We start from the raw sequence: 144,179 nt of genomic DNA, 5'->3' as shown, positions 1-144,179 counted from the left end.
GCAGGAGGATGCCAGGCCTGAGCTCTGAGTCTCCATACAATGGCAGAATTCAGATATTTTGCTGGTGGCATCAGGGAAGGAGGAAGGGGAGCAGGTTAGCGAAGGCCCCCTCAGATCACATCCCTGTGCATGGCTGTCTCTCCACTATTCTCTCTTCAGGCACAGAAGCAGTCCTGCCCCCACATTCCCACAGCCAGCTTTCAGAGTGACACTTCAAGAATAAGTCAAACTCCCTTCCAGGTAGAGAGGACAAACCCACCTCCCCATTGGCCATGTTGAATTTTTATGGACCCCTGTATGCAGCTGCCACTGCAACTTTCCCATGGTGCAGTGAGTCAAGCAAGGCCCTAACACCTGTGGAGATACTTCTGGTTGTTTCCATCACCCCAGCCAGCAGCTGATGATCTAATAGAAAGCTAGATTTCTACAGACTTGTATATGGCTCCAAGCTGCTGTCAGAGCCCAACGTCACAGGTTTACAAACACTTTTTTTGCCTGCTCTTTCCTTCTAGCTATGCACTTGACTAATCTCTCTATGTGAAAAGCCCCAGGATCAAAAGAGGATATTGAGTTATAATCTAATAATCTAACAATCTAAAGAATTCAGCAATGACTGCAATCTCCTGTGAGAGCTTTCCTTACAACTTGGGCCACGTGAAAAAATAAGATTACTGAAGATGAGACTATAATCTGAAGCTAAGTGGTAACTAGATGGAGCTGTCACCTTCTGGCCAAATAGTATTGCTGCTCTCTCTTGTGGTTCTCCATTACTCCATCATTTATCGACTCCTCAGAACTGGATGGCATTTAAACATTAACTAATGGCACTAATAAACCTTCTATGCAACACACTCTGTGGATAGCAGATCCTTTCAATAAGCATCCTCCCTATTTGACAGACAAAGTAATTAAGGTTCAGGGACTTGTCAGCAGTCACATAGGCAGGAGGTGAAAGACTGGGATTTAAACCCAGGTTGAGTCGGGACCATAGCCTGGTACTTGTTCCTGGGCCACACTGACTCTTGGACTGACCCTCATCACTCATTCTCTGGGTAACTGGACTGTGTCCATCTTGCCTGATCAGAATCTCAATACTACACGTGACAAGATGAATAACCCTACTTCTGAAATACCAGCTGGGTTGCAGTTTTCTCACCCTGATTCACGGAAATGAAGAGGCATTGTTAGGGCATCTAGGCTCCTGACTGAGAAACCAGCACCTGCTGCTAACAACCAGCTGACAGCACTGCCTGGCTTTCTGCATAAACAGTCTGTTTTAAAGCCAGCATCAAATGTACTCATTCGGAAAAACTCCTCCCCAACCCTCCTTAGATCCCTGGTGAGTTTCTATTTCCTATTAATCTTCCCAGAATTGTATTCCCAGAATGGACCTAACTCAGGGAAAAAGCCAAAGGTTGGATTCGCATTAAAATATGTGCTTTTCATTAGATTGCTGGCAGCACAAGTTATAACCTGCCCAACTTCAACACTTGGAATAGAAGCGTAACACATAGTCTGAGAAACACAATTAATGCCTTACTCCCACTATGTCCCTGACTGCTCAAGATCTCTGGCTCCCTACTGATTCATCAGACCCAAAATAAATGCTACAGTCTGGCATCCAAGGTCTTCTGTTATCTCCAGCTCTCTCTAGTCAAACCTAGCTATTCCTCCAAAGCTCCCTAGCTTGACAGGCAGTCCCCTCCCCTGCCCAGCTCTTCCTCTCTGGGTGCCTTGGCTCATGCCTGAAATCCCTTCTCACCTCTATCCTCCCCTCTTAACTCCATCATTTGTTTTAAGACTCACAAGCCTCCAGGAAGCCTTTCCTGACCAGCCTCTATGTCTGCATTTCTTTTCATTAGCTCTTATTCAGTGAGTCCAAGCTCACTCTGCTCACTGCACAGCAGGCTAATAAGTCTACAGACAAGGTGTTGAGGCAAGGAATATGACTTTATTTGGAAAGCTGGCAGATGAGAAGGTGGTGGACTAATGTCTCAAAATAACCATCTTGTTGGGGTCTGGATGCCAGGTTCTTTTATAGAACAGGGAGGGGGAAGTGAGGAAGTAAAATTAAAAAAAGCCATTAACCTTACAAATATCTCCTAGAATGGCCAGTCTGGAGGAGGGAGTGTGTTAATTTCTCCCTTCCTATAGCCCCTTCCACAGGTGTACAGGGTTCTGAACAAAGGCATTTTAGTTTAACAATTAAGTAGAGGGGCAGGGTTCCCCAAGCAGGACATTATGTATGATTATAATAACAAAAGCAATGAGAAGCAAAGATTAAAGTCAAAGAAACAGATCCAACATGTAGTCAAAATTGGCTCTTCCCTATAACAAACCAACCAATACTGAGCACTTCCATTAAGTCATCATGACCTTCTTTACCCAACATTTTTAAAAGCCTTTTCTGTGTGCCAGGCACTGAGATATGTATGTTGCAAATCATCCTCTTGCTCTGCTCTCCTTTATAGGAAACCCCCTCAGAGAAGCTGTTTAAACTCATGTCTCAATTCCTGTCCTCTCATGCTCTTTTGAACTAACTTCAAACAGATTCTTGCCCCCACCTCTCCACTGAAATTGTTCTTTTCAAGGTCACTAATGATTTCTATGCTGCTAAATCCAATGGTCACTTTCCAGTCCTCTTCTTTGTTGACCTTTCAACAGGATTTGATACAAGCATCTGACTTTATCATGTCCTCTTATAAAGGGTAAGTTTTACTTAAGAGAAGTTAGATAATATTCCAAAAAAATATCTATCTCATCCTTTTTGACTTTATGAAATAAAGGTGGAATACACACACACACACTTACAATTACTATAATTGTTTTAGCTGCAACTGTAACCTGATATAAGGATGGCTACTCAAATAATGGGTCTTGCTTCTAACAATGTATTTTTTCCCCAAATAGTAACTTTTGATAAAATCTTGTGCAAAGCAAAAGTACAATGTTCCTTTCATTTAAATGATTAAATATTAAATGTATATTATCATACTAAAAAGAATATTTTGTAAAGCAGAAATAGAGTCTAGTTTCAAATAATTCAAATAATTATAATTTTTCACTTAAGTGAATGCCTGACAAGAGAGTAACAGTTGTGTGGGACCGGAGATCATTCTCTTTGTGTGATATTGGTCCACACACATCGGGATATCGAATAGTCCTTGATTCTGCTCATGAAAAGCCAGTAGCACCCCCAATCATTAAAAAAAAAGTGCCCCATAAAGATTTCCACAATGCTCCTTTGGGAGTGACACCATGTGGGAGAATTCTCTGCGGTCTTCTGCATGTCTGAACAGCTCATGAACAGAGATGTGGACTGTCTTTTCAAGGACATTAGTGTAGCAAACAGCTTTGGAACATACAGATAGGGTCTGTCTCAGAGCAGAGGCTAGGCACGCTTGTTGCTTATTACAAAAGCTTCAGGCTTCCTCAGCCTGGGGTTGTTTTCCTGTCATGCAACCCACTGTGTGTGTGCAGGTCCCTCTGGCCCTCTCCACATTGCCTTAGGGAACTGAGAGTCAGGGAACAGGGCAGGGAAAGGCGGGTACTCTGTCTACTGATATTACTGAGAGTAGCAAGGTCTTGTCAGTGACCCCCAGGAACTCATGTCTTCTGTCAGCTACCATTAGGCTGTGGTAAGCTGACCTTAAAACTCACATCCTTCACAGTTCCTGAGAATCACGTCACTGAAAATCAGTAGAATTATATGCTAGCTTTCATTTCTGTATTCTAGTCCTGACTTCTCCCTGAGTCCCCGATACTTATAATCAATTGCCATCAATACTTGATTGGAGTAGGAAATGGCAACCCACTCCAGTATTCTTCCCTGGAGAATTTCAGAGGAGCCTGGAGGGCTGAAGTCCATGGGGTCTCAAAGAGTGGGACATGACTGAGCACAGTATCAATACATCAACATCCAACAAGCATCTCAAATTTAAAGTGTCCCCAAATAAACTCCTTGTCTTTCCCCCAAATCCTTTGTATCACAATATTTCTGGATATCATCTTTCCAGTTCCTCAGGCTAAAAAATTTTGGTGCTGGCTTTTTTTTTTCTTTTAAATGCTTTTCTTTCTGTTATACAACACATCTAATCAGTCTCTTAATCCTCTTGACACTACCTTCAAATATCATACAAACTCTGACCACTTCTCACCATCTTCACCTCTCTCATCCTTGTCCACACCAGTATCAATTCCCACCTGGATAACTATTATCTTCTTAACTGGTCCCTTCCCCAGCAGAGACATTATTTTGCCAACAAAGGTCCATCTAGTCAAAGCTATAGTTATTCCAGTAGTCACGTATAGATGTGAGAGCTGGGCTATAAAGAAAGCTGAGCACTGAATAATTGATGCTTTTGAACTGTGGTGTTGGAGAAGACTCTTGAGAGTCCCTTGGACTGCAAGGAAATCCAACCAGTCCATCCTAAAGGAAATCAGTCCTGAATATTCATTGGAATATTCACTGGAAGGACTGATGTTGAAGCTGAAACTCCAATCCTTTGGCCACCTGATGTGAAGAGCTGACTCATTTGAAAAGACCCTGATGCTGGGAAAGATTGAAGGTGGGAGGAAAAGGGGATGACAGCGGATGAGATGGTTGGATGGCATCACTGACTCAATGAACATGAGTTTGAGTAAACTCTGGGAGTTGGTGATTGACCAGGAGGCCTGGCATGCTGCAGTCCATGGGGTTGCAAAGAGTTGGACACGACTGAGCAATTGAACTGAACCAGGTTTGTGAAGGATTCACTAGCTCACCTCACTTCTTTAACATCTCTACTCGAATGTCACCATTATCACATAGGCCTTCACTAATTACCCGAATTAAAACAACAACCTCTCACAGGCCTGGTGAACCCTATTCCCTTTCTCTACTTTATTTCTCTCTTTAGACTTTACCAGTGTCCAATATATACATACATTGCTTGCTTATCTTTTATTATCTATCTTCTCCCATTAAAATGTAATAATGTGTTGAATGAGTGAATCAGTGTAATCTTCACAACACACCTCTATAATTGCAGAAGTAAAATTTGAAATAGTTGCTAGAATTGAACTGCTCATACCATGTGTGGAAGGAGAGGATAAAATGCCATGAAGCAACTAACAAATGAAACCTTAAACCAGGAAGCCTCGGGTTAGATCCTAGTTATATCGTCAACTAGCCCTGTACTACTGGTTAAGAGAATAACATTGACCAATAGTTATTTCATTTGTTAAACAAGTACATTCCCTGCCTATCCCATGGGTTGTAGTAACTGTCAAACTTAGTATGATATCCCCAAAAGCTCTGCAAACTGTAAAGAATTTGTTTTCTGGTTTTTATCTTTAAAATATACCACATTTTTCATTTATTCCCATTGACACAGTTACAGCCTTAATGATCTTGATCTCCAAGCATTCCTGTGCTTTCTTGTACACCTGTTTGTCTCAAGCAGTTCTGTCTGTATTAAATGCCTTTGCTCCACCTGTGCTACTTGCCCTGACTCAGATCCCCTACTACAAAAGCTCCAGATGGTAAGAGAATCTCCTTTCCATTTCCCTACATGACACTGGAATATCACTGTCAGGCTTTTCAGGGTGTGCATGTTATTAAAGGTGTTCCTGTTCCCTAGCAGCTCCCAGGTTGCAAGTATTGGGCCAATTCACCTTTGCGACTCCCACCGCTCCTAACACAGCATGGTGATAGCACAGCCTCTAGTTGGCTGAGTGAGCTCAACACGTCAGGGAGCAAGCTAGAAGGAATTTATGCTTTCTCACTGATATTCTCTGCAAAGAAATCCCCACTTTCCAATCTCTCACCAATCTTAACTTCTTACATGGGTTACAGCTGGGTGATGGGCAAAAGGCAGCAGTGTGACTCCAAATCTTCCCTTTGAAAGTCTTGCATAGAGGTTCCCACACCTCCCCTTGGAAGGACAATGGGATTTCCCAACATGGTTGTATTACTGGCCTTTGAAGTCTCTGTTGAAGCTTACAGAGGCAAAGGTGTAAGCTACAGTTAAGATCTTATTTCAAGTGTTTGTTGAATTGAATACCAAAAATGGGAAATGACACGATAGAGCTCCAGATGAGGTCTATTACTCTTGAGACAAGTCCAGATGACCATCTCTGCTAGGAACACAACGGCTGATGGATTCTTAAGCTCCTTTCTGGAAAAGTCTTTAACGAGAAGACTGGGGAAACAGTGAAGAGAATGTCTTTGAAAGAAGTGATGATGTAGATGTGATGATACACTTGGAAAAGATACTCATGATATCCTGGAGTTTGTAACAAGATGGGAACAGTTCTAACCTGGACACGAGGGTCCTTTGATTAAAAGAGAGAACTGCCTCTGCTGGGGACTGCCTGCGGCAATCCTACACCTCCTTATTTAAAATCAGTATATACCTGCAGATCCCTCCCTTTTTTGCCCTCAAAATTCCATGTCCCAGTAGAAATTCCTGGGAATCTGCTTTTAACCAGTTTAGGGCCTGGAATGAAGGGGAGAAACAGAAACAGGCACGAGGGACACAAATTACCACTATTCAAGCATATACAATGATTTACACACTTGCCTATTACAAGCCATTTAATCTATTTAAAAATATTTATTGACTTATTTAGCTACACTGGGACTTAGTTGTAGCATGTGGGACCTAACTCACTGCCCAGGAATTGAACCTGGGCCCCCTGCACTGGGAGCACTGAGTCTTAGCCACTGGACCACCAGGGAATTCCCACAAGCCCTCTAATCTTTACAATTCTTTTGAGAAATATACAGAACTGGCCCCATGGGGAAGCTGAGCTCAGATTATTCAGATTTCCCCATGAAAACATAGGTAGAAGAAACAGGGTAGGTATAACTTGGTATTCGCAGAACACTCCCTGGACTGCCCTGTCAGTGCTCATTCTGTGCACTCCACCGGAAACACCACTGCTCATTTCTACTGGTCCAGACCCCACTAGTCTTAAAAGGATAGTTCCCATCTAACAACCTGCTCACAGCAGTTCTTGGTTCCTTCCAAGGTGGAAACAGTTGCTTCTTCCTCAATCACATGGAACTTTGTACCTCTTTTCTGGCATGTCACAATCCCCCCATAACACAGCCATTTGTGTACATCTTATTTCCTCTGCTAGAACAAAAGAATCCTTGTGGCTGTGACAGTGTCTTAGTCATCTTGGTACTACTTACGACATGTAATAAAAGCATTAGAGCAAATTTCTTGCTCGTAGTAGGTATTCAACAGATGTTTGTTGAATGAGGAACACAGAGGCATTGCAAAAGGTGAAATCTCAGGTATGCTGGTACCAGAACTCCTTGTATTCAGCTCAAATGAACGAGATCTGAGGGTTCGCTGTCATCAAAAGCAAACGCTGGCCCATTTCCAGAGGGCATCTACCCCTTCCTGGCTTCTGCTTCAAAGTTTCCCCTAAGTCCCAGTTGCAGCCCTCTTGATCTTTCCCTGTTTGCTCATTAATGTTAATTTGGGACATGAAAAGATCCAGGATTGAATATTTCATTCAGGCTAGGCCTTCTTCATCCAGCAATTGCAGACAAAACGTACAGAGAGGGCAGAGGTTATCAGGATGAGGCCAGTGCATGCAGCACTTGTTTAAACCCTGGCCCCTCTGTTCATGGATATACATCTTCAGTCAGCTTTGGGATGCTAAGAAGATCAGAAGTAGATATATCTCTTCATAGAGATGTCATGAATCTTCAAGAAGTTCCACAGCTCTTCTTCAGGGAGGGATTCATAAAATGCCAATTTGTGTGAAAATAGCTTTGTTTTGAGTCCTGGCTATGGACTAAGATCACTCTTAAGAATATCCATTATTGGGACTTACCTGGTGGTCCAGCAGTTAAGACACTCAGCTTCCATTGCAGGGGTTACAGGTTTGATCCCTGTCCAGGGAACTAAGATCCCACATGCTGTATAGTGAGGCCAAAAAAATATATATCATTTATCATTTTCTGAGTTCTTACTATATGCTAAGTATTGTGCTGAATGTTTTCACATGGATTACCTCTTTTAATACTCACAGTAATCCTGAGGGAGATACTATAATTGACATTATTTCATATGAGGAAAGCATGGCCTAGAGAAGTTAACTTACTGGACTGATATCTTATAACTATTGGACAACAGAGAAGGTAACAAAGCTGAGATTCCAACCACGGCAGAGCAGGCCCAGGGTCTGGACTACTAACCACCTCATCTTATTGTTTCTTAGGATGTCTCAAAATGTTTTCTTAGCAGACAAAAAAGATACTAACCAATAATGGCTATCTTAGATGCTACTGCTCTGAATGAAGTACTGGCGGGGTAAGGCCCTGGTTTTTATTAAATTCCATATATGAAAATTCATTTATTTGAGGAATGAAAGAACAGAAGTTGTCACGTAAACAATTGGTGCCATGACAACGCAAGGACAACTCTGCCTATCTGACATGTCTGTATGTCAATCACGTCCAGGTTCCAAGATTCAGCAGGACGGTTTGCAAAGTTTTACAAAGCTGGAGCCAGAGAGGTGAGTAAGGGTAGAGAATGTAGAAGCACAGTAAAGTGTTGCCAATAACAACACTTATTGTTAATAAATGTTGTTTAATAACAACAAATAGTGTTGTTCTAATAAATGTAAGTTACTCAGTTCAGTTCAGTTCAGTCGCTCAGTCGTGTCCGACTCTCTGCGACCCCATGAATCGCAGCACGCCAGGCCTCCCCGTCCATCACCATCTCCCGGAGTTCACTCAGACTCATGTCCATCGAGTCCGTGATGCCATCCAGCCATCTCATCCTCTGTCGTCCCCTTCTTCTCCTGCCCCCAATCCCTCCTAGCATCAGAGTCTTTTCCAATGAGTCAGCTCTTCGCAGCTGTTCAGCTTCAGCATCGTTCCCTCCAAAGAAATCCCAGGGTTGATCTCCTTCAGAATGGACTGGTTGGATCTCCTTGCAGTCCAAGGGACACTCAAGAGTCTTCTCCAACACCACACTTCAAAATCATCAATTCTTCGACGCTCAGCCTTCTTCACAGTCCAACTCTCACATCCATACATGATCACAGGAAAAACCAGAGCCTTGACTAGACGGACCTTAGTCGGCAAAGTAATGTCCCTGCTTTTGAATATGCTATCTAGGTTGGTCATAACTTTTCTTCCAAGGAGTAAGCGTCTTTGAATTTCATGGCTGCAGTCACCATCTGTGGTGATTTTGGAGCCCCAAAAAATAAAGTCTGACACTGTTTCCACTGTTTCCCCATCTATTTCCCATGAAGTGATGGGACCGGATGCCATGATCTTCGTTTTCTGAATGTTGAGCTTTAAGCTAACTTTTTCACTCTCCTCTTTCACTTTCATCAAGAGGCTTTTTAGCTCCTCTTCACTTTCTGCCATAAGGGTGGTGTCATCTGCATATCTGAGGTTATTGATATTTCTCCTGGCGATCTTGATTCCAGCTTGTGTTCCTTCCAGTCCAGCGCTTCTCATGATGTACTCTGCAAAGAAGTTAAATAAGCAGGGTGACAATATACAGCCTTGACGTACACCTTTGCCTATTTGGAACCAATCTGTTGTTCCATGTCCAGTTCTAACTGTTGCTTCCTGACCTGCATACAGATTTCTCAAGAGGCAGGTTAGGTGGTCTGGTATTCCCATCTCTTTCAGAATTTTCCATAGTTTGTTGTGATCCACACAGTCAAAGGCTTTGGCATAGTCAATAAAGCAGAAATAGATGTTTTTCTGGAACTCTTTTGCTTTTTCCATAATCCAGCGGATGCTGGCAATTTGATATCTGGTTCCTCTGCCTTTTCTAAAACCAGCTTGAACATCAGGAAGTTCACGGTTCACGTTACTCAGTCCTATGGAAATCTTCTTAAAGGAGGAATAGAAGTTAGGATGAAAAAAGGAAATAACACAAGCATAAGATAAAATTCTAAAAATAAGTATATCAATGATCACAATAAATGTATCTTAAATTCCTCTGTCAAAGTAACAGATTTTCAGAACATGTTAAAATACAAAGTCAAGCAATATGGTGGTTATAAGACATATGCTTAAAAAATGGCACAAAGGTTGAAAACATAGGCATTAAAGTAGATTATAAAAATAATAAAAGAAAGTAGATATACAATACTAACATCAGACAAAACAAAACTAAAGATGAAAATCACTAACAATTAAAAGGGACAAATATATTTTCTCTTTTCTATTCAATTCACAAAGAAGATAAAACAATTATCAATTTTAATGTATTAATATTAACACTGTGGCATCTGTATACATAAAATAAAAACTGATAGAAATAAAAAGAAAAATGAACAAATCTGGAGTCATAGTCAAAGAACACAACATGCTCATCTCAGAAATCATCATATATATATATCATATAAAAATTAACAGGAATATAGAATATTTCAATACTTCCCATGGAACATTTATGAAGGAAAAACAGCATATTTTTAAGAAGCAGAAATAACATCAACATAAAAAAGATAACAAAATAAAAAAGAAATAATTTCTTTAGAAATTAAAACATGGTCTTCTAGATAACTTTTAGGTTCAAGAAAAAATATAATTAAATTAAAATGAAAAATTATCCAGAAGTGAATGACAATGAAAGCACTCCATGATTCAAAGCCCATGGGATGCAGCCAGAATGGATTCAGATAAAGAAGGAAGTCTTGAGAATTCCCTGGCAGTCCAGTGATTAGGGCTAAGTGCTTTCACTGTTGAGGACCTGGGTTTAATCCCTGGCTGGGGAACTAAGGTCCCACAAGCGGTGCAGTGTGGCCAGAAAGGAAAAAAGTCTCTTTGACATTTCCTGAGCTTTCAGTCTCTTTACACTAGAGCTGCACCATTCAATAGAATGTCCACTATCCATATCTGACTAGTTAGATTTAGACTCATTACAATTAAAAATTCAGTTTCCAAGGTTCCTTGGTGGCTCAGTTGTAAAGAATCTGCCTGCCAATGCAGGAGATCAATCCCTGATCCAAGAAGACCTTACAGGCCATAGAGCAACTCAGCCCACATGCCACAACTATTCAGCCTGTACTCTAGAGCCTGGGAACCAGGTCTACTGAGCCCATGTGCCACAAGTATGGAAGCCCATGTGCCCTACAGCCCGTGCTCCAAAACAAGGGAAACCACCACAGTGAGAAGCCCATGCACGCCAACTAGAGAGTAGCCCCTGCTGCTAAGTCACTTCAGTCGTGTCCAACTCTGTGAGACCCCATAGACGGCAGCCCACCAGGCTCCCCCGTCCCTGGGATTCTCCAAGCAAGAACACTGGAGTGGGTTGCCATTTCCTTCTCCAATGCATGAAAGTGAAAAGTGAAAGTGAAGTCGCTCAGTCATACCTGACTCTTAGAGACCCCATGGACTGCAGCCTACCAGGCTCCTCCATCCATGGGATTTTCTAGGCAAGAGTACTGGAGTGGGGTGCCATTGACTTCTCCCCAGATCACCACAACTAGACAAAAGCCCATACAGTAATGAAGACCCAGAACAGCCAAAAAGAAATAAACAATTAATTTAAAAATTTAAAAATTCAGTTCCCTAGTTGTATTGGCCACATTTCAAGTACTCAATAGCCGTAAGTGGCTAGAAGTTATCATACCGGACAGCACAGATTATGGAAAATTCCCATCTTAACAGAATGTTCTATTGGGCACTGCTTCTTTAGAGTTTACCAGGGCAGTTCCAATATGTCAACTTAGCTTGACTGTAGGCCACCATTGAGCCCAGGTTTCAACTGGCCAACCCGGCCAACTATTTATACCATTCCCAGATGCTCAAGGAACATATTGAGCCTAGAATCTCAGGAAAGTAAACTCACATGTGGCCCTATCAACTCTTCAGTTTCACTTTACACGTCAAACACCTTTAGAATTCATCCACATTCACATTTCCCACACTCTGGCCAGGGCTGATTGGTGAGCTTTTATGATTCTTTTGGTGTCTTGATTTCCTCTCTCACCCCAGACCGGGTCTTATACATTCTTGCCTGTATTAGGATCTACTCTTGTTATGGACACAAAAGCAATAAGAGTCGTGGGAGTAGGTCCTACAAAGACTGGCATCCATTGATGATGGATCCCTCCTGGATATAGCCATTGAAAGTTATCTGTGCAGGGGAAGACCTTTTCTCTCAGGTGGGAATAGGTCTTTCCTCTATCAGAAAGAGAGGTCCTATGGAATTTGGGAGTTCAAATTTCTCAGCTTCACTTATTTCCCCCATCCCAAATCTCAGGGTCCCATTCCTTCCCCCACAGGTGAGCCAATCTTATCATTAGAGATTGGTGGTGCTCAGTCACTCAGTCGTGTCTGACTCTTTGTGGTCCCATGGACTGTAGCCCACCAGGCTCCTCTGTCCACGGATACTCTTCCGTCCATGGATTCTTATCCAGGCAAGAATACTAGAGTGGGTTGCCATTTCCTACTCCAGGGGATTTTCCTGATCTGGGGAGTCAAACCTGGGTCTCCTGTATTGGCAGGTAGATTCTTTACAATGAGCCACCTGGGGAAACCCCCAGAGACTGGTAGGGCAGGCATTTAATTGGCCCTGCTCTTCTACGACCCAGCCAGTACAGCACTGGGTTCTTAGCCATATTGGCCCTGCAACGATAAGAAATGAAGAATTCTTCTAAAGTTGGTATAAAGACTTTTGAAAGAACTCGACACTAAAAGCTTCCCTGAGCTTCTGATAGTTTTCTGAGACATACTGACCAGTGACTCTGACTAACCTTGACCCTCCCCCAGGAACACTCCTGTCATGGCAAAGAACTATTCTAACCTGCACTCTATGCATCACTCAGCATAACATTCTCTAATTAATGTATATGTTGCATGTCTGAGTCTACTATACTTTTAACTATATCAGAAGCTTTCTGAGGTCAAGATTTAGTAAATTCATATTTACTGAACTCCTGAAGGCATTCTGGCTTATTTGGATATTTCATGCCAGACAAATGGCAGTGGCTGTGCCTGGGCCCCCTTGAGAACATGGGGTGGGGGCTAGGGCAGGCAGGTCTGAGGCCGAATCTTGTCGTGGAACAGCCAGACCATGAAGGACTTCCGTGGGCTCCTGTGGTCAACCTGAATTTTCCTCATGAAACTTTTTCCAGGTACTCAGTGTCCACAGACCCTGGAGCTGTCTGCCAGCTCTGCTAATCATTCACTACCTCCGACTTCCTTCTTGGCTACTCGTGGGCCCTGTCTGGTGTGGGATGGGCGATTCCTATCTTCAAAGTCTTGATCAGGATGTTCATGTTTTAATGAACATCATGCAGCTTTGGTGCCTGGCCAAGGCGGGGGCCTGAGAAACCTGGATGGGACCTGAAGTGGGGCTCCTTGTCCTCATACGTGCCACTTTCAACCTCACATTGCTGCTGGGCCAGTGCTACTGTTCTCTCTCATCCTCTGGCCGCTGACTCACAGTTTCCAGAAATGGCCAAGAGGTGGAGATAAATATGGTGGTCAGGAGATGAGTGGTGTCTGCTTATCCCTCAATGCCCACTATGTCACTTAGACCTACAGCTCTGATGTGCTGGAGATCTCATTATGAGTGATTTTTTGACATCTGCAGTCCCAACTAGGTAGAATGGGACTACTCAGAAAAGTGCACTGGCTCTTTGCTAATGGCAAATAGTTGGTGGAGCAATGGCCTTTGCTGCACAGAAGGCCACCTCTGCTCCGAGCAGCTCAACAACTCCCTAGAGCAAAGGCAAGAACCAAAGAGGGTACCAGTGATTTCTGCCCCCTTGTTTGCTCATCACAGTGTCATGGGCATGTCTCTGTACCTCCTCTGCCTGAGAGTGCAGCTCTTCGAAGTTGTCTGAGTGTTTGATCATGAGCTAAGAAGGAAAAATTGTGGGGTGACAAAATCACTCCCTTCTAGGCTACAACTGCATGTTTCCCTCCCTCTTTCTCTCTCTTTCCCTCCCTTTTCTCTTCTGTTTCCTTCCCTACCCTTCCCTTCCCTGCATCCTTCCTCCCCTCCTTAAATAACACAGATGACAAAGCTCTTTCCTTTTTCTAAAGAGAAACTAAAGCTCTAGTATTTAGGGGGGAAATAAGACTGGATTCCAGATTTACTTCCAGTCATTCCCCACCCGCCCCTGCCCCCCGCCCCCCCGCCACCATTTCACCATACTGCCTTCTTAAAAGCTAGGATTCTATAGTAAAATATAAATAATGGTTATCATCAGGTTTGGAATTACTTATTTTTTCTCTAATTTTTGCTTATTGATTTTTTACAATTTTCCTATAAAGACTACATATAAGTTTTGCATTAGTTCAGGTAAACTAGCTGCTATAACAAACAATGTGAAAATTTTCCATTTCTTAATCAAAAAAAGGTTTACTCCTTGACCACATGTAGTCTAAAATGAGTATTCCTGAGCAATGTACAGGCCTGCTAAAAGAAGTATCCCAGGAAACCTGTTCCTTTCATCATGTGGCTCCTCCAATCTCATCACCATAAGACTTTCAAATAAGCTGTGATGTTCTGTATAAATCCAGAGGAAAGGAAAATAGCATGGAAGAGTATGTGAGAAAGGATTTTATGGATGTGACCAGAAGGTAATATATGTTATTTCCATTCAAACTCCACTGGCCCAACTGCAACGCTGCATCCACCTTTAAAACAGGTGGAAAATGTAGTTTATCAGCAAAGGAAAAGGAAATGAATGTGATGAATTGTTAGCCAATCTATGCCACACTTGCATAAGAAAAAGAAAATAGTTTGAAGTTAAAATGGAATAAGGAAGGCAAGCATTTCATAAAGCAATCTTAAACTCTCCCGCAGCATTTTCACACTCACTATCCCCCTTACGAGAAGACTATTACCTTGAACACAATTCTATGTGATTTCACACTCAAAGTGGGATTTGTGTGAAAATTTCTTAACTCTCCCTCAGTTAAGCAATGACCTTCACCCTCAACAGCATGGATAGATTAGATTTTCTGATATTAAAGAGGTGCAGGAAAGGGAGAAGCTGAACGATAAGACTGAAGGCTCTCAGGCAGTGCTGTGACCTGGGCGTAAAATCTCCTCCTCTCCACTAGGTGTGCTATCACATATGAGTGCTGCCTCTCTGTGCACAGCATCACTTATACAGTAAGGAGAGATAATTGATTATGCAGAAGACTGTTTGATGTCACCATCATTCACACTGAATGATGGACTTCTTCTCTCAGAGCACCTATCCCTCCCAGAGAAACTCCTATTCCATGTATCTCTTACAACAAACCTAGAACTTTTGGTGTGCCCAGGGCATGCCTCACATTCCCTGTACCTTGATCTTCACTATCCCCCTTACAAGAAGACTCTTACCTTGAACACAGTTCTACAAATGCAGATGAATATCTCCTAGTGTTTAGAACTCTTTCTACCTATTTAATGTATTAGACATACAGCAGATGAGAATAAGGTTGATGAGCTAATTCATATTAAATATAAGTTGTTCACTGAATCTACTTGTCTCAACATATTTGCATGTTAATAAGAAATAATACTCTGATATCCAAATTAATCTCAAAAGGTAGCTTTTCAGGTTCATCTATTGTCCAGTGGAGATTTAGGGGCAAGTAAAGGGCTTTCTTGGTGGTCCTGTAAATCTGTCTTTTACAGAAAAATGAAAAGCCTGGATAGATACTCAATATGTATAATGTGAGCACACTCCCATACGTTTATAAAGTTTTATGCTTTCAATATGATCAGAGAATGAGTAAGGGATCTTAAATGATGTGCAAATGCTTTCGTATAACCCAGGGCTTTTCCGGATAATCTCTGTGTTCATGCACCTGTCCACTGCTCCTCTAAGTACTGGACAGTAGCAGAAGAAAGCAAGCCATGAGAGAGAAAGACAAGTGTAACCAGAAACATCTCAAAGACCCAAACAGACCTCATGAGCGCATATATTCTCACAGGTGCACACTGGGAAATATTTATCTTCCTCCTTTGGCAGAAGTCAATTAGTTCTCAGTGCGCTAGAGTGGAATGGAACAGTGAGAACCCGCTCACTAAAGGTATAGACTCCTGTTTAGAACTTTCCATTCTGTCTGGGAGCAGTGACCATAAGGAGATGATAAAAGTAGGTAGAAGTTAGTTAGCGCTATATATATCCCAAAACTTGAAGAGCCCTCAAGCAAGAGGGCAGAAGGAGGAGAGGGCATCAGAGGATGAGATGGCTGGATGGCATCACTGATGCAATGGACATGACCTTGGGCAAACTTCAGGGGATGGAGAGGGACAGGGAGGCCAGGCATGGCGCAGTCCATGAGGTTGCAAAGAGTTGGACACAACTGGGTGACTGAACAACAAGAGCAAGAGAGAGGAGAGTAGACAGCCTGAGTTTTGCTCTTCTCTCTTTTGTTACAGATACATTGTGCTTTGTTCTGTATCTCTAGTGAGGAGGTTTTGCCTCAACAACTAAAAGGAATTATCATATAATGTAGGTAGCAATATGAATTGGTCCACATTTTCTTAAAGTCACTTTGACAGATATTTGGTGTGCCAGAATTTAAAATGCATAGATCTTCCAAGCAAACAATTCCACTTCCTGCTACCTGCAGTGGACATTTGCCATGTGAACCTAACAACATTTTTGAAATAGCCTCCCAATATTTTGATTATTTCCATTTTGACAGGCCTGCCTTCCTGATAGGTATCTACTTTTAACCCCTCACCTCCTTTGTAGTCAGCTAGGGTCCAGGTTTTAGAAATGCCAGTGGAACCAGAGATCAAATTGCCAACATCCATTGGATCATCAAAAAAGCAAGAGAGTTCTAGAAAAACATCTATTTCTGCTTTATTGACTATGCCAAAGCCTTTGACTGTGTGGATCAGAATAAGCTGTGGAAAATTCTGAAAGAGATGGGAATACCAGACCACCTAACCTGCCTCTTGAGAAATCTATATGCAGGTCAAGAAGCAACAGTTAGAACTGGACATGGAACAACAGACTGGTTCCAAATAGGAAAAAGAGTATGTCAAGGCTATATATTGTCACTCTGCTTATTTAACTTATATGCAGAGTACATCATGAGAAATGCTGGGCTGGATGAAGCACAAGCTGGAATCAAGATTGCCGGGAGAAATATCAATAACTTCAGACATGCAGATGACACCACCGTTATGGCAGAAAAAGAAGAACTAAAGAGCCTCTTGATGAAAGTGAAAGAGGAGAGTGAAAAAGATGACTTAAAACTCTACTTAAAACTCAAAATTCAGAAAACTAAGATCACGGCATCTGGTCCCATTGCTTCACGGCAAATAGATGGGGAAACAGTGGCAGACTTTACTTTTTTGAGCTCCAAAATCACTGCAGATGATGACTGCATCTGTGGAATTAAAAGACAGTTACTCCTTGGAAGGAAAGTTATGACCAACCTAGACAGCATATTAAAAAGCAGAGACATTACTTTGCCAAGAAAAGTCCATCTAGTCAAGGCTATGGTTTTCCAGTAGTCAAGTATGGATGTGAGAGTTGGACTGTGAAGAAAGCTGAGTGCCAAAGAATTGATGCTTTTGAACTGTGGTGTTGGAGAAGACTCTTGACAGTCCCTTGAACTGCAAGGAGATCCAACCAGTCAATCCTAAAGGAGATCAGTCCTGAGTGTTCATTGGAAGGACTGATGTTGAAGTTAAAACTCCAGTACTTTGGCCACCTGATGCAAAGAGTTGACTAATTTGAAAAGACCCTGATGCTGGGAAAGATTGAAGGTGGGAGGAGAAGGGGATGACAGAGGATGAGATGGTTGGATGGGCATCACTGACTCAATGGACATGAGTTTGAGTAAACTCCGGGAGTTGGTGATGGATAGGGAGGCCTGGCGTGCTGCAGTCCATGGGGTTGCAAAGAGTCAGACACGATTGACTGAACCAAACTGAACTGAGGGTCCAGGTATGTGACCAATTAGACACACCCACTTAATACTTCAACTCAGAATTGAGCAGTGTAAGGAAACTGAATCCATATGAGGTCTCTGTTCTGTAACAAGAGTACTGTCAAAGATGGAAACCTCTGTCCATCACCAAACTGATTTGCCCTGTAGTTCTGAGGTCAGTGCCAGAAGCAACAACCTAAGCCCATCTGACAGTGAAATTCTGGGCTCTAGTCCTTCAGACTTAACCTGGAGTCTTTTTCCAGCCTTCCTAATGATTCTATAATGAATTCCTTTCCTTTAAACTAGCCAGAATGGATTCTTGTTGTCTGTAGCTAAGAACGCTGATACAGTGTATATTCTAGAAATACTCACACATCTACACAAAAAGCATGTACAAGAACAGGTACTGAAGCACTGTGCTCATAGGTAACTTTAAATAATAAATGTTGACCAATAGCAGGATGGGTAAATAAATTATGGGGTACAATGTAGAAGTTAAAAGGAATAGGGGAGACCTGTGTCCTGACATGAAAAGATCTCCAAGATGAAGAGAAAAAAGTTAAATGCAGGAAATACAGGGCATATGATGCAGGTTTTGGAGACAGGTGTATTCTTGTTAACTTCAGAAAGTCTTAAAAGTTCTCCTTACAGCTGTCAAGAATGGTTAGGACCATAGGGTAGTCAAGAGAAAAAACATCTTGATAGGTGTGACTTGCTTAACATACACTACAGCTGATTTTATCTCCATTTGAATAATGAACCAATTGGATTTTAACCTATAATTAGTGTGATTATATAATTTATCACTCAACCTTGGACACTTGAGAGAGAAAAAATACAAAATTAATTTTTGCACTGGAACAACAGGTAAAAACCAAACTCCTCCAGACAAATCAGGATCCATGATTAGTCTACCATAACCTAAAACGAGGTGTGCCATATACTTTTAATTTACCCCTTCAAATTCATTTTTCTCCTCTATCCTGTTTCCTCTCCCAGGAGACTGGCTTTGTATATTACACATCACTGAGCTCACTTATCCTCTGGCTTTTGGCCAATGACTAGCCCCAGTAGGAGGATGGAAATAAGAGTGAGATTGGGGTATTATTCTCTTAGCTTCTATCTCTGGGGTCACTTCAGGCTGGCTGTACCCCTCCACCACAACACAATCAGTATTAGTTTCCTAAGCTGCCATAACAAATGACCACACACTTGGTGGCTTAAAACAACAGGAATTTATGCTCTCACAGTTATGGTTGCCAGAAGTCCAACATCAAGGTGCAGTCAGTGCTGCTCCTGTCTGGAGGCTCTCAGAGAATGTCTGTCCCACGCTTCTGTTCTAACTTCTGATGCCTGCTGGAAATCCTTGGCGTTCCTTAGCTTGCAGATACATCACTCCACTGTCTGCCTCCACCTTCACCTTGCTCCTCTGTGTGCCTCTGTGTTTCAAACCTCCCTCTGCCTTTCTCTTAGAAGCTCATCTGTCACTGGTTTAGAACCCACTCTAAATCTAGGATAATCTTACCTCAAGATCTTTAATTATATCTGCAAACAGCCCTTTGCCAAGTAAGGTCACGTTCTCAGGCTCTGGGGTTAGCGCTTGAAAATATCTTCTTGGGGGCCATCATTCAACCCACGACGCTATCCTTGCACATACCGAGGAACTTCTCTCATTTCATGTCCCCTGGGCCTGAGAGGTTGTAATAGCTCCAGTGGTTACTCAGCTCTCCTTTTTGGGCTTCCCTGGAGGCTCAGATGGTAAAGAATCTGCCTGCAATGCAGGAGACAGGGATTCGATCCCTGGGTTGGGAAGATCCCCTGGAGAAGGGAATGGCTACCCACTCCAGTATCCTTGCCTGGGGAACTCCATGGACAGAGCAGACTGGTGAGCTACAGTCCATGGGGTCGCAAAGAGTCAGACACGACTGATCCGACTTTCACTTCACATCACATACCCTATCCACATCTGTAAGAGAAGTACCTTTATTAAATCTTTCTTTGGGATTTTCCTGGTGATCCACTAGTTAAGAGTCTGTGCTTCCACTGCAGCGGGTGCAGGTTCCATCCCTACTCAGGGAGCTAAGATCCCTCAGGCCACACAACTCAGAAAAAAAAAAATAATAATAATAAAAATTAAAGCCTTCCTTGAACTATCCCTGCTTGGGTTGCCATCTATTTCCTACTGGCATTCTATCTGAAACACCAGTGAAGTAATTGCTCTGGAGGCCAGAAGCCTTAAACAGAATTTACTCCCAGATATTTGAAACAATGAAAAGAGAAAAATTTTTACAAATGAATTTCACCAAAGTAAACATACAATGAAGGAGATTAATTTTGTAATCTTGCAGGTAACACATTAAGCGGGTCATCCAAATTCAATCAAGAAGACCAAAGGATTAATTAATTCAATGAAAAAAATCCTAAAAGAGTTGCTATTTTCCAGGTACTAAAAGGCTCAGATGGTAAAGTACCTACCTTCAGTGCAGGAGGCTCAAGTTCAGTCGCTGCGTCGGGAAAATTCCCTGGTTGGACACGATTGAGTGACTAACACTACTACTACTATGAAGGTATTAGCAATATAATAATATAATAATGAGAAAGACACAAAGATGTGCAAATTATATTGCAACTTACAATAATGAACAAAAAGGAGGATTGGATGCTGTGGTAAGCAGAATTCTAGATGGTTCCCCAGATTCCTGCCCCTGGTATACATGTTCTGTATAATCTCCTCCCCTTGAGTGTGAGTGGGACTACAGACTATAATGGAATATCACTTCCATGGTACTAATCAGTTGAATTGTACGTTAGTGAAAAGGAAGAGTGTCCTGAATAAGTCTGACTTAGTCAGGTGAGGTCATTACAAGGCGAATCATCAAGGAGATACACTACTGTTGGCCTGGACAAAAGCAAGCTGTAAACTTCCAATGAGGGTCACATGGCAAGGAAGTGTAGGCAAAGCTTTAGTCACTAACAGCCAGCGAGATAGAACAGCAAGGAGCTGAATTCTGCCAACAGCCAGTGAGCTTGCAAGAGGATCCTGAGCCAGCTAACACCTTAATCTCAGCTTGATGAGATTTTGAGCAAAGGACTCAACTAACCCATATTAGATTCCTGACCCATGGGAAATGTGAGATAATAAATTCGTGTAGGTTAAGCTCCTAATTATATGTTAATTTGTGGCACAGCAGTAAAAAACTAATTACTGGTAGCATTAGTTTCAGGTAAAGTGGGTTTTGCTTGTTTGTTTTAAAATTATTTATTTATTTGCCTGTGCTGAGTTGGCACTGGGATCCTCGATCTTCATTGTAGCATGCAACAAAAAAACTCTTAATTGTGGGACCTAGTTCCCTGCATACATGCATGTTAAGTCACTTCAATCATGTCTGACTCTTGGCGACTCTAAGCCCACCAGGCTCCTCTGTCCATGGGATTCTCCAGGTATGGCTACTGGAGTGGATTGCCATGCCCTCCTCCAGGGGATCTTCCTGACGCAGGGATTTAACCTAGGTCTCTTACATCTCCTGCATTGGCAGGGGGGTCCTTTACCACTAGCACCCCCTGGGAAGCCGCTAGTTCCCTGACCATGAATCCAGGCCCCCTGCATTGGCAGCACAGAGTCTCAGTCATTGGACCACCAGGGAAGTCCTTGGGGTGAAGGTTTATCCAACACTGGTCAATGATGAGAAACACTGTACCTCATTAAAATGTGTGGCCCTATTATTGGAAGACTGTGTCCAAAATGAAGCAAAGGTCATAATGAGAATGAGAAGCTTTGGGACCATCAAGTTATTGTGCTCTCTAGCCATAGTTCCAGGGAAACTGAGAATTCACTTTCCTGGCCTCAAAAACTGTGGCATGGACAGGGTACATGAGAATTCTAGACTTCGGGATACTGAAGGCGAGGAGGGAGTTGGGTGGGAGCAACCAACTTCACCCTTCAGGTAGTTTGCACATCAAAGTTGATGGCCAAGAGATACATTTATATCAGCTCCCAGTGGGCCTGTTGGAGGCTTGGTAGACAATGTAGCTTAATTGATTTAAAGCAGATAAACCCTTAAATCACATCAGCTTACCAGCACAGAAGGTTATTTCTCCCACACTCATAAAATTAAATGCCAGCATTTCTAGTTAGTAGATCAACTTCCCAGATGGTGCTAGAGGTAACGAACCCATCTACCAGTGCAGGAGACAAGAGACCTGGGTTCGAGTCCTGGGTTGGAAAGATCCCCGGGAAGGAAATAGCAACCCACTTCAGTATTTTTGCCTGGAGAACCCCATGGACAGAGGACCCTGGCGGGCTGGAGTCCATGGGGTCACAAAGAGTCAGACACGACTGACTGACTAAGCACACAGTAGCATAGGCAGCCTTTCACCTAGTCTCTCAGAAGTCAGACTCTTCCTGTCTTGTGACTCTGGCCTTCTCTAGTGCCTCACAATCTTCTGTATTTAGCCAGCAGATATGGAAAATGAAAGGGGGAAAAATAGGAGAGAGGTTTCTATGCGCCATGTCTTGAAGTGGTGTATAGCAATTCCATACACATCCCACTGGCCCAGACTCAGTCACAGAATTTTCAGGTAACATGGTCCCTGGCTGGGTGGCAACTCCCCAGCAACACCCTATAGTGTGGGAGGAGAACAAGAATATTCAATGGTGAGACATCTCTCACAGGGAATTTTGAAGTTTACAGTGGAGTTCCCAAATTGCAGAATTAAGAATCCTTCACAAGACAGCACAAAGGTTAACTCCTAATTTGGGGATGCATATTCTGGGGTGGAAAAGGATTGATCTATGGAGGAACAGACTCAGGGTTCTTGAGTTCTGTCCTCAGCCATGGGTGAGAGTTAATACCATAGTCGTAAAGGAAGAAATAGGTATAACAGAGATAATGTGAGTACGTGTTGCCACCTTGCTAAAAGTTTTCAGAAAAAAAAACAGCTGTTGAAATGTGATCACCCTGAAATCTATTATACCAACTGTGAAACCTAAGCCATGGTTATGCAATGAGGTATAAAGCTCCTATTATAGGAAATTTCAAAGAGGAGAATTATGAATTGGTGTGCCAGGATAAATAAAGCAAATATGTCCCTTCAAACTTAGAAATAAGAATGTTGTTTCCATCTCTCATGGCTTTGTTTTGGTAAGTTAGTGACAAAGCCCAAGGCTTAGTAATGCGTATTTGAAATTAAGATGAAAATCTGGCACATAAACAGATGGGCTCTGACCTTATTCTGATTTCCACAGACCCACTCCCTGTGTGGTTTTGCTCAAGGCCCCACCTCTGGCTTGCTCTCTTCCTGCAGTAGGTTTCTGCCTTGCAGCAAGGTGAGTTGTAGTCATTTTTTGATGGTGATGATCATGATAGTGCCCCTTGCAAACAGAAAGTAAATTAAAAGATGTTCAGCACCATACTAAAATCCTACAACCATTGAGTTTATAGTGTAGCTGTCTAGATACCATTTCTGAACAAACTTCTACCCCCACCAGGAACTGTTCTTTTCACTAAAACTTTAAAATTCACTCAACTTGTCATTCTATACTGTTTGAATCTATATAATACAATATGGCGGCCACTAACCACATGTAGCTATTGAGCATGTAACATGGCTTGTCTGAAATGAAATGTGCCATTATGTGTAAAACACAACACGAGTTTGTACACTTAATATGAAATATGGAATCAAATACTTCATTTATTAAACATAATTCATTTATAACTTTTATATTACATGTTGAAATGATATTGTGGACATATTGAGAAATATATCTTATAAAACTAATTTCATCTTTTTAATGTTGCTGTTAGAAAATATTTTTTTACTTTAAAATTTTTTATAGAAGTATAGTTGATTTACAACGTTGTGTCTGTTTCTGGTGTATAGTAAAGTGCTTCAGTTATATATATATCATATAATGTATATGTATTATATGTGTTACATAACATATATATCCTTTTTCATATTTTCCCATTATGGTGTATTACAGGATATTGAATATAGTTCTGTGAGTTATAAGTGGGACTTTGTTGTTTATCTGTTTTATATATAGCAGTGTGTATCTGCTAATCCCAAACTCCTAGTTTATCCCTCTTCCACCCCTTCTCCCCTTTGGTAACCATAAGTTTGTTTTCCATGTCTCTGAGTCTGTTTCTGCTTTGTAAGTAAGTTCATTTGTATCATATTTCAGATTCCATTTATGAAGGGTATCATATGGTATTTGTTTTTCCAACTTACTTCACTTAGTATGAAAGTCTTGAGTTAAATCCATGTTGCTGCAAATGGCAATAATTCTTCTTTATGCCTGAGCAGTATTCCATTGTATGTATATATCACATCTTCTTTATCCATTCATCTGTCAATGGACATTTAAGTGGCTTCCATGTCTTGACTATTGTAAATAGTGCTGCTATGAACATTGAGTTACAAGTATGCTTTCAAATTATAGCTCTCTCCAAATACATGCCCAGGAGTGGGGTTGCTGGCTCATATGGCAACTGTATTTTTAGCTTTTAAAAGAGCCTCCGTACTGTTTTCCATAGTAGCTGCACAAATTTACATTCCCACCGACAGTGTAGGAGGGTTCCCTTTCTCCACACCCTCTCCAGCATAATTGTAGACTTTTTAATAATTGTCATTCTGAATGGAGTGAGGTGAAATAGTGTAATTCTGATTGCATTCCTCTAATAATTAGTGATGTTGAGCATCTTTTCATATGCCTACTGGTTATTTGTATGTCTTCTTTAGGAGAAATGCCTTTTTTAAATTGGGCTGTTTAATTCTTTTGTTACTGACTTGTACGAGCTGTTTGTATATTCTGAAAAATTAAGCCCTTGGTCACATTATTTGCAAATATTTTCTCCCAGGCCATAGGTTGTCTTTTTGCTTTATGGTTTCCTTTGCTGTGCAAAAGCTTGTAAGTTTAATTAGGTCCCATTTGTTTATTTTTGGTTTTATTTCTATTGCCGTGGGAGACTGACCTAAGAAAACATTACTAATAATATTTCACCTATGTTCTCTTCTAGTTTTATTATGTCGTATGTCTTATATTTGAGTCTTTAAGCCATTTTAAGTTTATTTTTGTATATGGTGTGAGGGAGTGTTCTAACTTCATAGATTTACATGCAGTTGTCCAGATTTTCCCAACTTGCTAAGAGACTGTCTTCTCTCCGTTGCATATTATTTCCTCCTTTGTGGAAGTTTAATTGATCATGGGTGTTTTGGGCCCTCTATCTTGCCCATTAACCCATATATCTGTTTTCCTGCCAATACCACAGTGTTTTGATTATTGTAGCTTTGTAGTCTTGTCTGAAGTCTGGGAGGGTTATGCCTCCAGCTTTGTTCTTTTTCCTCTGGATTTCTTTGGTGATTCTGGGTCTTTTGTGGTTTGATATAAATTTTATGGTTATTTGTTCTAGTTCTGTGAAAAATGTCATGGGTAATTTGATAAAGATCACATTAAATACATAGATTACTTTAGGTAATATGGCCATTTTAACAATATGAATTCTTCCAAGAGCACGGGACATTTTTCCATTTTTTTGTATCATCTTCAGTTTCCTTTATCAATGTTTTATATTTCTCAGCATATAGGCCTTTCACCTCCTTGGTCAGGTTTACTCCTAAGTTTTTTGTTTTTTTTAAAATTTGATTTTAAAAGGGATTCTTTTCCCCTCTCCCTTTCTGATATTTCATTGTTAGTGCAAAGAAATGCAACAGATTTCTGCATGTTAATCTTTATCCTATCCTGTTACCTTACTGAATTCATTTATCAGTTCTAGTAATTTTGGAATCTTTATGGTTTTCTATTTATAGTATCGCGTCATCTGCATATAGTGACAATTTTACCTATTCTCTTCTACTTTGGGTAACTTTTCTTTTTCTTACCTGATTACTGTGACTAGGACCTCCAACACTACGTTAAATAAAAGCGGTGAGAGTGGGCATCTTTATTTTGTTCTAGATTTTAGCAGAAAAGCTTTCAGCTTTTCACTGTTGAGTAATATGTAAGCTGTGGGTTTGTCATAAATACCTTTTATTATGTTAAGATATGTTCCCTTCTGTACCCACTTTGGTAAGAGTTTATCATCAATAAGTGTTGAACTTTATCAAATGTTTTAGAACATTTAAAATTACCTATGTGACATTTGATTACTATAGAACCAAGGTAGTCTAAATACTTCCCTAATGTTTGGTTTGAGAGTATGTGTGTATGTGTAGAGATGTGTGCCTTCAAATGGTAAGCCCTTTGAGGATGACTAACATCATATACTTTTTTATATGCTGCTGTACTCAGTAGAATCCACAGCAGTTAGTAAATTCATATTTACTGAATTTCTGAAGGCATTCTGGCTCATTCTGGTATTTCATGCCAGACAAATGGCAGTGGCTGTGCCTAGGGGCCTTCAATTACATGGGGTGGTTGCTTGGGGGGGAGGTGCAGATCTGAGGGAAGTCTCACCACAGAACAACCAGGCTGAGGACTTCTATGGGTTCCTGTGGTCAACCTGAGTTTTCCTCATGAAACTCTCTTCAGGCACTCAGTGTCCACAAACCCTGGAGCTGTCTGCCAGCTCTGCTAATCATTCACTACCTTTGGCTTCCTTCTTGGCTACTCATGGGCAGTATCTGGTTTGGGGTGGGCGATTCTTATCTTCAAAGTCTTGATCAGGATGTTCATGTTGTAATGAAAAACATGCAGATTTGGTGCCTGAGCAACCGGACGGGACCTGAAGTGGGGCTTCTTGTCCTCATATGTGCCACTTTCAACCTCACATTGCTATTGGGTCAGTGCTGCTGTTTTCTGTCCTCCTCTGGCCTCTGGCTCACAGTTGCCAGGAACAACTGTCAAGGAAAGTGTGGGAGCTGGAGGAAGCTCTGCTGCTCCCAGCTCACTAGGATCACAGCCTCAAAGTAGTAGAAGCAACAGTAAGAGTGAGCAAATGTGGCTCCCCTTGAGGCCTGCAGACCATGTGCTTCCTGTCCCAGCCCTGCGGATATGCAGAAAAGCAATACATCTTGTGCTTCTCCCAGATCAAATCCCAAAACCCAAGACAATCCCTGGGGTTCTTGCCTCCTGACTTGCTTCAGAAGTGCCACTCAGATTTCCCCCTTGGATTTCCTTCCTCTGATGATTGAGCCCTGTGGTGCTCTCACAGGGTTTTGATAATTCACCAGAAGGGAGATGGAGACAGGAGATAAATATTCTCCTTTCTGTGCAAAAACATTCATGCCATTATTTTCACTTTAATAGAAGGTTAAGTTCAACACAATTTTTCTTTTCAGGTGAAAGGTATGACATGCAGCAAGTCAAAGGAGAACTCAGATTTCTGACTTCCAGTTGATGCATTTTTCACTTCTTCATGCTGCCTTCTTAGAATGGTGTTTCTATATCTCAAAGAAAACAGTTGTCACCTCCAGATTATGGAATTACAGATGACTTGCAGTGCTCTTTTTTTGTGAATGTATTTTACCTCATTTTTCTACAATGACTATACATTGAATAAAACATACCTAATGTTAAAAATTTTAAAAGACCAAACTCACTCAGAAAGCAGAATTAAGCTCTTCCTAATTTACTTTCACGCTCAAATCCCTAGCCCCACCAAATCTCTCGATAGCAAGAAGAAATCTGAATTGCTGTCATCCTCAAGGGCAGAAAGATTTAACTTTTTGTTTGGTATTGATTAGATTTGAGAATGTACAGGTAGTTGGGGAGGAGTGAGGTCTCAGAGGCAGTGCTGCAAGCTGCATGTAAATTCTCCTCCTCTTCACTAGGGGCACTGTCAGCATACAGGTGCTGCCTCTCTGCCCCACAGCAGTGCTTGTACCTTAAAGAAGGATAGTTATGCAGACTGTGAGGTCAGGACTGTTCATGTTGAGGGGAGAACTTCCTCTTCCTTCAGCATAATTATCACCCCCAGAGAAACTCCTATTGCTTGTACCTCCTACAATAAACCCAAAACCATCGTAGGCATCACATTCCCTGTACTTTGTTCTTCATCATTCTCTCTTCCTTATACTCAGCTGGCTGTTACCCAATACCTAGGACTCTGTCTTCTGAGATGCATTAGACACTAGAGGAGTCATAGATAAATGAAACTGATGGGCTAATCCATGTTAAAATCCAAATGGCCAACACCAGCTCACTGGAGTCACTCCTCTCAACAGAACCAGCATTTTAGGGATTACGCTTTAATTTCTTCTATCAGTTAGAGATGGATCATGGGAATATGGATTTCTCAAGGACATTAGACCTTACACATTTGGAGTGAAGAAGTCTATGGAAGGCTTTTGGCTCTCTTCTGTGTGGTGGGCTGGCAGTGCTTTCATCTCTGTGTGGTAGCAGTCAGAAAAAAACTGGGAAAGAGCAAGGACAAATTGCAACCTGTGAAGACAGGCTATAGCTTGTCTTCCTCTCATCACCTCACAGTTCAGTGGCAGGCGGCTTGCAGAAGCTTGTGTCCTTTACACAAAGAGAAGCTGAGGGAGCGATAGGCCTGGCTGCCCATACCAAGGTGAACAGATCAGTAACTGAATGTGTGAGCTGTAGGAGCACCTGGTACCTATAACTTTAGAGTGTATTAGGTTGCTGCTTTACTTTCATCTTCAGATTCTTGTGTAAATTTCTCTTGCAGTCAACTCAATCTCAAACCATATAGGGAAGGTAACTCTGGGAAACATGGCTCAAGCTTAGTCAGGTTGACACAGTACAAAATATCCAGTCCCTAAAATCAGTATAAAAAGGTAGCATTTCAGAACCATGTGAAAGTGAAAGTGAAGTCACTCAGTCATGTCCAACTCTTTGTGATCCCATGGACTATAGCCTTCCAGGCTCCTCTGTCCATGGGATTATCCAGGCAACAGTACTGGAGTGGATTGTCTTTTCCTTCTCCAGGACATTTTCCCAACCCAGGGATTGAACCTGGGTCTCTCGCATTGTAGACAGACACTTTACCATCTGAGCCACCAGGGAAGTCCCTATGGCTATTAAATGCTGATGTAGGGAGACAACTATGGGAATGTAAAGAGATAAGAGGTGGAGAGGAAGTGAGCTTTCTTGGTGATCCTCAAAGCAAGTCTATAAAAGAACAATAGAAAAGCCAGATAGGTGCGAAATATGATCATGTATCCAAATGTTTTTAAATATATGTGTCCAGAAAGAAAACCCTGTGATTGGGCCAGAGTTATGTCTGAGAGGTGCCGAAGGACACCCGAGGATTTTTAAGTGCTCAGGCTTCCTCTTGAGACCATGGCAACCCCTAGTCCCATTCCATCCTCCTCTCTCTGAGTGCTGGGTAGGCAGTCCCAGGGGAGGAAGCCATGGGAGAAAGGGACAAGTATGACCAGAAGCACCCCAAGGGCCCTAGAGGGGGCCCCCTAAAAGGCACATTCACCAGCTTTCTTCTTTGGCAGAAGCCAGTTAGTTCCCAGTGTTCCAGAATGGAATGGAACAATGACGCTTTATGCCACTAAAGCTGTAGGCTTGTTTCAAGAAGCATTTCCTCTCTGTGGGGGAGTGGTGGGTGGGGCGAAATGATAAAAGTTGGTGGAAGGCAACTCTATCCAAAGTCCAGACCTTGAGGTGGCCCTAGAAGGACGTGCCTGGGTTTTACTCTTCTCGCTTTCATTAGATCGATTTGTGATTCAATGGGAACCTTTATCGGTCACGTGTATCCAGGGTTGTTCCTACTCGCATATGGACTGTATCGAGCAGTAGTGGTCTCCAAAGCTGTGATATTCAGCGACTCTTTCCCGGATCCTTCTTTGCCTCCCAAGAATAAGGGGAGATGGGCCAGGCTGTGGAAAATGTCCCACAGAGGTTTGCTGAAGATGCTGGCTGGCTTTGGCTTGATGGCATATGAGATCAGCTGCGTTGAGAGAGGGTTGACACTGATGAACAGGGACCTGCCACCAAGATTCATGTACGCCAAACAGTGGCAGCACCTCACCATGTTCATCCTCCTCACCCTCAACGGCTGTATAGACATCCTGAGCAAAAACTTGCTGCCTCAGCGCTGTGTGCCCCTAGAGAAAGGGATCTTGGTGCTGACCTTTTATGTGCTCCTGCTGCTGTTGGTGTCGCATGTCCAGGACTCCGTGGGGGTGGAGATGCACGTCCACTCTCTGCTCATCTTGGTGGTGTTGCTGCTGATGCTGGTGTTCACCGCCAAGCTGTGGGCTCCTGACACGTTTCAACTCGCTGTGATCGAGACCTTTCTGTTTCAGATGATGGGTTCCTGGCTGGTACAGGCAGGGTTCATTCTGTACAAACCAGTCTCTGGCTACCCGTGGGAGGACGATAACATTAGTGACATCATGTTTGTTACCACCTTCTTCTGCTGGCATGTAATGATCAACGCTTTGTGTCTGCTGGGAATCTATGGAGTATCTTCCTTTTGGCATCGTTGCTACTATCCTAGCTGGAAGCTGACGGGGTCCAGAGAAGCTCCATGTTACATATACCCCAGGAGACCCCTCTACCAATTGCTACAGGAAGTGGAGCAGTCAGAGAAAGATGACCAGGCTCTGCTTTCAAAGAGTTCACCTTGAGACAGGGCCTGGAATGCCTGGCTCACTGTCAACCCCATCTACCCTCTTGTGGGCTCTCCCAGACATGCACTGTATCTTCTTTGGTCCCTGGTGAAGACATAGTGGCCATGAAGGAAAGCCACTGGTCTCCATCTGCCAGCGCACCTCCTGTCCCTGAACATCTAATCATTGAGGAGACATGAAGGGGAAACTGATAGGATTGATGGGGTTAGGGGATGGGAGTAAGAGGAAGTGTGCAAGGAGAGCCATAGGGGGAGAGAATGCAATGGGGGGGGGGCGCTATGAAGGGGTGAGAGGAAAGTCCGTTATTCACCACCAGATGTTTCTCCAGGCACAAGTGACTGCCTGCCTTTTACCTGATGGAATACTGATTTCTCACAGCTCAAAACTAGCATCATTCAAGTCTCATTCTGACAAAAAATAGTGGGTACTTCTGCATGCTTAGCAAAGTGGCACCACCATGTGAAAGTCAGATACATAGAATTTATAATTTATATTGGTTGAAATGACACTTTTGCCAACTCTACTCTCCCCCACCCTCTACCCCGACACTTTCTAATGCCTGGCTTCATTTCAAATTCAAATTAATAAAGTAAAACTTTATTCATGCTTTGCTATGGTGACATTTCAGATTTGCAGGCTTAACATTTTTATAGAATTCAAATGTCCAATCTCTGTCCAACTTCCTCCTTTAGTACTCATATCCCAGTCACCATCACTACCACGGTACATATAATTTACTAGATCCTGTCCCCCTTGGGTCGTGGCAAATTTCACTGTCTTGCATCTCACAGAAAGTCATTCCAAAATCACATCTTTGCCATGTTCTTTGACACCCAGCAAAAAAGCCACCTTCATCCCAATCCCACTGAGCACCTCCAAGGAGGCCTTCTCCAAGAATTCCTACTGACTCCCTTGTTCTGGAACTCCTCAGCACTTATGTTACACTTGCCTTGTTAATTTGCTCACACGGCTGACACTTTGCTTTGTTCTGTTTCTGCAATCATTTTCCCTGGGTAGGTTTTTCCTCACCAACTTGAGTGTAGTCTCCTAAGAGGTAAGGACTTTGTCATAGCCAAGTTACATAACTTCCTATGTACGCACCAAATAGGTACCATAGGTGATGCTTAATAAAGGCTTATTTGCTTCCAGAATTTCCACATTCTTGTTCCTTCAAAATGTGTTGCTGGACAGACCCAAGGTTCTGGGAACCTCTGGAAGACATCAACAATACTAAAGCCTGAGTCACCTCCTTAGCAATGGGCCCACTTTCTTCCTCATTCTTGGGATAAGGAAATCCACCAAGCTGTTTCTGAAATGTTTACTCTGTTATTATTTTTTTAATCCTCACGTGTGTTTCTATAAGGAACCTCTAGAAAGCTGAGACTCAGCAGGTTGAGTTGTCCAAGTCTTGTAATTGGTATAAGGCAAAACAGGAATTCAAGTTGCAGGTGTGTCTGACTGAAGCCAGTGACTGTGTCCTCTGGGCCACGGGGACTTTGCCAATGGCAATGGAAAAGGGAGTGACCCTCAAAATAAAATTGTTGAGGGACTAGCCTGGTGGCCCAGTGGTAAACAATACACCTTGCAATGCAGGGGACGCAGGTTTGATCCCTGTTTGAGGAACTAAGATTCCACATGCCTTGGAGCAACCAAGCCTGCATGCTGCAACTACTGAAGCCTGTGTGCTCTGCAGCTTATGTGCCACAACTAGAGAGCCTGCATGCCGCAACTAAAGAGTCTGTGGTGCCAGCAATGAAAGATCTGCATGAGGCAATGAAGATCCCACATGCTGCAAATAAGACCCGTCACAGTCAGATAAATAAACTGTTGAAAGAAAGGAAATAAAGGAAGAAAGTCAGCCAGAAAGCCCAGCTGGAGCAAGAAGCATAGTACAAATACTCTATAGACCCCCCAGAGTGCGCCTGTCACTTTCTGTCCATGACCACCCCCAAGTCTCCCCTGGGAGTGAAAGTCTGGCAAGCTCTCAACCTCTAGCTAGGCCTTAAATGTCTGGGCTCAGATCCGAGTGAGAGCTGAGAGTAAGAATTGTTGTGACCAAGTTTTCTGATCCTTGCTATTTCTGCTTAACTCTTGGTTCCTAGACTCTTTTCAATTACATTTTGTGCGGGAACTCCTTTTCTCTTTACCTCTCATACACACTGATGGGAGATGATGAAAAAGCAGATGCTGCCAGTGGCCCGTTTCTAGTCACTTGAGATCAAATTTTATAATGATAAACCAAGTAATCAGTTGATATCCCCAACATATTATCTCTTAAATATCCAGTGTAGGTAATAAACTTGAATGTTATTAATTTACTATATAGTATTTGAGATGTAACAGAGAAGCCTTGAAGGCCAGCTAAGACTTCCCAAACACTTCTAAGGTTATGTGGAGAAATTTGCAATTCTCACAAAATTCCACCAGAGGGCACTACATCCGCATCACCCCCAGCCAAGCCTCTCACTCTCCAACCCAGTAAACAAGTCTCCCAAGTACCGGTTCAAACGAAGTTGGGGGAGGGGAAAGGAGGTCAGGAAAAATACAGAACCAAGTATCCAGAAAACATACCCAAGGGCTGTTTGTTTCCTGTTAAAATTTGGCATGCGAATGTGAAATAAACAGGGATTCAAATCAACTAATGGGATGGGGGTGAGGGAGGAAGGACTGTGGACCCAGCTGAGGACATCTTCGAGAGGCGCACCAACTAAAGGACATACTCTGATCCAAGTTGTTTTTGACCATAATGCTAAATTTCCTAAAGCTTCAATTATGTTCCAATTAATCTAGAGAATAAAGATAAATCCATACAAATCTCAATACACTGAGAAACAGGAATGACACTTATCTATAAAAATCCCAGATTCACAAAACCATGAAACAGGTTATTAAACACACAAAATTATCTCCGAAGATTCCTTTTAAAAAGAATCTGTCATACAGCAATCCCCCAACCCCACCCCCCGCTCCGGAATATACTGAATATCTACTATGTGAGGCAGAACGGGGGAAGCCACAGTGAAAGACTCAGAGGTAAACGGGTTGGTCCCTGCACTGTGGGTACAGTAGGGATTTCAGAGCTTAGAGGTGGTGCCCAGGAATGCATCAGCCCCAGCCTTAGAAAGCTGAAGGAAGGGAAACAGAAAAAGGCTCTCAAGGGAGCTGTACTTGGAAGCATGTAAGGCTGTGAAATACTGCACTAAGGTGATTCAAGCAAGAGGCTGTAAATGAGTAAGCCCTCAGCTTTCTCACCATTAAGCTAAAATGATGTAAAGATTAATTCTAGGATGGCATGGCTATAATTTTCTCGGTAGGACTTATTTTACCATGTCATTAGCTAAGATGAACTTATTCCTCCCAATTCTCCAAGCAGTTTCCTTTTAGAGGTAAGATTTGGGGTAAGGCTCAAGACCTAAACCTTCAACTGTAAGGTGTAGGCTGGGAAACTAAGTGTTCTCTACCTTTGAATGGTTTCAAGGGGCCTTCAACAAAACTCAATTCAGACTAAACAAAAATAGCTGAGACTTCAACTTATTGTTTCCTAACCTGAGCTTAAGAGTATACAACAATCAGAAAGGATGTAAAGAACAGTTCCTCTGGGTTCAGTATTAGATAATACCGAATTGAGGTGAAACCTGGTCTTTCCTTCTTTACGTATGTAGCTTCAAGTCCGAAAGCTTGGTTAATTGCAGCTTCTCGCCCAAATTTGCTTTAAGAGTAATGACATCAGCTTCCAAGACTGCTTCTTTTCCTTTTATTTTTGTTTTGCTTTTAGATTTTACAATGGTCTACTCTTTTGGAAAGAACTGGTGCTGGTTTATTAAAAAGAGAAAAAGTTTATAATGCGGGGTTGGGTTTCCAGGGTGTTCCTCAAGCCTGAGTCTCAGCTGTCTCTTCAGCATGAGTTAAGGGTTTTGTTCACTGCCTACTGAAATCATCCAAATGTTGGAAAAACTCCATTTCCTAAACTACATGTTCTGCTTAAAGATTTGAGTATGTTTGAGCCTTAACCCAAATCTTGTCTCTAGTGAGTGCATGGCAACCAACCACAGAGGTCCCAGGAAGGCACACTCAGGTCACTAGATTAAGGGTTTACGATCTGCAAAGTGAGACTGGGTCCTTTAAAAGAGAAAGAAATTGAGAGAAGAACTCACAGGTAAAGTCCACCCCAAACAAGGCCTTTATTTCAAGCAGCAGAACACTGAAGAAGTCCTTTTTTTCAGTCCCCAGCCATTTCTGCAGATTTGGAACCAAATTTTGACCTGTGATATTTCTCTTCCACTCCACCCATCCCTTGGACACAGCTACTCTAAAAGAAAAAAGCCTGGCTTCAAAGCCCATGAAACAGAATCCCCTGTCTACTTTGATATTGAGTATACCAGGAGACAGAAGAGTTCATGGTTCAAATGCTCTAATGCTTTTTAGGGAGCGGGAGGAGACTGGGGGTGGCTGTCAATTTAGGGAAGAAGGAGAAAGAGAACAAAGCGCAGCAGACACAGCAAAGTCAAACTGGATGAAACAGGCCACTCTCCTTACAACTTCTCTAAAAGTCCAGTCTGGGTTTCCGGGGGCAAACCAGTTAGTTTAAGCTCTTTCTTCTGCTTTTTCTTCCTTCATACTCTTTTAAGCTTCCCTGAATAGTTCTTGAACTCATTTGGGTCCTAATTCAGTTGGGTTAAGTAAGTAGGGGGCTGACTAAGGAGGACAAGGCCTCTTGTTCTGCCTGAAAAACTCAGTGGTCATGTATTACCTTGCTAACCCTCACAAAGTATGCCCCCGGTCACATGAATGGATCAAAGCAAATCCATTTCCACTCTTGGAAAAGCAGCTCAAAGCACATGTTCTCTTGATGGTGCCGCTGTCAGTTCTGTGTAGTCAACAAACATCAGTTATCGACCAGTTATTGACCCCCCTGGACACTTCTGGGGGACACACAGATGAATAAGGAAGGTTAAGACACCAGCCAGGGCAGCAGGCTGACTCACATACTAGAAGCTTTAAGAACTGTGCTTGCCTCTTACTTTTCTATTTTCTATTCCGTGCGCCATCCGTACCTCGGGTGCTGGCACTGACCAGTACAGTAGAAGGCTCTGGCTCACTTCTGGCAGTCTGGCAACTGAAAAGTAACGTTTTTTAAAACAAGAACATGGCCTTTCCCCTCCCAACACACCCTCCTCAACCATTTAAACTCAAGACTTCACAGAAATAGATGGAATGAAGACAGCTCACTTTGTGATCAGATCTAAACCCACTCTCATAAAACTAATGGTGGCGCAATACCCAGAGTTAGAAAGTTGTACTTCATGGGTTATGGCAGGAAAAGAAATAATCTAATCCCTTCAGATTATCTTGGCCTATAATAATTACAATTATTGCTTTCTAGCATTGCTGTATGTGTGTGCCATCACAGTTAATCCTTACAATATACAAGGTAGCTGTTACGCCTAATTTGTAGCCAAGGAAACTGAGGCTTCAGGGCTAAGCATCCATCTGAATATAAAGCTGGTAAGAAGTCAAACCCAGATCTGAACCTACATTGCCCGACCTGAAGCCCAGCCTTTCACCATCATTTGAAGGATCACAAGTTTAAGTGCAAGTTTAAGGACAGAATACCTCACACTTGCAAGGCGACTTACCTGGTCCAGAATGTCACCTGTCTGAAACATACCAAAAGTTTCTGTTTGAGATGAACCTTGAGTCTGTCATCTTAAAGCACTGCAGTGTTAGCCACACTCCCACAGGGGAGGGATGTTGACCAAAGAGGCCAAGTTATGTGTGTGGTCACAGGCAACATTTCTTTTCCATATTTGTGGTACAAAAAATAACCAGAAGAGCAAACTTCTTCCCTTCCTCTTCCAAAGAAACATGATTTCTTAGTTTTCAAACAGAAAATCTCATATACTGGGGCTCTCGAAAGGTGCGATAAAGGCTAGACACCGTCAGGAGGATTCAGGCAATAAAAACAGTATGATTAAATCTTATCACTGGTAGCAATGAAGACATTATATTTATGTGTGTTGTATACATATATATAAAATTGTGTATCTGTTGACAAACATCCCTTTCAAGACTTTGTTCACACACACATTTTCTCAACTATCCTAATACAGCTCTGAGGAGAGAAGAGGAAGGGGTACTGATTCTCGTTTTCCAGATTTCAAAGACGTTCAATAAATTACATGAAAAGCAACACCAGACAGAACTTAAATTTTTGACGTACCCTAGGTTTCACAGGGGGAGATGCCAAGACCTCAATCCCCTGTCAGCTGTCCTTGGGAAACAGTTCGCACAGAGGATTTCAAATCTGTTGCGCGGCTCTAAAGGTCCTCTCTTGAACCGTTTTATTTGATTTGCAGAAAAGGGAACTTGGGTCCAGAGAGGCTGCAGAGTTGCCTCAGGTGTGGCAGAGGCCGGCTCTGTGTCTCCGCCCGCAGGGACCCTCTCTACGCAACGAGACAAAACACCGCGCGTTCACTACAAACGGGAGATGGGAGACTCCAGGTCACATCCCCAAACCCGCCGAGGGGGCCGGCCAGGGGGCTCTTTCCGGCCTACCTCCGGCAGCCCCCTGTCTGCGCCGCCCCCTCCGAGGCCCGCCCAGGCACCGGGGAGCCCGGGGCTACTGCGCCCCCCGCCCCCCCCCGAACCTCAAGCAGGACCTGAGGGCCGGGCAAGGGAGTGGAGGTTCTCTAACAACGAAAGGCAAAAGCTGGTGCCTGTGGGTTGGAATTTCCTCTGGGGCGTGCAGTGGGACCTGGGAAAAGAATCCTCCCTCAGAATATCTGAGCTGGGGGCGCCGCGGGGGAGAGCACGCGGGGACCGCCCGGGGCCAGGCGGGCGGCGGCGCGGCGGCGCGCTGCAGCCCCGGCGGCGGGGTCCTTCCCGGCAGGCCCCGGGCCCTCCGCCCGCCGCCGGCCCGCCCTGCCTCGCGCCCCTCCCCCCACGTCCCCTCCCCCACCGCCCTTTCCCTTTCTTTCTTTCCCGGGTCCGCTCGCCCCCACCCGGCGGCGCCCGCTCGGCGGCTCGCCCAATGGCCGTGGTGCCGGGACGGTGCATCAGCTGATCCGCCCGGGCTCCGGGCCTCTGGGAACCAATCAGGGCGCCGGGGGCGGCCCCGGCCGCCGATAAAGCGTGCGGGGCGGCGGGCCGCCCTGCAGAGCGGAGAATGGGAGAAGAGCCGGCTGTCTAAGCAGCGCCTCCTGGTCCTCCTCGCCACTCTTCTCCTCACCTCGCTCTCGCCGCCTGCTCGCCCTGCCGCTTTGCTCGGCGCCTAGGTAAGCACCTAGCCGGCCCGGGGAAGAGGGCGGGAAGAGGGCTCGGAAGTGTGCCGCGCCGGCCCGGCCGCCGCTCCCTGACCGATCGTCTCGGCCTCTTCCCACCTCCTGGCCCTACTCTGCACCCCGGCCTGGAGGGAGGGGGAGGGGAGGGCTCCTGCTTGCTTTCGCTGCCCGCGGGTCTGGGTCGGCGATGGTGGGGCGCCAGGCTTCGCGGAGGGCGGGGAGTTGTTTTGATCTTCCTTCAGCTGCTGGCGGCCTGAAGCGCCGCCCCTGGAGGTCGCTGGGCAGGACGAGCCGAGGAGCCCGCTCGGCCCGGCGCCGCCCGCTCGGCCGTGGGGCGTGCGTGGTGGATGGAGCGGTCCCCCTGCGCGAGCCTCGCCCTCTTTCTCCGCGGCTGCGGGCCCCGGGGCGCGGTTAGCTGCCTGCGCCGAGGCCAGGTGCCGGGAGAGTCGGTGGTGCGCCCGCTCCCGCCGCGGGGTCTACCCCTGTGACTGAACAATGGGGAGCCCGGGAGCGCGGCGTGGCCGGCGGGCGCGGCGGGTGGAGAGGCCTGGCTGGCCGGACAGGGGCAGCAGCGGCGCGCTGTCCCTCCGGCGGACTCCCCAGCTGCCGCCCCCCCCACCACCCCGCCCCGGCCTTGGAGGGGTATGGCCCCCTTGGCGACGCCCTGAGATCCAGACGGGGGCCCAAGGGGCGGGGCGCCGACTTTTGGGACGTTTCAGTGGGAAAGGGCTGCTCTCAAAGTGGATTTTCCCAACTACCCTGGGGGCGGGAAGCGGGGATGCTCCCCCGGCCGCAAATCCGCGAAGAAGAACGCGAACGAAGATGAAGACGACCTGGAATCTCGGTCCTCGGGGTCCCCCTCCAACTGTTTCGGCTTCGTCGCCTACTCGGTGAATGCCGGAGAGAAACCGCGAGTCAAGATCAAGTCGACTCAGGAGCCTTCGTATTCCTGCTCCACCCGGTGCGATTCCGACCGCGCTTCGACTCCCTCTCCCTCTCCGTCTCCCTCGCCCAGAAAGCTCCGGTGCGTGGACCAGCGAGAGCCGGAGACCCACGAGAGGCGCGAACGCCACTCCAAAAGGAGAAGGGCCAAGGAGGGCATCATCGATACCTTTGATCTTACCTGGCTGGGGTGAGTGAGGAGCAGGGATCCAGGACCCTGCTCCCACCACAGCTGCAAGAAACCGCTAAGGACCGCAGAATCCCAGCCCTCCATCCCCCCCACCACCACGTAAAATCTCGACATCTCGGCGGCACTAGTTGATAGAGCAGGCGGCTGTTGGCATCCAACCTGTCACGGAACCGAGTTGGCATCACCGAAAAGAGCAGGCCCCCGAGGCTTAAGGGAGAAAGTGTGACTTGAAATTGGAGGTGGTAACCGGTGGGAGAGGAAAGCCAGGGATGGGGTTATAGCTGGGAGCTGAAAGGGTCTGGGATTGCTCCTACTGGCTTTTAAAGCCAGGATGGGCGATGGGCATAAGGAGTGGGATTTGACTGACCAAGTCTAGAGGGAGTCGGCAAAGATTGTCTGCTAACACAACTTGACAGACAGCTTCTCTTCCCGGAGGGGAAGGGTGAGGCTGTTGCAGGGAGAAGCAGTTGTTTTCAGCTGGGCAAACATGGACGGTTGCCCATAGAAACTTTGCCACTGTACTTCAGAAAGTTGCCCAAGTCATTGGAGGAGAACAATATGTTCCCTCTCCAGCCACCCTGGGCGATCAATGGGGGAGGAAGGAGGTAGGACGTTTCCTCTTTGTGTTGGGGTTTGGTTCTGTGGCTTCAGTGTCTCTTCTTTGAGAGGTTTTGCGGTGGTGGCTCACAGATTTTAGCGGGCCTCAGCTTTTGAAACCCCAGATCTTTTTGATTTAGAAGTGGGAATTTCTTAATTAACTTAAAGTTCTCTGGTGGAATCTGGTCACTCTCAAACTTAAGTCTACTCTCTGAAATGAGAACTTTGCCTCAAACTGATGGAAGTCATGCCAGTGTGTGTCTTAAAATCCAGGTTGGATCAAATGCACCAAAGTACACATTAGTCGTTGTTAGGAAGCCACCAACTCTTAAATCTTCTAGCTAGGCCCGGTTTCCTCCTTCCAGCTAAATGGGAATGGGGTGGGTTGTTTATTTGGAAGGGTGGAGGAATCTTCAAAAGAACTTTTTATTGAGGCATCCTCTGGGGTGTAAGGAAAAGGGAGAACTTAACCAAGAGATCATAGCAGCCAAGCCCTTCTGTGGCCAGATTTTACTTGGAGATAGATGTCTGTTCTGCAGACTGTTTCTGAACTTCCATATTTTGTTTTGGGCTCACCACCCCCCTGCCCCCCAGTATCTTAGTATGAAAAATGAAACAATTCCTCTACCTCTGACAAACCGCAAAAATAGAACTTAGTGCTCAAAAGTTTAGATTCTGGCTTGAGGAAGGGAATAAGGAGACTTTTGTTCAGTATAAAACTTTAATCTCCCTGAAAGCAAGTTAAATAAATGTACTGTACTTTTGAGTGTGTGACTTCCAAAGGGAGGGGCCGCCGCTCCCACTGTGACTTCTTGATTTAATTGTCCTTGTTCCTGCAGAGGATCTGTTTAGACTTGGTGTTCTTATTTTATTTTTTTCTCTCTCTCTTCAGAACACCTTCCACCATGGCCACCTCGGCGAGCTCCCACTTGAACAAAGGCATCAAGCAGGTGTACATGGCCCTACCTCAGGGCGAGAAAGTCCAAGCTATGTACATCTGGATCGACGGTACTGGAGAAGGACTGCGCTGCAAGACCCGAACCTTGGATTCTGAACCCAAGTGTATAGAAGGTGAGAGGCTGGGCGAAATTGAGGGGGGGTTGGGTGGCAACCTGAGACCAAGCCACTAGATCTGGCCTCTTTATTCTGATGTAAAGCATTTCTAAGGCAGGACTTTACAGACTTTATTCAGTCAACATTAAGCTCCTACACTGCCTCCAAGCATTAACAATGGACCCCTTTATTTAAATTGAGTCTTGCGTATCTAAAGAAAAAAGATGAAGTCTGGGGGGAGTGGCATTGGGAACTTTGTTGACTTGGGCATCCCATCTCAGTCTGACCTAAGGTACCCCTAGGAACCCAGTTTGAAAACCACAGCTCTAACCTGACTATTCCATCTGCTTTACAAACTCTTTTGAATGTTACGTAGGTTCTAGATGTAAAGCAAACACCCTAAAAGTGGTTTCTAAGTAGAGCTACCATCATGTGTTTTTAGTTGATGCACTTTAAGAATTCTTAATCTGGCTGATTGCTTATCCTACGGAAGCTATTATATGAATTGGGATGACTTTGTCTTTCTTTATTCTTTGGTCTAGAACAAACCATAGCTGCCTTCCTTCTGGAAAGGGACTGAGGTCCATCATCTTTTACCTGATTTAGGATAGCTTACTCTTCTGATAATGCTCACATTTGAGTGAATGAATGAATGGCTATAATACAAAACATATAGTGTGTACCTGCTATGTGGCAGGTATTGCACAGGCCCTGAAAGTATAAGATGAGAGTCTGGTCTCTGCCTTCAGAGAACTCATAGTCAACTGGAGAGAGATGAAGGAACTCACCTTTAAAACATAGTGTGGATAAGTTACGTGGGAGCACCCTTGAATAAGTCATCCTGCTAGTGTCTGTTTATCTGTTAAAATAAGGACACCACATGAACTGGGACTGTCCATTACACAGTGTGGGGTGGGGGTGGGAAGTGAAAGAAATAAGCAACACAGATGGCCTATCAGAGAGTCTTTATTTCTCCTGGATTTCAATTATTTAAATGATGACTGACTGACTAGAAATGTCCACTTTGTCTCCTGGGTGTCCAGTAGACTTATTTACAGAGGAAACATTATTCTTAGGTTGTTTCTGTGATTGGTACTTCTTTTTAAAAAGTGATGCAATGGTCTTACTTGGAAGAGAAGGGAGTGTGGGGCAACCTGCAAACATCAGGGTCTGCCTGTTATTAGCAGCAGTCATGCATCACTGGCTTTCTGGACAAGACAGTGTAGATCCTTAGAGATAAAAAGGTAAGTGAGAGGCTGTACTCCTCCCTGAAAAGTTCCTGTGCTTGCAACTTTAATTTCCCCGTCTCTTTTTATCACAGAGTTGCCCGAGTGGAATTTTGATGGCTCTAGTACTTTTCAGTCTGAAGGCTCCAACAGTGACATGTATCTTGTCCCTGCTGCCATGTTCCGGGACCCTTTCCGCAAGGACCCCAACAAGCTGGTGTTCTGTGAAGTCTTCAAGTACAACCGAAAGCCTGCAGGTGTGTATAGGATAGACTTAATCCTAATCCATGAATTGTAAAGTCAGGTGGGGAGGATATTCCAAAATCGGTATTGGGAAGACGAGCTTATCCCAGAACTAACTGGGAAGTCTGAAGGACTGGACATGCATCTCCCCATCCTGAACTTCCTTGTTGAGAGAGGTTGTGTGGTCCTTCCTCCCACTGTTGGCTGCAGAAAACCACACTGGATTCTTCTAAATCTTTGCTGGAGGAGTGCCCCATGTCACAGTCCTCCTGCCTGTAGATTTTAATGCTGGGTGTGATTTCTAGATCTGCCACTTACTTTCTATGAACTTGGGCAAGTTATTTTGTCCCCTATACTTGTCACTTCCCCCATTTTAAAATTGGGGGGTGGATAGAGGGAGGGTGCTATATGTATACTTACAGCTATAGTAAGTATAGCTGTATGATTCTGGGTTCAATCCTTGGGTCGGGAAGATCCCCTGGAGAAGGAAATGGCAACCCACTCCAGTATTCTTGCCTGGAAAATCCCCATGGACAGAGGACCCTGGCAGGCTATTAGTCCATGGGGTTGCAAAGACTCGGACGTGACTGAGCGATTAAGCACAGCACATAGCTGATTCACGTTGTTGTACGGCAGAAACCAACACAACACTGTAAAGCAATTACCCACCAATTAAAAAATAAATTTTAAAAAATGGAACAACTAATAAAGTCCATCTCATAAAATTGTTTATAGAGGATTGAGTTATGTGTAAATGATTGAGAAGAACTGTATGTCAAATACTGGTTGCCTTTTTGTTCCAGAGAGCTTTTGAAGTGAAAAGTGAAAGTCGCTCAGTTGTGTCCAGCTCTTTGTGACCCCATGTACTATACAGTCCAAGGAATTCTCTAGGCCAGAATACTGGAGTGGGTAGCCTTTCCCTTCTCCAGGTGGTCTTCCCAACCCAGGGATGGAACCCAGGTCTCCCGTACTGCAGGTGGATTCTTTACCATTTGAGCCACAAGGGAAGCCCCCCAAAAAGTCTGTTTTAGGAGGCATTAAATTATGGTGAAAGACCTGAGTTCTGAAGTCAAGACAGGCAGGGTTTCCTGATTTTGCTGCCTACCCCGGGCAGGTTCCCTGCCATCTCTGAGCCTCATTTTCTCACTTGTAAAAAGGGAGACTTATAATACCCATCTCAGGGTCATTAGGAAGATGCAGCTGACTCTGTGACCCTGTGGGCTGCAGCACACCAGGCTTCCCTGTCCTTCACTGTCTCCTGGAGTTTGGTCAGACTCATGTCCATTGACGTCAGTGATGCCATCCAACCATTTCATCCTCTGTCATCCCCTTCTCCTCCTGCCCTCAATCTTCTCCAGCATCAAGGTCTTTTCCAATGAGTCAACTCCTTAAATCAGGTGGCCAAAGAATTGGAGCTTCAGCTTCAGCATCAGTCCTTCCAGGGAACATTCAGGGTTGATTTCCTTTAGGATTGACTAACTTGATCTGTTGCAGTTCAAGGGACTTTCAAGAGTTTTCCAGCACCACAATTTGAAAGCATCGATTCTTTGACGTTCAGACTTCTTAATGGTCCAAATCCCACAAACATGACTACTGGAAAAACCATAGCTTTGACCAGATAGACTTTTGTCAGAAAAGTGGTATCTCTGTTTTTTAATACACAGTCTAGGTTTATCACAGTTTTCCTTCCAAGGAGCAAGCATCTTTTAATTTCATGGCTACAGTCACTATCCACAGTGATTTTGGAGCCCAAGAAAATAAAGTCTGTCACTGTTTGTACTTTTTCCCCTTCTATTTGCCGTGAAGTGATGGGACCAAATGCCATGATCTGAATTTTTTTAATGTTGAGTTTTAAGCCTACTTTTCCCACTCTCCTCTTTTACCCTCCTCAAGAGGCTCTTTAGTTCCTCTTTGCTTTCTGCCATTAGAGTGGTATCATTTGCATACCATAGAGGTCTGAAAATGGTTCTTGAACATAGTGAAACAGCCAATAATAATCTATAAAGATCCGTTCTAGCATAGAAGTTTTTCTTGAGCTTGTCGCCCTTTTTTTTTGGTTGGTTGGGTTTTTTTGGCATGTGCCAGTACTATAGAAATTAGCACTCTGTATCTTCTCACCGGGAATGTAAGGCTGTTGATAGACTAGACAAATGATTCTCTCAATAAAAATTGTAGATTTGGCTGTAAATGCTTGAGAAACCATGAATAGGTCTAACAGCTAGAAGCAGTTCTTCTGTGAATAGAGGGTTCAAGTGCCTGACATTTGGTACTTGGGAGGGGGCCAGCTTGCAGATAAGGTGAACCCTTGCTGTGTCCTCTGGGTCCTCTCCCATGTGACTTTGTTGTGACCCAGTTTAGTTATAAATAATGCCTTTTGAGAGTCTCCCTACAGATACATAACCATAGCTTCTGTTATCATCCCCTCTCACACTGACTGGGGCACCTAAAGGTTGACCCTGGGTCAGTTCAGTAAATAACATCTCAGGTACCTGGAATCTGAGGACCACTTCCCATCAACACGGGGATTCAGTGCATTTGTCCATATATCTCTAATAGCGTGTCCACTCTTTCTCCTAGAGACCAATTTAAGGCACACCTGTAAACGGATAATGGACATGGTGAGCAACCAGCGCCCCTGGTTTGGAATGGAGCAGGAATATACCCTAATGGGTACTGATGGGCACCCCTTTGGTTGGCCTTCCAATGGCTTTCCTGGGCCCCAAGGTAAGTCTCCTTGGTGAGAGGTGAATCTTGCTTCTCCCCAAGTGCTTAATTGCCAAGGGAAGTCTCTCTGGAGATGGGTGTGAATCCTTGTAGACCAAAAAGCTAGGGGGATATCCCTGAGACTGGCTGAAATAATACTGTAGAGAGTTAGCCCTTGTGTTACCTAAATCCAAATAGTGGATGTTGAGATGTGAACATTGCACAGAAACCGTGGGCTTTAGTCGGTGTTAACCCAGAGGAGCCCACTGCACACCACTCATCTGCCTCCCGGTAAAGGCAGGGATGGTGATTCCAGGAGAAGGTGTGAGAACTTTGTGACTTCTGACTTTGGGCCATGCATCTCACTTAGATAGGAATTTTCTTGACATCCTGCCTCCTGATCTTCCATCTTGATGCCTCTCCAGGTCCCTACTACTGTGGTGTGGGAGCGGACAAGGCCTACGGCAGGGATATTGTGGAGGCTCACTACCGGGCCTGCTTGTACGCCGGCATCAAGATCGGGGGCACGAACGCCGAGGTCATGCCTGCACAGGTAAAGGTCTCTAGCCCACCACCTGTCCCACCTAGAGGCATGTAAGGGATTTTGCTAGGAAGGGCTATTGTGGTGCTCACTCCTTAACCCAAAGCCCTCAAGGTGGCTTGGAGTAGAGATGAGCAGGGGGCAAGTGTCAGCTTCTGGGTTGGGGTGAGCAGCTGGTTTTGCTTTCAAAGCCCATCTTCTCGTTTTCTCTAGTGGGAATTCCAGATAGGACCCTGTGAAGGAATCGACATGGGCGATCATCTCTGGGTGGCCCGTTTCATCTTGCATCGTGTGTGTGAAGACTTTGGAGTGATCGCCACCTTTGATCCTAAGCCCATTCCTGGAAACTGGAATGGTGCTGGCTGCCACACCAACTTTAGCACCAAGGCCATGCGAGAAGAGAATGGTCTGAAGTGAGTGCCACCTCCAGCGGAGGCCATTGCACTCTCTCTGCAAGAATACCTGCCAGGGGTTTGATATACTGGGGATGAGTAAGCTGCCTTCCCAGTTGGGGCCTTTAGCTCTTGGTACTCAGCTTCAAAAACTGTCTTCTGATCCTGTCATTTTGTTCCTATTTGGAAAGTACCCCCAAAATACTCTTCAAGAGGATGGTGATGGGGAAAGTTGACACAGATGAATGCTTTTGAAAATCTTTAGTAAGAACTAAATTAGTAACAATACAAGCTTCTGAATGAGCTTAATGGCTGTGGGTGGGAGAGAGTTTCATGGGGACATCTACTGCCTGCCCAGCACTAAGAGACATAGGTTGTAAGGCAGGGTGCTGCCTTTGTGGAGAATCTTTTCCTGGGGCCATGTTTTGGGCATTTGGAGCCTGGAAAACAGTCTTTGGTAGATGAGTCACGCCATTCTTGGATCCACACCTGCTTCTTGAAGGGCAGGTTTCCTGATGGCAGGTTGGACCCTCATCTTGACTTGTTTCTTCCAGGTACATTGAGGAGGCCATTGAGAAACTAAGCAAGCGGCACCAGTACCACATCCGAGCCTACGATCCCAAGGGAGGCCTGGACAACGCCCGGCGCCTAACTGGATTCCACGAAACCTCCAACATCAACGACTTCTCTGCCGGCGTGGCCAACCGTGGTGCTAGCATCCGCATCCCCCGGACTGTCGGCCAGGAGAAGAAGGGCTACTTCGAAGACCGTCGCCCGTCTGCCAACTGTGACCCCTTCGCCGTGACGGAAGCCCTCATCCGCACATGTCTTCTGAATGAAACCGGCGACGAGCCCTTCCAGTACAAGAACTAAGTGGACTAGACTTGCAGCCCTCGAAACCCCTCTTAATTCTACATCTTACTCCCACTCTCGCCCCTCTCAATGTTATAATAGCTATAACTCAAAGGGTGGAATATCAAGGTCTTTTTTTTTTTTTTTTTTTTTAATTCCTCACACCCAGTTAATATCTCTTGCTTTCTTTGGTCAGGATCGAAGGGGTCAAGTTCTTAATCACTTCACCTACCTACCCCTGCCCTTTTCTTTTTCCTATCACCGAAGCTTTCCTAGTGCATTAGTTGGGAGGGTGGGTGGGGAAACATAACCACTGCTTCCATTTAATCAGGTGTGTTTGTCCAATAGGCATAGCTCTCTGGACAGAGAGCCCAGTCATTGTGAAGGGATGGGGAGGACTCTTTCTGAGTGGTTACTGAGTGGGGGACAGGGGTGCTGGATTCTGTGGTTAGGTTAGGATTTCCCTTCTTGGTGGGAAGTTCCATTACTTACAAGGTTGTAACCAACTTTCTATCAAAAGTGAGAATTAGGGGGGAAGGAAGGGTGGGAAGTCAGGTAGGAAAATGCCCTAGATCTGGTGTGGTGCTGCCCTTGCCTGGGGCTCAACGCCCTGGCAGGCGCCACATAAATGGATGGATAGCCCTACCTTAAAAGAAAAAGTTCTCATTGTGTGGTCCTCCATTTATAACACAAAGCAGAGTAGTATTTTTATATTTAAATGTAAAAACAAAAATTATATATATGGGTGTGCAGATAAATGTGTGTTTTCTCTTTAGGGAGAAAAAGCCATTCTGGTTATGGGGAACCCAGATTTGAGACAAATAGTCTGGTTAGAAATAAGGATCTCCTTTTGAGTGGGTATGGGGATGGGAGAGGCTGTGCTGCAAAAGTTGGCTGTTTGGGGCTGATATTCCCTCACTACCACTTCAGGGCTTCTCTCTGCCCTGCTTGCCCTTCTGGGGAGGCTGACATTGGTTGGTTAACAGGTGGAAGCCCATGATAGCAGTAGCCATCACCTGAGCCCCAGGTTTAAAAGACACACATGTACTTGTACACACAGGGGTTTGGAAATAGGAGTTGGCTGGTCAACTTGAGCATGTTACTGACAAGGGGGTATTGGGGTTATTTTCCGGTGGGACTAGCATGTCACTAAAGCAGGCCTTTTGATAATATTAAAAAAAAAATTTTTTTTAAAGCAAAACAGAATTTTAGATTTTAATCATATTTGTTAGGGTTTCTAAGTCTTTGTTTTACAGAATTGCTTGTTTGCTTCAGCTGTCTCCTCCCCATCTCTGCTCTGGAGGAGATGGGACAAGTCTGGAGTCCAAACAGTTGTAATTTTGTATCTTGGTGTCTGTTCTCTGAGTGTGAAATTAAGATTCCTGAGGAGTTACTATTTTTTTTCTCTTTTATAATAAAAACAAACCCCACCTTTGTCCTTACATTTTCCTTACTGTTTCTGGCTATTTTGTGTTGGGTGCGGAAAGTGGGCAGTGGTTTTTTTCTTAACCATGACGATTTGTAATTGCCATGTACAGTATGTTCAGAGTTAGATAACTCTTCATTGTAAACAAACTGTGCTAACTGCCCAGAGCAGCTCTTATAAATGTTAGGTTGATTTATAAGATCTCTCCTGACTTGTGATTCTTTTAAGTCCCTATATGCCACTTCATGGTATACCTGTTTTTGGAATTAAAGAATCTTTCCTGAGGCTTATTGCCAACCAGCTCCATCCTGTGCTTTGGGAATCTGGGGTGTTTGGGTTAAGGCCTATCCAGGCCCTAAAAGTTTGCAGCAGTGTACAAACCCCAACCCCCCTCTCCCTGTGTGTGCTCCGGAGCTTGCCTTTGGCCTATCACACTATCACGTTTTGAGCACTGGCTTGATTTTATTGCAGCCTAGTCTGTTTGCAACTGGTCTCACTGTCCCTACTTCATTTCATCTTCTGCCCAGCTGCCAGTGATTCATCTAAACAGCAAATATTGACCACGTTGCTACGCTGGTTAAAACCTTCCGAGGCTGACCTAGCTCTGAGGGTGAGCCAGCCCCAGATATCCCTTGATACGCTTTTCCCTCCACTAGTGAGCTGTTCACGATGCCCCCAAAGGCTCTGGAGACACCTGTATGCCTCTGCTCTTTGTCCCCTTCCCTGGAAATTCTTCAGCTTCTTCCTACCTGAGTTTATTTCCATATCAAGCTGGGTAGGAGCTCCATCCTCTGTGGTGCACATACCTCCAGCAAAAACACTCATCCAACAGTTTCACTTTGTAAGGTGCCAGGTACTGTAGGCAGTAGTAATTACCTTTTAAAAAGATGGTGTCCTCTATCAGTTTGGAGGTAGTTGCAGCCTGTTAACAGCAGATTTAGACATGAGTTTTCTTTGTGCAAGTGTGTATCACTCCAGTCTTACATAATCCTAGACATTTTTCTTGTTTTGGAAGGTTCGCTCAGTCGTGTCCGACTCTGCAACCCCATGGACTATACAGTCCATGGAATTCTCCACGCCAGAATACTGGAGTGGGTAGACTTTCCCTTCTGCTGGGGATCTTCTCAACCCAGGGATTGAACCCAGGCCTCCTGCACTGCAGGTGGATTCTTTACCAGCTGAGTCACAAGAGAAGCCTAAGAATACTGGAGTGGGCAGCCTGTCCCTTCAGTGGATCTTCCCAATCCAGGAATCGAGCTGGGGTCTCCCGCATTGCAGGTGGATTCTTAACCAACTGAGCTATGAAGGAAGCCTTTGGAAGGTTAGGTCCTCACCTAATTTTCAAAGTGGGATGATCTTTACCTATTTGTTTGTTGGGTGTGGTCCCAGTTGGCACCATGTTGCAGCATGATTATTAAGAGTGCCCTCCTCTTGCTCGGCATTTTCCAGGTTTTGCTGATAATTATTTCAACTGAAACTCTGCTTCCCTCTCCCCAGCCAAAGTCAGTTTCCCTTCCCTGGGTCACCCCCCAACACACACACCCCACGGTTCTTGGGAGCAGTGGGAGGGTTGGCATACTCTGTACAGCGCAAGCACTACGTTGAGTAAATAAGCCAAGCATGCTGTTTTTGTGCTCACTGTAACCAATTCTCAAAAGGACAGAAAAGGAATTCTAAATTAATGTCATCAGGATCTAGGTGGAAACAACCAGTGTATTTCCTTCTCCACCCTCTTAGGTAGAGTTAGCTTTGGCCTACACGTCACAGTGCAATCCCTTTGTATTTCTAAGGTGTTTTCTTATAGCTCATTTAGCAGACACTAGGTTACTTGATAACTTTATCAGTGATAGATTAAATGGAGACTGATGGGCAAGCCTTCAGCCTTAAAGAGACAGGCCAGTATTCACAAAAGGATGAGTTCCCTTAATTTCTTCCTGTCGGTGATTGGACAGGAGCTGAATGACAACACAAGCTAACAGAAGAATTATTATTGTTTAGTCACTAAGTTGTGTCCGACTGTTATGAACCCATGGACTGCAGCCCACTGGGCTACTCTGTCCAAGGGACTGCCCAGGCAAGAATACTGGAGTGGTTGCCATTTCCTTCTGCAAGGCATCTTCCCGACACAGGGATCATATCCTTGTCTCCTGCATTGACAGAATTCTTTACCACTGAGCCACCTGGGAAGCCTGTAAGGAGCTAATAGAGGATTCCAAGGAGTTCCTTGGATGGTTACTACTGGGATCATTTCTGTGCTACTGGGTAGGATGGTAGTGCTGTGCTAAATCGCTTCAGTCATGTCCAACTCTGTGACCCTATGGACTGTAAACTGCCAGGCTACTCTGTCCATGGAATTCTTCAGGAAAGAAAACTGGAGTGGATTGCCATTCCCTTCTCCAGGGGATCTTCCTAACCCAGGGAATCAAACAGGCGTCTCTTATGTCTAACCTGCATTGGCAGGTGGGATTTTTACCACTAGTGCCACCTGGGAACACCCAGTAGATAAAAGAACTTCCTAAACAAACACTTGGTGCCAGGGTTTCAAAAATCTCACCAAAGGCTTCGCTGAGGTTAATTTCATCTACTCGTTGGCCCTTACACCGACAGAAGTGCAAAGTCTGAAAAGTAATTTGCTATCCCAAAGAAAGCCTGTCACTCACACAGCTTTTGTGCCTGTAAACTTGAAAAAACAGGCAAGGATCCTGTTTCTTTCTCAGGACTGTATCCTTACCTGTCATGTTGTCTGCAGGACTTGTCTAATGAATTATTTTTCAAGTATCAGTTTTGGGAGCTCTAAGCCCATAGCTCTATTGGGTGGTGTTAAACCCATAAGATCTTGGTGGCTTAGCTATGTTTTAACTCTGGTCATGACACTAAGATGAAGTTCCGTTTTATTGAATTTTTAATGACTGCTGGCTTGGTTAATTCTGGCTGGAGTCAGGCTGCCAAGAGCCTCATGTTGTTTTATGAGTCATGGCAATTCATCATGTCATTCCAAAGGCTTCAGGTAAATTGCTACTATAATAATCTGACTTGACTAGAGCCCCATCATTTTATAGCCTTTAGCTCAGTCACCAGCCACTCATTAAAAAAGAAAAAATCAACTTGATTTTGTAATAGATATACACACATATACAAAATATAGACATATACCATGTTGAGACATATGCATATATGTACACATTAGATACACAATAGAAGCATCCTACACAAACCTTTTGCAAAAACTATAGCACCTTACAAAGGAGACAGGAATTTATGAATATCTCTTCCAGTAGTAGTATACATTCAAGCGGGTTCACTGGTCTGAGAAACTGTCACCAGGAGTAGGGAGTCAAGACACACATGCCATAATCATTCTCAAAGCACAGTTCTACTGCCAACCCTTTCTAATTCTACCCTCTGCTGTGCTTAACGGACAGGAGGTTCTTGGGTACTGTCAACTAATTGATTATCTGTAATTCACTGCCTGATATGAACCGGGTATTGTCCTACCTAGTCCCATGTTACAGAGGAAGTGCCTGTGTTTTTCCTATTCTCACTTGATGACTTGCTTTTGGAGGGCCTTGGACCTCAGCAAGCTATCCTTTTTCTCATGGATTTCAGATTAAGTTACTTGCATCATCTTGAGGTTGTTGCTGTCTCAGCTTCCTCTCAGCTCACCTTATGGCATAGTCAGCACATCTGCAGACTTAACTCCAGTGGGTGCACATTCATCAAATCTAAACTCTGGGGCTTCCCTAGCAGTCCACTGGTTAAGACTCTGTGCTTCCAATGCAAGGGGCATGGGTCTGATCCCTGGACAGAAAACTAAGATCCCACAAGTCAAATGGTGCTGCAAAAAAAAAATCTAAAATCTCCATGGCAACCTTTCTGCACTTGCCTTTTTCAATGAAAGTACAGAATAACTCCTCCTTTGTCGCTATTCTGCTCTATTGACATTAAATGGGGAGGCATTCAAGATACCTCCAAAATTGATGGGGACCAAACAGGCACTATTTTTTTCAGTGTTTTGGTGGAAACAGGAATGAGGGGGTCAAGTGAATAGAAATTATTCATCTTCTTCATTCCCCTCCCTCTTACAGCTAACAGTGTCACTAGCATCATGAGACTGGTATGAGACTTCTGGTATGGGCCTATTGCTATGTATACTATGATTATCTTATATGATCCTCATGATTTTTTGAGCTGTTCTGATAACTACTCAAATAATGCTATATAATAAAGTACAGCATCATACTGGGAGAAGGGAGGAAATAGTATATGGGACAGAGAGAGGGCGGTGAGAGTGGGGAAGAAAAGAATGCTTGTCTGGTCTCTGGAAAGGAATTTGCGATATATTAGGAGCTGAATTGAGAGGCAGTTCAGTTCAACTCAGTTCAGTTCAGTTGCTCAGTCGTGTCCAACTCTTTGCGACTCCATGAATCGCAGCACACCAGGCCACCCTGTTCATCACCATCTCCCGGAGTTCACTCAGCCTCACATCCATCGAGTCCGTGATGCCATCCAGCCATCTCATCCTCGGTCGTCCCCTTCTCCTCCTGTCCCCAATCCCTCCCAGCATCGGAGTCTTTTCTAATGAGTCAACTCTTCACATGAGGTGGCCAAAGTACTGGAGTTTCAGCTTTAGCATCATTCCTCCCAAAGAAATCCCAGGGTTGATCTCGTTCAGAATGGACTGGTTGGATCTCCTTGCAGTCCAAGGGACTCTCAAGGGTCTTCTCCAACACCACAGTTCAAAACGCATCAATTCTTCGGTGCTCAGCCTTCTTCACAGTCCAACTCTCACATCCATACATGACCACAGGAAAAACTAGAGCCTTGACTAGCTGGACCTTAGTTGGCAAAGTAATGTCTCTGCTTTTGAATATACTATCTAGGTGGGTCATAACTTTTCTTCCAAGGAGTAAGCGTCTTTTCATTTCATGGCTGCGGTTACCATCTGCAGTGATTCTGGAGCCCCCCAAAATAAAATCTGACACTGTTTCCACTGTTTCCCCATCTATTTCCCGTGAAGTGATGGGACCAGATGCCATGATCTTCGTTTTCTGAATGTTGAGCTTTAAGCCAACTTTTTCACTCTCTACTTTCACTTTCATCAAGAGGCTTTTAGCTCCTCTTCACTTTCTGCCATAAGGGTGGTGTCATCTGCATATCTGAGGTGATTGATATTTCTCCCGGCAATCTTGATTCCAGCTTGTGTTTCTTCCAGTCCAGTGTTTCTTCCAGTCCAGTGTTTCTCATGATGTACTCTGCATAGAAGTTAAATCAGCAGGGTGACAATATACAGCCTTGACGTACTCCTTTTCCTATTTGGAACCAGTCTGTTGTTCCATGTCCAGTTCTAACTGTTGCTTCCTGACCTGCATACAGATTTCTCAAGAGGCAGGTCAGGTGGTCTGTATTCCCATCTCTTTCAGAATTTTCCACAGTTTCTTGTGATCCACACAGTCAAAGGCTTTGGCATAGTCAATAAAGCAGAAATAGATGTTTTTCTGGAACTCTCTTGCTTTTTCCATGATCCAGCAGATGTTGGCAATTTGATCTCTGGTTCCTCTGCCTTTTCTAAAACCAGGTTGAACGTCAGGGAGTTCACGGTTCACGTATTGCTGAAGCCTGGCTTGGAGAATTTTGAGCATTATTTTACTAGCATCTGAGATGAGTGCAATTGTGCGGTAGTTTGAGCATTCTTGGGCATTGCCTTTCTTTGGGATTGGAATGAAAACTGACCTTTTCCAGTCCCGTGGCCACTGCTGAGTTTTCCAAATTTGCTGGCATATTGAGTGTAGCACTTTCACAACATCATCTTTCAGGATTTGAAAGAGCTCAACTGGAATTCCATCACCTCCACTAGCTTTGTTCGTAGTGATGCTTTCTAAGGCCCACTTGACTTCACTTTCCAAGATGTCTGGCTCTAGATTAGTGATCACATCATCATGACTATCTGGGTCGTGAAGATCTTTTTTGTACAGTTCTTCCATGTATTCTTGCCACCTCTTCTTAATATCTTCTGCTTCTGTTAGGTCCAGACCATTTCTGTCCTTTATCGAGCCCATTTTGCATGAAATGTTCCCTTGGTATCTCTAATTTTCTTGAAGAGATCTCTAGTCTTTCCCATTCTGTTGTTTTCCTCTATTTCTTTGCATTGATTGCTGAAGACAGCTTTCTTATCTCTTCTGGCTATTTTTTGGAACTCTGCATTCAGATGCCTATATCTTTCCTTTTCTCCTTTGCTTTTCGCCTCTCTTCTCTTCACAGCTATTTGTAAGGCCTGCCCAGACAGCCATTTTGCTTTTTTGCATTTCTTTTCCATGGGGATGGTCTTGATCCCTGTCTCCTGTACAATGTCACGAACTTCATTCCATAGTTCATCAGGCACTCTATCTACCAGATCTAGCCCCTTAAATCTATTTCTCACTTCCACTGCATAATCATAAGGGATTTGATTTAGGTCATACCTGAATGGTCTAGTGGTTTCCCCTACTTTCTTCAATTTAAGTCTGAATTTGGTGATAAGGAGTCTGAGAGGCAGTATGGTAGGAGAATCCACTTCCCCAGGGCTTTCTTTACAAGTGAGGATCATAGAATGAATGTATGATCTGGTGGTCCCATGATTAAGAATCCACCTTGTAGTTCGGGGGATACAGGCTTGATCCCTAGTCCAGGAAGATCCCACATGCCTGGGAGCAACTAAGCCCACACATTGCAAGTACTGAAGCCCGTGGGCTCTGGAGCCTTCACAATGCAACTGGAGAGAGTCTGTGTGCCGCAACGAAAGATCCACAAGATCCCGTGTGCCACAACTAAGACTCGATGCAGGCAAATAAATAAATATTTTTAAAAATAAAAAAGTGAAAGTACTGGGTTCTTCCTCCCCAAACAACCTATCTCCAGACTCATTCCTAGGTAGGCTTAGGAATCAGAAACTCCCACCCTATTAACATCTTTACATAAGTGCATTCTGGCCTAGTCTACTTAGGGCACTTAGCCATCTAAGCCTTTGGTAAATGTTTGTTGAATTAACAGAAAGTTCATTTCCAGTGTCAGTCAGTAGCTAAAAGAAGTGGCTAGGAGCCTAGGGTGGAGGGTGACTTTGGGGGTGGGAGGGCACTAAGCTTAGACATTAATAATTTATATATGAGCTTCCTCACTCATGCAGTTAACCCCTAATTACCTGGTCCAGAAATCTTCTCCTCTCCCTGATTCCAAAGGCAGACCTTCAAGGATGATCATCTGTATCCTGGAAGCAGCTGAGGCTTGCAGGCTCCTTCCTTCCCTAAGGAGGGGACAGTTGGGAACACACCTACACTCAGTTCAGTTCAGCCACTCAGTCATGTCCAACTCTTCGCGACCCCATGGACTGCGGCACGCCAGGCCTCCCTGTCTATCACCAGCTCCCGGAGTTTACCCAAACTCGTCCATCGAGTCGGTGATGCCATCCAACCATTTCATCCTCTGTCGTCCCCTTCTCCTCCCACCTTCAATCGTTCCTAGCATCAGGGTCTTTGCAAATGAATCAGCTCTTCGCGTCAGGTAGCCAAAGTATTGGAGTTTCAGCTTCAACATCAGTCCTTCTAATGAACACTCAGGACTGATCTCCTTTAGGATGGACTGGTTGGATCTCCTTGCAGTCCAAGGGACTCTCAACAGTCTTCTCCAACACCACAGTTCAAAAGCATCAATTCTTCGGCACTCAGCTTTCCTTATAGTCCAACTTTCACATCCATACACGACCACTGGAAAAACCAGAGCCTTGACTAGACAGACCTTACTCAGCAAAGTAATGTCTCTGCTTTTGAATATGCTGTCTAGGTTGGTCATAACTTTGCTTCCAAGGAGTAAGCATCTTTTAATTTCATGGCTGCAATCACCATCTGCTGTGATTTTGGAGCCCCCCAAAATAAAGTCTGCCACTATTCCCACTGTTTCCCCGTCTATTTCCCATGAAGTGATGGGACCGGATGCCATGATCTTCGTTTTCTGAATGTTGAGCTTTAAGTCAATTTTTTCACTCTCCTTTCTCACTTTCATCAAGAGGCTCTTTAGTTCTTCTTCACTTTCTGCCATAATGGTGGTGTCATCTGCATATCTGAGGTGATTGATATTTCTCCTGGAAATCTTGATTCCAGCTTGTGCTTCATCCAGCCCAGCATTTCTCATGATGTACTCTGCATATAAGTTAAATAAGCAGGGTGACAATATACAGCCTTGATGTACTCCTTTTCCTATTTGGAACCAGTCTGTTGTTCCATGCCCAGTTCTCACTGTTGTTTCCTGACCTCCATAGAGATTTCTCAAGAGGCAGGTTAGGTGGTCTGGTATTCCCATCTCTTTCAGAATTTTCCACAGTTTATTGTGATCCACATAGTCAAAGGCTTTGGCATAGTCAATAAAGCAGAATAGATGTTTTTCTGGAACTCTCTTGCTTTTTTGATGATCTAACGGATGTTGGCAATTTGATCTCTAGATTATCTGGCATTAAATGATTCATTTGTACATAAATTGGCACCATCCTAATAGAATTGGCCTGAGATAAGCTATGCACAACCCTGAAATTCCTTTTGGATTTATCATTCTGTGCAGCAAACCATGTCCAACAGTGAAATGAAGCAGTTCAGGGCTGAATTTGCTTTCTTGGGAGACGAGTGATTTCAACTGACAGTTATTTGTTTGTGATCAATGTTCACAGCTGAATTTAAAAAGTTAGTGATGTTGGAGAAGTCTGAAAGAAACGAACAAGTCATACCTTGACACAGCATTTCTTTGGGGAGGAAAAATATATGACAACGTTTTAGTATGAGTAATAATAAGAATATTTAACCTATTTAAAACTCATTTTTCTAGGTTCAAGAATTTCTCTCTGTTTGAAGACTCTGGCTTATGTGTAGGAGTCTTAAAGCAGATGACAGTCTTCCCCAGGGAGATCAGCCCAGTACTCTCCACCCCTGAGGGACTCTCCACTTTGAAAGTATTGAAGTGTATTACCCATCATTGTCTCAATAGCTTCCCAGGAGGCTAAGTGGTAAAGAATCCACCTGCCAAGCAGGGGATGCGTGGGTTCGATCCCTGGGTTGGGAAGATCCCCTGGAAAAGGAAATGTCAACCCCCTCCAGTATTCTTGCCTGGGAAATCCCATGGACAGAGGAGCCTGGCGGGCTGCAGTCCATGGGGTCGCAAAGAGGAGGACATGACTTAGCGACTAAACAAGATTCCTGGGGTCAGGAATCTGGGAGTGACTTAGATGGGTGGTTCTGCCTCAGACTTTCTTGGGAGGCTAAGTCAGCTGTCCAAGCTGCAGTCTGTGAAGATCTGACTGCGCTGTAGGATCTGCTCCCAAACTCAGTGACATGACTGGGCAGGAGGCCGCAGTTCCTTCCCACACGGGCCTCTCCACAGTGCCACTCGTGACGTGTCGTTCTTCACAGTGAGTAAAGCAAAAAAGAAAGTGGAAGAGAGAGGGAGATGGGAGACATGCTCTTTCTATTACCTAATCTTGGAAGTGATATTCCATCCCTTTTGCCATGCTCTGTATGCCAGAAGTGAATCACTAAAATTGTTCCACACCTGGGACTTCCCTGGTGGTCTAGTGGCTTAGATGCCCAGTGCAGGGGACCCAGGTTGGAGCCCTGGTTGGGGAACTAGATCCCACCTGCCACAGCTAAGGATTCTGTATGCAGCACCTGAGACCTGGCACAGCCAAATAAACATATAAAATAAAACATAAAATAAATTTGGTCCACGCTTAGAAGGAAAAGCTCCACCTTTTAGCTCCTTTAGAAGGAGCTCCACTCCTGAGGGGAGGAGTATCAAAGACTTTGTGGGCAAATCCTTATATATATCAGGATGGGCAACTTTGGCCCTGAGACAATAGTAAGTATTACCTGGGGAGCAAGTGTTTTATTTATGTTTTTTTGTTTCCTTCCTTTGATTCCTGTTTTTAATTATTCCCACCTGTCTGTCACAGAGTGGAATTTAGGATTTCCTGTTCAATGTCTGTACTCAATTGGGAGTGAAAGGTGATATGGTCACATCCTTCCCTTTCTCCATCCCCAACAGCACACGGGTACTCTGGGAGCCATACAGGGAACCTGGAGCAGGCAAGAAGATACAAGCAACATTTTCAGGAACCAAAAAAGCCCCAGAGTGTATATGTGCATATAAAGTGAATTCCCAGACTGGGCTCCTATAGGCTTTCTAAAGTCAAGTGCAACCCCTGTATTCATATTAGCTCCACTACAAGCCCAAACCTTCATGCCCTTCTGGGAGAGGTTTCCTTCCTGTCAAAGATGCCCTTGATGGTCATTGTAATCCATATTTCACCTGGGTTAAAATGTTTGGAGAAGATATAAACACAGTAAGATGGGTTCCCACTAAACCTAGTTCCTGTCTAATCCTAAAAACTGATATTATAGGTCATCCTTTCTCCCGATTGATACTTAGGGGAAAAAAGCAAATCCTCAGCAGAACAAATACAGACTGAGAACTCCCCCAAAACCTCTATGTTCTTACCACAGCATTCCCAGGAGAGACCCGTTTGGTTGCATTAATATTTCTGCCTGAATAATCAAGATCTGGGAGCCAGGGACATCTCCCAGGGGATAAGGTTAACATCAGTCACTTCTGGGAGCTTGAAACTATTGATATGGTCTTGCCATTTGTCTACACAACTACTGAGAAACCAATAAATACTTCTAGGGGCTACTAAGCTAGTGTGGATTATGCAGTTTTCAGTAGAAATGCTGACTTATTCCAGAGGTGGTGACAGAGCATGGAAAGAATGGAAGGTTCTCATCTCAGATCTCACATGTATCTAATCACTGAGTCTCTCTTTGCCACCACTCACTCCACCCCCACTGTCCCTGATCTCTGACCTGTCCTTCCTCTGCCTTTAAACAGACTGGAAAGCTCCAAGACCTGACTGAGTTCATCTCAAGAGAGACAGATGTCTGGTGCCCTCAGAACATGTCAGCCCTTTTCTACTTAAGTGAAAGTGAAAGTCCCTCAGTCGCGTCCTACTCTTTGCGACTCCATGGACTGTACAGTCCATGGAATTCTCCAGGCCAGAATACTGGAGTGGGCAGCCTTTCCCTTCTCCAGGGGATCTTCCCAACCCAGGGATCGAACCCAGGTCTCCCACATTACAAGCAGATTCTTTACCAGCTGAGCCACAAGGGAAGCCCAAGAATACTGGAGTGGGTAGGCTATCCCTTCTCCAGCTGATTTTCCCAACCCAGGAATCGAACCAGGGTCTCCTGCTTTGCAGGTGGATTCTTGCAGGAGACCCCAGGTCGATTTCTGGGTCAGGAAGGTACCGTGGAGAAAGGAAAGACTCCAGTATTCTTGCCTGGAGAATTCCATGGACAGTCTATGGGGTTGCCAAGAGTCGGGCACGACTCAGCGACTTTCACTTCCCTCTCTCTCTAGTGATTTCTGCTTATCCTCCTGGCAGAGTCCAAGAAAGCCCAGAAGCACTGAACACCGGGTGTTTTCCTTCCATCTGAGTTTCACCCAGCGCAGTGTGGCAGGCAGCATGGTTATTTTGCTTTCATGAGCCATATTATGTAACTAAAATTTTGAACAGCAATGCTGAGCTAACTGAGACATCACAACAGAAGGGGAAGGGAAGAGCAATCAAAGACGTGGAGAGATGAGACCTCCCCAGTGGTCCAGTGGTTAAGACTCCACACTCCCAAAGCAGGGTGCAGGCGTTCGACCCCTGGTTGGGGAATTAGGATCCTGCTTGGTGCCAAAGAAAAGAGAAGAAGTGGAGCAAGAATATAGAAAGAGGGTAAGAAGGAAGGAGGGGAAAAGTGGGAGAAAAAATGGAGGGTCAAGTGGAGGTGATGTTGTTTAGTCGCTAAGTCTTGTCTGATGTGGAGATAGGGAGACTATTTATTTCTCTTGCTTGTTCATATATTCTTGGTCTCCAGAGATAAAATATGCTACCTACAAAGTTCTCTTCCCCTGTTTTGAGCTGGGTTGGAGGCTTCCTTCGGGTCACCATTTTTGGAGGAGCCTGCTGAGTGCCAGCTGCCTGCAGGCATCACCCAGAACCCACTGGTGTCCTAGGAGGCTGCAGCTGCGTGGTGTAGCACAGAGTGTTCTCAGTGGCATACAAATTGGCATAACACTGCCCCCATTCACTCGGCCTCCAACACAATTCCATGCTGACTGCATGGGTCAGGGGCTGGTGAGTGGGAAAGCCGCAGAGGGTTCTGGAGACCTGAGGCCTTCTCTTCTGCCATATTTCAGAAGATTAGAGCCCAGTCTTACCTACTTCCTCACCCACTTCTAGGAACTTGAGTAGTCATCAGGGACAAGTGCCAAAGACAGGGGGAAGGGTTCTGAGTTTGTACACACAAAATGTCATTTGGTTTCATTTACTTCAGTGGAATGAAAGCCGAAGCCAAAAGCAGTGGTACTGAAGCAGGGATGACCCACTCTATGTCCCAGGACAGTGTTGCAGGAATGTGAATCCTAGAGTATCTGAACTTGGAAGTCAGCCTAGGACAGTCACCTAAACTTCCTTTTGGGTTATTCCTCTCTTGGACACTCTGGTTAAAACATACAAACAGAAGGAGTTACAGATAGTTATGGATACCCTTCTCAAATATGCTTTATTTATCATTTCAGTGTGTTCAAAGTCTTCCTGAAGCCCAACCAGGGAATCAGGTTTAAAAACTCCTCCCCAAAAGGTCATTTTGTGCAGAATTCCAAGTTCAGGAACTGTTTTTAGAGCATTCATTAAAGGCGATCATGCAATTTATACTTAAGCTCTATAAGGCAGGGAGGTCATTCTATCATAAGAAAGCCCTTCCTATTTATGAAATGCTTTATGCTTTTCTTCATGATGAGGTAAAATTTACTTCTCTGCAGTTGTTGTTACCTTTTCTTTTTCTCTTTTCTTTTCATCTTTATCCTCATTCTGCCCTCTGAAATTACACAGGACTCATGTCTACATTGAGTCATTTCTTTTTCACATTGAACATTCCCAGTTATTTTTGTTCTATAATGACTTCTAGATCCTTCCCCAGCCTGTTCTCATTCCTCTAGATATTTTCTGGATCATTGATCCATTTCTAAAAGGTTGATTCTCTAGGACCATTCTAATAGGTGTAATTTTACAGTAGGTGCCTGCTTCTTCCTTCTTCTAGACATTAAATTTCTAATCAATGTAAGGAAAAATTTGCTGACTTTTTGAAAGTCTTATCACAACTGTTGCTTTGCAGTCCTCCCTTGACAGCAGGAATGCATTGCTCTTAAACCAACATATACTGTGCTCTTGATTTTCAGGTTAGGTCTCCATAAGAATATAACGTTTATCCTAAGTCATAAAAATATCATATGATATCACTTACATAAAGGAATCTAAAAAGTGATACAAATGAACTTTTACAAAACAAAAACAGACTCTCAGAGGACAAACTTACGGTTAACAAAGGGGAAAGATAGGTGGAGGGAGGATAAATTGGGAGTTTAGGATTCACATGTACACGCTGCTATATTTAAAGTGGATAACCAGCAAGGACCAACTGTATAGCACAGGGACTCTGCTCAGTATTATGTAATGGCCTAAACGGAAGAAAATTCGAAAAAGAATAGATACATGTATATGTATAAATGAATCACTTTGTTATACACCTGAAACTAGCACAATATTATAAATCAGCTATAATCCAATATAAAATCAAAAAATTTTTAAAGTTTATCCTTGTTACAAATCACCTTACTGATTTTGGTACAAAGTTTTCAAGTCACTGTGACCTTTATGAATTCATCTTGTTTCTCCTTTTTGAGTCACTGGCAAATTATGTAACTGTATTACTATAAATTCTTCAATCAAATAAATGACAAAAAACTGAATGGAGGAAGATATAAGTAGAATATTTCGCTGCAAAACTATGAAAAATCTTCCTTTCAGGTTGGAATCAATTCATCAATTAACACTCTGAATATTCATTGTTCCACCAGATACCGATCCATCTAACTTTCATTTGTCCAGTTTACATTATTTTCATTTTGTTTAGTTTACTCACAAGAGACTTTTTTCTTACTGGAATCAAGACAAATTTTGCCCTTACCTACTAGTTTAATGACACTATTAAAAAAAAGAAGAAGAAAATAAAGGAAGGAAGAAAGAAAGAAAAGAAAAGAAAAGCAGCCAGGTTGCCATGACTTGCTCTTAGTCTATTTGTTGTGATCAGACCTTTTGTTTCTAATTACCACATGATAATTTGCTTTCATGACTTTTCTAAAATCTTGTTGGCATTAAAAAGCTTACCAGTCTCAAGAAATTGTTTAATTCTTAGAAAGGTAGTCTCCCGAGACTGAAACAGGAAGAAAGAGAAAATATTAATAGACCAGTCACAAGCACTGAAATTGAAACTGTGATTTAAAAACTCCCAACAAACAAAAGTCCAGGACCTGATGACCTCACAGGCGAATTCTATCAAACATTTAGGGAAGAGTTAACACCTATCCTTCTGAAACTATTACAAAAAATTGCAGAGGAAGGAAAACTTCCAAACTCAGTCTATAAGACTGTCCTCACTCTGATACCAAAACCAGACAAAGATACCACAAAAAAAGAAAATTACAGGCCAATATCACTGATGAACATAGATGTAAAAATCCTCAACAAAATACTAGCAATTCAAATCTAACAACACATTAAAAAATCATATACCATGATTAAGCCTTTGACTGTATGAATAATAACAAACCATGAAAAATTCTTAAATAGATGGAGTACCAGACCACCTTATCTGTCTCCTGAGAAACCTGTATGTGGGTCAAGAAGCAACATTTAAAATCAGACATGGGACAATGGACTGGCTCCAAATTGAGAAAGGAGTACAACAAGGTTATATATTGCCACCATGATTATTTAACTTACATGCTGAGTACACCATGTGAAATGCCAGACTGGAATCAAGACTGTCAGGAAAAATATCCAACAATCTCAGATATGCAGATATTACCACTCTAATGGCAGAAAGTGAAGAGGAATTAAAGAGCCTCTTGATGAGGGTGAAAGAGGAGAATGAAAAAGTTGGCTTAAAACTCAACATTCAAAAAACTAAGACCATGGCATCTGGCTCCATCACTTCTTGGCAAATAGAAGAGGAAAGAGTGGAAGCAGTGACAGATTTTATTTTCTTAGGCTCCAAAATCACTGCAGACAGTGACTGTAGTCATGAAATTAAAAGATGCTTGTTTCTTAGGAAAAAATCTATGATAAACCTAGACAGCATATTAAAAGTCAGAGATATCACTTTGCCTACAAAGGTCTGTATAGCCAAAGCTATGGTTTTTCCAGTAGTTGTATGGATGTGAGAGCTGTACCATAAAGAAGGCTGAGAACTGAAGAACTGATGCTTTTGAATTGTGGTTCTAGAGAAGACTCCTGAGCATCCCTTGAACTGAAAGATCAAACCTGCTAAGTTGCTTCAGTCGTGTCCAACTCTGTGCCACCCCAGAGATAGCAGCCCACCAGGCTCCTCTGTTCCTGGGATTCTCCAGGCAAGAACACTGGAGTGGGTTGCCATTTCCTTCTCCAATGCATGAAAGGGAAAAGTGAAAGTGAAGTCACTCAGTCATGTCTGACTCCTAACAACCCCATGGACTGCAGCCCACCAGGCTCCTCTGTCCATGGGATTTGCCAGGCAAGAGTCCTGGAGTGGGGTGCTATTGCCTTCTCCGAAGATAAAACCTAGAGGAAATCAATCCTGAACATTCACTGGAAGGACTGATGCTGAAGCTGAAGCTCCAATAATTTAGCCACCTGAAGCAAAAAGCTGACTCGTTGGAAAAGATCCTGATGCTGGGAAAGACTAAAGGAAAAGGAAGAGATGGTTAGATAGCATCACTGACCCAATGGACATAAATTTTCACAAACTCCAAGAGATAGTGGAGGACAGAGCAATCTGCTGTGCTGCAGTCCATGAGGCTGCAAAGAGTTGGATCCATCTTAGTGACTGAACAACAACAACATGATCAAGTGGGATTCATCCCAGGGATGCAAGGAGTTTCCAGTATCCACTTATCAACAAATGTGATATACCACATCAACAAATTGAAAAGCAAAAATGATATGATCATCTCAGTAGATGCAGTAAAAGCTTTTGACATAATTCAGCATCAATTTATGATAAAAACTCTCCAGAAAGTAGGCATAGAGGGAACTTACCTCAATATAATAAAGGTCATATATGACAAACCTACAGCTAACATCCTACTCAATGGTGAAAAGCTGAAAGCACTTCCTCTAAGACCAGGAGCAAGAACAAGATGTCCACTCTTGGCACATTTATTCAACATAGTTTTGGAAGTCCTAGCTATAGCAATCAGAGAAGAAAAAGAAGTAAAGGGAATCCTTGGAAAAGAAGTTAAACTGTCACTGTTTGTAAATGACATGATACTATATACAGAAGATTCTAAAGATATACCAGAAAACTACTAGAGCTCATCAATGAAAATGGTAAAGTTGTAAGTTACAAAGTTAATACACATAAACTTGTTGCATTTCTCTACACTAACAATGAAAGATCATAAAGAGAAATTCAAGAAACAACTCCATTTACCATCACATCAAAAATAATAAAATACCTAGTAATAAACTTAACTAAAGAGACAAAAGACCTGTACTCCAAAAACTATAAGATGCTGATGAAATAAATCAAAGAAGACACAAACAAATGGAAAGATATACCATGTTTGTGGACTGGAAGAATCAATATTATCAAAATGCTATACCATCCAAGGCAATCTACAGATTTAATGCAATCCCTAAAAATTACCAATGGCATTTTTTCACAGAACTAGAACAAAAAAATCTGAAAATTTTTATGGAGATACAAAAGACCCTGAATAGCCAAATCAATTTTGAGAAAGCAAAACAGAGCTGGAAGAATCAGGCTCCCTGACTTCAGACTATACTACAAAGTTACAGTCATCAAAACAGTATGGTACTTACTCAAAAATAGAAATATAGATCAATGGAACAGGATAGAAAACCCAGAAATAAACCCATCATACCTATGGTGAATTAAGCTATGAAAAGGAGGCAAGACTACACAATGTTGGAAAGACAGTCTCTTCAACAAATGGCGCTGGGAAAACTAGACAGGTATAAGTGAAAAAAAAAAAAAAGAAACTAGATTATTCTTTAACACAGTACAGAAAAATAAACTCAAATGGATTAAAGACCTAAATGTGAAACCAGACACTATAAAACTTCTAAAGGAAAACAAAGGCAGAATATTCTCTGACATAAATCACAGCAATACCTTTTTTTAAAAAACAAATATGTGTCCTAGAATAATGGAAATAAAAGTAAAAATAAACAAATGGGACCTACTTAAACTCAAAAACATTTGCAAACTAAAGGAAACAATATACAAAATGAAAAGACAACCCACAGGTTGGGAGAAAATATTTGCAAATGATGTGATGGACAAGGGATTAGTCTCCAAAATTTATTAATACAAACAGCTCATGATGCTTAACAGCACCAAAACAAACAACCCACTCAAAAAATGGGCAAAGACCTAAATAGACATTTCTTTGAAGAATACATACAGATGGCCAATAGACACATGAAAAAATGTTCACCATTGCTAATTATTAGAGAAATGCAAAATCAAAACTACAATGAGATACTACCTCATACCAGTCAGAATGGCTATTATCAAAAAATCCACAAACAATAAATGCTAAAAAGGGTGGGGAGAGAAGGGAACCTTTCTACACCACTGGTGGGAATGTATATTGGTACAGTTCTATGGAGAACATATGAAGGTTCCTTCAAAAACTAAAAATAGAGCTACCACATGACCCTACAAGCCCACTCATGGGTATATATCTGGAGGAAAACATGATCTGAAAGGATACATACAGCCCAATGTTCATTGGAGCACTGTTTACAACAGCCCAAACATGGAAGTAACCTAAATGTCCATCAGCAGAGAAACGGATAAAGAAGATGTGATACATACATACAATGGAATATTACTCAGCCATTAAAAAGAATGAAATAATGCCATTTGCAGCAACATGGATGAAACTAGGGATTGTCATATTGAATGAAATTAGTCAGACAGAGAAGGAGAACTATCATATAACATCCCCTATATGTGGAATCTGCAGCCTACCATGCTCCTCTGTCCATGGATACTCTTGCCTGGAAAATCATGGGGTCACTAAGAGTTGGACACGACTGAGCGACTTCACTTTCACTTTTCCCTTTCATGCATTGGAGAAGGAACTGGCAACCCACGCCAGTGTTCTTGCCTGGAGAATCTCAGGGACGGGGGAGCCTGGTGGGCTGCTGTCTACGGGGTCGCATAGAGTCGGACATGACTGAAGCGACTTAGCAGCAGCAGTAGCAGCAGCATATGTGGAATCTAAAAAGAAATGCTACAATTGAACTTACAAAACAAAAAGAGACTCAGAGTTAGAGAATGAACTTACGGTTGTCTGTACACACTGCTATATCTAAAATGAATAACCCACCAGGACCTACTGTACGGCACATGAAACTCTGCTCAGCGTTATGTGGCAGCCTGGATGGGAAGGGAGTAGGGGAAAATGAATAAATGTGTATATACGACTGAGTCCCTTCCCTGTTCATCTGAAACTGTCACACAACATTGTTAATCAGCTATACTCCAACATAAAATGAAAAGTTAAAAAAAAAAAAAAAGGATTTGGGGAAAAAAAAAATGTAGCCCTCCCGGTACAGCCTCCCCACCCCACATTGCTTTATCTTCCCTCTCCACAGAAGTAATCACAGCCTGAATTTCACATTACTCAGTCCTTTGCTTCACTTTACGGCTTGGCACACGTGTAATTCTAAACAATAGAGTGTTTGATTTCTAAATTAACTTATTCAACGCCTCTCTCCCCACTTAACTCTGAGAAGAGGAATTGTGTAGTTTCTGGTCTCTGGTCTGTTCTAGCTTCAAGCATGGCCTTTAGCACATAGCAGGGACTTAGATGTTGACAGATTTTATGTCTATTCTTATTTAAAAAAAAAAAATGCTTACCAGTCTCGTTGCTGTATGGCAGAAACCAACACAGCATTGTAAAGCAATTATCCTCTGACTGAGAATAAATTTAAAAGAAAAAAAGCTTACCAGTCTCACTACCAAAATTTGTGTCTTAAAAACTTAGGGCAGCAATCACCCAGTGTACAGTATCCTGACTTCTATCATGCTAAGGTTACTGACAGAGGTTCCAAGAGCACTTTAGCAGGTAGCCCTCCCCTCCCCCACCCCCAGCTGGCCCCACCGCTTGGCAGGTGGTGAGCTGGGATTTTTGCCTCAGGGGAAGGTTGGGTTGCTGGGTGGAAACTGAAGCTGGGTGGAAATCTGAAGCTGCTGGAAGCCTAGCAGTCCTCAAGTGAAAGCCCAAACACTTTAAATCTTGCAGGGAATGGGCACAGGGGGCTCCCCAAGGAAGGGAACGTCTGAAAAGATTTAAAGGAAGTACTCTTCAAGACAGAAGAGACATGGATATTGTTTTAGGGCCCAGGAAGGAGACAGGATTCACCTGAAGAGGCTGGGCCAGAGCAGTGAGCTGGCCATGTGCTTCCAGGAACTGCAAGCATTGACATCACCTGCATCAGCTGCTTGCAACTTTTTCCTTCTGTTCTGGGCACCAGAGGAGAAGGCAATGGCACCCCACTCCAGTACTCTTGCCTGGAAAATCCCATGGACGCAGGAGCCTGGAAGGCTGCAGTCCATGGGGTCGCCGAGGGTTGGGCACGACTGAGAGAATTCACTTTCACTTTTCACTTTCATGCATTGGAGAAGGAAATGACAACCCACTCCAGTGTTCTTGCCTGGAGAATCCCAGGGATGGGGGAGCCTGGTGGGCTGCCGTCTGTGGGGTCGCACAGAGTCGGACACGACTGAAGTGACTTAGCAGCAGCAGCTGGGCACCAGGTAATTCTTCTGAATTTCTTTCCAGCTCTGGGCAGCGCCAGGGACCCAGCAACCCAGGCTTGGATTGCACCAAAGGCACCGCTGAGAGGAGGTGAGTAGGGCAGCTTTTGCGTTGTCAGTGCAGCCAGGCGACTCACCCTGGAGATGTGTCTGCAGAGCAAGGACACCTTTTACTTAGCTTGTAAATCTATTTGGAATGGCTGAGTAGAGATTCTGATGGGGAGTATGAGGTTGCTGGAGGTACCAGGGCATCTCAGTATCACTACTATTGGCTTCAGATTTCATTTAATTAAAACAGATGAAATAAAACAACATTTTATGTGTGTAAATTCAGAGTTCTCTACCCTATCTTTGGCACCTCCTGATATCTATCCAAGTTCCTAGTAGATACTCAATAAGCGTTGAATGAGTTGGTGAATTCTTAATAGAGCTGTTACTCATTTATATTCCTTTATCTTTTAGGCATGTGCTTTAAAAACAGTATAAACAAAAATCTCTATAATAAAAGGCTACGTGTAAAGTTTTTTTTATTTTTTTAAATTCTCCTGGCCTCAGTAATTACTGCAGACTAGGTGCTGTTTTTTGTTTGTTTGGGGGTTTTTTGTTTGTTTTTATTACAATAGTTATTTTACAATGCTGTTAGTTTTTGCTGTACAACAACGTGAATCAGCTCTATGTATACATATATCCCCTCCCTCTTGGGCCTCGCTCTGCTAGGTGCTGTTGATCCATTTAACTCCACAAGAATCCTATGAGCTACAGTTACTATTGTTATTTCCATTTTACAGACAAAGCTGAGGCACAGAAAGATTAAGCCTCTTGCCAAAGGCCACACATGAGTAAAAGCAGTTAGGATCTGATCCCAGGCAGTCCAGTGCCACAGGTTCCTGGAACTCTGCGGTATGTCATCCTTAAAATGGCAATGGCAGTGATAACTGTCCTGAGCCTACCACTACCGCTTCGGGGACATAGTAAATGTGAAAGTGCTTTGTAACCTGCGCAACGTGGCATTGTCGTACATTAATTTCAGTTACTTACAAGTGCAACAGACCCCTTTCTCTCGTTTTAACTTTTTGCGATGTGGCCAGTTTTATTTTGTGTCCTTGGTTCCTCCTCCTTTTGTCTTTATGTTTCAGAAACGGAACGTTTCTAACTCAGGTTAAGTTTGACTGCTCGGTTCCTCGGCGTGTTCCTCTGAAATGTCTACTAAGTCGAAATGGCGTAAATCAAAGAAGCGATCCTCTCGCTACACATCTTGCTAATGGAAGCACAGAGTAAACTGAGATAAAGCGTAAGTGCTCATAGACACAGTTTGAAACCATGGTGGCTTGTGGAGGGAAGGGATGGTTAAGAGAGTTTGGATTAGACATGTACACATTGTTATATTTAAAATGGATAACCAGGACTTCCCTGGTGGTCCAGTGGTTAAGAATCTGCCTGCCAATGCAGGGGACATGGGTTTGATCCCTGGTAAGGGAAGATTCCGCATGCTGCAGAGCAGCTAAGCCTATGAGCCACAGCTGCTGAAGCCTGCGCACTCTAGAGCCCGTGCTCTGCAGCAAGTGAGAAGCCCCAATAGAGTGTAGCCCCCGCAGCAACAGACCCCCAATGCAGCCAAAAATAAATGAATTTTAAAAAATTTAAAAATTTAAATACATAACCAACAAGGACATACTGTTTAGCACAGGGTAATCTGCTCAATGTTATGTGGTAGCCTAGATGGGAGGGGAATCTGGGGGAGAACGGATTCATGTATATGTATGGCTGGGTCACGGTGCTGTGGACCTGAAACTATCACAGCGTGCTCCAATATAAATTAAAAAGTTTAAACAAAAATAAAACAGGCAGAAGGGATACAGCGGCTTGATGCTGAGATGAGTGTGGCTCCCTGGGAAGGAGCCTGGCACTGCCACTCAGCTTGGGTCGGGGGAGGGGGTGGGCGGTACCTGCTGTTTCTACAAAGTCTCCTGCAAAACAAACACTGAACGCTACTCTCAATTTTTGACTTTTTTTGTAAAAGCAAAAATCCTCTTTGGATTTGTTACCAAAACAAGTACTAGGTCTTTAGGTCTTTCCTGAAATCAAAGGGGCATAAAGGAACCCAGAATAAGGTGAAATTCTGAAAAGCGGGGGATACCTGTATGTCAAATCCATTTGACATAATTTCCTTATCACTTTTCTTTTGTGATATGAGAAGACTAAGTGTAACAATAAGTATTCTATTATATTCTTTAAAAAAATTATATATGTACGTGTGTATGTCTCTGTGCTGAGTCTTCATCGCTGCACACGGGCTTCTCACTGCAGTGGCCTCTCTCGTTGCAGAGCACGGGTTCTAGGTGGGTGGGTTCAGTGGCTGTGGCACATGCAATCCTTCTAGACCAGGGATCAAAGCCATGTCCCCTGCACTGGCCAGCATGACTCTCAACACTAGACTCGCCAGGGAAGTCCAGACTCTATCATATTCTGAAAGAACTGCCACAAGGGCTAAAATGACCAGACGAAAGAAGATGAAAAACGACCAACTTGAACTTTCCACTATGATTCTCAGTTTCCTGGGCTCTTCATACCTAAGTACGTACTAGCAACCTAAGAGGCAACCTATTTTGCCTTTGTGCTTAATTGCTCAGTCGTGTCTGACTCTTTGTGTGTCTGATTCTTTGCATGTCTGACTTTTCGCGTGTCTCAGTCGTGTCTGACTCATGGACTGTGGCCCACCAGGCTCCTCTGTCCATGGGGTTCTCCATATACTGGAGTGCGTAGCCATTTCCATCTCCAGGGGATCTTCCCAACCCAGGGATTGAACCTGGCTCTCCTGCACTGCAGGTGGATTCTCTACCATCTGAGCTACCAGGGAAGCCATAGAGTTAGTGTATTTCTTGACCATATAATTTTTGCTTTTAAAATGCAATGGACTTATTTGTATGCTGTTTGTTTTTAACTGGTAGGGATATATTAGACTAAACTAGTACTAAGCTTTCACTTCCCCTCTACCTTTTCTTCAAACATCACAATCATGTATATAAAAGATGGTCCTCTACAATTCCAAACGAACCGAAGAGTTCTGTGTTCCCAGCACCATCTTCTTTCTACAACTTCGGTAATGGGGTAAATTAGAAACTTGCAGAATCAGGGATGCCCACCTCCAGAGGAGGGAGAGAGTGAGTACATATTTTTAAGAACCATCCCAAGGACTTCCCTGGTGGTCCAGTGGCTAACACACTGCACTCTCAGTGCAGGAAGCCCGGGTTCTATCCCTGGTCAGGGAACTAGATCCCATATGCTGCAACTAAAGATCCCACCTGCCACAACTAAGACTCAGCACAGCAAAAAAAAAAAAAAAAGAGCCATCCCATATAATTCTGCTCAATCAAATTTAGGAAACACCTCTTAGCTTCAGAGTGTGGGCCAACTCCTGATTCTGGACTCAAAGGATCTAGCTCATTCTCCATCTGGCATCAATTTACTTAAGTTCGTCAAGAGTAATTCAATATACTTGTAAAGTGGGACTCATAATACCCCAAGCTGCCCAAGGAGCTTGTTGCTGCAAAGCCTAGTCTCCTTACTCAGGAATTAGGAATAATAATCTGGACTGCATTTTGAATGGATCACCCAATACTAATTCTATCAAGTCCCCATCCCTATTTTTCCCAATCCAGCCAGAGCTCTAAACCTCAGCCTTTATCACAGGGCCTCTCATATCCCTGCTATTCTACATATCCCCTAACGTGGACCAATTTATTCCTCCCTTCCCCACAATTGACCTCTCCACTGTTCTCTCTAGAACTCCTGGCTTGTAATCAGCAGACTTTTTTTTTTTTTTTTAATTTTTTATTGGAGTATAGCTGCTTTACAATGTTGTGTTAATTTCTGCTGTTCAGCAAAATGAATCAGTTATATATACACACACACACACACACACATATCCATTTCTTTTTTAGATTTCCTTCCCATTTAGGTCACCACAGATCATTGAGCAGACTTTCCTGTGCTATACAGTAGCTTCTGATTAAGTTTATTTAGCCACACTGAGCATGTGGGATCTAGTTCCCTGACCAGGGATTGAACCTATGTCCCCTGCACTGGGAGCATCATGTCTTAGCCACTGGACCACCAGGGAAGTCCCCTGGACCAAGTGAAAAAGCAAGGTGGGTGCACACAAAAAGCAGACACACACACTTCCAAATACATTTATATGCTTATATTCATAGACTATTCCTGGTAAAATTTACAAGTACTGATAGTGACTTACTTGAGACAGGGATAAGAGAGAATTGTTTGTGGTTGTTTTTCTCTACAGTTTGGAGTTTTTAAAAAAGTATGCGTTTATCATCTTTTCCCGGGGAAAAAAGTGCCTACATTTTTTAAGCACATGGCTCTAAGTCTACAGCACTGAGCCAGTGAAGGAGCAAGGTCTGATCTTCTTGCCTTTGGGCAAGTCATTTAATCCTGCTGAGATTTTCCATCACCTACAACACGGTTACAATGATACACAGCCCTCAGGATTAAGTAAGGTCACTCTGTGGACGTGCCAAATCACACGAGTAGGGAACACAGCCAGTATCAAACGAATGCTCAGTAGCCTCCATTTCTGTTCCTGCAACCATAGGTAGTGCCCTGGGAACATCATCTATTGCGGCTTGGGTTTCCTTTCTTATGCCAGGAAAGTTGCTGTGAATGCCACAGCTATTTAAATCAACTGACCTTTCCAGTTAAGGTTCCGGACAACCTCTATCTTAGGCTGGAGATGACTAAAGCTGCTGATGATGGAGGCAACTGGTGGTGTATTGGGAGGTGTGGCAGGGGTGGGACTGAGCCTTCCTCGGACCCTATGACCTACTGGCTCTCATGCTCTACAAATTTCTCTTGTTAGAGATACCTGCCAGCCGCACACTGTAATCTCCGAGAAGACAGAAATAGCAAGGCTCATGGTTCCAATTCCCATTCTTTGGGAATGGGACTTGGGCCTGAAGTTTTTTTCTATCTTTGCCAGCATTTTAATTCCCTTTATTGCCTTGGCCGCCTCAAGCCTTCTCCTGAGGGTGATGGAGCTTTGTCAAAGCAGCAGGGTTGGGCTGGCAGGCTTTCCAGAGGACACCAACTAGAGTAACACGCAAGAACATTGTCTCCTTAAGAAGCACCATCAGGGTATCACTGTCCCACCTTGTTTGTTCAAGCCACGTGACCTCACTAGCAAAGTCATGTGCTGCAAGCACCTCCTACCCCAATTTCCATCAGCTCCACGTATTCCGGTCTTCATCATATAATCTAAATAAAAGCAATGAGCTTGCTGACTGCAGATAGTAAAATCACTCCACACACACTACCACAGCTGTTATAAAACTCTTCCTGGAATTAAGCTAAACTTGCCCAGGGTTCAACAGCTGCTATGGTTTCCACAAAGTTTTACACAAATACCTTTATAGTATGAGAAGCAGCTTATATAGAGCTTCATTTGACCCTCAGGGCTTTCACTTATAAAAAGGTTTTACAAAGGGTTAATTTTATATGTCAACTAGGCTGGCCCATGGTGCCTACCCATGGTTTCTGTTTCTGCGAAGGCATTTTTGTGTTATATCTTTTTCTTTTTTAAAATCTTGGCTGTGCTGGATCTTCAGTGGGGTGCGTGGGCTTTCTTAGAGGACGGGCTCTAGAGCTCTAGGGCTCAGTAGCCCCGAGGCATGTGGGATCTTAGTTCCTGACCAGGGATAGAACCCACATCCTCTGCATTGCAGGGCCGATTTTTAATCACTGGACCACCAAGGAAGTCCCTCTGTGAAGGTGTTTTTGGATGAGGTTAACATTTAAACTGATGGACTTTGGGAATTTCCTGGCAGTTCAGCGATTGGGACTCTGTGTGGCCACTTCAAGGGACACAGGTTCGATTCCTGGTTGGGGAACTAAGATCCTACAGGTCTCGGGGCATGGCCAAATAAAATTAAATAAATTGATGGACTTTGAGAAACAATGTGGATGGGCCTCATCTAATCTGTTGAAGAACTTAGTGAAAAAAAGAGTGATTCTCCCTGAGCAAGAAGGGATTCTGTTGCGACTCAAACTGCAACTCTTCTCTGAATCTCTACCTCTTTTGTATGCGCCAAGCCTCTGCAATTGCCTGAGCCAATTCCTTAAAATAAACCTCTCTCCCTCTCTTTCCCTGTCTCTTTCTCTATCTCACCTCATATATATATTTATTTATAGATAAGCATATATATATTTACAAATTTTGTCCTAGGAGAAAATAGAACCTAATTAGTTTTTACCAGCATCTTTACCAAGGTTAAAAAAAAAAAAAAAAGCACACATTGAAAAAAACTAGAAAAAATATGTTAAATGTTAAAATTAAATACTAGAACTATGGTTGATTTTCCTACATTTAAAAATGTTTAGTAAGGTGAGAATGTATTACATTATGATGAAAATGTTTAAAATTAATTTCTTAATAGGGAACTTTATGTTATAAAATGATAGAGTTTTTAAGTAAAACAAAACAAAAAGAGTGTGTTTGCTATGCAAATATAGCTTCAAATCAACTAGCCCAGGGCTCTCTTTCAACCAGATGCTGCCACTAAGGCCCTCTAGGAACTCAGCTCAGAGAGTGGGGCTGCCCATCTCCCCAGATTCAGATGTGACCAACAGTCTATGAAGGCCAGCTTCATGCAAAGCTTGATCTGGGTGCACGTGCTCTCAGCGGGCATTCATCTGATTCTCACAGCTCCTCTAGGTGTGCTCAGTGGCTTCAGTTGCATCTGACTCTTTGTGACCCCATGGACTGTAGCCTGCCAGGCTCTTCTGTCCATGGGATTATCCTGGCAAGAATTCTGGAGTGGGTGGCCACTTCCTGCTCTAGGTGACAGGTACACTATTCTCACTTAGCAGATGAAGACACTGAGGTTCCAAGAAATGATGTGATTTGCTTAAGAGGCAGTTAAGAGGCAGAGCCAGGATTTGAAACCTAGTTTCCTAACTCCAGTCCCTATCATGGTTACCTTTGCTGAAATCCCAGATGATGTGACAGAGGGCAATACCCAGAGTCTGGTTTATTCTATATCAGCTTTTGTATTGGAGCAGGTATCACATGTAAAAAAAAATGCTTATGATCAAACTTTTGTGTATCAGTTCCAGGAATTGAACCACTGCCCATTTTTTGGCCTTTTATAGTTGGCCTCAGAACTGTCATGGCACTGGTGGGTGTGCCATTTAGCTTGTTGTTCAGTCGCTAAGTGCTGTCTGACTCTTTGCAGCCCCATGGACTATATCATGCCAGGCTTCCCTGACCTTCACTATCTCCCAGAGTTTGCTCATATTCATGTCCATTGAGTTGGTGATGCTGTCTAACCATCTCATCCTCTGCTGCCCTCTTCTCCTTTTGCCTTCACTACTTCCCAGCATCAGGGTCTTTTCCAAAGAGTTGGCTTTTCAAATCAGGTGGCCAAAGTATTGGAGCTTCAGCTTTAGCATCAGTCCTTCCAGTGAATATTCAGGGTTGATTTCCTTTAGGATTGACTGGTTTGATCACCTTGCAGTTCAAGGGACTCTCAAGAGTCTTCTTCAGCACCACAAGTCAAAAACATCAATTCTTTGGCACTTAGCCTTCTTGATGGTCCAACTCTCACATTTATACATGAAAAAACAATAGCTTTGACTAGGAAGCCCTTTGTTAGCAAAGGGATATCTTTGCTTTTTAATATGCTGTCTAGATTTGCCATAGATTTTCTTTGAAGGAGCAAGCATCTTATAATTTCATGGCTGCAGTCACCATCTGCAGTGATTTTGGAGCCTAAGAATATAAAGTCTGTCACTGCTTCCTCTTTCTCCCCTTCTATTTGCCAGGAAGTGAGGGGACGATCTTGAATGTTGAGTTTTAAGTTTTAGTTTGTAAGTGTATAACAATGAACATATAATGAGCCTCAAGGTCCACTGGAAGTTGAACCTTGTGCCATCTTGGACTCAGTGTTTTATCATGTCCTATGGACACGACTGAGCGGCTTCACTTTCACTTTCCACTTTCATGCACTGGAGAAGGAACTGGCAACCCACGCCAGTGTTCTTGCCTGGAGAATCCCAGGGATGGGGGAGCCTGGTGAGCTGCCATCTCTGGGGTCGCACAGAGTCGGACATGACTGAAGTGACTTAGCAGCAGCAGCAGCAGCATGGTTCTGTCATTCTTTTAAAGGTTGTGCCCTGCCCCCTTCCCTCCTGTTTCACGGAAATCCCATCAGGGGAGATTTGGCCCATCTGAAAGGACAAATATTGCCTTGGGGAACACAATCCATTTCCAGGGTGTGTGCTATTCTTTTCCCTTCTCCTAAGTTCTTTTTGGGGACTCCTGAAATGTCCCCATCCCTTGCCTGCTTTTGAAATAAGTGTTCAGAGAGCTGCCCAGGCAGGTTCAAACAAACAGCTGCCAAAGCCCCAGCCCTTCCCCTGCCACCCTTGCTGCTGCTGTGGGTAGAGTGGGATCTATGGCCGTAAACACTGGAGTCAAGTTGCAGACACTCAGCTTTCTGGCAGACTGTCCTGCCCTGTGTGTTTGCTTAGGGGGATTTGAAGCCCTGTGCAAGCCCCCTCCCTCCATTCCATGTTTCTCTGAGTTTTTGAGGGCTGTGGCTCCGTCTGATTCCTGGTGTGTCTGGCACATGCTCTGGGCCTGGTGGTCCCAAGGGACCTTGGAGTGGAGGAGCAATTCTTTACATTTTCAAAGCCAGACTTGGCTAAGGCCTTTCTGGCATCTCTATTCTTTCCCCAAAATGAACCTCTCTAGAGACCAGTGTGATTGTTAGATCACATTTGTCAGGAAGGGACCTGACTGTGGACTTGACCGAAAGAGGTTTATTTTTCTCAGATAAGAAGAAGTCAGTAGTGAGACTTCCATGCTGCTCCAGTGGCTAAGACTCTGCGCCCCCAATGCCAGGAGGCCCAGGTTTGATCCTTGGTCAGGGAACTAGATCCCACATGCCACAACTAAGACCCAACACAGCCAAATAAATAAGTAATTTTTTTTTCAAACAGAGAGAGAGAGAGAATATTCAACCTAACAAAGAAATATGTCTCTTAAAAAAAAAAATTTTCAAAAGGAAGAAGTCAGAGGTAACTGCCCAGGCTATGCAGCAGTGCTAGGATATAATCAAGGTACCAAACTCCTCAGAAGATGTTTTTGCTCCACGATCCTTAGTATGTGGCTCTTCTCATAGTCTAAAGATGGCTTTTGCATCTCTTAGCATTACTGAGAAAGGATGCTGCCTTCTCTTTTTTGCTTGTAAGTATGGGGGTTCCCAGGTGGTGCTAATGGTAAAGAACCCACCTGCCAATGAAGGAGATGTAAGAGATGCAGTTTCGATCCCTGGGTCAGTAAGATCCCCTGGAGTAGGAAAATGGCAACTCATTCCAGTACTCTTGCCTGGAGAATCCCATGGACAGAGGAGCCAGGTGGGCTATGGTCCATAGGGTTGCAAAGAGTCGGACACGACTGAAGCAACTTAGCACACACATGAAAGCAATTATTTTAATTAAATGAATGATCCATAAACTCACTGGCCTTGTAAAAAAAATTAGAACATTACAGAGAAGGCTGAAGGCATCCTTTCACCATTCCTTTTCCCAGTCCCTGGAAGTGAACATTGTTATCACTTTTTTCTTTTCCTTCAGAACTTTTCCTGCATATTTCATACATTTGTATATGCCCATGAAAAATATGAAGCTTTTAAAAAATTTCATTTGTATCATATTGTATGGATGGTCCTTCAACCTTTTTCTTCCCTTTCCAATTCAACTGTATATTTTGGCAATTTATTCTTTTATTACATGTAGCTTTCTCAAGTTGTCTTCTACTTTCTATTTCTAAACTGCTTCCTGATACTTCCTAATATGAATATATTACTCTAGCTTCTTTAGCCAGTCAATCCCCTATTAATTGACACATTGGTCATTTCCAATTTAGGATACTGAAGAAACATCCACAGATCATTCTTATACACATGCCTCTTTTATATATATAGATAGCATAAAATGAAATTTCTGGGTTTTAGGAGGCAGGCAATTTAAATCTTTACAGGTATTACCAGGTAACCCTCCCCTCACATGCAGACATAACCATATCTAAGAATGTGGTTTGTTCATCTTTAACTCCATTCTACCTTTAGGTCTAGCACAATCTAAGCTCAATAAATGCCTGCTGAATTGCACACTTCACCAAGATTTTATATAGAAATGACCTGGTCAATTTGCTGTTTCTGAGGCCTCCCTTAGACTGGTTTTTGTTCTAAAAGTTCATCCTGTTGAGTCTAATGTTCTCTCTCTGTCTCTCTGTGAGATCTTAGTTCCCCAGCCAGGGATCCAACCCATGCCCTTGCCAGAGAAAGCAGGAAGTCCTAACCACTGGACCACCAGGGAATTACCCTCTCTCTCTTTACCCTTATACTTTGGTTCTTTTCTATTTTGAAGATCCGGGGAGAACAAACCTAATTCCAGTTTCATGTGATCTGTGCAGCTTATATCAGACTGATGATTGCTGCTCTACCCCCATTTCCATGCCCATTTAAAAATTTTCAGGGTTTTTGTGAAGATAAATGAGATAATCTTTGTGAAAGTAGTCTGAGTTCTTTTCAAGGGTAGAATGTAATATGGCAACAACATGTCCCCAGTTTTTGAGAACAGGATTCATTTCTATCTTATGAACTCTTATTTCATGCCATTTAAAGTTTTAATTATGTAGTATTTTCATAGGGCTCGAAAATTTACAAAAGGTATATACTGAAAAGTCTTGTTCCCATTCTTATTCCCCATCCTTTTAGTTCCTGACTCCTCTTTCCAGTTCCCCACATAACAACTTTAATTCATTTTTGGGTAGCATTCCATAACTTCCTTATTTAAACACTTACAGATACTTAAATAAATTTTTGTGTTTCCTCACTCTGCCCCCCACCCCTATTCCTCACTTCTTTCTATTCACATTATATCTTTCTTTAAATTAATTTTTATTGGAATATAGTTGCTTTACCGTGTTGCATTAGTTTCTGCTATATAGCAAAGTGAACCAGCTATATGTATACATATAGTCCCTCTTTTTTGGATTTCCTTCCCATTTAGGTCCCTGCGCACATTATATCTTGATATTTCTAAATGAAAACACATAGTGCTTCCCAAAGATTACTTTTGACTTTTTCTATTAATAGAAATTTAAAACAGTATATGGAAAATTTAATCTTTCAAATAACCTCCATCAAGCCTCAACAATCAAAATACTACATAATTAAACCCTGGGATTTCTTTGGAAGGAATGATGCTAAAGCTGAAGCTCCAATACTTTGGCCACCTCATGCGAAGAGTTGACTCATTGGAGAAGACTCTGATGCTGGGAGGGATTGAGGGCAGGATGAGAAGGGGACGACCGAGGATGAGATGGCTGGATGGCATCACGGACTCAATGGATGTGAGTCTGAGTGAACTCTGGGAGATGGTGATGGACATGGAGGCCTGGCGTGCTGTGATTCATGGGGTCGCAAAGAGTCGGACACGACTGAGCAACTGAACTGAACTGAACTGAACTGCCAATTTTTAAACCTATTCTTCTTTTAAAATTTTTGTTGTAGAATCTTAAAGCATATCATATTTCTATATTCATCTTTCTTATTTTTAATGGATATACAAATACTCTGATATAAAGATATGTACCATAATTTATTTTAGTAGTCCTTCATCAGCAGATATATGTTTCCACAGTATAATTCTTTTTACTAAATAGAATCTATATGTGTATCTATATGTGTACATATGTGTGTGTGTGTGTGTGTGTGCTCAATTGCTCAGTTGTGTCTGACTCTTTGCAACCCTGTGGACTGTAGCCTGCCAGGCTCCTCTGTCTATGGAATTTTCCAGGCAAGAATACTTGAGCGGGTTGCCATTTCCTACTTAGGGGATCTTCTCGACCCAGAGACCAAACCCAAGTCTCCTGCCTCTCTTGCATTGGCAGGCAGATTCTTTACCACTGAGCTACCTGGGAAGCCTGTGTGTGTATGTGTACAGATAGATACAGATAAACACAAACATACACATGTGGTATACTATTTTTTATTATTTAAAATTTTCACATAAACAAATTCACTACTTAGAAAAGGAAAATATCTACCAAACCATGGTTTCAATTTGGAGTTAATAAAATGGAATCACTGCAGAACCCGAACAGCAACTGTGGAGCTTCTGATCTGCTCTTCTCAAAATGCTGTAGAATCTTTGATATTAAGTACCTGCCCATACTAACACTCTTCTCACAATTTCATCATTAAGAAAGCTATGGACTTCCTGAATTTTATCTGTTCTTTTTTCTCTGCAAGGCCTTTCTCAACTTACCCAGACTTTGTTCAGTTTCTCAACCCCAGCACTACTGACATATCAGACTGGATCCACCCCCACCTTTTTTTTTTTTTTGCTTGGGGGGACTGTGCACGGCAGGGTGTTTAGCATCATCCCTGGTCTCTACCCACTAGATGCCAGTGACACTTCCCACCCCTCTCCATTCTGACAATCAAAAATGTTCCCAGACATTGCCAAATGTCCTCTGGGGAGCAATTTCCTATTGCTTCAGACTTACAGCAAAGGGGGGAAAGCTGGACAAGATGGCCAGCAGTAGACATGGAAACACTTCATGCTCTACTAGCTGATGGCCAAGTATGAACAAGCAAACTGAATTATGCTTCTGCTCATTTTCCATTCAGAGCCAATTACTTGTTTATTTAATAAAAAGTTCTAACTTACTAGTTTAAACAAGGCTTGAGAATCTTAGTAGAAGCAGAAGGCTAATAAATGAATTTGGTAATTCCCCTTTCAAGCCAATGACCTTGGTTAATATTTCTTAGCAGTGACAGGTCTTAAGTACTGTTTATTTTTTTTTTACCTCTGAAAAGTCATAATTTGTGTATTTATTTTGTGATTTAATGTTGTGTTTTCTATTAAATGTCTCAAAGTGAATTCTGTGGAGTTGAAACATGTTTCATAGGTGACTTGAATTTATATCCAAGTCTTGATTAATTTCCATACCCAAAGTTCTGTGTTTTGGTCTAGGTTGGCTGACAAGGTGTGTTTTCAGTTTTAGAATTGGAAATTGATATCAGGTGAGAAAATGCAAGAGGAGTATAGAGTCTCCTTTATCTTTCTTTCTGAGAAACAACTTGTCTTCTTTACAGAGGGAAGAATGGAACCAAACTTTCCCAACCTAGGCTATAAACATCCTGTCAGGTGCTTAGGAACCTAGCTATCCAGGGTTTGTTCACGTTCCTACTCTTCTATGAGATTCTGCACCTCCTAAGCCAGAATGGTCTATCCATTCTCTTTGCTCTGACAGTGTTGTAAAACTCTGCTGAGGACTTTCCTGGTAGTACAGTGGATAGGAATCCCTCTGCCAAGTCAGGGGACATGGGTTCAATCCCTGGTCTGGGAAGATCCCACATGCCACAAAGCAACCAAGCCTGAGAGCCACAACTATGGAAGCCCGAGTGCCTAGAATCTGTACTCTGAAATGAGAAGCTGCCCCAACGGGAAGCCTGCTCACAGCAACTAGAGAAAGCCAGTACACACCAACAAGGATCCAGTGCAGCCAAAAAAAAAAAAAAAGAACCCTGCCTGACAACATGGTGACGTGTGGACACGTTCCTTTTTTTTTTTTTTTAAATGAAACTGTGTGACTTTATTTCTTTACTTATTTAGTGTTTGGCAGTGCTTCAAGCGGAGAAGGCAATGGCACCCCACTCCAGTACTCTTGCCTGGAAAATCCCACGGGCAAAGGAGCCTGGTAGGCTGCAGTCCATGGGGTCACGAAGAGTCGGACACGACTGAGCGACTTCACTTTCCCTTTTCACTTTCATGCATTGGAGAAGGAAATGGCAACCCACTCCAGTGTTCTTACCTGGAGAACCCCAGGGACGGGGGAGCCTGGTGGGATGCCGTCTATGGGGTTGCACAGAGTCGGACATGACTGAAGTGACTTAGTAGTAGCAGTAGTAGTGCTTCAAGATTAGTAGTATCTCAGTTCCCCAATCAGAGACTGAACCTGGGTCACAGCAGTGAAAGCACTGAATCCTAATTACTAGATCACCAGGGAATTCTCCACATGGCCCCTCTCTATTTATTTATTTTTAAGAGTTTATGAATTTTATATCAACACACACCTGAAGAATATGAGTGGGAATGGATCTCAAAGATGAAAGCAATTAAAAACTGCAAGAGGCCAGATAGAACAATATGGCACATGGCCCTTCCTCCATTTTACTGTGAGCAGCTTAAGGGCATGAACTCATTAATTTCTATCCCTGAAATCTCCAGTATCCATTATCTTATGTGGCAAGGGACCCTGCCAAGCTTCTCTGTCCAATTTTTCCAGGGAAGAATACTGGAGCAGGTTGCCAGTTCCTATTCCAGGGGCTTTTTCCAACCCAGGGACTGAATTCACGTCTCTTGCATTTCCTGCATTGGCAGGCAGAGTCTTTACCATGGTGCCATTTGGGAAGCATCTGAGTCTCTTATCTGCCATATATTTTATGCATAATCTTATCTGATATTTACTTTGCAAAGTGTATTCTTATATCCATTTTTCAGATGAATTAGAAAGCTGAAGCTCAAAGAGGTTGAGAAACTTACTCAAAGTTACCCAACTCAGAAGCGGGCATGCTCGAATACAAACTCAGAGGTCTGATTTCTACATATGTGCTCTTTCCATGTGTCATTTCACTACATGATGGAGGAGAATCTCTTGGGAAGCTCCTATGTGGAGTAAAAGCTTTAGTCAAAACATTCTTATTTTTTTCTCTACAGGACATTCAAAACCTTGGTAGTGTCTCAGATTTCTCCTTTACAGGAGAGAGTCTTTTCTGTTAGAGTTGGAAGGTCATGTGTCTCCTGCCTAGAGAAGCAGTTTGTTCATAGTAAGACAGAGATCCATTGGAAGGGTCATCTGGGGTGGTAAGAACCCTCTGGCCTGTTCCAGCCTCATTTCCTCCCTGGCGCTGCACAAGGAGGGTACAAGCGGTTTTGGACGAGTGCCTCTGAGACAAAGCCTGTGGAAAAAGCTGGGGTGGGGAAGATCTTGAGAACATCAAAGCCCTAATGAGGCCTTTCCATGCCTACTGCTCAGTGACTTCTTGAACAATTCTTTTTGTAGTTTTTTCCTACTTCTTTGCTCCTGGTCTATCTTGCATAGGGTAACTAGGTAACATTGTCCAAACTAAGACAATTTTGAAAGGAGAACAATATTAATAATAACTCTAGGATAACAGAATCTCCTGGGGAAACCAGTATGCAGGATTTCTGTCTTTTTTGGCTGTGCTGCATGACTCGTGGGATCTTAGTTTCCCAGACCAGGAACCAACCTGCGTCCCCTGCACTGGAAGGCAGATTTTCAACCAATGGCCCACCAGGGAAGTCCCTCTGGTTTCTCTGTTTTAGAAGTCTTATTTCCGTAACATTTCAGAAAACTTTCAGAGGTCAATGGCCTTGACATCCTTGAACACAGGGAACACATGTGTACAGGTGAGATAGGACATATCATAAGGCAGAAAAAATAATGGGGCCTTTTCCAATCTGCATGACCTTGGATAAGCCACTCAGCCTCACTGAACTCAGTTTCCTCATGTACATAAAAGCAAATGGTATTCATTTCAGGGCAGCTTATATGGAATAAGTAAGAATATCACAGGTACTAAGTCTGCATACTAATCTCTTTCTCAGCTGGGCTGGGGACGCTTGTGGTTGTTGGGGTGGTGGTGGGAACCACTAAATATTTGGTTCCAAGGTCAGAGGATCTCTAGAAACCCTGAGAGATGATCTGAGTTTCAGGTTCCTGTGATCTGAGGATTCTTGGCCCACTATAAATTAACGAAAGTGGGGCCCATTCATTTTTATTGGTTAAAGAATATCCGTCTACCAGTTGGGAATAAGAAGGGGAAAAAAGAAGAGAGAATAAAGCACTTCAAAACATACTTCCTGTACTGCCCTGCAAAGAGGGCAGAGAAGGGCTTGGGGGAGGATCTGACATGAGCCCACCCATGACAAAGTGGAGAGAAGATGAGAGGTCATCTTGGTTGCTGTGTTCACAGGTTAGGAACCAAATAAATATGAAGTGAAGGAAAGAGCTGAGATGCTAAGCTTAAGGCTGAAAACAACCTCAGTTTTGGCCTTTTACCTGTTTTCTTGGCCCTGGCAATAGGCTTGCAATCTCCTGACTGGACAATGATCCCTTAGGCATCCAAGCTCAGTGAGCATTTCCTAAGGCTAATTAGCATTTAGGAGAGAGTTGCTGTTAAGACAGCCTCTGCCTTAGGCTTCCTTGCTCCGAGAGGAGGTCAGTACCTGCTTGCCTGAGACCTACTAGCTTTGATTAGAAGGTAAGACTGTTGAGCTGATGCTTTCTTGGTCGGTACTGACTTCATTAGTTGTCAGCTATAAGATAGGCCAGTGATAGGCCTTGTCTATACCCTGAGACTAAGTGACAACACCCTGTAAATAACGGTCATGAATTCCATCCAGAGAGACAAGGACACAACTGACTCTAGTTACTGGGTTTCTGAACAGCACACAGCACACAGCTGGGCCTGGACTGGCATGCATTCTCATCTTCCCTACCTTTGAGCTCCTTCTCAAGGCCTGGGGCTGTCTCTGTTTTCAGGAGCCCTCCAGGCTCCTCTGCTCTTTCAGTGCAATGAGCGTCAGATATGCTCAACTGCTAGAAGGCACATGGCTGGGGTGCTGTTTCTGGCTTGGGCTGAACTCAGAAGTCCTAGAAAGAATATTTGTGACACTACTTCTCTTCTGAGAATTCATAATGCTCTGCCTGGCTGTTCCTGATACTCATTCAGACAATAGGCTTGTGGACCATGGCATCCACAGGGGGGCCAGGGCAGAAGGGTGATGGAAGTGGGGACACCAAAGCAGCTCTCTAGTGGCTGGTTCAGAGCAAACCACATCCTTGCCTGCTTCATTTATTTATTCATTTGTGCATTTATTTATTTTTTACTTATTTTTGGCCATGCCATGTGGCATGTGAGATCTTAGTTCCCCAACCAGGGATTGAACCCACACACTGTGCAGTGGAAGCACAGATTAAAAAAAAATTTTTTTAAGCAGGAGAAGGAATGATTTATTATTACTAGCAGCAAGTAAGGAAAACATGTTTCCAAAGTAGAGTCTCCTTAACAGCAAAACTGGGCAAATTTTAAGCTAAAGGTACATGCATATTCATGAGGGGGCTTGAACAGAGAAGAATTCAGCAGAGAATTGGGGCAAAGATTGACAGAGTCCAAGCTTTAGTTGACTGAAGTCGGGAGGGTCAACATCATCATTCCATCCTCTACCTGGTAGGGGCCTTAGTTTCTGGTCTCAGGACTTAATGAAGCTCACGTTCTTGATGTCTCATTGCAGAAAGGATTCAGCGAGACACGGTGATAGACAGGAAGTGGAGTTATTTAGAGAGAAACACCCTTCACAGACCGTGGGCCATCTCAGAAGGTGAGAGCGGCCTGAAGGGCAGATTCTTAACCATTGGGCCACTGGGGAAGTCCTGTGAATTCACTAAACAGCTGCACCTAGGAACTTCATGCACATAAGAGAACAAATCCGACTTAACATTCCTGCTTTCATGGATTTTATATTCTAGCAAGGGGGATACAGATAATAAATAATAAGCATATTAAATAAACTGTTTAATGTTAGAAGATGTTAAATGCGATGAAAAAAGAAAAGAGCAGAGCAAAGGAGACCAGGAGTGCCAGCGGGGAGGATACAGTGTTAGGGAGGTCATTTTAGATGTCATTGAGACAGAGATTTCAAAGACTTGAAGGAAGTGGTTAACTCAGCTCTTTTCTGACGGAAGAGTGATCAAGGTAGAGGTAACTTTTAGAGGAAAGGTGCAAAGATGGCAAGAAGCCTGGCCTGTTCAAGGAGCTGCAAGGAAGCCAGAGTAGCTGGAGGGGAAAGAGCTAAGAAGAAGGCTTCAGGGAAGTGAGGAGTGTGGGGGAGGCGCTGAAACAACAGGGCCTTGTATGTCGCTGTAAAGACCTTAGCTTCCACCTTAAATGAGATTGGAAGTCACTTTCAGAATTTTTAAGAAGTGGCATGATCTGACATTCAACAGGATCATTCTGGAAAGATGGCGGCGGCAGTGGAGGCATACTTTTGGGACATTTCTGAATCTCCCTGTAACAACAGACGGAGAAATGAGAGTGAAAACTAAAAACCCTGGGACAACATTTAGCTCAAAATTAGGTGACAAAGTGTCTTCACAAAAAAGAGGTGGACAGAAACACATCAGCAAAAGCCATAAGACCTGCATGGTATCAGCTTCTCTGTGTCATGGTATCAGACAGGCAAATTTGAGATCATTTTGCAGGCAGGTGACTATGGGGCCTGAGGTCAGGTCCCAGGGCTGGAGCACACCAGTCCATCTGAACTTTTGAAACTGCCCATTGCAGGCTCCTTTCCTGGACACAGTGCTATAGCACTGGGGGTGGGTTCAAAATACAAAAAAATAGGACAAAAGAGATGCAGAAAGAAGCAAAAAGTAATGAAGATGACAAGGATTTGACAGAACGTGACAAATATTTCAGATTGGCAAAAATTATATATATATTATATCTTATATAACATATATATTAATATATATTGAAAGAAGTGTTAGTTGCTCAGTTGTGCCCAACTCTTTGCAACCCCATGGACTGCAGCCCACCAGGCTCCTCTGTCCATGAGATTTTCCAGGCAAGGACACTGGAGTGGGTTGCTATTTCCTTCTCCAGGGGACCTTCCCAACTCAGGGATCAAACCCAGGTCTCCTGCACTGCAGGCATATTCTTTACCGACTGAGCTACAAGGGAAGCCCTATTAATATATATAATTATATATATAAGTATTAATATTAACATATTAATTATAATTATTAATATTAATATATTAATTAAGGGGAGTCCTGAAGAAGAAAACCAAAGCAAGGAAACAAAAACTAAACACTGTAGCTTAAGGAACTTTGGCTAAATTTCAAAAAGAAAAAGAAAAGAAAGATTTTAAACTATATATTGGAAGAGCATATAAAGTGCTGGAGAACAAACATGTATTAGTAAAACTTTTAGACTGTAAAGGAAGTGAAATGAGCATGTTACTTATAAGAGAAAGAAAATTCGTTTATCATCAGACTTTGTCACAGCAATACTTTATGTCAGGATCAAATGGAGTACCATTTTTAAGTTACTCAAGGAAAGTAAAGATGAACTGAGGGTTTTATTTAATGTTGGGACTTCTTTAAGAAAAAAAAAAAGTATTTATTTGGATGCTTTGGGTCTTAGTTGTAGCACATGGGATCTTTACTTGCAGTATCCAGGATCTTTTTTTTTTTTTTTTTTTTAGTTGCAGCAACATGAACTCTTAGTTGCGGCATGTGGGATAGAACCCCAGCCCACTGCTTTGGGAGGATGGTGTCTTAACTACTGGACTGCCAGGGAAGTCCTGAACTGAGGATTTTAAATCCAGCAAAATTTACCTTTAAAGTAGAAACGGCCCTGACAAATTTATCAACAAGTAAGAGCTCAAGGAATATTGTTCCATGAGCCCTTCGTAATGAATGTTGTGAAAAATGTGCTTCAGACAAGCTGAACAACTTAGGAATAATTAGTATAAAGACTGTTGTGAAAGTCGCTCAGCCATGTCTGACTCTTTGGGACCACATGTACTATATATAGTCCATGGAATTCTCCAGGCCAGAATACTGGAGTGGGTAGCTGTTGCCTTCTCCAGGAGGTCTTCCCAAGCCAGGGATCGAACCCAGGTCTCCTGCATTGCAGGCAGATTCTTTACCAGCTGAACCACCAGGGAAGTCCATAAGGACTGTTAGTGAATATTAAATACATGGCTCCTTGTAGAATTAGATTAAATGAGAGTTAGCAGTAGAGTGTCGGAGAAGGAAATGGCACCCCACTCCAGTACTCTTGCCTGGAAAAATCCCATGGATGGAGGAGCCTGATGGGCTGCTGTCTATGGGGCCGTACAGAGTCGGACACGACTGAAGCGATTTAGCAGCAGCAGCAGCAATAGCACTAGGGCATAGCGTATGTAATAACAGCATATGCTCTGACAATGTAAATTTAGTATAACCATTAACAGATAAAGAACAGGAATGGCATAAACAAAAGCGATCTGAAGGGCTGGGGTGGAAAAAATACTCTTACAAAGGAAAATATGTCCTTTCGACCAGTTCTCAGGAATGCCTCCTGCCCTAGCCAGTCTATTTTCATCTACAAAGGCTCCTGACTGAAAGGAGCTTTGCAGTGAAGTTCAAACAGCCACCCACTCACATTTTTCTAGCCCACAGGCTGTTTCCCGGCCCAACAAACACCATCCCTTGTCACTGCAGGCCTATCTGTGGCACTAACAATACACTGCAGACAAGATGGTTCAGGAGTTCACATTTTTATGAAGTTCCTCTTTTGCCACCTGTGTTCTTTTTGGACTGGCTTAACATTCCCCAGCCCTGGAGAACAGGCTGCAAGGGAATCGAGCCGGACTGACTGAAAGCTGGAGGCCCTTGTTCTTGTTGTTCTCTTTAATCTGGGTCTGTAATCCCCAGGAATCCGGCCGTGGCATGTGCCTTCTCAAGGTTTCCTGGGTCCTCAGTGACTTCCTGGCACGGATAGACTCGGGGTCCCCAGGAGTACCACCTCCCCAGCCCTCCCGCTGCCCTCCACCTTGCCTTTCTTTCTTTCCTGCCTGGAGCTTGAGCCTGATGTGCAAACACACACAATCAGTCTCGTTACGTAAGTTTCCTGGTCCCTGAGCTGGGTGACTCAGCTCGGGGTGGTGCCTCGCACTTTCCCAGCCTGGGGCAGCACGCTAGCAAGCTGTCATGGAACACAGGCCTGCCGATGGGGTCCAGCCCAGCAGCCTTCCTCCCCAGTGTGTCTGCTGAGCCCGTGAAATCCATGGGAACCACTTGAGGGCTTAGTGCACCGACCCATGGGGGTGGAATTCTCCATCTCCCTGACCACTTCCTGTTTCTTCCTCTCTCACCTTTGGCAGAGGGTCACTGGAGCTTTACATTTGGTTCTCCTCTGCCCTGAGGCTGCCACTTTTTGGGTCCCAGCTAACAGCTGAATGTTTGTGTCCCTCCAAAATTCATTTGGTGAAAGCCTAACCTCCCCCACCCCTAGTGGGGTGGTGTCAGGAGGTGTGCCTTTGAGAGGTGATTAATTTGCTTACTTATTTACCCGCTGGACTGGGTCTTCCTTGAGGTGTATGGACTCTTCGGTCGGGCAGGCAGGCTTCCTCTAATTGCGCGGCACAGGGGCTTGCCCAGCGGTGGCATGCATGCCTGTCTTGTGGAATACTGGCTCTGGAGCACACAGACTCAGTAGCTGCAACATGCCAGCTTCTCTACTTGCGGCACGTGGGCTTAGTTGCTCCATGCTATGTGAGATCTTGAAATTCCCTGGTAGCTCAGTTGGTAAAGAATCTGCCTGCAGAAGTGGAATCTTTGCTCCTGAACAGGGATGGAACCCATATTCCCTGCACGGGAAGGTGGATTCCAGGGAAGTCCTGAGAGGTGGTTGGTTTAGATGAGGTATTGAAGGTTGAGAGTCCCCCTCTCTCGGCCGTGTAAGGACACAGGAAGCAGGTGGCCATCTGAGAACCAGGAAGAGAGTCCTAACCAGAACCCCACCAGGCTGGCACCCTGATCTTGGACTTCTAGCCTCCAGAACTGTGAGATTAATTTCTGTTTCACCCACAGAGTGGCTGTGGTATTTTGTTACAGCAGCCCAGCAGCCCAAGCCGTCAGTCCCATGGACCAGAGTGAGCCCTCATGTCTGGGTTCTACCAAAGCTCAGACAGGCAGCAAATTGGTGCGGGAGGATACACTCTTGGTGTGGCTTGCTGGGACTCAGACTCACTCTCACTCTCTCCTCTGTCCTCAGGGCCCAAGTACAAAGGAAGTCTACTGAGAACACTGGTCATAGAGAGGACAGACTTTGGCTGGTTCTGTTAGGGGGAGCACACTGACTGAAACCGCCCACCCTGGCCAGGCACCATAGTAACCATTTGCATGAGTTGTTTTACGACGGGAGGTCCTGGTAAGGAACACAGAACTAATAAGCCACCACCAACAGGAAGAGTTCGGGAAAGGTCAAAAGGAGACACCACATGTCCGATTACCTCCCAGAACCCTTCTCTCTGGCATCCATCTTGGCTGAACAAGGCGTGCACCACCAGGAAGGACTCTGAGTCAGAATGATTGGCTAAAGGCAATCAGAAACTAATCCCATCACCATAAAACCTGAGACTGCAAGCCATGTGGCAGAAAGTTCTCCTGGGTTCCCTTAAATTCCTGCTCTCCACCCAGGTGCCCTTTCCCAATAAAATCTCTTGCTTTGTCAGCACATGTGTCTCCTCAGACAATTCATTTCCGAGTGTTAGACAAGATCCCAGTTTAAGGCCCTGGAAGGGGTCCCCCTTCCTGCAACAGCTCTGTTCTTGGGTCTGGTTCTCCTTCATTTCCCTCTTCTGCAGGCATGTTATTGAGTTTCCTTTCCTTTCCAGGACAGGGACAGGTGCTGGCATCCTGCTGATTGCTGGACTAGGAGCCAGAGACCTCAGATTCTAGTACAGGTCTTGTCACTAATCAGGTGCTCACAGTTACGCAGCTTGCTTTTTCCCTTTGTGCCCCAGGCATGCATCTGAGCAACACCTGCCTTAGAACTGTTACTCGATCATTAATAAAAACTGTGGCTGGCTCCTCCAGGGTGGCAATATGGTGCTTAACCAGACAGCTTCGATTGCTGCCCTCCTGGAGCCTGCATTCCAGAGTGAGGAGGCGACAGAAGAAACAGGTAAATAAGACAATTACTGATTGCGACAATTGCTCTGAGGGAGATTCAGAGGATGAGGAAACAGCACCTGGGAGGACGTGATATTTATTCCAAAGCCTCCACTTGCAAACTGAGAAGGGGCCAGCCCTACAACCTGGGAAGAGCATTCCAGGCAGATCTCTGAGCTAATAAAAGTAAAAATGCTCTACGAACTATATAGTGCAGTGCAGTCATCAATTTTAATGGGAGTTAAATTGTCTTCAGCCTCTGTGGCTTTGCCATGCACTCCTTGATCAGAGCCTGGAGCTGGCTTCACTGGCCAGTGTCTGGAAGGCGGCGTAAGGACAATGAGAGTCCCAGGGTGTGGTGGGAAGAAGGGTGGATGAGTTCTGCTCTCTCTGAGGACGTGATGATCCAGCCTCTCTAGGCAGACCCATTTCCTCCCGGCGTTTTGGGTCTTTGTCACCATGCTTGCAACATGCAGCTGGCATTTATGGAGCACCTGTTGACAGATAGGGACTTTCCCCTTCTCTGAACAGGAACTCAGGCCTCGGGAAGGCCCCCTCTCCCAGCCTGTCCATGTGTGGGCATGTTGTCTGCTATCCATTGGTCTGTTATTTTGCTGTCTGGCTAGGTCCCTTTGGGGAGCCAGTGGGGCTCCAAGCATGCCTGAGAACTGAGAACTGTGAACTGAGGCAGTTTACCTCAGTAAAGAGGGGCCACTCAGGGGCCAGAATGTTTCCTCGTGTCTTCTTGGACAAATACCCAGGGGCCTGTGGAGCGGTCATGCAGTGTATCTACCTTAGGAAACTCCAGCAGCCAAGCTCTCCAGTGGACCGAGTGAGCAGCCTCAGCTCAAGGGACATAGAAGGGCCGCTGCTTCATGTCCCCTCAGAGCCAGGGACACTGGACAGAGAGCCACAATGCCGGAGCCCCTGCCTGTTAAGCCTGCAGCCCACTCTATTTTATGTTCCTTCCTTTGGTGCTAACATTCTCTAGCTGTGTGACTTTAGGAAGACGGTAGTTTTCAAACTTCAACAGGCATCAGAAATCTCTGAGAGCTTGAGGAAGCACAGCTCCTTGAACTTGCTGAATCAGTAGCTCTTTGAGTTAGGGGTGCAGGAGTTTTTGTTTCTAACAGGCATTGAAGAGTGATTCTGACTGCACGTAAACCGCAGCTGGGGAAAGCTGGCTGTTTAAAGTCTTGATTCAGTTCACACCTCCCTTAAAGGACTGATGGTTCTTCAGGGAGCCCTGAAGCCAGGCAGGGTTCCTGGAGGCACCATGAGAAAAAATGCCTCCTCCAAGGTGGCCTGAAGCTTCCCAGAGTGTGGGGCCCAGGGCGTGTGCTCAGTAATGCTGACTGTATGGATGAAGGCTTGAGACTTGGAGAGATGGGAAGGGCAGTTGGGGGTGGGCTGTTAATTACATTTGTGCTGCCAGAATGCAAGTTCTAGAAAAGCAGGGGCTTATTCTTAATTATTCCCAGGACCTGATCCATAAAATGCTAAATGAATTAATGACACCACCCACTTCTCTCTCCCTTGGGAAAGACAGAATGTCTGAAAGCCCAGTGAAATAGACCTACCATGTCTGACAAAATTCCCTAATTCCTCAAATATTTGAGTTAAATGGACTCAAACAGGGTCAACGTTGTGTGATTAAAAAATAAACTCAGGACATCAAGGTATTTTTTGATACCCAGTGACAGGCAAACACATCCATTGGGTGTAGCAAAGTGAGTCATGCAATTTCTATTGTAATGAGAAGGGTGGAATAACTGATTTCCCTTTCTTCCCCTTAAATATCAGGGTCAGAGCAGTTAACCCATCAGGAAAAGTTACTAAATAACAAACTTCATTATAAGCAAAGATAAAACAAATTAAACTCATATTGGAAGATCATTTTAGACCCACCAGGTGGGCAAATATACAGTCTGACAATAGTGAGTGTTGGCCAGGATGCAGTAGAATAAAAACTCTAGTTGGCTGCAAGGGGTCAAGCACTTAGGAGAAAGAATTGGACAACCTCAAGCAAAGTTGCAAATGTGCCTGCATGTTTCATGACTCAGCATTCCCACTTCTAAGGAGTTACTCAATTCTTTTCTCCCCCCAAATCCCTCTTTATCTCTTTCGTCACTGTGCAATCTAGAAATCACTTTTAAGTGAGGAGAAAAACAGTTTCTTCTTCTATTTATACTCACTAAAAGAGAAACCTGGAGCCAGGTTTCCTAATTCCAAAATGTCAATAAACAAATAAATAAGTAAAGGAGTTCACATTTACACTTTGCTGAACACTCAGTTTGACGGGCAAGGACGGTGGACTCGCCTCTGCTCTCAGTTGTGTGTCGTACATGCAGTCACCCACTCCCCTGAAATCTGGAGGGCATGGGTTGCATCACAATCGGGCTAGACTTCTCCTTGCTCATGACTGCTACTGTGAGCTGTCCTTTGTGTGCATGCTCAGTTGCGACCTTTGCGACCCTGTGGTCTGTAGCCTGCCAGGCTGCTCCATCCGTGGGATTCTCCAGGCAAGAATACTGGAGTGGGGTACCATGTCCTCCTCCAAGGGATCTTCCCAACCCAGGGATTGAGCTCATGCCCCTTGCATCTCCTGCCTTGGCAGGTAGGTCCTTTACCACTAGTGCCACTTGGGAAGCCTGAGCTGTCCTTTAAGATATGCTATGCTCGAGAGATGTCCAGCCCTGATCATTGGATATGCATTTATAGTTCTGACCGTTACTTATGGTCAGAATCTCAATTCTACTTTTCTTTCCTGGTGAGAACTCCTTAATCTACATTCAAGTTAGTGTACTTAGTTATATGTGGGCAGGAGCTTGGTCTGCATCCAAACAGATGCAGAAGAGAATGAACCCTGAGATCTCAACCCATCAGCAACATCGGTTATTACATATTATGTATTCATCAGACATTACGTATGGTACTGAGTGTTTCTTTTCTTACAGTTATTAATGTGCAGCCCATGTCTTTGGAAAGGCTGTTGAAAGGTAAATGCACTGCCTGTCACCATTATCCAAGACTTTGATTCCATATAATAAAAAGGGGCTTAGTACAGAGCAGTGGTAACTTAACTTTCATGGGAAGATGAGGAAAGAACAGAGGGGAAGTTAATATGTAAAGAGATACTCCATTCTTACACAGGTTTCCAAGTGCTGCTGATGCTGCTGGACCATAGTTTGAGACTGTACACCCCCATCTGGACCCTATTAAAATGCATCTCTTGACCAGTCACAGGAGGAGCCTGGGATGGGGAGGAGAAGTCCAAGGAGAGGAGAAGTCAAGACACGTTGACCTCATAGGTACCATGGAAAAGGTAAGGGGCTCTAAGACAATGCTCAGGTCTCTTTTTTACTCAGAGAGCCTGGGCTTCAGAGATAAAAGTCTGCTTTTCCAATGAGGAAGCCACGGTGGATAAAAGATCTCTTTCCTTAGCTGCCAGAACAAGCACAGCTAGATAACAGTTCATAGTCTCCCAAATTAAACATCCATCATACCTGTGACTTGCAGTAGCGATTTGTGTTCTAAATCAATTCTACATTCAATGTTGAAAATCCCCAAAGATCTAAACCAGAGGTTAAAGGGCGGGGGGTGGGGGGCGCGGGGCGGGGAATTCTCATTTTCTTCCAAAGTCAGCTTTTCCTAAAGTGTATTCTGAAGAATATTTGTTTGATCAAGCCATGCCGTGACAAAAGCATTTCATAGTCAAATGAAACAACAGGATGCTGAAAGTCATATCCTCTTCTCAGAGATCCACAGGAACGTGTCTGAGAAGTCTTGTGGCCAAGAAATCAACTTTAGATTTTTGTTTTTTAATTGTAGTATAATTGCTTTCTGGAGAAAGGAATGGCTACCCACTCCAGTATGCTTGCCTGGAGAATCCCATGGACAGAGGAGAGCCTGGCAGGCTACAGTCCATGGGGTCACAAAGAGCCAGGCACGACTAAGCAAGTCACACATAATTGCTTCACAATATTGTATTAGTTTCTGCTGTACAACAAAATGAATCAGCTATGAACATCCATATATCCCCTTCCTCCTGAGCCTTCCTCCCACCCACCTCCCCATTAATTTAAGATTGTTAAGCTCAGTGTTTGGAAATTGGACCAAAGAACATTTGTGCTGATAACACAAGAGCTGTGGCACATATTTAGAGAAGCACCGCTTTTGAATACCTTCTTTCTTCAAAGGGAGGACTTTTGTTTGTGATGGAAACTTCATGTAGGCATGCAAGAACAAGCTCATAAACACACAGACACACACAGAAACACCCTAGCCTGTCTCCAGCCTCAATCCCCAGATAGGCAGAAGAGGAAGTATCTGAAATGATCATTTAGGTTCTCTTCCCCTCCAGATGTGAAGCTGGCCTGAGGTATGACAGTAATTGCTGCCCACTGGGACACAGGGGCTGCTCTTTTTGTGGGGGGAGGGGGACTGCTGCTCTTTAATGAGGCAGTTAGGATGGGTGGAGGAGGAGGAAGCTCCGGGAATAGGTGATAGGCAGTCAGGAAAACGCTGGCCTAGGGAACACCAAGTGGAATTTTCCCCTGGAAATCCTTTTGAACTAAGTGGATTTGACTGTTGCATCCCTGGTTGCCTAGATCCCATGGCTAAGTGATTTTGTCTTCATTTTCCAGTAATGATTAACACCGCTGCAGTTTGGGGACAGTTTATTCAACTGTGGTGATAGAAACAAGGAGAAAGCCCTTCCTCAAACCCCTCGGCAAAATCTGCTTTCCACTTCTGACTGATGGTGGGAAGAGGAAAGACGCTGTGTTTGGAAGGACTGTCAGAATCAAATACTTCTGAAATCTTAAATACTTCTCAGTGTCTGTTTTGTGATTTTTAAAATCTTGTTTACAAAATCTTTTCTCTTTCCTCCCCCTCTCTCCTCCTCTCTCCTCCCTCCCTTCCTTCCTTCCTTTCAGTGGAAAGAGGAAAGGATAACAAATATAGCTGGATCCGTCTTGCAATGCAGGGGATGCGGGTTCGATCCCGGGCTGGAGACCTAAGATGCCACGTGCCAAGGAGCACCTGAACCTGCACGCTGCATCTACTGAGACTGCATGCCACAACTGGAGAGTCTGTGCACAGCAACGAGTATCTCGAGTGCTGCAACTAAGACCTGACACAGCCACACAGACAAATAAATAATTAAAAAAAGAGAAGACTCTGCATCTGGGAGTAAGGGGAGAGCTTCCCCTTCCATGACGGAGTGGAAGCCTAGAATGTCAAAATAAGGAGGGACCTCAGGGATTGTCCTGACTCATCTTCTCAAAGAAGATGGACCCAAAGGTTGCTCTCTTGCACAGGACTCTTCATCACAGCACTGCCGCTTTCTCTGCTCCAGGCTGGAAGCACGGTGGGCAGAGCGTGTTGGGCAATGTCGTGAGTTTCGCTGCAGCTCCCTCTGAAGCAGGGGTGACGTGACACTTTTGGAACCTCTGAGCTAGAGCATCCCCTGGATCGTGCTGAGACTTGGTCAGCTTGGGTGGACAGGGTGGTTGAGGTAAGAGAGAGCTGTGTTGTTGTTGTTGCTGTTGTTCAGTTGCTCAGTCGTGTCCAACTCTCATGACCCCACAGTCTATAGCCCAACAGGCTCCTCTGGCCATGGGATTTCCCAGGCAAGAATACTGGAGTAGGTTTCCATTTCCTTCTCCAGGGAATCTTCCCAACCTAGGGATCAAATTCACGTCTCCTGCACTGGCAGGTAGGTTCTTTACCACTGAGCCACCAGGGAAGCCAAGGATGAGATAACCAGCCTGCAAAGAAAGGCTCCTTATCCTAAAACCCAAAGATATTGAAAGCATGCATGATGCATTTCTAAGCACTCAGCCAAAGTAAGTTTGCCAAAATCACAATGTTTAAAACGTCTATGATGGAGTAAGAGGGACACAGAGCAAGGTGTGGAATACCCCAGGCTCAGGGAAACCCACCAGAACTCTTGCATCATCTGAAACCCCTGTGTAACCCCATCTTTAATGAGGTGATGGCTGAGTTTAAACGCTAGGCCTCTCAGCCATGCTGTGAAAAGTAGTCTCCTACAAAGGATGACCACCATGTAATTCGAGTTCTGTAGCTAAAACAACCATACCTAGCTGAATCCTCCTTCAAGGGGGACTCTTCCTGTTCATAGTTTCATGTCATTCAATGCTCTGAAACCACTGGTACAGAACATGGCAGTGTTTGTTCTAGATACTTTATTCCTTATTTTTGTGACAGATGGATATTCTGTTATGTGAACTTTTTTATGGTTGGCAATATTATCAAGCACCAGTTATTTGTTAACCACATTCCTAAAGTTAATATGCAATGACAGAAATTGTTAATTATACTTGTGACTATGGTCATAAAAATCCTTTTTAAGGCAGAATATAGAGATTAAGTGATGAAGAGGCAGGGATGATGAGAGCAGGGAAAGGGGAAGAGACAGTTTTGCAGGTGACAGAGGTGGGTGGTGGGGGTCTCGAAAAATCTCGGCCAAGACCTAATCTAATCATGAATGTTCTTTTCTCTGAATCTGAAGTAATAACGTGATGTATGAGCAAGAATTAGAAAGCATGGGAACAGTGCATTTCAAAGAGTAGGGGTATTACCAGCCTCAAAATGAATTCCTACGATGGAACTGACTCACATTGGATACAACACAACTTGACACGCTCCTCAGTTACAGCCACAAAGAAGGGGGCCATCAGGAAAGGATGCTAAGATTGCTAAGAACATACAGGCCACTAAATGCTAGGGCTGGGAGGACTCTGGAGGTCATCTAGTCCTTTCTCCTGCCTTATAGTTCTCAGACAATGAGTCAGCTGGTGGAAGGCAGGAAAGAGTGGGGAAACTCCTGTCTCTGATTTTGCCCTAAATATCTCAAAAATGAGAATGATGTCTTGGCCACCAAGATGCTATCAATCTGTTCTAGTATTTAGTTTTAAAGGAACATAGTTGAAGGCACATAATGTTGTATCTGGCACCGTGTTGAGGATATGCAATGTATCCTACCCCATTCAGTACTCACACCAGCCCTAATAAGGCAGGTACTTTCTTATACAGATCAAGAGGTCAAAACAGAAAGAGTGGATAACTTACTCTAGATCTAGCAAGTGGCCGAGCTAGAGCCCAGAACCAAGTTTGCCTGATTTTACCCTTCAAACTCTTTAATAGTCCTATTCGACTCCCCATTGGCAAGGAAGTCTCACTGCTATGAAATGATTCTCTTTATATGCTGCAAAACTGGTTTTGATTGATGGGTCAAAAGACACTTCCCTTACAAGTAATAAGAGGTTCATTATTAGGGTTGCCAGATTTAGCAAATAAAAACATAGAATGATAAATTTGAATTTCTGATAGAGAATTTTTTAGTTTGCATATTTTTAGTATAAGTGAATCCCAAATATTACAATGGAACAGACTTCACACTAAAAGACTATTCTTTGTTTATTTGAAATTCAAAGTTACTGGGCATCCTGTGTCTTATCTGGCCTCCATATTCATAATGAATGAGAAAGTTGGTGAGTTTAGTCTCTCTGTGGGCCACTTCATGCTGCTCTCTCCCATGGCTGACCCCCTTCTACTGGGAACCTCTTCATCCAAGGCTTCTATGAAGCCCTTCAGTCCTATAGTCTCTTGGTATCTATGTTTTTGTTGTTATTTAATTACTAAGTAGGGTCTGAGTCTTTTGTGACCCCATGGACTGCAGCCCACCAGGCTCCTCTGTTCATGGGATTCTCCAGGCAAGAACACTGGAGTGGGTTGCCATGCCCTCCTCCGGGGATCTCCCCAACCCAGGGATCGAACCCGTGTCTCCTATGTTGGGAGATAGATTCTTTACCATTGAGCCACCAGGGAAGCGCTGTCTATGTACATCATAGATGAATTTATTAATTTTTAAATGTTTTTATTATTAAACGGGGAATTCCCTGGTGGCTCAGACGGTAAAGCGTCTGTCTACAATGCGGGAGACCTGGGTTCGATCCCTGGGTCAGGAAGATCCCCTGGAGAAGGAAATGGCAATCCATTCCAGTACTATTGCCTGGAAAATCCCACGGACAGAGGAGCCTGGTAGGCTACAGTCCATGGGGTCGCAAAGAGTCGGACATGACTGAGCGACTTCACTTTCACTTTCATTATTAAACGGTTACAGAAGAATATATGTAACCATCCTACTTAACAATCACTGAGTCAATGGTTATAAGGCCTATTCAGTATTTTAAGATATGGCCAATTGTTTTCCAACATAGTGGTATAACAATTATTCTTCCACACCGGTACACTGATTCCCTGTGTTTAGTAGCCTCACTGCACATGGGATATTGTCAAACTTTTAAGTTTTGCCTTTGTAGTGGGTGTGAAGTGCCCTCTCACTGTGATTTCAATTTCCATTTCCCTGATTTCTAATGAGGTTGAGCATCTTTTCACAAATTCATTTTCTCCTCCTCTTCTTTTTTTCAGAGTTTTGCACTCCAACTATGTGCTGGGGTCTAAAAGTCCATTGTTTTATGGAAGAGACTTGGAGATAAGAACTCAGGGGAAGACCAAACAGAGAAGACTCCAGGTACGGAGTGCACATTGGCCCTCTGTGAGCAGAACAAGGGACTGTGCTTTGCACACGGCACTGCCTAAAGGCCTGGAAACACTGCTGTCGCTCCACCAGCACTTAGCTCCTCCCCACTGGCAGCCCAGTGTTGGAGAAAGTATTTCCAAGCCATACAGACCTATTTCCTAGCTATGTAACAGAGAGTTGGTTTCTTCCTCTGAGCCTCAGTTTTTTTATCCATAAAAACATGCCTTGCAGGGTTATTCCAGGGTTAAACAAGATAGGAAGTGGAAAGGACCACCAGGTAGGGCCTCAACCCATGATGCCTTCTACCAGGCTTCTGTAAGAACCAACCAGAAGAAAAACATCTCAAGACAACCAATATCCTGTTCCGAAGAATTAGAACAGATTACCAGGAATTTTGCACTTAAGATCTTATTTGTGGCAAAGGTAAGCCTAGGGTTCTTCTTAGAATCAAGAGATTGAGTGGATTTTGGAGACAATCTGACCTGATGACTCCTTTCCATGCATTACTCAGAGGAGATCATTGGAGAGCTGAGTGTCAGCCATTATTCTGAGGCGCCTTCAGAGGGAGATTCCACCCAGGTGCCCGATTCTGTGTCTCACAGTCTCTATAGTTCAGAGTTCTTCCCAATGTCTTACTTAAAATCTCTCCTGCTTCAGCATAAATTGTTCTGTCTTCTCAGAGTGAGGGAGCTCTGCCATGAGACAGATGGCTTGAACTACAAAGAAAGTCTGCTAGCTGCTTCACTGGCCTGATTCACAAGTTACTATTATGGAATGGGCTTCCCTGGTAGCTTAGCAGTAAAGAACCCACCTGCCAATGAGGGAGACACAGGTTCAATCCCTGGGTCAAGAAGATTCTCTGGAGAAGGAAATGGCAACCCCCTCCAGTATTCTTGCCTGGGAAATCCCATGGACAGAGTAGCCTGGTGGGCTACAGTCCATGGGGTGGCAGAGAGTCAGACATGACTTAGTGACTCTGCACACTCCCATTTTATGGAATGTTGGGCCTAGGCTGCACCACTTAATTCACATGAGAAAACCAAGGCCCAGAGAGGTCTGTTACCTGGCTACGATACTATAACCAGTAAGGGGCAAGAGCTGGGTTTCAACTCCAGTTTTCAGAGTCATAAATTCAGGATTATTTTTTTCCCCATCACCAAGGGTCTGTTTTTATTGGGTGTATATCCAAAGGTGACCCAGAATCCTTGGGCCATCTGAGGACCAAGTTCAGACATTGTAGTTCAGGAGTCAGGAGACCCCAGTCCTAATCCTGGTCCTCTTCAGAACTGCTCCTCTGGAGAATGTAGTGACAAAAGAGCTTTTGTTTATGTGATCATTTGGAGGCTAGAATTCTGCACTGGGAGATATATATATATATATCATGCCAAGTCACTCCATTCATGTCCGACTCTGCGATAGCATGGACTGTAGCCTACCAGGCTCCTCTGTCCATGAGATTTTCCAAGGAAGATACTGGAGTAGATTGCCATGTCCTCCTCCAGGGGATCTTACCGACTCAGGGATCAAACCCTAGTCTCTTACATCTTCTGCACTGGCAGGTGGGTTCTTTACCATTAGAGCCACCTGGGAAGCCCCCCCCCCCCCACCCACCCTCCACCCCACACACACATATATACAATTTTTTAAATGGAGAGAGTTATTGTAACTTTGATCCAACTTTAAAAAAGGAATCCAGGACCTTAAAAAAGGCCAAGTAATGCATTCATTTATCACTCATTCAGCAAGTGTTTTTCAAGTGCCTACTGTGTGTGAGATATCCTAATAGGCCCAGAGAATATTGCTTTATTGACTATGCCAAAGCCTTTGACTGTGTGGATCACAATAAACTGTGGAAAATTCTGAAAGAGATGGGAATACCAGACCACCTAACCTGCCTCTTGAGAAATCTGTATGAAGGTCAGGAAGCAACAGTTAGAACTGGACATGGAACAACAGACTGGTTCCAAATAGGAAAAGGAGTATGTCAAGGCTGTATATTGTCACCCTGCTTATTTAACTTCTATGCAGAGTACATCATGAGAAACGCTGGACTGGAAGAAACACAAGCTGGAATCAAGACTGCCAGGAGAAATACCAATAACCTCAGATATGGAGATGACACCACCCTTATGGCAGAGAGTGAAGAGGAGCTAAAAAGCCTCTTGATGAAAGTGAAAAAGGAGAGTGAAAAAGTTGGCTTAAAGCTCAACATTTAGAAAACGAAGATCATGGCATCTGGTTACATCACTTCATGGGAAATAGGTGGGGAAACAGTGGAAACAGTGTCAGACTTTATTTTGGGGGGCTCCAAAATCACTGCAGATAGTGACTGCAGCCATGAAATTAAAAGATGCTTGCTCCTTGGAAGAAAAGTTATGACCAACCTAGATAGTATATTCAAAAGCAGAGACATTACTTTGCCGACTAAGGTCCGTCTAGTCAAGGCTATAGTTTTTCCTGTGGTCATGTATGGATGGGAGAGTTGGACTGTGAAGAAGGCTGAGTGCCGAAGAATTGATGCTTTTGAAGTGTGGTGTTGGAGAAGAATCTTGAGAGTCCCTTGGACTGCAAGGAGATCCAACCAGTCCATTCTGAAGGAGATCAACCCTGGGATTTCTTTGGAAGGAATGATGCTAAAGCTGAAACTCCAGTACTTTGGCCACCTCATGCGAAGAGTTGACTCATTGGAAAAGACTCTGATGCTGGGAAAGATTGGGGGCAGGAGGAGAAGGGGACGACAGAGGATGAGATGGCTGGATGGCATCACGGACTCAATGGACATGAGTCTGAGTGAACTCCGGGAGATGGTGATGGACAGGGAGGCCTGGAGTGCTGCGATTCATGGGGTCACAAAGAGTCGGACACGACTGAGTGACTGAACTGAACTGAACAATAGACGTGAGCCCCACCTCACGGCACCTGCATTCTAGTGAGAAGGGCAAATGATAAATAATAAGCAAATAATAACATGAAATACCATCAGATAGGTTCAGAACTACTGGTCCAGCTAGACTTTGCCTTCCTCTCTGGACTCAAATATGCAGTTTTCCTCTGCTAAGAAAGCCAAACCCCAGTGGAAACAGACTCAGTTTAACTTCTCAGTTGCAATTTGAAGGTATGTAGTTAAGTCCCTAAGTCTCCTGACCCTGTTCCATGTAAACAGGGTTGTCTTGTGCAGTCAGGCCGATTAGATTAACCCTTCAGTCCTCTCTGCCCCCGAGGCAGGCAGCATAATTCCAGATCTCTAGAAATGAAAGGCAAGTCTGTTTGGCCAGGATCAGCAATTCACTTTCCCCTTGCAGAATCTCCCTGTTGATTACAACTGCTGCTTGTGCAACACCAAATGATCTGAAAGCCCCAGAAAGACAAACCACCAAGAAGCATGGGTGAATGTTTAAAATTTGTGGATTCTCTTAATAAGGATATTGTTCAGAATTTTTATCTCAGATCAGCCTTTTTGTGCAACTGCTGAGTGGGTTTTTCATAGGTGCACCTCTATGGTTTAATAATGCAAGTGAGCTGGACTTCCCAGGTGGTCCAGTGGTTAAGACTTTGGGTTTCCGCTGCAGGTGGCACGGGTGCTATCCTGGTCGGGGAAATTCCTCGTGCTGTGCAGTGTAGCCTAAAAGAAAAAAAAATATGCAAGTGCGTCAGTTCCCACCCCACCCCCATCCCCTGCCCTGCCTCCATTTCCAATCCCCCACAAACTCATAGAATTGTTGCTATTTTTGATTTGGTGTTTCCCTAAATTCAGCTTTGGGGGTTGGCAGTAGAAAGAAGGAATCACCTGTTGAAAGTGACATAACTCAATGGCAAAGCTGCAGCCTGACTCTAGGACACCTGATTTCTGGGTTTCTGCTCTCCAGGCGCTAGATTAGATCCAAAGGCCTTGCTGAGATTACGCAGGCACGTGCACACAATTATTATCGGAATGCAGTGCGGCTCAGTTGATTAGAATGCTTGGTCCTTACTAATTCTAGGGACAGCGTCACACCACCAACTGAAAGGCCAGTTCTGTTTTAAAGAAAAACAGACTCTCAATGAAAGTGAAGTGCATGGTTGTTACAGTTTGAAAACACAAGTAAATGAAAATTTTAAAAGAGGCTGGGGAAGGGCATGGATATCCATCACTTGGAGGGTGAGTAAGAAAAGATTAATGATGTACAATTCAAGTTACCAGGTCAGGATGGGAAACCCTGCTGGTTGTCCAAAAAGGGTGAGAATTGGTTTGAACTCCATTGATGGCTTCTCTCTTCCTTTAGCTTTCTTCCCATCTCCATTCTCCACTCCATGTCTCCCTGCCATCCATTCATATCTTGGGTCTGGTGGAGAAGTGACAGTCCCTCTTCCTGAGAGTCTCTCTGGGTATGGGCATCAAGTCATGGTATTACTAGCCTTGGAAATCACCCTCCTTAATCCTCTAGTGAAAGCACGAGAGAGTGTCAGAAAAGAAAATATACCTGAACTAGAGAGAAAGTCAGGCTTCCTGCCCAAGGAGCTACTGGCTATTTCTGGAGAACCAGGCCTAGGCTTTATGCCCATTGCTAAGAAGGTGTCATGGAACAGACTGAAATAATTATGTACTGTGTCCTCCCATCTCTTAAATCCATGCAGCACTGGTTCTTGGACTGGGGTGTGTGTGTGTGTGCATGTGTGTGGTGGTGGGGTGGGGTGGCAGGGAGATCCTGAAAGGTTTGTATGTGTGTGGACTATAGGCTGGCGGAGGGGGAGCCTGAAAGATAAACTGAACAGGGACTCTCTTTTTCATTGCTATTGTGACTCAGCCAATTCCAGGATTTAAGGTCAGGCTCATTATCCATTATGCCTCCAATTCATTCCTCCTGGGAAATGCCATCTGTTGGGGGTACTTATTTCTGGGCAGCACAAATGCTACTAGTTTGCTTTTGGTGTAGCTGCTCCTTGGCATGCCTCCTGCTAGTCTTGCCCCAGGTGGCAGGGAACAAGGGCAGGGCTCAGGCATTTGCTGTCATCCAGCTTGCCCTCTTTTTGTCTGTTCTGCCTATTTTCTCAGCTTGCTGTAAACACCCCTCATCCCCTTGACCCCACACATACACAGCAACACACTCCCTTAGTTTTCAAGCCACAACACGATTTAAATACTTCTGTGCTTCTGTGAATTCCCTATCAAGTGTACTAAGGCTCAACATTTGCCTGGAGTAAATAAGGAAGTGCTGTTAGGAAATTGTTTCCTTAGGATCTTATTTATGTCTTAAGCTAGACCAGCACCTTTTGTTATTACAGCTGTTCCTCACAGCGGTACTCATAGGCTTGCCTTTCTGACTCCTTATTTTGAATGCATTGTTGGTTGACATTCACCCCAGAAGAAATCTCTACCTTTTCTCCAATTGGTAGGATAAGTTCACATGCCAGTTTAGGCTAGTTCACCTGTTCAGTACTAAGTGACCTGAATGGAGCTGCCTTTTCAGCACCTCACTGGTCCCAATGCATAGACATACTCCACTCAGGAAGGCAGTCCTGACATGGGAACTCGGGAATTCCTGGAAGATTTCAGGAGTGAAGAGCACAGTATGACAGAGAAGCAGGATGCATATGCTGGCTTGAAACTCTGGAGACAGGTTCAACACCCAGGGAAGCTGGTTTTCTGGCTGAAGTCTTATAGAGTTGGGAAATTTTGGGGATGTGGGTTACAGAGGGCGGAGCTAGGGATGTGTAGGGGAAGGAAGTCATGTGCTCAAGACAGTCAAAGGAGGCATTCTTGATTTTTCTTTCCTTCTTACCACTCATCACCAGTCTATTAGCAACTCAGGCAGTCCCACCTTCAAAGTTTGTCCTGAAGTCACTTCTCTCTGTTAACCCTCACTGCCATCACCCTAACTGAGCCTCAGCTGTCTCTCACCAAGTCAAACCAGATTACCTCCTCCAACTAGTTTTTGTGAAGCTCTCTTGCTAATTTCTCAATTTTTAGAGAGTTTTAAAAATTGTTTTGGCTGCACTGGGTAGCATGTGGGATCTTACTTTCCTGACCAGAGACTGAATCTGTGCCCCCTGCATTGGAAGCATAGAGTCTTAACCACTGGAGAGCTGGGAAGTCCAGTCTTGCTAATTTCTAGTTCATTCTCTATGTGCATTGCAGCCAGATTTTTTTTACCTACTGAGCCACCATGGCTGCTGCTAAGTCACGTGAGTCATGTCCAACTCTGTGTGACCCTGGACTGTAGCCTGTCAGGCTTCTCTGTCCATGGGATTCTTCAGGCAAGAATACTGGAGTGGATTGCTGTGCCCTCTTCCAGGGGACCTTTCCGACCCAGGGACTGAACCTGTGTCTCTTATATCTCCTGTATTGGCAGGCAGGTTCTTTAGCACTAGTGCCACCTATACTAGGTTAAATAACATGTTATAAAAATAACATTTTATAAACATTAACATAGCTATTAAAAAAATTTTTTTTAATGCGGCTACTAAAATTTTTTTCATAGCATTCATGACTCACATCATATTTCTATTGGCCAGGACTAATTTGGATCTTAAAAGCATTCCTCAATGTTCATTACATTCTTGTTTACTGAATGGTTGTTTATTTGCTTCTACTCTGTCTTTGAAGTTTACCAAAGATAAGTCAAATGTTTTTCATTTTCCTCATTCCATCTGTTCCAGATTAGGAGAAAGCCAAAACAAAGCTCAACACCAACACCACCACCATCAACAGAAGAAATCTCCTGAGCCATTTTAGGCCCCAGCAGCAAGCCAAGGAAGGCAAACTGGGATTGGGGAACAAGAGGGTAACCCAGGATGGTGGCTAGATGGGGTGAGTGGCTTCAGCAGCCAGAGATCTTCCCTTAGGCCTAGGAGGTGACACAAGCAATTCTCCCAGGATCACCTTGATGAAGCAATAAATAAAGGTAACAAGGTAGAAGGTCACCGAAACCTGGTCTCAGCGAGTCCCGGGGCACTCTCTCCTGCCATGCAAACCAAGGGCCTGGCAGAGAAGTCTCCTCATTCATTCAGTTCAGTTCAGTCTCTCAGTTGTGTCCAACTCTTTGCAACCTCACGGACTGTAGCACACCAGGCTTTCCTGTCCTTCACCATCTACCAGTTTGCTCAGACTCATGTCCATCGAGTTGGTGATGCCATCCAACCATCTCATCCTCTGTCGTCCCCTTTTCCTCCTGCCTTCTATCTTTCCCAGCATTAGATTTTTCCCAATAAGTCAGTTCTTCACATCAGATGGCCAAAGTATTGGAGCTTCAGCTTCAGCAGCAGTCCTTCCAATGAATATTCAGGACTGGTTTCCATTAGGATTGACTGGTTTGAACTCCTTGCAGTCCAAGGGACTCTAAAGAGTCTTCTCCAACACCACAGTTCAAAAGCATTGATTCTTCAGTGCTCAGCTTTCCTTACAGTCCAACTCTCACATCCATACATGACTATAGAAAAAACCATAGACTTGACTAGATGGACCTTTGTTGCAAAGTAATGTCTCTGCCTTTTAATATGCTGCCTAGGTTGGCCATAGCCTTTTTCCCAAGGAGCAATTTTCCAAGGAGCAATTAATTTCATGGCTGAAATTAATTCATGGCCGCAGTCACCATCTGCAGTGATTTTGGAGCCCAAGAAAATAAAGTCTGTCACTGTTTCCATTGTTTCCCCATCTATTTGCCATGAAGTGAAGGGACCAGATGCCATGATCTTAGTTTTTTGAATGTTGAGTTTTAAGTCATCTTTTTCACTGTCCTCTTTCACTTTCATCAAGAGGCTCTTTAGTTCTTCTTCACTTTCTGCCATAAGGGTGGTATCATCTGTGTATCTGAGGTTATTTATATTTCTCCCTGCAATCTTGATTCCAGCTTGTGCTTCATCCAGCCCAGCATTTTGCATGATGTACTCTGCATAAAAGTTCATTGGCCCACCTCAAAAATACATCCTTCTGCTTCTATGGTGGGGGGAGTTGCAGAATTTGGAGAGTCACAGTGGCATGGGGGAAGGGAAATAATTCTAGGCATAGCAAAAGCCCTAGTGATTTTTTCCAGCTCTCCTTTCAAGGGCTTCTGGAGACAAAAGAGGATTAAAATTTCAAGCTAGGGAGGAGTAAAAACTCTTAGCTAACTGATTGGCTAGGTTTATCTGATTAATCCTGGGGTGTCTGTGTAACAATTCAATGCAACAACATTTACTGAAGTATGGAAAGTTAAAAAAGCTTTGAAGTCTGCGGCCAAGGGAGAAGGTGGGAAAGAATGAGATCGAGCCAGGAACTGCCTTGTTTTGGGAAGAAAAAAGCTGAAAAAGGCCCCAGGCAAGGTGGAGTTAGACTAAAACAACTTTGTCTTTACTTTCTTTCAATTCCAGTTATTAATTCACCCCACAAATAACGAGTGCCTACTGTGTGTTAGGCCTTTGCCAGCACTATGATAGGACTTTTGGAGTTGTTGACTGTTCTTGAAGAAATCACAAATACTACCTTAAGACCTTTAAGAAAGTAATAAAATGCTTCATCTGAATGATCAGGTAGGTGGATCTTCCACATCTTCCTTTTATCCCTTCTCCCTGTTGCTGTTGTTCAGTCGCTTAGTTGTGTCCTACTCTTTGCAATGCTATGTACTGCAGCATGTCAGGCTTCCCTGTCCTACACTATATCCCAGAGTTTGCTCAAACTCATGTCTATTGAGTTGGTGATTCCATCTAACTATCTCATCCTCTGCTGTTCTCTTCTCCTTTCGCTTTTAATCTTTCCCAGCATCAGGGTCTTTTCCAATGAGTCGGCTCTTTGCATCAGGTGGCCAAAGTGTTAGAGTTTCAGCTTCAGCATCAATCCTTCCAATGAATATTCAGGGTTGATTTCCTTTAGGATTGACTGGTTTGATTTCCATGCAGTCCAAGGGACTCTCAAGATTCTTCTCCAGCAACACAATTCAAAAGCATCAATTTTTCAGGGCTCACCCTTCTTTATGGTCCAAAACTCACATCTGTACATGACTACTGGAAAAACCAAAGCTTTGGCTAGATGAACCTTTGTCAGCAAAGTAATGTCTTTGCTTTTTAATATGCTGTCTAGTTTTTCCCTTTTCCCTAGTAATCTGCAATATCAACCACTCCATCCCTCTGATATTTGCTGAAGTTGTTTCCACTAAATTTCCCAAAGACCTCCTTTTTGCCAAATCTGCATCTACTCGCATCTGTAGAGTATTGACATCTCCTGAGATTCTGCCTTCCTTTAGTTTTTCGTGACACATCTTCTCATTGGTTCTCCTTCTCCATTTCTGCCTGCTCATCTTTTAATCTTTTTTACCTAATTTGGTTGACTGAAAAAAAAATTTTTTCCTTATTTATTTGGCTGCACTGGGTCTTCGTTTAGGCAGAGAGGATCTTCGATCTAAGTCATGTGGTTTCTTTAGTTGTGCCGTGTGGAATCTAGCTTCTTGACCAGGGACTGAACCTGGGCCCCTGCCCAGGTTGGGAGAGTACAGAGTCTTAGACACTGGACCACCAAGGAAATCCCGTGGCTGACTTCTGAAATGAAAAGGAGTCCTCAGGAGTCCTCAGCCTTCTCCTTTTCTCACTTTATTCATAGTTCTTGGGCATCATTAACCAAAACCACAGCTTCAGCTATCATATAGACAGGGATTGGGGTCTCAAAACTCTATCAGGCCCTTATCACTCATCTCACATGTAGACTCCTGTCATAAATTCTCTGCTAGAACTTTACTGGATAAACTTAACCCTTAAGCCAGTTATTCTACTTTTACCCTTATCTTGGGGACTGGCATTACCAAAAACCCATGAACTATCTAGACTTATGCTCCCTGACATAACATTCATTCAGTGGATAAATCTCTTCCTTACTAGACCCGAGACACTGGGCCCTGTACCTGAAGGGTACAGAGATAAATACGACACAACTGAGCACTGGCAGACAGGTAAGCAATCAGAGAAGCAGGCTGTACGACATCATCAGAGGGATAAATGCAAGAATAGAAGCACTCCTAAGATGTAAGACACAGACAAAGCACAGTGGAGGGACTGACTCGGAGGTGGAATATGAGGAAAGGCTTCCTTGAGGAGATGACACATGAGATGGATTTTGAAAGACAGATGGAAATGGAATTCCCATGACAGACAAGAGAGATAAGTTATTTTAGGTATTGAAAATAGTATGTAAAAGGCATGAGTATGTGAAACCTTGGGCTTCCCTAGAGGCTTAGATGGTAAAGAATCTGCCTGCAATGCAGGAGTCCCAGTTTCGATCCCTGCTTTGGGAAGATCCCCTGGAGGAGGGCATGGTAATCCACTCCAGTATTCTTGCCTGGAAAATCCCATGGACAGAGGAGCCTGGTGGGTGGAGTTCATGGGGTCACACAACTGAAGCAACTTAGCACAGCACACAGCATGTAAAATCAAATAGTATGTCAAGCAGTGTGATATTGATGGGAGCATAAAATACAGAGCAAGGGGATATTTGGCAGGAGGTTAACTTGTAGTAGTACATAGGGGCCAGATGATAAGGGATCTGAATAATAATAACGACAATAAAAGCTACAATTAATAAGGCACACTTTACCTATAAGGCCACTAGCGCTTAATCTGCCCTATGTTATTCACACACTACAGCAATGAAGCCAAGATATAGTTCATATCTGATATAGTTCAGCTGAAATTCACACCCAGGATTCTTTGACTCCAAAGCCTAGGCTCTTGATCATATATCCTTCTGCATATGCATGATGCTAAAATGCCTGTACCTCATGGAGCTTATAATGCAGTGCAGGATGAAGGAGCTGGAAATGATGGGTTGAGGCAAGGATGGGATATGGCTGTTTGCAGGATCAGGAACTAGGACAAAGATACCTTAGCCACAACTGGTGGTGGGCTGGGTCTTGTTTGCTCTAGGGAGTCCATGCCACTGGGTGTACAGTTCTGAACGAAGTCAAAAGATTCTACGTGGTTAGGGTCTTCGCTGGTGGTCCAGTGGCTAAGACTCCATCCTCCCAATGGAGAGGGCCCAGGTTTGAGCCCTGGTCAGAGGACTAGATCCCATATGATGAAACTAAAGATCAAAGATCCTGCATGTCACAACTAAGATCCAGAGAAGCAAAAATAATTAAATTTAAAACAAAAATCTTCCCTTTATAATAGTTCTTCCCCTTGGCTTCCCATGCCCTCCTAACCCACGGTCCTGGTAATGGCTATAATTCTTTCATTCTCAGAAAATCATCTTCAATACCATCCAAATATAACCTTGTATGTTCCTTAGTTAAAATCCTCTTATGGACTCTCACTGCCTTTCAGTTCAGTTTAGTTGCTCAGTCATGTCCAACTCTTTGTGACCCTATGAAAAGCAGCACACCAGGCCTCCCTGTCCATCACCAACTCCCAGAGTCCACCCAAACCCATGTCCATTGAGTGGGTGGAGCCATCCAACCATCTCTTCCTCTGTTGTCCCCTTTTCCTTCTGCCCTCAATCTTTCCCAGCATCAGGGTCTTTTCAAATGAGTCAGATCTTCGCATCAGGTGGCCAAAGTATTGGAGTTTCAGCCTCAGCATCAGTCTTACCAATGAATATTCAGGACTGATTTCCTTTAGGATGGACTGGTTGGATCTCTTTGCAGTCCAAGAGACTCTCAAAGAGTCTTCTCCAACACGACAGTTCAAAAGCAGAAATTCTTCTGTGCTCAGCTTTCTTTACAGTTCAACTCTCACATCCATACATGACTACTGGAAAAACCATAGCCTTGACTAGACAGACCTTTGTGGACAAAGTAATATCTCTGCTTTTCAATATGCTGTCTAGGTTGGTCATAACTTTCCTTTCAAGGAGTAAGCATCTTTTAATTTCATGGCTACAATCACCATCTGCAGTGATTTTGGAGCCCAGAAAAATAAAGTCAGCCACTGTTTCCCCATCTATTTGCCACTGCCTTTGCTGACACACAAACCCTTCCTGGTGAGGGTTCTGCCCACCCCCTTTAGCTCTGTTTCCACCTGTGACTCAGCCACACTGCAAGTCTGCTGTCCCATACTTCTGTATCTTCCCAGGTGCTATAATTGTCCCTGAATGCTTTTCCCTCACCTATCTTCCTAACCTTACACCTTCAGGATGGTGTACATATCACTTCTTCTTTGAAGCCTTGCCTGACTTCCCCTAGCTAGTTTAACTGCTCCTCTTTTGTGATCCCAGTGTACTTTATAATGCATGCATTTGTTATTACTGCCTCCTAATTGTGTTAGATTCAACTCCTAGCCTGGCTTCTTCCTAACCACTTACTTGACCTTATGCAAGTTATTTAATGCTTTGATACCTCAGTTTACTCATCTATAAAAGGGAATGAAAAATGACATTTCTCATAATGTGCTCTGAAGATTTATGATATTTAAAACATGAAAATGTATTATAACATATGTTAAATATATTATACATCAGAGTATTTGTTTTATGTTAAATTGATGATTTGGAGAAGGAAATGGTAATCCACTCTAGTATTCTTGCCTGGAGAATCTCATGGACAGAAGAGCCTGGCAGGCTACAGTCCATAGGGTCACAAGAGTAAGACACGACTTAGCGACTAAACCACCACCACCAAATATGATTATATATATCAAAACATATATTAAAATTCTTTGTATAGTGTAAGCACTAAATAAATGTCACTGTTATTCTAGCTGTTATTATTGTTCATCCATACTAGACTATAAGTGACTTGAGGGCAAAGATTTGTTTAATATCTAGTATACACCTTAGCATCTGGTAGGTGTTCAGTGGATATTTGGGTTTTGCATCTTTCTCCTGTTTTCAGTGTTGTGTCTGTCACTTCAGGTTCTCAATTCAATATATTTTTTTAATTGAGTAAGATGAGAAGAAAAAGGAGGAAAAAGATATTTGCATTTATTTATAGAGATTTCCTAACTCTGGCTGTAGTCCAGCCCCAAGGGACTGCAGAGATGTTATTTCTGTAGATAAGAGAACTTTGGTGCCTACCCTAGTCTTTCTCTCCATCCACCTCCCTCCTTGCAGAGATGCCTTCCTGTTTATACTGACTTCTCTGACCATTCCTGGCACTCTGAAGATTTTCAAAGAATGTCGTGATAGTGGTGGTGGTATGGGGAGAAAGGGAGTTTGTGTATAGTTTAGGGAAAACAATACCAGGAGAGACGAAAAGGGTAAGATTGTACACGTTCCTTAAAGGCCCAAAGGCTTGGAGTGCTTTATCTGAACCTGAGCTTTTTCTGAATCTGATCCTGTAAGGCAGAGGGGCATTCATTCTTTTCCATGTTTTTGTTGACATCTGGGAGATCATTCACCAATAAGGGCTCCGGGTAGGTAAGAAACTGGACCAGATGAAGTAATCATTGTGATCAAATTTTTAAAACCAATATAATAGTATAAACTATGGCACAAAAGAATTGTTTACGTTCTGATGTGATTTTTTTAATGTAAAAGATCATGAAAAAAATAAAATAATGAGACTGCACTGAATGAACAGCCTTTATTAAAGACCATAATTATACAAAAGAAAAAGTACAGTCAAAAATATTTTAATGCTTGTAACATTTCACAGTTGCTGTTCAGTTGCTCAGTTATGTCCGACTCTTTGTGACCCCACGGACTGCAGCACGCCAGGCTTCCCTGTCCTTCATCATTTCCTGGCGTTTGCTCAAATTCTTGTCCATTGAGTCAGTGATGCCATCCAACCATCTCATCCTCTGTTATCCCCTTCTCCTCCTGCCTTCAGTCTTTCCCAGCATCAGGGTCTTTCCAATGAGTTGGCTCTTTACATCAGGTGGTCAAAGTATTTGAACTTCAGCATCAGTCCTTCCAATGAATATTCAGGGTTGATTTCCTGTAGGATTGACTGGTTTGATCTCCTTGCAGTCCAAGGGACTCTCAAGAGTCTTCTTCAGCAGCACAGTTCAAAGGCATCAGTTCTTCGGTGCTCACCCTATTTTACTGTCCAACTCTCACATCCATACATGACTCTGGATATTTCACAATAAAGGTTTAATTCATGTCTTTTGCTCACTTTTGCTTGAGGCATGTGTTTTTTTTTTTTTTTTTCTTACTGATTGCCAAGAGTTCTTTAAGAATTTTGGCTATGATTGCAAATATATTTTCTCATTCAGTAACTTGCTTTTCTATGCTTTTAATAACGTCCTTTGATGAACAGAATATTTAAATTTTAAGGGAGTCTGCATTATCACTCTTTTCCTCTAGGGATAATCTTCTGTGTTTCCTATTTGAGAAGTCTTTGCCTGTCCCAAGGTCATGACAAATTATATGTCTTATTCTAGAAGTTGTATATGGAGAAGGCACTGGCATCCCACTCCACTACTCTTGCCTGGAAAATCCCATGTACGGAGGAGCCTGGTAGGCTGCAGTTCATGGGGTCACTAAAAGTTGGACACAACTAAGCAACTTCACTTTCACTTTTCACTTTCTTTCATTGGAGAAGGAAATGGCAACCCACTTCATTGTTCTTGCCTGGAGAATCCCAGGGATGGGGGAGCCTGGTGGGCTGCCGCCTATGGGGTCGCACAGAGTCGGACACGACTGAAGCGACTTAGCAGCAGCAGTAGCTATAAGCATGGCTGTAAGCATGTGAAAAGATGCTTGACATCACTATTCACCAGGGAAATACAGTTCTCTGCCCTGATGGATACCTAATATTCTAGGAGGAAAGACTGACCTGAAGCAAGCTTTGGGATGGAGATGCTAGGAAAGGGACATACAGTCTAAAGTAGGAAGTCTAACCTAGTCTCGGGGATTGCAAAGAGCTTCATGAAGCACTTTCAGACTCTAGGGAAGCTGGTGCTCGTTGCAACTATGGAAGCTGTGCCCTCTAGAGCCTGCTCACCACAAGAGAAGCCAGCTTGCTGCAACTAGAGAAAGCCCCCATGTAGCAACAAAGACCCAGTGCGGCCAAAATATATTTTAAAAATTAAAAATATAGAAAAGGGACAACTGTCTCCTTTTGGTAAGATCTGTGGATAAGAAGTAGAAGTGAAACTAGGTAGCAGCTCTCCAGGGGCCTAGTCTTTTACTATCCTATATTCTATGCTCTTTTTTGATCTCAGACTAAAGTGAAAAACAGGCCTTGGGTTAGAAGTGAAATTTAAGAGAAGAGCTGCCCTCCTTTCCGCCCTTCCTGGAACCATGCCATAAACTGGAGAAAATGGAGGGCTGACTGTGCATGGACTCGTGGCTGAGTCCTTTAGAAGAACCTATCTTTGTAAGGGATGCCCTCACAACAAGACTTTTTAATCCCTTTCATTGATTTTACCTAGAAATATTTTTTGAGGCAAAAGCCAAAATCCCTCAAATAATGGGTTTCCACAAGGCCCACCAGGAATTCTGTGAAAGGATAAATGCCACCTAGGAGAGTTATAAAAGTCACTTGGTCTGTTTCCAGAACAGAGTGCCCAGAATTAGTAAATTGGAAAGCGGAGAGGTTTTCCAGGACAGACAATTGTTTTTTTGAGATGGAAAAAAAAAAAAAAAACCCACCAAGAGTTCTAAACCTATCACTTCTTGAAAGTCCATGCTATATTCCTTGCCCTCATTTTTCTAGATTCACTGACTCTCAGCCCATGGGAATTTGCCTTCTGTACCTACTACTCTATGGAAACTGCCCCTGTCCAGCTCATCAATGACTACTTTTTTTTTTTTTTTTGGCAAACCCAGCAGCTTTCTTTTGGTGCTCATCCAAAACCAAGGATCTTTCCTGAAGAATACCTCTGCTTTTAAAATTACCAATCCTGGGCACTGAGCTATGGAAACAGACTGATTTTCATAACTCTCTGTGGTGACACTTAGTGTTTCACAGAATTCCAAGTGGGTCTGGTGGGAAAGCATTATATGAGGATTTTTTGCTCTGTTCATTTTCATTCTATTGACCTTCCTCTCTTGCACAAGAGAAACTTCCAGAGTTCTCTTCTCCATGGCTTGGTGATGTTCCGCATTCCAGGTTCTCCTTTTATTTTCCCATGTCTAATTGGCTTCTCTTGCTTTGCATCCCATTAAACACTGAAAAATTCTTTTTTTTCCCCTTCTTTTTTAATATAAAATTTATTTTAATTGGAGGTTAATTACTTTACAATATTGTATTGGTTTTGCCATACATCAACATGAATCTGCCACAGGTATACACGTGTTCCCCATCCTGAACCCCCTTCCCTTCTCCCTCCCCGTACCATCCCTCTGGGTCATCCCAGTGCACCAGCCACAAGCATCCAGTATCATGCATCAAACCTGGACTGGAGATTTGTTTCATATATGATATTATACATGTTTCAATGCCACTCTCCCAAATCATCCCACCCTCTCCCTCTCCCACAGAGTCCAAAAGACTGTTCTATACATCTGTGTCTCTTTTGCTGTCTCGCATACAGGGTTATCGTTACCATCTTTCTAAATTCCATATATATGCGTTAGTATACTGTATTGGTGTTTTTCTTTCTGACTTACTTCACTCTGTATAATAGGCTCCAGTTTCATCCACCTCATTAGAACTGATTCAAATGTATTCCTTTTAATGGCTGAGTAATACTCCATTGTGTATATGTACCACAGCTTTCTTACCCATTCATCTGCTGATGAATGGGACATCTAGGTTGCTTCCATGTCCTGGCTATTATAAACAGTGCTGTGATGAACACTGGGGTACATGTGTCTCTTTCAATTCTGGTTTCCTCGGTGTATATGCCCAGAAGTGGGATTGCTGGCTCATAAGGCAGTTCTATTTCCAGGTTTTTAAGGAATCTCCACACTGTTCTCCATAGTGGCTGTATTAGTTTGCATTCCCACTAACAGTGTAAGAGGGTTCCCTTTTCTCCACACCCTCTCCAGCATTTGTTGCTTGTAGACTTTTGGATCACAGACATTCTGACTGGTGTGAAGTGGTACCTCACTGTGGTTTTGATTTGCATTTCTCTGATAATGAGTGGTGTTGAGCATTTTTCATGTGTTTGTTAGCCATCTGTATGTCTTCTTTGGAGAAATATCTGTTTAGTTCTTTGGCCCACTTTTTGATTGGGTCGTTTATTTTTCTGGAATTGAGCTGCATAAGTTGCTTGTATATTTTTGAGATTAGTTGTTTGTCAGTTGCTTCATTTGCTATTATTTTCTCTCATTCTTAAGGCTGTCTTTTCACCTTGCTTATAGTTTCCTTTGTTGTGCAGAAGCTTTTAAGTTTAATTAGGTCCCATTTGTTTATTTTTGCTTTTACTTCCAATATTCTGGGGGGTGGGTCATAGAGGATCCTGCTGTGATGTATGTCGGAGAGTGTTTTGCCTATGTTCTCCTCTAGGCGTTTTATAGTTTCTGGTCTTACATTTAGATCTTTAGTCCATTTTGAGTTTATTTTTTTAAAATTATTTATATATATTCTTTTTACTTTTGAGTTTATTTGTGTGTATGGTGTTAGAAAGTGTTCCAGTTTCATTCTTTTACAAGTGGTTGACCAGTTTTCCCAGCACCACTTGTTAAAGAGATTGTCTTTAATCCATTGTATATTCTTGTCTCCTTTGTCAAAGATAAGGTGTCCATAGCTGTGTGGATTTATCCCTGGGCTTACTATTTTGTTCCATTGATCTATATTTCTGTGTTTGTGCCAGCACCATACTGTCTTGATGACTGTGGCTTTGTAGTAGAGCCTGAAGTCAGGCAGGTTGATTCCTCTAGTTCCATTCTTCTTTTTCAAGATTGCTTTGGCTATTCAAGGTTTTTTGTATTTCCATACAAATTGTGAAATTATTTGTTCTAGCTCTGAAAAATACCACTGGTAGCTTGATAGGCATTGCACTGAATCTATAGATTGCTTTGTGTAGTATACTCATTTTCACTATATTGAGTCTTCCAATCCCTGAACATGGTATATTTCTCCATCTATTAGTGTCCTCTTCGATTTCTTTCACCAGTGTTTCATAGTTTTCTATATATAAGTCTTTAGTTTCTTTAGGTAAATATATTCCTAAGTATTTTATTCTTTTCATTGCAATGGTGAATGGAATTGTTTCCTTAATTTCTCTATTTTCTCATTATTAGTGTATAGGAATGCAAGGGATTTCTGTGTGTTGATTTTATACCCTGCAACTTTACTATATTCATTGATTAGCTCTAGTAATTTTCTGGTGGATTCTTCAGGGTTTTCTATGTAGAGGATCATGTCATCTGCAAACAGTGAGAGTTTTACTTCTTCTTTTCCAATTTGGATTCCTTTTATTTCTTTTTCTGCTCTGATTGCTATGGCCAAAACCTCCAAAACTATGTTGAATAGTAGTGGTGAAAGTGGGCACCCTTGTCTTGTTCCTGACTTTAGGGGAAATGCTTTCAATTATTCACCATTGAGGATAATGTTTGCTGTGGATTTGTCATATATAGCTTTTATTATGGTGAGGTATGTTCCTTCTATTCCTGCTTTCTGGAGAGTTTTTATCATAAATGGATGTTGAATTTTGTCAAAAGCTTTCTCTGCATCTATTGAGATAATCATATGGTTTTTATTTTCAACTTGTTAATGTGGTGTATTACATTGATTGATTTGTGGATATTGAAGAATCCTTGCATCCCTGGGATAAAGCACACTTGGTCATGGTGTATGATCTTTTTAATATGTTGTTGGATTCTGATTGCTAGAATTTTGTTAAGGATTTTTGCATCTACGTTTATCAGTGATATTGGCCTGTAGTTTTCTTTTTGTGGCATCTTTGTCAGGTTTTGGTATTAGGATGATGGTGGCCTCATAGAATGAGTTTGGAAGTTTACCTTCCTCTGCAATTTCTGGAAGAGTTTGAGGAGGATAGGTGTTAGTTCTTCTCTAAATTTTTGGTAGAATTCAGCTGTGAAGCCGTCTGGACCTGGGCTTTTGTTTGCTGGAAGATTTCTGAATACAGTTTCAATTTCTGTGCTTGTGATGGGTCTGTTAAGATTTTCTATTTCTTCCTGGTTCAGTTTTGGAAAGCTGTACTTTTCTAAGAATTTGTCCATTTCTTCCACGTTGACCATTTTATTGGCATATAATTGCTGATAGTAGTCTCTTATGATCCTTTGTATTTCTGTGTTGTCTGTTGTGATCTCTCCATTTCCATTTCTAATTTTATTGATTTGATTTTTCCCCCTTTGTTTCTTGATGAGTCTGGCTAATGGTTTGTCAATTTTACTTATCCCTTCAAAGAACCAACTTTTGGCTTTGTTGATTTTTGCTATGAATTTTGCTCTTTTGTTTCGTTTGCATTTATTTCTCCCCTAATTTTTAAGATTTCTTTCCTTCTACTAACCCTGGGGTTCTTCATTTCTTCCTTTTCTAGTTGCTTTAGGTGTAGAGCTAGGTTATTTATTTGACTTTTTTCTTGTTTCTTGAGGTATGCCTGTATTGCTATGAGCTTTCCCCTTAGCATTGCTTTTACAGTGTCCCACAGGTTTTGGGTTGTTGTGTTTTCATTTTCATTTGTTCCTATGCATATTTTGATTTCCTTTTGGATTTCTTCTGTGATTTGTTGGTTATTCAGCAGCATGTTGTTCAGCCTCCATATGTTGGAATTTTTAACAGTTTTTCTCCTTTAATTGAGATCTAATCTTACTGCCTTTGGTCAGAAAAGATGCTTGGAATGATTCCAATTTTTTTGAATTTACCAAGGCTAGATTTATGGGTCAGGATGTGATCTATCCTGGAGAAGGTTCCATGTGAGCTTGAGAAAAAGGTGAAATTCATTGTTTTGGGGTGAAATATCGTATAGATATCAATTAGGTCTAACTGGTTTATTGTATCATTTAAAGTTTGTGTTTCCTTGTTAATTTTCTGTTTAGTTGATCTATCCATCGGTGTGAGTGGGGTATTAAAGTCCCCCACTATTATTGTGTTATTGTTAATTTCCCCTTTCATACTTGTTAGCATTTGTCTTACATATTGTGGTGCTCCTATGTTGGGTGCATATATATTTATAATTGTTATATCTTCTTCTTGGATTGATCCTTTGATCGTTATGTAGTGTCCTTCTTTGTCTCTTTTCACAGCCTTTGTTTTAAAGTCTATTTTATCTGATATGAGTATTGCTACTCCTGCTTTCTTTTGGTCTCTATTTGCATGGAATATCTTTTTCCAGCCCTTCACTTTCAGCCTGTATGTGTCCCGTTTTGAGGTGGGTCTCTTGTAGACAACATATATAGGGGTCTTGTTTTTGTATCCATTCAGCCAGTCTTTGTCTTTGGTTGGGGCATTCAACCCATTTATGTTTAAGGTAATTATTGATAAGTATGATCCCATTGTCACTTCCTTTATTGTTTTGGGTTTGAGTTTATACCCCCTTTTTGTGTTTTCTGTCTAGAGAATATCCTTTAGCATTTGTTGGAGAGCTGGTTTGGTGGTGCTGAATTCTCTCAGCTTTTGCTTGTCCGTAAAGCTTTTGATTTCTCCTTCATATTTGAATGAGATCATTGCTGGGTACAGTTATCTGGGCTGTAGGTTATTTTCTTTCATCACTTTAAGTATGTCTTGCCATTCCCTCCTGGCCTGAAGAGTTTCTATTGAAAGATCAGCTGTTGTCCTTATGGGAATCCCCTTGTGTGTTATTTGTTGTTTTTCCCTTGCTGCTTTTAATATTTGTTCTTTGTGTTTGATCTTTGTTAATTTGATTAATATGTGTCTTGGGGTGTTTCACCTTGGGTTTATCCTGTTTGGGACTCTCTGGGTTTCTTGGACTTGGGTGATTATTTCCTTTCCCATTTTAGGGACGTTTTCAACTATTATCTCCTCAAGTATTTTCTCATGGTCTGTCTTTCTGTCTTCTTCTTCTGGGACTCCTATGATTTGAACGTTGGAGCATTTAACACTGTCCTGGAGGTCTCTGAGATTGTCCTCATTTCTTTTAATTCATTTTTCTTTTTTCCTCTCTGATTCATTTATTTCTACCATTCTATCTTCTACTTCACTAATCCTATCTTCTGCCTCCGTTATTCTGCTATTTGTTGCCTCCAGAGTGTTTTTGATCTCATTTATTGCATTATTCATTATATATTGACTCTTTTTTATTTCTTCTAGGTCCTTGTTAAACCTTTCTTGCATCTTCTCAATCCTTGTCTCCAGGCTATTTTTCTGTGATTCCATTTTGATTTCAAGATTTTGGATCATTTTCACTATCATTATTCAGAATTCTTTATCAGGTAGATTCCCTATCTCTTCCTCTTTTGTTTGGTTTAGTGGGCATTTATCCTGTTCCTTTACCTGCTGGGTATTCCTCTGTCTCTTCATTTTGTTTATATTGCTGAATTTGGGGTGGCCTTTCTGTTTCCTGGCAGTTTGTGGGGTTCTCTTTATTGTGGAGTTTCCTTGCTGTGGGTGGGGTTGTACAGGTGGCTTGTCAAGGTTTCTTGTTAGGGAAGCTTGTGTTGGTGTTCTGGTGGGTGGAGCTGGTTTTCTTCTCTCTGGAGTGCAATGAAGTGTCAAGTAATTAGTTATGAGATGTCAATGGTTTTGGAGAAAATTCGGGCAGCCTGTATATTGGAGCAAGGGGCTGTGTTCCTGTGTTATTGGAGAATTTGTATGCTATGTCTTGCTCTGGCCCTTGGGTGGTGCTTGGTTTCAGTGTAGGTATGGAGGCATTTGATGAGCTCCTGACCTGCCTCTTGAGAAATCTGTACACAGGTCAGGAAGCAACAGATAGAACTGGACATGGAACAGCAGACTGGTTCTAAATAGGAAAAGGAGTATGTCAAGGCTGTATATTGTTACCCTGCTTATTTAACTTATATGCAGAGTACATCATGAGAAATGCTGGACTGGAAGAAACACAAGCTGGAATCAAAATTGCCAGGAGAAATATCAGTAACCTCAGATACGCAGATGACACCACCCTTATGGCAGAAAGTGAAGAGGAGCTAAAAAGCCTCTTGATGGAAGTGAAAGAGGAGAGCAAAAAAGTTGGCTTAAAGCTCAACATTCAGAAAACGAAGATCATGGCATCTGGTCCCATCACTTCATGGGAAATAGATGGGGAAACAGTGGAAACAGTGTCACACTTTATTTTGAGAGTCTCAAATCACTGCAGATGGTGACTGCAGCCATGAAATTGAAAGATGCTTGCTCCTTGGAAGAGAAGTTACGACCAACCTAGATAGCATATTCAAAATCAGAGACATTACTTTGCCGACTAAGGTCCGTCTAGTCAAGGCTATGGTTTTTCCAGTGGTCATGTATGGATGTGAGAGTTGGACTGTGAAGAAAGCTGAGCACCGAAGAATTGATGCTTTTGAACTGTGGTGTTGGAGAAGACTCTTGAGAGTCCCTTGGACTGCTAGGAGATCCAACCAGTCCATTCTGAAGGAGATCAGCCCTGGGATTTCTTTGGAAGGAATGATGCTAAAGCTGAAACTCCAGTACTTTGGCCACCTCATGTGAAGAGTTGACTCATTGGAAAAGACTCTGATGCTGGGAATGGTTGGGGGCAGGAGGAGAAGGGGACGACAGAGGATGAGATGGCTGGATGGCATCACTGACTCAATGGACGTGAGTATGAGTGAATTCCAGGAGTTGGTGGTGGACAGGGAGGCTGGGCGTGCTGCAATTCATGGGGTCGCAAAAAGTCAGACAGGACTGAGAGACTGAACTGAACTGCACTGTCAATTAATGTTCCCTGGAGTCAGGAGTTCTCTGGTGTCTCAGGATTTCGACTTAAGCCTTCTGCTTCTGGTTTTCAGTCTTATTTTTACAGTAGTCTCAAGACTTCTCCTTCTATACAGCACTGTTAATAAAACATCTAGGTTAAAGATGAAAAGTTTTTCCACAGTGAGGGACACCCAGAGAGGTTCACAGAGTTACATGGAGAAGAGAAGAGGGAGAAGGGAGTTAGAGGTGACCTGAATGAGATGAGGTGGAATCAACAGAGGAGAGAGCAAGCTAGCCAGTAATCACTTCATATGTGCACTCCACAACTGGACCGCTCAGAGATGTTCATGGAGTTATACAGAGAAGAGAAGAGGGAGGAAGGAGACAGAGGTGGCCACGAGGATAAAAGGGGGGAATCAAAAGGAGAGAGACAGATTGAGCCAGTAATCAGTTCCCCTGGGAGGAGCAGCCTGAGGGGTGGTGGCTGCGCAGGCACAGGAGGGCCTAGAGGAGCTATCCCATGTTGAAGGTCAGGAACAGCAGCAGTAAAGGGGTACCCCTCGTCCAAGGTAAGGAGCAGCGGCTGTGCTTTGGTGGAGCAGCCATGAAGAGATACACCATGCCCAAGGTAAAAGAAACCCAAGTAAGATGGTAGGTGTTGCAAGATGGCATCAGAGGGCAGACACACTGAAACCATAATCACAGAAAACTAGTCAAACTAATCACACTAGGACCACAGCCTTGTCTAACTCAATGAAACCAAGCCATGCCCATGGGAAACCCAAGATGGGCAGGTCACGGTGGAGAGGTCTGACAGAGCATGGTCCACTGGAGAAGGGAATGGCAAGCCACTTTAGTATTCTTGTCTTGAGAACCCCATGAACAGTATGAAAAGGCAAAGTGTTAGGATAACAAAAGAGAAACTCCCCAGGTCATTAGGTGCCCATTATGCTACTAGAGATCAGTGGAGAAATAATTCCAGAAAGAATGAAGGGATGGAGCCAAAGCAAAAACAATACCCAGTTGTGGATGTGACTGGTGATAGATGCAAGATCTGATGCTGTAAAGAGCAATACTGCATAGGAACCTGGAATATCAGGTCCATGAATCAAGGCAAATCGGAAGTGGTCAAACAAGAAATGGCAAGGGTGAACGTCGACATCTAGGAATCAGTGAACTAAAATGGACTGGAATGGGTGAATTTAACTCAGATGACCGTTATATCTACTACTGTGGGCAGGAATCCCTTAGAAGAAATGGAGTAGCCATATAGGTCAACAAAAGAGTCCAAAATGAGGTACTTGGATGCAATCTCAAAAATGACAGAATGATCTCTGTTCGTCTCCAAGGCAAACCATTCAATATCATAGTTATCCAAGTCTATGCCCCAACCAGTAATGCTAAAGAAGCTGAACTTGAACAGTTTTATGAAGACCTACAAGACCTTGTAGAACTAACACCCAAAAAAGATGTCCTTCTCATTATAGGGGACTGGAATGCAAAAGTAGGAAGTCAAGAAACACCTGGAGTAACAGGCACATTTGGCCTTGGAATGCAGAATGAAGCAGGGCAAAGACTAATAGAGTTTTGCCAAGAAAATGCATTGGTCATAGCAAACACCCTCTTCCAACAACACAAGAGAAGACTCTACACATGGACATCACCAGATGGTCAACACCGAAATCAGATTGATTATATTCTTTGCAGCCAAAGATGGAGAAGCTCTATACAGTCTGCAAAAACAAGACCGGGAGCTGACTGTGGCTCAGATCATGAACTCCTTATTACCAAATTCAGACTCAAATTGAAGAAAGTAGGGAAAACCACTAGACCATTCAGGTATGACCTAAATCAAATCCCTTATGATTATGCAGTGGAAGTGAGAAATAGATTTAAGGGCCTAGATCTGATAGATAGAGTGCCTGATGAACTATGGAATGAGGTTCGTGACATTGTACAGGAGACAGGGATCAAGACCATCTCCGTGGAAAAGAAATGCAAAAAGCAAAATGGCTGTTTGAGTAGGCCTTACAAATAGCTGTGAAAAGAAGAGAGGTGAAAAGCCAAGGAGAAAAGGAAAGATATAAGCATCTGAATGCAGAGTTCCAAAGAATACTAAGAAGAGATAAGAAAACCTTCCTCAGCAATCAATGCAAAGAAATAGAGGAAAACAACAGAATGGGAAAGACCAGAGATCTCGTCAAGAAAATTAGAGATACCAAGGGAATATTTCATGCAAAGATGGGCTCGATAAAGGACAGAAATGGTCTGGACCTAACAGAAGCAGAAGATATTAAGAAGAGGTGGCAAGAATACACATAAGAATTGTACAAAAAAGATCTTCACGACCCAGATAGTCATGATGATGTGATCACTAATCTAGAGCCAGACATCTTGGAAAGTGAAGTCAAGTGGGCCTTAGAAAGCATCACTACAAACAAAGCTAGTGGAGGTGATGGAATTCCAGTTGAGCTGTTTCAAATCCTGAAAGATGATGCTGTGAAAGTGCTGCACTCAACATGCCAGCAAATCTGGAAAACTCAGCAGTGGCCACAGGACTGGAAAAGGTCAGTTTTCATTCCAATTCCAAAGAAAGGCAATGCCCAAGAATGCTCAAACTACCACACAATTGCACTTATCTCACCTGCTAGTAAAGTAATGCTCAAAATTCTCCAAGCCAGGCTTCAGCAATACATGAACCGTGAACTCCCTGATGTTCAAGGTGGTTTTAGCAAAGGCAGAGGAACCAGAGATCAAATTGCCAACATCCGCTGGATCATGGAAAAAGCAAGAGAGTTCCAGAAAAACATCTATTTCTGCTTTATTGACTATGCCAAAGCCTTTGACTGTGTGGATCACAATAAACTGTGGAAAATTCTGAAAGAGATGGGAATACCAGACCACCTGACCTGCCTCTTGAGAAATCTGTATGCAGGTCAGGAAGCAACAGTTAGAACTGGACATGGAACAACAGATTGGTTCAAATTAGAAAAGGAGTACGTCAAGGCTGTATATCATCACCCTGCTTATTTAGCTTATATGCAGAGTACATCATGAGAAACGGTGGACTGGAAGAAACACAAGCTGGAATCAAGATTGCCAGGAGAAATATCAATCACCTCATATATGCAGATGACACCACCCTTATGGCAGAAAGTGAAGAGGAGCTAAAAAGCCTCTTGATGGAAGTGAAAGAGGAGAGTGAAAAAGTTGGCTTAAAGCTCAACATTCAGAAAATGAAGATCATGGCATCTGGTCCCATCACATCATGGGAAATAGATGGGAAACAGTGGAAACAGTGTCACACTTTATTTTGGGTGTCTCCAAAATCACTGCAGATGGTGATTGCAGCCATGAAATTGAAAGATGCTTGCTCCTTGGAAGAGAAGTTACGACCAACCTAGATGTATATTCAAAAGCAGAGACATTACTTTGCCGACTAAGGTCCATCTAGTCAAGACTATGGTTTTTCCAGTGGTCATGTATGGATATGAGAGTTGGACTGTGAAGAAGGCTGAGCGCTGAAGAATTGATGCTTTTGAAGTGTGGTGTTGGAGAAGACTCTTGAGAGTCCCTTGGACTGCAAGGAGATCCAACCAGTCCATTCTGAAGGAGATAAGCACTCGGATTTCTTTGGAAGGAATGATGCTAAAGCTGAGGCTCCAGTACTTTGGCCACCTCATGTGAAGAGTTGACTCATTGGAAAAGACTCTGATGCTGGGAATGGTTGGGGGCAGGAGGAGAAGGGGACGACAGAGGATGAGATGGCTGGATGGCATCATGGACTCAATGGACATGAGTCTGAGTGAACTCCGGGAAATGGTGATGGACAGGGAGGCCTGGCGTGCTGCGATTCATGGGGTTGCAAAGAGTCGGACAAGACTGAGCGACTGAACTGACCTGAACTGTACTAAGTGTTCTCCACCATCTGGAAGACTCAGAGATTCATAGAGTTGGGTAGAGAAGAGAGGGGGTAGGGAGGAGACAGAGGTGACCTGGTGGAGAAAAAGGAGAGTCCAAAGGGGGAGAGAGCAGTAAAGCTAGTAATCTCACTCCCAAGGAAAAATGGGTACTGAAGACTGGGTTCTTATAGGTACAAAATTGATAACAAATACCAAAAAACAAAGATTAAAATGTAGAGTCAAGTCTGGAATTTCAAAAATACAATATTAAAGAAAAGAAGAGAAAAAAGAAAGAATTTAAAAAAAGTCACAATAATTATATAACATATATATATGAAGTTTGCTTTAAAAAATAGGGTCTTTTTTTTTGCAAAGTAATAGTAGGTTATAAAAGTGAAAATTAGAGGAGTAATAGAGGACTTAAAATTTTTAAAAAATTAATTAAAAAATGATCGTAAAAATAGTAAAAATATATCTAGGACTTTCTCTGGTATTGTTGTGGGTATTGTGGGGTCAGTTCATTTTTGGATAGTTCCTTGGTCTGGCTTATATTTCTCAAGATCAATAGGCCCCTTCCTGTGTGGTTGGTACTAACGGCAGGGTTTTAATCTATTGCACCTGTCACTTCCAAGGCAGTTCCCTCCGTTTTAGCTCTTCTGTTTCCTGGTCTCTTCAGTGTCTGATTTCCACCTGACACAAAGGGGGCGGTGGTGGACACTTTTTTTAGGCTCACTTGCTCAGTCGTGCTGTGGGGAGGGAGGGACACTGCAAACAAATACACTGGCGTGTGCTTGCAGTGTCTCAGCCACACTGGCCTTGCCCCCATTCACCCCATGTGTGCCCTCCCTGCCCACACTGCTCAGGCTCTACGTTGTTCCACTGGGAACCGTCCGAGGCTGGCCCTGGGCTGCATGCACCTCCCAGACCTAAGCCACTCAGGTTCAGGCACTCGGGTAGTCCTCAGAGGTGCAGACTCGGTTGGGCATGCGTTTTGTGCCCTTCCCAGGTCGGAGCAGCTCAGGTGATGAGGTGTTGAGCCGGCTCACTAAGTGCAAGGCGGCTGCCAGCCAGCCGGCTCACTAAGTGCAAGGCGGCAGCCAGCCAGCCAGCCGGCTCACTAAGCGTGGCCGAGAGGAGCTACCCCAAGTCCGAGGTCACGGGCAGCGGCCTAGAGTGCCATGCTGCTACGGTGCAGGAACAGCCGAGAGGAGCTACCCTGCGTCCGAGGTCAGTGGCAGCGGCTGGGAGGAGCTACCCCGCGTCCGAGGTCAGAGGCGGCGGCCGAGAGGAGCTAACCTGCGTTGGAGGTCAGTGGCGGCCGGGAGGAAACACCTGGTGTTCGAGATCAGGGCGGCGGCCGGGAGGAGCTACCCCACATCCGAGGTCAGTGACGGCGGCTGGGAGGAGCTACCCTGCCTCCGAGGTCAGTGGCAGCCGGGAGGAGACACCCAGTGTCCGAGATCAGGGCGGCAGCTGGGAGGAGCTACCCCGCGTCCGAGGTCAGGGGCGGGGGCCAGGAGGAGACACCCCGAGTCTGAGGTCAGGGACGGCGGCCGAGAGGAGCTACCCGAGTCCGAGGTCAGTGGCGGCCGGGAGGAGACACCCGGTGTCCGAGATCAGGGCGGCAGCCGGGAGGAGCTACCCGGAGTCTGAGGTCAGGGGCGGGGGCTGGCAGGAGACACCCCGAGTCCGAGGTCAGGGGCGGCAGCCGAGAGGAGCTACCCCGAGTCCGAGGTCAGGGGTGGCTGGGAATAAACACCCTGTGTCCAGGATCAGGGGCGGGGGCCGGGAGGAGGCACCGCGAGTCCGAGGTCAGGGGCGGGGGCCGGGAGGAGGCACCCCGAGTCTGAGGTCAGGGGCGGTGGCCGAGAGGAGCTACCCCGAGTCCGAGGTCAGGGGCGGCTGGGAAGAAACACCCGTGTCGGAGACCAGGGCGGCGGCTGGGAGGAGCTACCCCGCGTCCAGGGGCGGGGGCCGGGAGGAGACACCTGGTGTCCAAGATCAGGGCGGAGGCCGGGAGGAGCTACCCCGTCAGAGGTCAGTGGCGGCGGTTGGGAGAAGCTACCCCATGTCCGGGGTCAGGGGCAGCCAGGAAAAGCCACCTCGCGCCCGAGGCCAGGGACGGTGACCTTGAGAGCCACCCTGAGCCTGAGGCCAGGGGCGGCAGCTGGGAGGAGCCACCCACGCCCGAGGCCAGGGCCGGCAGCCAGAGGAGCAACCCGAGGAGTGGTGGCTGTGCAGCACAGGAGGGCCTAGAGGAGCTATCCCACGTTGAGGGTCAGGAACGGTGGCGATAGGGAGATACCCCTCGTCCAAGGAAAGGAGCAGCGGCTGTGCTTTGCTGGAGCAGCCGTGAAGAGATACTCCACACTCAAGGTAAGAGAAACCCAAGAAAGATGGTAGGTGTTGCAAGAGGGCATCAGAGGGCAGACACACTGAAACCATACCCACAGAAAACTAGTCAATCTAATCACACTAGGACCACAGCCTTGTCTAACTCAATGAAACCAAGCGATGCCTACGGGGCAACCCAAGACGGGCAGGTCATGGTGGAGAGGTCTGACAGAGCATGGTCCACTGGAGAAAGGAATGGCAAGCCACTTCAGTATTCTTGCCTTGAGAACCCCATGAACAGTATGAAAAGGCAAAATGATAGGATACCAAAGAGGAACTCCCCAGGTCATTAGGTGCCCAATATGCTACTGGAGATCAGTGGAGAAATTACTCCAGAAAAAATTAAGGGATGGAGCCAAAGCAAAAATAATACCCAGTTATGGATGTGACTGGTGATAGAAGCAAGATCTGATGCTGTAAAGAGCAATATTGCATAGGAACCTGGAATGTCAGGTCCATGAATCAAGGCAAATTGGAAGTGGTCAAACAAGAGATGGCAAGGGTGAACGTCGACATTCTAGGAATCAGCGAACTAAAATGGACTGGAATGGGTGAATTTAACTCAGATGACCGTTATATCAGGAATCCCTTAGAAGAAATGGAGTAGCCGTCATGGTCAACAAAAGAGTCCGAAATGCAGTACTTAATGCAATCTCAAAAATGACAGAATGATCTCTGTTCATCTCCAAGGCAAACCATTCAATATCACAGTTATCCAAGTCTATGCCCCAACCAGTAATGCTAAAGAAGCTGAACTTGAATGGTTCTATGAAGACCTACAAGACCTTTTAGAACTAACACCCAAAAAAGATGTCCTTCTCATTATAGGGGACTGGAATGCAAAAGTAGGAAGTCAAGAAACACCTGGAGTAACAGGCACATTTGGCCTTGGAATGCAGAATGAAGCAGGGCAAAGACTAATAGAGTTTTGCCAAGAAAATGCATTGGTCATAGCAAACACCCTCTTCCAACAACACAAGAGAAGACTCTACACATGGACTTCACCAGATGGTCAACACCGAAATCAGATTGATTATATTCTTTGCAGCCAAAGATGGAGAAGCTTCATATAGTCAAAAAAAAAACAAGACTGGGAGCTGACTGTGGCTCAGATCATGAACTCCTTATTGCCAAATTCAGACTTAAATTGAAGAAAGTAGGGAAAACCACTAGACCATTCAGGTATGACCTAAATCAAATCCCTTATGATTATGCAGTGGAAGTGAGAAATAGATTTAAGGGCCTAGATCTGATAGATAGAGTGCCTGATGAACTATGGAATGAGGTTCGTGACATTGTACAGGAGACAGGGATCAAGACCATCCCCGTGGAAAAGAAATGCAAAAAAGCAAAATGGCTGTCTGGGAGGCCTTACAAATAGCTGTGAAAAGAAGAGAGGTGAAAAGCCAAGGAGAAAAGGAAAGATACAAGCATCTGAATGCAGAGTTCCAAAGAATACCAAGAAGAGATAAGAAAGCCTTCCTCAGCGATCAATGCAAAGAAATAGAGGAAAAGAACAGAATGGGAAAGACTAGAGATCTCTTCAAGAAAGTTAGAGATACCAAGGGAATATTTCATGCAAAGATGGGCTCGATAAAGGACAGAAATCATCTGGACCTAACAGAAGCAGAAGATATTAAGAAGAGGTGGCAAGAATACACGGAAGAACTGTCCAAAAATATCTTCACGACCCAGATAGTCATGATGATGTGATCACTAATCTAGAGCCAGACATCTTGGAATGTGAAGTCAAGTGGGCCTTAGAAAGCATCACTACAAACAAAGCTAGTGGAGGTGATGGAATTCCAGTTGAGCTGTTTCAAATCCTGAAAGATGATGCTGTGAAAGTGCTGCACTCAATATGCCAGCAAATCTGGAAAACTCAGCAGTGACCACAGGACTGGAAAAGGTCAGTTTTCATTCCAATCCCAAAGAAAGGCAATGCCCAAGGATGCTCAAACTACCACACAATTGCACTCATCTCAGATGCTAGTAAAGTAATGCTCAAAATTCTCCAAGCCAGGCTTCAGCAATACATGAACCGTGAACTCCCTGATGTTCAAGCTGGTTTTAGAAAAGGCAGAGGAACCAGAGATCAAATTGCCAACATCCACTGGATCATGGAAAAAGCAAGAGAGTTCCAGAAAAACATCTATTTCTGCTTTATTGGCTATGCCAAAGCCTTTGACTGTGTGGATCACAATAAACTGTGGAAAATTCTGAAAGAGATGGGAATACCAGACCACCTGACCTGCCTCTTGAGAAATCTGTATGCAGGTCAGGAAGCAACAGTTAGAACTGGACATGGAACAAGAGACTGGTTCCAAATAGGAAAAGGAGTACGTCAAGGCTGTATATCGTCACCCTGCTTATTTAACTTCTATGCAGAGTACATCATGAGAAACGCAGGACTGGAAGAAACACAAGCTGGAATCAAGGTTGCCAGGAGAAATATCAATAACCTCAGATATGCAGATGACACCACCCTTCTGGCAGAAAGTGAAGAGGAACTCAAAGCCTCTTGATGAAAGTGAAAGAGGAGAGCGAAAAAGTTGGCTTAAAGCTCAACATTCAGAAAATGAAGATCATGGCATCTGGTCCCATCACTTCACGGGAAATAGATGGGGAAACAGTAGAAACAGTGTCAGACTTTATTTTTTGGGGTTCCAGTATCACTGCAGATGGTGACTGCAGCCATGAAATTAAAAGACGATTACTCCTTGGAAGAAAAGTTATGACCATCCTAGATAATATATTCAAAAGCAGAGACATTACTTTGCCAACTAAGGTCCGTCTAGTCAAGGCTATGGTTTTTCCAGTAGTCATATATGGATGTGAGAGTTGGACTGTGAAGAAGGCTGTGAGCGCCGAACAATTGATGCGTTTGAACTGTGGTGTTGGAGAAGACTCTTGAGAGTCCCTTGGACTGCAAGGAGATCCAACCAGTCCATTCTGAAGGAGATCAGTCCTGTGATTTCTTTGGGAGGAATGATGCTAAAGCTGAAACTCCAGTACTTTGGCCACCTCATGCAAAGAGTTGACTCATTGGAAAAGACTCTGATGGTGGGAGGGATTGGGGGCAGGAGGAGAAGGGGACAACCCAGGATGAGATGGCTGGATGGCATCACGGACTCGATGGACGTGAGTCTGAGTGAGCTGCGGGAGTTGGTGATGGACAGGGAGGCCTGGCGTGCTGCGATTCATGAGGTCGCAAAGAGTTGGAGACGACTGAGCGACTGAACTGAACTGTATCTCTGGGGCTGCGATTGCCCCTTTCCGGCTCTGGCTGCCTGTCACCGGAGGGGAATGATCTGCAGCTGGCTAGTTCTGTTCAGTCCTTTGTTCTGTCCGCGGGTCTGGTGGTGTCTTAGGGCTTTTGGCGTGGTAGCTATCCCACAGTCTGGTTTGCTAGCCCCAGTTAGTTTGCTCAGACTGCCCTCAGGGCATTCAGGCCAGATCCTTACTCTAAGCAATGCAGCCCCTGCCTCCCTGCCCAGCCCCCGCTTGCTAGTGGTGGGTGCAGGCATCCATGCTGCTTCTCTGCTGGGGTAGTTACTGTTGGGCTCGTAATCTGTGGGGTTTAATTATTTATTTGTTTTTCCTCCCTGTTATGTTGCCCTCTGTGCTTCCAAGGCTCGCCACAGACTCGGCAGTGAGAGCGTTTCCTGGTGTTTGGAAACCTCTCTCTTTTTAAGACTCCCTTCCCAGGACAGAGCTCTGTCCCTACCTCTTTTGTCTCTTTTTTTTGTCTTTTATATTCTTTCCTACCTCCTTTCGAAGACAATGGGCTGCTTTTCTGGGTGCTTGATGTCCTCTGCCGGCATTCAGAAGTTGTTTTGTGGAATTTACTCAGCGTTTAAATGTTCTTTTGATGAATTTGTGGGGGAGAAAGTGGTCTCCCCATCCTATTACTCCACCATCTTAGGACTGCCCCCCTGAAAAATTCTTAAAGAGATGGGAATACCAGACTACCTGACCTGACTCTTGAGAAATCTGTATGCAGGTCAGGAAGCAACAGTTAGAACTGGACATGGAACAACAGACTGGGTTCCAAATAGGGAAAGGAGTATGCCAAGGCTGTATATTGTCACCCTTTTTATTTAACTTATATGCAGAATACATCATGAGACACACTGGGCTGGATGAAGCACAAGCTGGAATCAAGATTGCCAGAAGAAATATCAATAACCTCAGATATGCAGATGACACCACCCTTATGGCAGAAAGTGAACAAGAACTAAAGAGCCTCTGGATCAAAGTGAAAGAACAGAGTGAAAAAGTTGGCTTAAAACTCAACATTCAGAAAACTAAGGTCATGGCATCTGGTCCCATCACTTCATGGTGAACAGATGGGGAAAGAATGGAAACAGTGACAGACTTTATTTTCTTGGGCTCCAAAATCACTGCAGACGGTGACTGCAGCCATGAAATTAAAAGATGCTTGCTCCTTGGAAGAAAAGTTATGACCAACCTAGACAGCATATTAAAACGCAGAAACATTACTTTGCCAACAAAGGTCCATCTAGCCTGAGTGAGTGAGTGAAGTTGCTCAGTCGTGTCTGACTCTTTGCGACCCCATGGACTGTAGCCTAACCAGGTTCCTCTGTCCATGAGATTTTCCAGGCAAGAATACTGGAGTGGGTTGCCATTTCCTTCTCCCCATCTAGCCAAGGCTATGGTTTTTCCAGCAGTCACAGCGCCGAAGAGTTGATGCTTTTGAAGTGTGGTGTTGGAGAAGATTCTTGACAGTCCCTTGGACTCCAAGGAGATCCAACCAATCCATCCTAATGGATTCAGGAAATCAGTCCTGAATATTCACTGAAGGACTGATGCTGAAGCTGAAACTCCAATACTTTGGCCACCTGATGTGAAGAACTGACTCGTTTGAAAAGACCTTGATGCTGGGAAAGATTGAAGGTGGGAGGAGAAAGGGATGACAGAGGATGAGATGGTTGGATGGCATCACTGACTCCGTGGACATGGGTTTGAGTAGGCTCCAGGAGTTGTAGATGGACAGGGAGGCCTGGCATGCTGCAGTCTCTGGGGTCTCAGAGTTGGACACGACTGAGCAACTGAACTGAACTGCACTGAACTGAAACACTAGTACTCTCCAGGGTTCTAACTGTAATTTTTTCTTTCCCTTTCATATTTGCTGAATAATGTCCTCTAATCTCATGCATCATAGACTCATGATTTTTTTTTCCTTTGGGAACATTGAAAAGCATGTGGGATCTGGTTCCCTAAATCAGGGATCGAATCCACAACCCCTGCATTGGAAGTGTGGAGTCTTAACCACTGGACCGCCAGGGAAGTCCGATTGACTGATGATTCTTAAACACCTATTTCTAAGCCCCTACATCTTCCAGGCTCTCAGCTTATAGTGTCAGTGATTGCCTACTGGATTTCTTCACCTGGATGACCTAAAACTGTGCTGTCTTCTACAAGTTAATCATGTCCAAGGATTGACACAACAGACTGGTACCAAATAGGAAAAGGAGTAAATCAAGGCTGTATATTGTCACCCTGCTTATTTAACTTCTATGCAGAGTACATCATGAGAATCACTGGACTGGAAGAAACACAAGCTGGAATCAAGGTTGCTGGGAGAAATATCAATAACCTCAGATATGCAGATGATACCACCCTTATGGCAGAAAGTGAAGAGGAACTCAAAAGCCTCTTGATGGAAGTGAAAGAGGAGAGCAAAAAAGTTGGCTTAAAGCTCAATATGCAGAAAACAAAGATCGTGGCATCCGGTCCCATCACTTCATGGCAAATGGTTGGGGAAACAGTGGAAACAGTGTCAGACTTTATTTTGGGGGGCTCCAAAATCACTGCAGATGGTAATTGCAGCCATGAAATTAAAAGATACTTACTCCTTGGAAGGAAAGCTATGACCAACCTATATAGCATATTAAAAAGCAGAGACATCACTTTGCCAACAAAGGTCCATCTAGTCAAGGCTATGGTTTTTCCAGTAGTCATGTATGGATGTGACAGTTGGACTGTGAAGAAAGCTGAGCACCAAAGAATTGATGCTTTTGAACTGTGGTGTTGGAGAAGACTCTTGAGAGTCCCTTGGACTGCAAGGAGATCCAACCAGTCCATCCTAACGGAGACCAGTCATGGGTGTTCATTGGAAGGACTGATGCTAAAGCTGAAACTCCAATACTTTGGCCACCTCATGTGAAGAGTTGACTCATTGGAAAAGACTCTGATTCTGGGAGGGATTGGGGTCAGGAGAAGAAGGGGACGACAGAGGATGAGATGGCTGGATGGCATCACCGACTCAACGGACATGAGTTTGAGTAAATTCTGGGAGTTGGTGATGGATAGGGAGGCCTGGCGTGCTGCGATTCTTGGGGTCGCAAAGAGTTGGACATGACTGAGCGACTGAACTGATGGATCACCTTCAGCCCAAGTAGAACTGCTACTTCTCTAGCATCTTCTGCTTCAGTTAGTGGCACTAATATCTATCTAAGTACCACTCCAGAATCCCTGGATTCATTCTTTAACTCTGTTCTCTCCTTCACCTAAGAACTCAACATATCATGAAGTCCTGTTACCTCTAAATCAAAGATTTCTCTTCCTGATACACTTCTCTATCACCCAGGACTTGCTTTTAACCCAAGATTTACTCTATGCCAGCGCATCCCTCTCTGTTGCTATCAATAATCACATTTAACGCACATATCTGTGATCTCGTGCCCCTCTTTTAAGTCTATGAAGTCTCTGAAGGCTATCCATGTAGAGTAAAAGTGTTACCCACTGACTAGGGTACATAGGCTCACCCACACACTAGTGCTAGCTTATTTCCCCTTTGTCACCCATCTACTTGAACATGCCCTGGGTACCCTATCTCTACTTTTGCCCTTACTGTTCTCCTGTACTTTCACGACTTCACCCTCTATTCACATCTAACAAACTCTTCTCCACTCTTCTAAGCTGTCACCTCCCTGTGACTGTTCCTCATGCTCCTTGTCAATATCCCAGTAAACGAAGTCATTTTCTTTGCTCCCTCAGTACTTTGTACATGCCTCAATTATAGCAACTTTTGCACTGTTTTAGAACTATTTGCCTTACTGTTTCTCTCTTCCTCTCTCAGGGATCTTTCTTTATTCACACTCTAATCCCCAGAGTGCCTGGCATATAGCAAGCACTCAATAATGTATATGTTTTAAGGCTTTTTCTCTTTTACTTTTGGTTTCTGACTTCTTTCCAGTAAACTGATTAAAGGTATAGACAAAGCCCAACTCATATTTTCCCAGCTGAGCTAGTGCTCACGGATACAGCAGGCCTGAGAAATAGTAATAAGAGTGAAAGATCAAGGGCTGGGGGAACAAAGAACACATTGAATCTTTTCAGTAGGGGTGACTGGGACTGTACCACCCCCAAGTGCTTGCTCAGAAAATAACAGTAATGCTTTATTGCCAAGTCCTGTCTTACACTTTTCAATGTGTGGGCCAGCTGGTGTCAACAACAACATGGTGAATGAGCCAATGGTGTGTGTGGACTCTGCTGGTGGGCATTTTTGTGATGACAAAGGGCAAAGTATTATCTCTGGTAATAGGTGGGAAGCACAGCTGGAATTGGGCTACTGATGCTCTAATTAGGGTTGACCGGGTGTTTTTTTGCAAAGGGTCAGAAAGTATTATAGTTTCTGTGGGTCCTTTGCAAAAGCAGCTATAGAAGATACAGAGCAAATGACTGTGGTTGTGTTCCAGAAGGGGTTTTGTGTTCCAGAAAAAGCTTTACTCATGGGCACAGTAATGTGAGTCTCATATACTTTTCACCTGTTGTAAAATATTCTTCTTCTTGATTTTTTCCCAATCATTAAAAAACAAAAAACTATACAGTAGTTAAGAATTCACCATCCAATGCAGGAGACGAGGGTTCAATCCCTGATTGGGGAACTAAGATCCTACATGCCATGGGGCAACTAAGTTGGCTAAGTATTGAAACCCATGAGCTCTAGAGACTGTGTTCTGCAACAAGAGGAGCCATTGGAAACAAGAAGCATGGAAACCAGAAGCCCTTGTGTTGCAACTGGAGATGCCCTTGAGTTGCAAGGAAGACTCAGCACAGTCAAAATTTAAAAACGAAAAAAAAAGGAAAAACATTCTTAGCTCTCAGGCCAAACAAAAGTAGGTAGGTGTCAGGTAGGATGTGGTCCACAGGCCACAGTTTGCTACCCTTTTTCTGCTGCTGAGTCTATTACTAACTACCCAGAATAGCTTTACTGGGGGCAAAGCCATATGGAGAGTGCTGACCAGATGACAGGACCATAGGAGTCTCACTGAGTGCTGGGTTCTGTGCTTCAGTGCAACACATATGGGCTAATTTATTTCTTACAACAATCCTGTGAGGGAGGAACTAGGATCATCGCTGCTTTACAGATGCTCAAACTGGTCATCCAGTTCGCCATGGTCAGAATTTGGCTTTTCAAGGTCTGTCTGGTTCTGTGGTACATGTCCTGACCACTGTGTCAGACTGTCTCCTGTGGCGAACTCTCAGTGTCGTGGAAATCATAAGTGATGGCTTATGTTTTTCAAGAACACAAGATTTTTTTTTAAAAAAATATATATACAAAAAAGAAGTCAGGTTTCCAAAAGATAAAACTGAGGGCAATGAGGTCTGACGGACAGATGTGAGCATATCTGGCTGTGGGATGACTGGCTCTAAATCCCCCAAGACTTAGTGATTTTTCTGAACTTGTTATCCAGTTCCTCCCCCAGAAGTCTGGAGGAATGCAGAAGTCATCTCACTCTCCAGAGGGACCCTCCCATCATTGCCTCCCATGCTGCTGCTGCTGCTAAGTCGCTTCAGTCGTGTCCGACTCTGTGAGACCCCATAGATGGCAGCCCACCAGGCTCCCCTTCCCTGGGACTCCCCAGGCAAGAACACTGGAGTGAGTTGCCATTTCCTTCTCCAATGCATGAAACTGAAAAGTGAAAGTGAAGTCTCTCAGTAGTGTCTGACCCTCAGCGACCCCATGGACTGCAGCCTTCCAGGCTCCTCTGTCCGTGGGATTTTCCAAGCAAGAGTACTGGAGTGGGGTGCCATTGCCTTCTCCGACGAGCCCCAACTAACCTCCCCAAAACACACACACAGACACACACATATGCATGCACGCATCTTAGGTGTGCATGTTAAACCACTGTCAAGCAATCTATTTGGTGCTGGGATGTAAAGAACAGATGTCAACCTACGGCCGCTGCTTCCAGTGGTCCTTGCCAGGTGAGTGCAAAGGTGGGCATCGCCCAGCAGTGCCTGCTCTTTCCTGCACTCTGCTTCCATAGTTTCTTGGACACCCACCCACTGGGAAGCCAACATGGAGGGCCGCTCAAGGCTGGGCCACAGTAACTGCACGATGGGGCGGGGGTGGCGTGGAGCTGGGCGCCCTCAGCCACCCTTGCCACACTTCTGTAAAGTCCACTCGCAGCTTTTCTCCTTTGCACCCGGCCCCACCCGTCACTTCCTCCCTGACCTCACAAGCTACTTCCCTCTGCAAGCACTGGGTGTGACTATCACCCACACAGCAGGAATTGTAGGCCCTGGAGAGACCAGCTCATATGATCAGGTGGGGAAGGAATTAAGTTGGGGGTGGGAGATAGAGCTTGGGTAAGGGAGATAAGAGAAGCACAAAAGGGGATTTAAGAGAGGTGACAGTGAGTGGAGGGTGTTGGAGCCAGAGGAGGAGGTGGGGTGTCCTGGAGTTCACATGAACCTTCCTCCTGCCTCTGGTGTTTTTCAAGGCCTTCTCTTCCCACCCACCCATAGAAATCCTCAGAAACCTGCCTGCTTCTGAATAGGGTGGTTTCAATTCTTTGTTAGAAATCCCCTTCTTGGTTCCTTTGTCTCATTCCCCTCCTATATCTGATCTCCTCCCTCTTCCATTTTGCTAATGAATCTTTTTGGAGCAAGTTGGGGGTGGGGGGGAGGGTGGTGGTGGTGGGAAGCCAGGTGTGCTAGGGGTTAGAGCACAGCAGTGGAGCACTGGGTGGCCTCTTGGCCTACCTCTGAACTCGGTTCCCACAGACCTGTGTGCTGAACTACCCACTTCGTGTGGTTTCACTCACCCTCTGCCCTCAGATAAGGATGAGGGTCTTTGCTGGATGCTGTGCTGGACAACAGGAAGGTGGGCTGAGCCGTGAGGTAGGAAGATCTATAGACTTTGGACTCAGATCACTCAGCTTTCAGGGAGACTTCGTGATGAAGCTGTGTCAAGGCAAGGTGATCTACATTTGAAAAACAAATTTTAAAATGTATTCATCCCACCCACCATTACAGAGTCATATCTGTTCATGGTAAAACTAAAAACTTGGACAGCACAGAACCCTACAGAAAAAAAAGGAAGCAAAAGCACCCATAATTCACAACCCTGGGAAAACTTCCAGCATTTGATCTTTTTCTGTTTACTCCTTGCTCAGTGCGTATCTCTGTCTCTATCTCTACCTATAATAAATAATATCGACCACTTGAAAGCCTGATTTTTTTTTCTATTGGCATTCTTTTTTGAGTATTTCCCCATTTAAAATTCTTCTCAAGCAATGACTGACATGTAATGAATACATATTTGCCTTCCAATACTAGACAATGTTCATATCTAGGAAATCATTTTGAATTATTATTGAGGACATTACCATTCTCACTCAATACTACACACACACACACACACACACACACACACACACACACACACACACACATCTGTCTGAGAGTTTATCAGGAAGTCAGGAGGACGAAATATTCCTCACTATAGGGGGCAGGCTCTCGGAATGGGATCTGTGGGCCTGGAGTGGGGTGGAAGCAAGGGGTGGGGAAGTGGGGATTGGAAGGGGTGGAAGGTAAGCATGAAATGCAGGGGGATTGTTTACAGCTGTGCATTCCTTGAAAGCTCCACCCCTTGACCAGAGAACATCTGGGCTGGAGTGTGCTGGGACCAGGCAGGGCTCAGCACTATGTGGGTGTATGTTGTGAGGCTCAGGCAAGAAAAGTGATTCAGCATGAACTCTGCCAAAGTAAAACCAGATCAGACAAGGGAGTTTTATCTGTCTTCCTGGGAGTGTTGACATTCTCCACATTGTGGTTTATTTTCCTGCTTCTGTGGTCTGCCTTTAATCTGGAGATGGTGGCCAGCACAGCCCAAAGTCTCTCAGCACAGCCTGTGTCCAGTCCCCTAGCACATAGTTCTCGGTAATTTTTTGGATTTGGGGGGGAGTGAGCATAGCGTAGGAGAATGGGGGTATAAGTGGGAATTATGGCCAATGGTAGCTGTGAACCTATCTGTAAGAAACCTGACACAATCAGCCGGCAAGAGTTCCCGAGGAAGGGTTCTGAGGGCCAAGTTTCTCAGCGTGGAGGGTCAGCAGCTGCTCTAGGGTCAGTGTGGAGGGTCAGCAGGATTCGACGCTACTAGCAGTTGAAAAGAAGTGAGAGGAAATACGAGAGTAAAGGTGAAGGAATAGCAACAGGGCTTGATCACCAAGAAGCCACCTATCATGCCTGGGCATCTGAAAAACAAGGGAACCCAATATTTAATGTGTCATAAGGAATATTCATGTGTTGCCTGGAGGGAGGGTGGACAAGGGGTGATTAAGGCCTTAATACTCTCCAGTTATTAGGGCCTCAACAGGTCCTAATGGACAGAAAGGAGATGGGAAAGGAGGAAAAAGAGAAAGTCGGAGGATAAAAGAAGAGAAAGTAAGAATGGTTTCCATCTATGAATATGTATAAAGTGTCAGCCATAGTGCAGACTTTTTGCTAGAAACTAGGAGCATGTAATGAAAAGTTTCAAGCTGTGAAACTTTTGAACAGTACCCCACAGAAGATGTGTTCCTAAACCTCTGCCGAGTGATTGCTTCCAAAGACCTTCTTGTTTGGTTTACCCAGGTGGTCCGAGGCTGGGTCACATGGAGTCAGAGGTTGTGTACACATTTCCGGGCTGCAGATACCATGCTGGTCATATTCACTGGGTTGGCTCCCTAATCAGTATCCCTTTATGGCACCTGCACTTCAGGAGGAAACCCAATTTCTATCTTGAGGTGCAGTATGTTCTAGAACCTTGGGGAAGGGCTGCGACTCTATAAGAAAGAGCAAACAAATGTCATATGTCTTCATTTAAACGGGGTCTGATATGTTCACCATTCATTCTTTCATTTGTTCATTTTTTCAAACCTAAGGGTTACACCTTATTCCTAAAGGTGAGGTTAAAAAGAATACATAGAGCCATTTATTTTCCATAGCACTTTAAAACACTGAGAAGACTGCCATGACAGCCTCTCCCTGTGGCATTAACTATCTTGAAAACAAGGTGGACCTTAGAGCAGATTTAGAAGGGAGGGAGAACCATCCCTGAATCGCTGAACACGGGAGACTGTATAGCCTCAAAGTGAAGGCCCTCAAGGTTGAGAGTTGGGGACAGGCTGGGAAATCTGCTTGGAACGTCTTTTTTTTTTTTAAATACTATTTTAATTTTTTTATTTGGCCACACCAGGTCTTGGTTGTGGCACACAAGATCTTTAGTTGCATCATGTGGGATCGAGTTCCCTGACCAGGGATCGAACCCTGGCTCCCTGCGCTGGGAGCTTGGAGTCTTAGCCACTGGACCACAAGGGAAGTCCCTGCTTGGAGCTTCTTATTCTTGGCTCTGATTGGTATCCAGTGGCTCATTATCCAGGCAGAATCATTGAAGTTACAGGTGATGCCACTGAATCCATACTCAGAACCAACAACCGCCTTTACTGTCAAAGACTCTTAGGAGACCCGGCTGCTTTCATGCAAGGCCTGAGTCACAGAGATGAAGAGGACTCATTTTGTGCCCTCAGGTTAGAGCCTAGGAGAAGACACAGGAAGGTAAACAACTGATTGGAATTTAAAGCAGAATAAAGTGAGTTACAAGCTGTGGAAGAGGCAGTGGGTTGTAGGGGTTCAGATGTAAAGGCATTTAATTTTATTGTCATGTACGATTACAGAAAACTTTACAGAGATAATATTCATTTCAGGTGGATCTTCAGGATAAGCAAGATTGGGCAAGTAGAAAAGATAGGAGGATGTTTTCTAGGTCAAGGGAATTACAAGGAAATATGCAAGCCTGCAATGGGTTCCAGGAAAAGCAACTCTGGGGAGGTAGCTTGAAGGGAGGGGGAAATGCGTGGAGCCATGAAGTGAAAAGCCATGGGCAGAGCACCCAAGACCCACCCAAGAATGCCAGCAACCTTCCCTTGGAATGTTTGGGGGGACGCAGGGCAGGACCACTGGAAGAGTGTGGTATTCTAAGTCAGGCACACCACGGCTTGCTCTCAGCTCTAACTATTTTAATCCTGACCAACACTAAACAAATTATCTGATCATTTTCCTAATGTATAAATTGAAGATGACACTCTTTCCTCTCAGACTGATGGGAAGTTTAAATATGTTCAGAAAGTGCCAAACAGGTACAGATGATAGGCCCTCATTAAATGTATCCCCTTTGTTTACTTCCTCGGGTGGAATAAATTAGGAAGTATAAGCTGTGCATCAAAAAGCAATAATGTCATTCATTTTACAAATTATAGACCATCTACTATGTGTTAGGTCCTGTGCTGGGTGATGCAGGGCATCCGAGATGCAAGTTCTCAAAGGGAGAATAATACGTCTAGGGGAGATGATACACAAAGAGTCAAAAGTTAGGGACTTTCTTGGCTGTCCAGTGGTTAAGAATGCGGCTACCAACACAGGGGACACGGATTCAATCCCTGGTCCAGGAAGATTCGACATGTGGTGGGGCAACTAAGCCTTGGGCCATAACTACTGAAGCCCCATGCTCTAGAGCCCATGCTCTGAAACAAGAGAAGCCATCCCAATGAGAAGCCCGTGCATTGCACCTAGAGAGTAGACCCCACTCACCGCACCCAGAGAAAGCCCACGTACAGTAACAAAGACACAGAGCAGCAACGCCCCCAAAAAGTCAAAGGTTAGGTAATGGTCTGAGTTAACTAACTCAGAGTCATCCTAAGCTGTCCAGACAGCTGGTCAAGCATCCAGATAGTGAACACAGAGTGAAATACAGGTGGACAAAGGGCAGGGTGAGGTCACTGAGGGCTGGGGGGCTGGGGGACTGGAGTGATGTCAAGGAAGAGAAGAAATGTGAGCCAGACCTCAAACACGGTTAGTATTTGGAAAAACAGAGGGAAGGAAGACTTGTGCTAAGGGGTGAAAAACCACCCGTGGTGCAGTCAGGCTGGACGGTAAAAGAGGGGTTCTGGGAGGTAAGGCTGACTGGCAGGTGAAGGCCAGATTGTAAAGCTCTGGAGGTCAGGCTAGGGACTTCAATATCCATTACAGACAATGTATTTTCATTGTGCGCTTGAGGCCACACTATCTGATCTGCCCACCAGATGCATTCTGATGTGTCCCCAGCCACATTTTGAATTTTTTATGCTACTTATTCTCTAGTACTTATATATTGTTTTTATCTTATTTTTTCTGTTGGATACATGTGTCATACTGTGCCCTAAGCAAGACTGTCTGTTTCACAGGACAGGTCACATGTCCTAACTTGGTATGACTCAGTACAGCTTAAGCTGAGTCTAAGGGGATACCCATGGAGAAGCTGAGGTCACACTGTGGTGACAATCTGGAGGAAATGCCAGTCGCTGCACGGGCACCATAATCAGCACATTTGTTGTCTCTTTAATGTTGATCTTAATGTTCTTGCTCCTGCCTTGATGGTTTGGTCCTCCAGTTTGAGCAGTGTTTCCGTGGACCGTATTTAATGTACTCCCCATTCATTAATACAGAATCCTCAAATATAAGGGGACACTTTCCTGATAAAGGGTCTCAGGCCTTCCAGGTTCTTTTGCGTTTTTGCCTGGTTGAGCTTCCTGACTTTCCTAGTAAAAACCAACCAATCATTTAACAAGAAAACTGCCAAGTGTCCCTAACTCTCTTAACCCTCTAGAAACCCTTGTCCTTTGAGATTCCCAGCTGCCCCAGTCTCAGCTTATTCCTGAGGAGGAGATCAACCAGGAACCTTGGGAATTGGATGCCCCAGGGCGGAAAGCAGAACTACAGAGCAAACACCAACTGCCCTGCTGTTTGCTTTGGTTTAAAGAGTTACTGGGGATAGTATACTAACCTTTTGTTTTGCAGGAGCTTTACTTTCCTGGTAAATAGCTGTTTTTTTAATAGCAATTTCTTCATGTGACCAGTTGAACAAAGTCTTAAAATAGAACTGACTCACTTACCTGTGGATCAGCCAAGATGGCAACAGTGACACCAGGGTCACTGGTCCCATTCTCCTGCCAGAACAATGGCCAATCAGGAGTGCATGGGTTCCTCATCTACGCAGGGCACAGCTGTTCCTTCATCTCACTGTCTCTTGAAGCCATAGTCTTCCGTAGCCCTGATCATCACCAAGTGGTAGAGTCCTCAGATGAGTGTTTGCCGCCCCAGACACTACTAGAGACCCTTACCACGATGCATGCTCATGAATTTCTCTGGAGTAGGTTACTTTGGTTCTACAGACACTTCTTAAACTTGGTTTTCCATGAAACAAGGGCAGCTAAACTGGGGTGTGTGTGGATATGGGACCAGAAAGAGGCCATTCTAGTTGTTCCTGTAAGGAGCAAGGACAAAATCTCCCCTTCCCAACTGGAGCTCATTTATGCCATTGGGAGGTCGGTGTGGGGTGTTGAGGGGAAGGGGTAGGGGCGGGTCTGCAGCTGGTTGGTTGAGTGGGTCAGAGCCTAGCACCCAAGGCCCAACAAATAGTGACTAACCTCAGCCCACTTTTTCTTTCTTCCTTTCCTTATATATATTTTCACTGGACAAACACTAGCGCTTTGTGAACACCACCGAGTCACATACACACGCGTGCCCTGCGCCAGTTCTCTCCTCTGGTCTATGCTTTCTATGTTTGCACTGTGTTTCTCCCCTAACAAGTCCTCCCCTCTTCACTGTATCTATTCAACTCTTTCCCATCCTTTAAGATCCGACACAAACCTACTCAATATGATCCATGAGCTTTATTTTGGACCCTTGAAAATGAGCATGTCTAAACTAACATTATGGCCTTGGGATGCATTTCTCTTCCATTTAGTGGCAGACCAAGG

The 144,179-nt window shown here is 43.9% G+C and overlaps 2 protein-coding genes and 1 long non-coding RNA gene across 8 annotated transcripts; all 3 read left to right on the top strand.

Annotated features, from left to right (window-relative positions):
* Nucleotides 1-25,404: 25,404 nt before the first annotated feature.
* On the top strand, nucleotides 25,405-34,592 carry TEDDM1 (transmembrane epididymal protein 1). Its single transcript, XM_060396186.1, has one exon. It carries the CDS (start codon nucleotides 29,522-29,524, stop codon nucleotides 30,422-30,424), a length of 903 nt encoding a protein of 300 aa, XP_060252169.1. The 5' UTR covers nucleotides 25,405-29,521; the 3' UTR covers nucleotides 30,425-34,592.
* A 2,988-nt stretch (nucleotides 34,593-37,580) lies between these two features.
* On the top strand, nucleotides 37,581-48,157 carry GLUL (glutamate-ammonia ligase). 3 transcript variants are annotated; one of them, XM_027975935.2, is made up of 8 exons: nucleotides 37,581-37,701; nucleotides 38,723-38,839; nucleotides 40,329-40,507; nucleotides 41,811-41,972; nucleotides 44,536-44,682; nucleotides 45,087-45,214; nucleotides 45,416-45,615; nucleotides 46,149-48,157. In XM_027975935.2, exons 3-8 carry the CDS (start codon nucleotides 40,342-40,344, stop codon nucleotides 46,465-46,467), a joined length of 1,122 nt encoding a protein of 373 aa, XP_027831736.1. In that variant the 5' UTR covers nucleotides 37,581-37,701; nucleotides 38,723-38,839; nucleotides 40,329-40,341; the 3' UTR covers nucleotides 46,468-48,157. The 3 variants fall into 3 exon arrangements, with proteins under 3 accessions (XP_027831736.1, XP_060252168.1, XP_027831735.1); XM_060396185.1 differs by having other exon boundaries at nucleotides 38,481-38,839; XM_027975934.2 differs by lacking the exon at nucleotides 38,723-38,839.
* Nucleotides 48,158-67,250: 19,093 nt separating this feature from the next.
* Nucleotides 67,251-138,569, top strand: LOC101120681 (uncharacterized). 4 transcript variants are annotated; one of them, XR_009595740.1, is made up of 12 exons: nucleotides 67,251-67,909; nucleotides 68,955-69,109; nucleotides 85,225-85,311; nucleotides 88,415-88,601; nucleotides 90,581-90,668; nucleotides 93,809-93,980; nucleotides 95,593-96,173; nucleotides 99,113-99,215; nucleotides 105,861-106,011; nucleotides 107,550-107,708; nucleotides 120,941-127,269; nucleotides 132,201-138,569. It is a non-coding gene; the product is annotated as an uncharacterized LOC101120681 (long non-coding RNA). The 4 variants fall into 4 exon arrangements; XR_009595742.1 differs by lacking the exon at nucleotides 88,415-88,601 and having other exon boundaries at nucleotides 89,757-90,668; XR_003590974.3 differs by lacking the exons at nucleotides 85,225-85,311; nucleotides 88,415-88,601; nucleotides 90,581-90,668.
* Nucleotides 138,570-144,179: the final 5,610 nt, after the last annotated feature.

The sequence above is a fragment of the Ovis aries genome, chromosome 12 (assembly GCF_016772045.2).
Source record: "Ovis aries strain OAR_USU_Benz2616 breed Rambouillet chromosome 12, ARS-UI_Ramb_v3.0, whole genome shotgun sequence".
NCBI classification, from domain to species: domain Eukaryota; kingdom Metazoa; phylum Chordata; class Mammalia; order Artiodactyla; family Bovidae; genus Ovis; species Ovis aries.
Note: the sequence above shows the minus strand (reverse complement) of the source record. Positions and strands in the feature narration are given on the sequence as shown.

What these genes read in the sequence shown, in the direction of transcription:
- GLUL (XM_027975934.2), top strand. Translation starts at nt 40,342, where the DNA reads ATGGCCACCTCGGCGAGCTCCCACTTGAACAAAGGCATCAAGCAGGTG. An exon ending in GTACAACCGAAAGCCTGCAG is followed by an intron (nt 41,973 to 44,535) that starts GTGTGTATAGGA and finishes TCTTTCTCCTAG; the next exon opens with AGACCAATTTAAGGCACACC. An exon ending in CGAGAAGAGAATGGTCTGAA is followed by an intron (nt 45,616 to 46,148) that starts GTGAGTGCCACC and finishes TGTTTCTTCCAG; the next exon opens with GTACATTGAGGAGGCCATTG.
- TEDDM1 (XM_060396186.1), top strand. Translation starts at nt 29,522, where the DNA reads ATGGGAACCTTTATCGGTCACGTGTATCCAGGGTTGTTCCTACTCGCA.